The 144,179-nt window shown below is 36.4% G+C and overlaps 2 protein-coding genes, 3 long non-coding RNA genes, 1 other non-coding gene and 3 pseudogenes across 14 annotated transcripts in view; 4 read left to right on the top strand and 5 right to left on the bottom strand.

The window, feature by feature from the left end:
- Positions 1-18,231: 18,231 nt before the first annotated feature.
- On the top strand, positions 18,232-18,771 carry LOC145584005 (protein CLAVATA3 INSENSITIVE RECEPTOR KINASE 5 pseudogene; annotated as a pseudogene).
- Positions 18,772-50,393: 31,622 nt separating this feature from the next.
- On the top strand, positions 50,394-50,501 carry LOC145587005 (small nucleolar RNA R71). Its single transcript, XR_014101072.1, has one exon. It is a non-coding gene; the product is annotated as a small nucleolar RNA R71 (small nucleolar RNA).
- A 7,538-nt stretch (positions 50,502-58,039) lies between these two features.
- LOC145585035 (uncharacterized) lies at positions 58,040-68,783 on the top strand. Of its 2 annotated transcripts, XR_014100525.1 has the most exons (7): positions 58,054-58,171; positions 59,885-59,964; positions 64,099-64,160; positions 64,403-64,486; positions 64,577-64,654; positions 64,781-64,941; positions 68,614-68,783. It is a non-coding gene; the product is annotated as an uncharacterized LOC145585035 (long non-coding RNA). The 2 variants fall into 2 exon arrangements; XR_014100524.1 differs by lacking the exon at positions 59,885-59,964 and having other exon boundaries at positions 58,040-58,171.
- Positions 68,784-72,823: 4,040 nt separating this feature from the next.
- LOC145585036 (light-harvesting complex-like protein OHP1, chloroplastic) lies at positions 72,824-74,576 on the top strand. Its single transcript, XM_081641791.1, has 3 exons — positions 72,824-73,137; positions 74,029-74,151; positions 74,255-74,576. Exons 1-3 carry the CDS (start codon positions 72,952-72,954, stop codon positions 74,321-74,323), a joined length of 378 nt encoding a protein of 125 aa, XP_081497917.1. The 5' UTR covers positions 72,824-72,951; the 3' UTR covers positions 74,324-74,576.
- A 297-nt stretch (positions 74,577-74,873) lies between these two features.
- Positions 74,874-77,783, bottom strand: LOC145585037 (uncharacterized). Its single transcript, XR_014100526.1, has 4 exons — positions 77,721-77,783; positions 77,531-77,631; positions 75,596-75,811; positions 74,874-75,268 (listed from the first exon to the last, which is right to left on the bottom strand). It is a non-coding gene; the product is annotated as an uncharacterized LOC145585037 (long non-coding RNA).
- Positions 77,784-93,330: 15,547 nt separating this feature from the next.
- On the bottom strand, positions 93,331-113,481 carry LOC145584006 (uncharacterized; annotated as a pseudogene).
- Positions 113,482-119,037: 5,556 nt separating this feature from the next.
- LOC145584007 (putative serine/threonine-protein kinase WNK11) lies at positions 119,038-120,375 on the bottom strand. Its single transcript, XM_081640948.1, has one exon. It carries the CDS (start codon positions 120,373-120,375, stop codon positions 119,038-119,040), a length of 1,338 nt encoding a protein of 445 aa, XP_081497074.1.
- A 2,419-nt stretch (positions 120,376-122,794) lies between these two features.
- On the bottom strand, positions 122,795-134,046 carry LOC145585038 (amino acid transporter AVT1I-like; annotated as a pseudogene).
- A 9,458-nt stretch (positions 134,047-143,504) lies between these two features.
- LOC145586324 (uncharacterized) overlaps positions 143,505-144,179 on the bottom strand; it is a 4,863-nt gene continuing 4,188 nt past the window's right edge. For 7 of the 8 annotated variants that reach the window (XR_014100906.1, XR_014100912.1, XR_014100911.1 and 4 more), the window contains one exon: positions 143,505-144,179. This exon is cut by the window's right edge. This is a non-coding gene — a long non-coding RNA (uncharacterized LOC145586324). The other variant, XR_014100908.1, reaches the window with a different exon arrangement.

Raw genomic sequence — 144,179 nt, forward strand, 5'->3', positions numbered from 1 at the left:
TTCACGTGTTGGGTTACGAATGCCGAAACACCTCCCCTTTTATCATCTTTTTAACTTGTTAAAATCAGGCTAAAGTTTGAATGACATATCGATGGACTTTAGATCAACCATGCCATAATTGAGAGGCTATCATCCCCTTTAATCCTTTTTAACCGATTTCTTCTCATGACTTGACATCACCCACGACCACCTTTACTTGTAAAAGCGTTCTACATTTGCAAAGGATCAATTTAGATTCTTTAGCGTGTTAAGACTAGAAAATGCTTTTTCTAGCCTTAATAGCTACTTGTCTCAAACACTTACCAAATCAAGGATCGTTTCAACATCCTTAACATTTCTGAAAGATTCTCTATTCTTAGGGAACATCGCAGAATGAGTCTTGGATTTATTTCCTTGCCTACTTTGATCCTCGTCCATTCTAGACTCGATCAAAGTGGGGGCTAACTGTAGACATCTACTTTTGGCCTCCTGTCCCGATAGGAAGTGCTATGACTATAAATAAAACCATCTTCGTGTTGGATCAACGTGAAGAATACTTATGGATAAACTTATTAAATCACAAGAACACAAAAATGACTAACCTAACCCAAAAGCAAATGAAATAAGGTCCAATTAACTAAGCCCGATCATAATTAGGCTTAAGCCCGAGGTTAAAACCTAATTATGACGGATTTAGAGGCACCTAGGTTAAAAATCAATGCTGCCTCAGAGAAATCCTCGCGCATCTCAATGAGTCGCGATGGTCTGGCGCGCGCAACGTATTCAGTTGCGCGCGACACCCATCGCAACTGCTAATGATGCGCTTACGGAAGATTCATAATTTTATAAAAATATAAAATCGAATCTTCCCATAATACCGCGCGCAAGATTATCAGTTGCGTTGCACGTAGCAGCGCATCTCATTCACTTGCGCTGCCCTATTGCACGCTACCTATTCAGATGCGCGCGATACCTGCTGCAGTAGAATGCTCAAAACCCTAAACGGATTCATTCCCTATAAATAGAGGCTTAATACAAGGCTCAAACAGACATAAATTAACCTAAAACTCCTGCAAAAACCTTGTGTTCTAAACAAAGATCTAGCAAAGAGAAGTGGTATAATCCCGAGCACTTAGATCAATCACCATTATCTTCTTGTTTAAAATAACTTTAAATTAATTAATTAGTGTTGTTTGATCACTTTAAACGAACTTTTAATTAATTCCACATATTATCTTGTGTTAAATAAAGAATAGAATTGAATAATTAATTGTTGATCGATCACTTAAGCCAAGGCAAATCTTATTTATTTTTGTTATTTTCACAAATATTGATTAAATAATAATAACGACTTTTGCACTGTAATTCTTACATGATTGACGCGTGTAAAAAAAATCAACCAACTTAGTTTTTAGGTAGCACGTTGCATATATTGTTTGGTGATGAAATTGTGAAAAAGGAAGAGCTAGTAGAGGCCGTACTAGGGCTAGGATAGAAATTCCCCCCTAAAGGGAACGTTATCTTAGTACCCTCGCTCCCAAACTCATTTCTAGTTCATAGAGACCAATTTGGGCATGGGTAAACTTACGATTCGTGCTAAATATCCCTTGAACTCTACTTGGGAGAAAGGCATGAAAGAGGTTTATGAGTTTTCCTAAAACTCATTGCCGACTCCTACTTGTTTCTTATAAAAAAAGCGTGATGATAAGATCAATTCTAATTCAAGGTCCCCCAAACAGTTAGGAATTCAAATCCTAATACACCCTAACAAGTGTAAAGTTTTAGGCTTTTAAAGGGCCATGGGCATTTAAGGAGAAAGATCCCCTACGATAGGAACACCCTCCTTACAAGGCCGCTTCCGATCAGCAATATTAATGTATAATTAATATTACAGCTTAATCTTGACTGAACCCTTTAGGTCACACCCAAGCAACTAACGATTCGACACGACGAATTAATCCAGAAGGAATTAATGAGTTGCTCGAGTATTATGAACTTAGACGTCGGAAATCGAGCTAGGAGCGTCGAGACCGAGCGTCGCAAATGGATTTGAATTAATAAAAGACGAGACGGTAAAAATCAAATAATTAATCAACAATTACCAAAATACCCCTAGCATCGGAATGCCCTGAGAAAACCGAGTGCTAGGGGCAAATGGTGCTAGCATGCGCACTGCACTAAGGGTAGAGTGCTGGGTGCACATGGCTAGCTGGCGCAATGCTAGCAGCACCAGCCACACGCAAGCAGCAGCAACAACTCGCATCGCGTGCGTGGCTTACTGCACGCATGTGCGGGCTGGTGCGAGCCCAGCATAATGCTGCTAGCGCGCTAAGCAAGCAACGCCCAACAGCGGCCTGCTAACAAGCAAGGCACGTTTGCTAGGCCGCACTTGCGAGCGACCAACCAAGCAGCCAGCCAAGGGCCTAGGCGCCAGCTAGGCTGCCTTGGCACCCAAGGCTACGTGCGCCACGTGGCGTAGCTCGATTGATTCGTGTGGCTTGTGAGTAGCGGTTGGGGAAGCTTGGGGAGGAAGGCAATGGTCCCCTCCCCTTGTGGTACTCACCTACCCTCTCCTTCTATGATTGCCACTTGTTGATTAATTACTTGTTTGATATTTTCTTTTATTTTTGATTTAAAAATAAATTGTAAAATTGATTTTAAAAACTCTCCCACATTGATGGGAGAGTGGAATCCTCACTTGAGTTTCCCTATAAATACCCCCCTTGGGAATTGAAGAAACTGACTTAAGTAAGAAATCAAAAAAGCATCTCCACTTGAGAGAAAACCTTTAAGTTCATTAATTACTCGAGTTGTTGTTTTTGGTCCAACTCAGCTAAACTCCGAGTAAGAGACCAATCGGGTCGGTTGCGGGTGGATACCGTCGTAGGTCGTTGCACTTGCAAGACTCAGCTTTCTCAAGTAAGAGCTCCGTAGGTTGAGCGAAGCACGCATTAAGGGTAATTTGGTCTTTTCCCTTATCTTGTTATTTATGTCTTTTAGTTATATTACTTGTGAGTATTCCTTGGGCTTAGGTTTTTGTTTCCGCGGTGATAGACTTAGTAAAACCCAATAGATGAGTATTTTCCGACTCACGGATGGCCTTATAGATGATATCCATTTGATATTGGCTCGGTTTTGGTGGTGTTCGACTAAATCTTCGAGAAAATTACAATGGCAACGCTGGGAGCTTCTCTGTAAACCGAAGAGTGAAGGTGGGATGGGTTTTTGAGACTTACGATGTTTTAAATCGACTTTATTGGCGAAATAGTGCTGGAGGCTTCATCACTTTCAAGGTACCATCCTTCATTCTATTTTAAAGGCCAAATATTTTAAGCATTGTGATGTATTGGATGCTTGTCAAGGTCATGATCCGAGTTTTACTTGGAGGAGTATATGGGGGGCAAAGGCTCTCTTGTTGGATGGTTTGAAATGGAGGATTGGTAATGACAGTGAGATCAAAGTGTGGGAATGTGCGTGGCTACCTGGTAATTCTTCGATGTTAGTGCCTTCACCTTTGCTAAGTAGCGATATGAGCCTTAGAATGTGTGATTTAATTGACTTTGATTCGATGTCATGGAATGTTGAGGTTGTGCAGGAGAACTTCTTGGCTACTGATCAAGCCTTAATCTTGTCCATCCCGCTTCTATACAACATACTAGAGATGTGATGTATTGGTGGCCTGAAAAATCAAGTGAATATAGTGTAAGATCGGGCTATTGGCTTGGCATGAGAAGATCGATTTCAAGTAGTTCTCAGCAGGATCATGAGGTGTGGAAGGTCATTTGGAACCTCAAGGGCCCCCCTAAACTTTGCCATTTGTTATGGAGAGCTTGCAAGGGCTTTATGGGTGTTAGGGAGCGGCTGCACTACTGCCATTTGATCCCTGATACTGTGTGCACTATTTGCGAGAGCATGGTTGAATCAATTTTTCACACTTTGTTTGAGCGCTAGGCTGCGAAGAAAATTTGGGAGGTGAGTGAATTTGCTACTCTTGTTTCTCAGATTCCTTCTCATGATTTTACTGCTTGCTTCCTATGGTTTTCTTTGAAAGTTTCTGGTAAGGAGTTGTTATCTGTTAGTGCACTGATGTGGGCTGCGTGGTGGTGTCGAAACAAGACTATTTTTGATAATGATTCGTCTTGCCCTGTCATGGTTGCTGCGAGAATGATGAATTACATTTCTGATTATGGTGAGTATGCTAGTAGGGTGTTCAAGCCTCCTGCAATGCTTAACACTGCTAATGTGTCTTCGTGGAAGTGCCCAGGGGCTGGTTAGGTTAAAATTAATTGTGACGCTCACATTGGCCATGCTGTAAGGATAGGGGTCGTTACTAGAGACGAATGTGGTAAGGTGGTGGCTGCTGCAGTTCGAAGGGAGTATGCGGGGTGGACTCCTTCTCTGGCCGAGGCTGCTACTTGCAGATATGGGCTGATGTTGGCGTGCAGGTAGGTTGGGGTACAGTAGGGTGATTATTAAGAGCGATGCCCAACTAGTTGTGCGTGATCTCAAGCAGAGGATGCAGGGGTTTGATCCCTTTAGTTTGTTGTTGGATGATATTTTGTCTATTTCTAGTTCTTTTTTTGATTTTTCGTTTTCTCGTATTAAAAGGACGGGTAATACTTTGGCTCATCTTGTTGCGAGGTGGAATACCAGAGGTTGTAATGAATACGTTTGTTTAGGTCCGTTCCCTCAAAGTCTTCTAACTTTGGCGGAACTTGACCTCGTTTAATATATGCATGTGCCGTTTGTTTAAAAAAAAAAGATCTCATATGATTATGTTTGTTATTATATATAGAGAGAAATTTAGAAGATTCCCTCTAATTTTAAGAGTTAAAAAATTCTAAATGGGACTAACATTATGAAATGGAGGAAATATAAAAACAACTATAATTATTACACCATCTTACTAATGTCGCCTCAAATGGATACGTTGAATATTTTTAATTGTTGATTAATATGAGTTACGATGTATGTAGTTATTACACTGCTATTAATGTCACCTCAAATGATACACATGTTATGCATTTGCAATATTTTAAGGAACCATAGAGAGATCATCACTTAATAAAATCGGGGTAATTTACTTAGGAAAGAGACCACTTAAAAAATAATTAGCTTAGGAAAAGACAATAGGCTTAGGAAGAGATCACTAAAATTCTAGAGAGAGGAAGCTAGAGATAACACTTAAAAAATCAGAGCAATTAACTTAGGAATGTGCAATTAACTTAGGAATGTGCAATTAGCTTAGGAGCCGATTTACTAAAATGATGGATCATTTAAGCTACTTAATCAATTGAGTGAGAGAGAGAGAGATAGCACCTACGAAAGATCACTTGAGAAAGAGAAAGAGAGAGAGAAAGAGAGAGCGAGCACTTAATTAAGAAAGATAGCTTAAGAAAATTAATTCAATTAGTTTAGGGGGAGATAGAGAACAATTAAGAAAGATCACCTTAGAAAATTAGGGCAATTAGCTTTAGAGAGAGAAAGATCACTTAGGAAAAATAGGGCAATTAACTTCGAAATTTTTTTTGCTAAAATGCTAAAAAAAATAGAAAGATCACTTAAGAAAATTATAACAATTATTTAAATATGAAAAATGAAGTAAAGTAATAGTATCCCTTAGAGTGCTATCTAAATCACTAAAGAAATTTGAAAACATGAAATTATTTTAATCATTACATTTCCCATGAACAAAAAAAACTAAACCTATTTATGTGTTGTATATTGTTCTTTTTTTCATATAAAGCTATCTACAACTAAACAAGCTCTTAATTAAATATACAATGATGCTTATAATTAAATTTAGAATAACAAAAATAATAAATCATGTAAGTAAAGGCCAGATTAATACTAATTTTATTAGGTATTAGTTAACTGATCAATTCAAACAATGTTTTTTTTTTTTTTTTTTAACAAGTTTTCAACTTCATACAATAAACTTCATATAACCACTCATATACACAAAGTATACATAATTAACATCAAATGACCTAAAACAAATATGATTAAATGAATAACATCACATAACTTCATAATTCGTGACAAACAAATAACTAATCAAATTTAGTGCACTTTAGGTTACTTTTTTCTATTATGATGATTTAAGTTACTTTTTTCTAATATGATGATTTAAGTTACAAATTTCTAATATGATAATTTATATTTCAATGTTTCACTTTTACATAGGCTTTAATAATCTAACTGCATACAAAATTTAGACACTACGCAAACATAATTAACATGTAACAATACTACCGTATACATAATTTACGGACAATTACCGATCACCGATATTGGGTGACTGTGCAATATGATCAATACAAGTCTTCATACTTATACTTAGCTGGAAATATGCCCCTGGGAAGAGAGAAGGAGAGAGAGGATGAGGAGGATCAAAAAGAAAATTGAGATAGAAAGAGGGATATAGAAGAGAAATAAGATAGAAAAATATAGGATCGGATTAGAGAAATGAATAGAGAAAAGATAGGGTGATAGAGAGAGATGAGATAGAAAGAGAAAAGAGAAATTAGATAAAGGATAGAGAAATGAGATAAAGTGATAGAGGATTGAAAAGAGAAATGAGATACACCAAGGTATGCTTTCAACATATTTTATATTTATTTGCAAATTGGAGGTTTGTGAGAAGATTCCCCAAAGAAATAGATTTCCACTTTTCAAACTAATACGACGATAGATTGATGAAGTGAGGATTCGATGGATGTGCTTTTAACATATTTAGTTAAACGAATTAATGATTCATGAAATTGCATATTTACACATAAACTATATTAAGGTGTTTTAAATTTTAATATAGTTTAGCGTTATATTTTGAATAACTTATTATGGTGCTAATATTATATTTGTGGATTTGTGTACATTGTTTCTATTAAGGTGATGTAGTAAAGACAAACTTTGAAATGGATGGATTTGTATGATGTGAAATTAATTATTTTAGGACTATAATTTAGATTTTGGCAATCAAAACTCAAATTACTCTACTTCATACCTATTTACATGGTTAAGATTTCAAAGGTCGGTTTCTAATACGAAGTGTATGATAGCATATATAATTTTTTTTATATATACTTCATTTTGCTTTGATCAATTTTCAAAGCAGACTTCTTATTACTAAACAACAACCATTATTACACCATCCTATTAACGTCACCTCAAATGGATACGATGAATATTTGTGTTGGTTAGTATGAGTAGTTACGATGTAGTTATTACACTGCTATATAGGATGATATACATGTTATGGGTTTGCAATATTTTAAGGGGGGAGAGAGAGAGATAGAGAGAGAACTTACGAAAATCCGGGTAATTAGCTTAGGAGAGAAAGACCACTTAAGATATGATTTTAGAGAGAGAGAAAGATAGAGAGAGAGAGAGAGAGAGAGAGAACTTACGAAAATCCGGGTAATTAGCTTAGGAGAGAAAGACCACTTAAGATATGATTAGCTTACAAAAACACAATAAGCTCAAGAAGAGACTTAATAATATGCTAGAGAGAGAACACTTAAGAAATTAGAGCAATTACCTTAGGAATGTGCAATTAGCTTATGAAACGGTTTACTAAAATGATAAATCACTAAAGATAATTAATTAATTGAGAGAGAGAGACTACAGCTACGAAAGATCAATTGAGAAAGAGAGCAAAAGAGAGACTACTTAAGAAACATCATTTGAGATAAACAACTTAAGAAAAATAACATAAAAAATAAAAAAAAATAAAAAAAAAAAGAGAAATTATCTAAGGAGAAAGAGTTAGTAAAATCTAAAGAGGGAGAAGGAGAGGAAGAGAGAGGGAGGGAGAGAGAGAGCGCACTTAAGAAAGATCGATCACTCAAAAAGAGAGAAAGATCACTTAATTAGGAAAGAGAGAGACATGCCACTTAATTAAGAAAGATCGCTTAAGAAAATCAATTCAATTAGTTTAGGGGGAGATAGAGACCACTTAAGAAAATTAGGGTAATCGGTTTTGAAGAGAGAAAGAACACTTAAGAAAAATAGGCAATTAGCTTCGGAAAAGGTTTACTAAAATGCTTAAGAAATAGAAAGAATACTTAAAAAAAGTATAGCAATTATTTAAAAATACAAATGAGCACCTTATCTTATACATCCTTTTGTCATTAGCTATAACAAACTTTTGAAATTTTCTATATATTATTCTACACTTTTCGATCAACTTGTATTTTTTCCAAAGCATAAATGACTAACATCACATAAATTCATAATTTGTGACAAACAAATAACTAATCAAATTTAGCATACTTTAGGTTACTTTTTTCTAATATGATGATTTAAGTTACATCTTTCTAATTGATGATTTAAGTTACATATTTCTAATATGGATTTCAATGTTTTCCTTTTACATTACTTTAATAATTTAACTGCATATATACAAAATTTAGACACTACGCAAATATAATTAACATGTGACAATACCACCATATACATAATTTACGAACCATTATCACCATCATTGGAGGGCCGCTCGCAGGGCCACAACTAGTATAACTATTAAAAGTGAGAAGTTGGCAAAGTTTGATCCCCTAAGTAATAGTGTAGTGACTATATTAACCCTCAGAATGTGCAAGTACTCTTTTTCCCTTGAATTGCAATTGGCATGCTACTTTTCTATAGTAGTCTTCCTATTATACCCTTGAAAGTTATGTTACTCTTGCCAATTGGAAACTTACCCTATTGTCATTTGTCATTGTACTCAATTAGGATTATTGGGTGCTTTATACTTACAATACGTCCTTTTAGGGAAAATGGATTATCTTCCACTTATTTTCAACTCTCTCCTGATCTCCTCCTCTCACTCTCTCTTGATATATCCTTCATTGACCATTATCTCTCTTCCATTTAAGCATGCTCCAAGTATTCTGTTGAAGGATGATCTGAGAATTCTCTTCTCCATTGAAGAGTGCTAGCTAAGTAAGATGTTTTTGTACTTTATAATCAATTACCTTTCTCTTTTCTCATCGAATTGGCAATTTAACACCGACAATTCTAGTAACTTAAAATTCTCCCCCTTTTTCTATTATCTGGATTTTTAATTTTTTAAGGTATAGATCGGGTTTTGAAATTATTTTGGTTTAATTCCGAAAATTGAGGTTTATTTTTAACATAAATTTTCGATCTTTGGTGATTTAAGGTTAGGGTTTTCGATTGTGAACTTTTTTTGGTGGTGTTCAAATGGTGGGGGATCTAAGCAACGACTTAGTAAGAAGTATAGAATTAATAAGCCGATTTTACTTGTGGGTCTCACCGAGGTTGATCTTATGCGGGATGCTGAATTAGGGGAGGTAATTGCTTCTTTAATTATGTTTTTATTTTTTTGCTGTAATTTCAACTAAATTCTTAATTTTAAAATAATTGATATTGATTTTGTAGTTGTTTTCTCGTTCATTCTTGATCCAGTATTTCTTATTTTTGTTGTTTTCTTTAGATTTGTTGATGGAGCTCATGTAATATTAGAGACAATTATTGATAGTGATTGGGTCGGCCTTCAGTTTTCGGGGAGTCGCATGGCTTAGTTCTTGAAGAACGGTCTCTTTGCTGTTGATGTACTTTCCGCTTTCGATTTTTTTGTTTTATTATTCGATATTTGAATTTATATAGATTTTTTGTTGGAAAAATTAACAACAATAATCCATACTATTAATGTCCTTCCCAATTTAATCTCAACTATTATTTAACCTACAATAATCTCAACTATTGGGTGTTTCTTCTCAAAGTAGTCTATTTTACTTGTTACCTATTGTAGACACCTAAAAATGTCTCCCCAAAACCAATCCTGATGACGAACAACCTTTCACCACCATTATTGGTCGAGTTGTGTATCTAATTTTTGGAGTGCTTAAATCCATATTCCATTCAATACATTTCATAAACCAACTCAATTCTTCGCCCATTTCCCTAAACCATAACCTATTTTTCACTTTTCGTATCCATATCACAAAACCGAGAGAACCTGATTTCGTGGCCCTATGATTTTGATCCAATTATTAATTGGTTGGATAGGCCTTTCAATAAGATTTCCAACGGTATATCATAAGACCAATTCCGATTTGAAACGAAGAAGATATGAGCAAAATACTAAACTCGGCCCAAAACCGACACCCTTCTACTAAAACGGCCATATCATAAAATCTACAAATGATTTTGACCTGATTCTAATTGGGTTGGAAAGTAGAAATGATAATATTTCCAATGGTATAATATATGCTTTATTCTGAGTTACAGATCAAAAGTTATCATAAACGCGTAAAAAACTGAAATTACCGCGCAACAGTGTAAAACACCGCGCTATGGTATGAGCTGGCGTGGCATGGTGCTTTGTATCGTGACACGGTATTTTTCACCGTGTCACGGTGCTTTTTCCGTGTCATTTCCGCATTCTCTCACGTGTTTATGAATCAAGACGCATTTTTGGACCAACTGTACACCGCCCCGACTCGGTGTACTTGACCGTGCCACGGTGTACCTGACCGTGCCACAGTGGACTTGACTGTGACACGGTTCCTTGTACCATGTCACAGTGCCCAACACCGTGTCATGGTGCCCAAATTAGGGTTTTTCTGCGGCTCTTATCTCTTCTAGGGTTCCGTGCATCCCCCTATTTGTCTCCTCTATAAATACAGACTTGATTTCTGTAGTTTAGGGGTACCAAAAATCATTCTCTCTCTCCCTACACCAAAAATCATTCTCTTCTCCCTCTTTAACCTAATTTCTAGCTTCCCTATTCTTCCACAATATTTCCCTTAAGCACTCCAAGGAGTCCATACCTAACCCGAAGTTCTATACTTAAACCAGGGCGTGAAAGGTATAATTAACTGAGGGTTTGGACCAAATCAACTCTAATTTTTATTTAATTTAATTTTCATTTGATTAATTATTTATTGAAGTTACTAATAGTTTATTCATGATGTAGCAATTTAAGGAATTGTGGAAACTAAGTAATTAATCACTTAATTACTCTTATTTTTATTCTTATTGCTAGTGTCATGATTAGGATTGTTTTTATTTGATTTGACTAACGATATTATGGTTGAATTGATTCCTATATTAATGTTTATCCTGTTATTATTTATGATCACCATATTGCGTGTTTAAAGGGAATATGTAATTGAAAATCACGCCTAATAAGATAATTTGGACAACCGATTTAGCTTCCTTTTTAATCTTGTTGTTTAATCAAGAGATCACGAATATTTTAGAAATATGTGTTGCATTAATATTCAACCAATTTAGCATATAATAGTTTGGAACAAATTGAATATTTTGTTTGTATGCCTTTGAGATCGCAGGAATACTTTTCACAATAAGAATTGAGTAGAGGCCAATACGGGCGAATGTGACTCCATGACTCACTTCGTACCAGCATCCCCGTTCTTACTTTCGTGGTTCCGAACCATATGGAGTTAGTAATCTCATGGATTATGAATGAGGTGTAACCTTCACGGGTCAATTGTTGTTGCCTATCGTTGTCCGTTAATCGTGGTTGTCTTTTATGATCCGTGAACGGTTTACAAGTTCCTTAAAAACTTGTTGGTGGCTCTTTACTTTTCTTGTCCCTAATTGTGTCCCTAATCGTATATGTCAATTCCCACTTCCTAAGAGTGCCAAGCATATTCACATATGCTTAACGTAGGCGCGCTTCGAGAGATGCCTACACCTATGAAACCGGTTAACATAATCATTACCCCCATCCTTTTTTTTTATTTTTTTTTTAACATTTTACCCTTTCTTTCTCCCTCCACCATTTCCATAACCTTAGCACTCCCAATCTGTCATATCACCACAACAGCAGCCCACCCATTCAACCAACCTCTTCTGTTGCATTCTACTCCCTGCAATGCTTCATATCTAATTGCTTTGGTCTTTGGATGTTCACTTCTAAAGTCAAAATGTCAAAGGGAAACATTGCTTTATTGCACAACTACTAACAAAACAATAATATTTCAATTTCCATAATTCCATGTAACTTATTGAAGACCAAAAGCAACGAAGTCTGCAATGTGATTTCCTATGCAACTTAATCCTCCTGTTTTTCTATCCTTCTCCAAAATTGAAAGCCTGCTAAATTTTAATTTAACTCCAAAAATGAGTAGTTTTGTTGGGTAGAGGCATGCAGAATATGGACTATGGAGGATAGAAATATATGGAAGGGGTAAGGGAGAGGGATTATGGAAGAAGGGATTTCAACCGGTTTAATAGGTTATCCAAACATGTAGACTAATGTGAGTAGGGTAAGTTGATAGTTAGGATTATCTTGAGTTAAAGTGTTGTTGGGATTAAAATAAGAAGGTGCTTAATAGTTGAGATTATTTATGTTAATTTTTCCTTTTTTGTTTTAGAGTTAAGAAATTGAAATCTGGGTTTGAATTTTTGTAGGGAAAGATAAAAAGGAGAAATTTTCCATTAAAGGGACTTTTGGGTTTTCACTCTTCCATTGATAAAGCTTCTGAGGTGAACTTTTTTTTTTTTTTTTTGAGACGCAAGTCAACTATCAAATTACATAAAATCAATTACAGAATACGAGTGTAATACCTTCTGGTTACTACTATTTTTTTTTAGTTATATCTGCTTTATCACCAATAGAGGTGGTTATTGGGTAAGGTAGCCCAATAATAATAGGGTTATGGTCAAGCTTAAAGGGCTTTTAATGGACAGGGCCTTTAGTGGACAGGGCCCTTATTGGGTAGGGTCAATATAGGGTCAAAATGTTTTTTTAATTTAATTAATAAAGAAAATAGATAATGTAAAAATAATTATATAGATAAATTTGTATTAATATATACTTAATAATGGCTTTGTCCAACATTTATTTTAAGTAATATTTTGTAGGCCCGACCATTATCGACCCGCGACCCGCATTGACCCGACCCGATATTGACCCTTTAAAATATGACACTTTTTTACCCGACCCGCACCGACCCTAACCCGACCCACCCAATAACCAAGTCTAATCACCAACTATACAAGAAATTATGTTCAAAAGGGGGCTCTTTGATGTAATAAAAGGATTCGTCTTAGAATTAAGTGGGTGATATCGAATTTCTTTAATCTATATTTTTACTTTGATTTTCAGCATTTTGATTCTTTTTTTATTGATTGGTTTGACTTCTGAATTTTATCTTTGCTTGTTTATTTGATCGGATTGGATTGTTGTTTTACTTTAATCTATATCCTGCAAGTCTTTATCATATTTAAGTATTCTTAAAGGACTCTATTATAATTTTACTTTGATTTTATGCATTTCGATCCTTTTGTAATGATTCATTTGATTTCTTAATTTTGTCTTTGCTTGTTTATTTGATCGGATTGGATCACTATTTTACTTCAACCGATTGATTTATGCAAGTACTACTCCCTCTGTCCCTATTTTTTTATCCCATTTGACTATGCGTGGTCTCTAAGACGCGTCTTAAAACGTGTATATCTTTATTTCCATATACGTAAAAATTATAAAAACATAATATTAATAAAATATACAATGAGACGAATCTAACAAGAGCACTCATGACTATATTATCTTTTATAAATTAACGGTAAATTATGGTCAAAAATTTTAAAGTTTGACTCAAAAAATGACAATGGGGCAAAAATAAAGAGACAGAGGGAGTATTGTGGTTTTCAATTCGGTATGTTAGAACAACCTAAATTGATGGGTTTCAAATATATTAGTGGTTATGGTTTTTGCCTATGAATAATAAGGCCCAAACATAAATTAAAGCTAAAAAGAATGGTCTTAAATGGTGAGAATTTCTTCTATATCATAGTATCTGATTTATATTGTAACTTTATGGTGTTGATTTATATGCATTTGACTGTAACCGGATCTTAATTACGAAGTATACTGTTATTTTTACAAGTAGACATCATATCTGATTAGTATTGTAAGTTTATGGTGTTGATTTTATGTAATTGGATTGCAATTTAAGTTAAAATGTGTTTTGATATGATGTTATGGTGTGATGCTTATTTGTGGCATAGGCAATATCGTATTCATATTAAATAATCATCAATTATGCTATTTTGTTTTGTATTAATCAATGTTTATGCTGCTAATTCATATGTAAATTGGTTGCAATTTGTGAAAGGAATAGTGTCCTTCGAATAAGTGTATTATTTCGATAGAGGGTTCGGAGTTATTAAAAAGCTAATTATTCAGTTTGGTCAAGTGATTGGAATGCCTAGTTGGAGGCCACTTTCGGTTAGTAATATTAATGGATAATTAATATTACAGCTTAATGTTGACTGAACCCTTCAGGTCACACCCAAGCAACTAACGATCCGACACGACAAATTAATCCGGAAGGAATTAATGAGTCACTCGAGTAATATGAATTTAGACGTCGGATATCGAGCTAGGAGCATCGCAAGTCGAATTGAATTAATAAAAGACGAGAACGGTAAAATCAATAATTAATTAACAAGTTACCAAAATACCCCTAGCATCGGAATGCCCCGAGCAAACTGAGTGCTAGGGCCAATGGTGCTAGCATGCGCACCGCACCAAGGCAATGGTGCTGGGTGCGCATGGCTAGCTAGCTGCTGGCGCATCGCTAGCAATGCTAGCAGCACAAGCCACACACAAGCAGCAGCAGCCCGCATTACATGCGTGGCTTGCTACGCGCATGTGCGGGCTTAGTGCGAGGCCAGCACTGCTTACACGCCAAGATAGCAGCACCTAGTAGCTAGCAGCTAGCAACTAGCGATATGCCAGCGTGCTAACACCAGTCGCGCATGCCTTGGCCAGCAGCCCGCAAGAATGGGTGGCTTGCTTGGCCAAGGCAGCAGCCCACCCACATCTCAGCACGGGCAGGCCTAGTCTAGCACAAGGCCGCCAGCTGGGCGCGCCTTGGTGCCCAAGGTTGGGCTCCTCATTGTAGCTTGTGAGAGCAGCCGATTTGGGGAAGCTTGGGGAGGAAGGCATGATCCCCTCCCCTTGTGGTCCTTACCTAACTTCTCCTCCTATGATTACCACTTGTTGATTGTTGTTGGCTATTTTCTTTTATTTTTGATTTAAAAATAAAGTTGGAAATTTTATTTTACCAACACTCCCACATTAGTAGGAGAGTAAAATCCTCACTTGAGTTTCCCTATAAATATCCCCCTTGGGAATTGGAGAAACTCACTTGAGTAAGAGATCAAAAGGGCATCTCCACTTGAGAGAAAACCTTTAAGCTCGTTAATTACTCGGGTAGTTGTTTTGGTCCTACTTGGCTAAACTCCAAGTAAGAGACTGGTCGGGTCGAGTTGTGGGTGGATACCGTCGGAGGTCGTTGCGCTTGCGAGACTTTGCTTTCTCAAGTAAGAGCTCTGTAGGTCGAGCGAAGCATGCATTAAGGGTAATTTAGTCTTTTCCCTAATCTTGTTATTTATGTCTTTTAGTTATATTAATTGTGAGTATTCCTTGGGCTCGGGTTTTAATTCCGCGGTGAGTCGGACTCATCGAAACCCAACAATTTGAACTGTAATTGTGTCAGTATGTTGGGTTGTATTGGCAAGTGAGTCAGAAATTTCTGTCATCTCTAAACAACCCGGATTGAAATTGGCTTGTAAATTCAAGATAATTGTTGTTTTTTTTAATGGTTTGCAGCAAGATGACGAGACTTCTTTAATGGAAGCAAGAGGGTTTTAATTCTTCTCCCTTTTCTATGATCTGGATTTTTTTTGGGTATAGGGCTTTAAAAAAAAAAATCTGCACTTTTGCTTGGATAGATATCGATTAATAATAGTTGTTTTTGGATGAATGGTGTGCAATGCCAACTCTCATTGCATCGTTTGATCCTTAAAAATTCCATATGATGTGTTACAGCCGAAAACTCATGAAGTTTGTATTTTTCTGTTGTTTGGTATTGTAGGTTCCCATTTGTGGCTTCAGAGGTTTTTACATGTGCAACTGATGTCATTTTGAGGCATTAGTGGAAGAGGAGGAGGTATGGCTTCTGTTTGTTCAACATGGTCTTACCTTTCCGGCTTTCCCAAAAAAGAATCATGTTGAAAATTCATGCGGCATCCATACATATTATCGGGTTGTGAAAGAAAGCAAAAGAGAGAGGGGGGATAAAAATTTCATTTCCAGACAGTTTGTGCCTGGTGTAGAAGGTTAGTTCCTTTCCCTGTTGAAAAATTATGTGGTATTCACACATTATTTCTCAAATTTTGTTAAATATTATGTGATGAGCTATCAACTCTAGAAGTGTATGAATTATTTCAAAGTTTGTGATATTCACACATTATTCTCGCAATATGGTTAATTTACAAGAAGTTGTCAAGTTTGGTTCTTTATCAATTTTGTAAGTCGTGAAGTAGTTTAGACCTATTTTCTAAACATGTAGATTACATAATTGATTTGTTTGATTTTGTTTTTAGTTTCTCAAATTTAATTGGTTTAAGGTTTATGATGAGTTTTTTTTTTTTGGTTTGCAGCTTATGAGGATCAGTTCGGCTTTTTGTCTCTATACGAGAGAGAGGGGGGAACTGGGTTGAAGGATTGTGTAGTAATAATTAGAATCGAACAAGTACAAGAGGAGGAGAAAGCTTATGATTGATTGTTTGAAGCTATTCAATGGTAAATCCTCAATTTTTTTTAATTTTTTTTAATATTTTTTTTCTTATCCTTTATATTCCATTATCGTTATTGCTTGAATTGAGGCTTTCTCTGCCTTTCAATTTGATTATTTTTAAGTTTCATGAACTTGATTTTAGGGTTTCTTTTTTTTTTTATATCATTAATTGGTACTTGATTTATCTGTTTATTTGTTTGAAGAATTATTTGGTTGATTATGGGTTATTAATTAAGGAATTATTAGGTTAATTATGGGTTATTGATTGAGGAATTATTTGAGGCAGGTTTTCAATACCCTTTTGTTCAAACCCTAAATGAGTTCGGTATGTACCTTAAAATCAAGGAAAATATGTATAGTTTTCGGTGCCGGATCCGAGATATTTGACCCAATTCGAGACCTTTTTGTGGGTGAAGGAGTTAGGTTACTTTGTACCGTTATGGAGTGTGGAGACAGTATTTAGAGAAGCACTTTACCAATGTTTAATGGGTTAACACTCATTGTTCCTAGGGTGACTTTGGCTCTTGGAGATAGTTTCTTACCTTTGGGCTACCTCTAGTGTGGTTTTTGGGTTTTGGGATTTATTGTTCTTGCTTTTCTTGAGAGAACTGAAGAAAACTTCGTCACAAAGTGTTACGACATTAGAACGAGTAATTATGGAAAATAAGTCGAATTCAATGGATCATTCTACTACAAGTACTTGTGATTCATTTATTGCTGATAATATGTGTAAGACGAGAATATCAATGACAACTCCGCCGTTAAACCAGACCTGAATCTAGGTATATTTTCTTCATTTTTGAGCTTTTTAAATGGGGGTTTGGAGTTAGATTTGGTGAATTCTGGTTACCATCAGTTTAAGGGAGGTAGAGAGAGGGGGGAGAGGGAGAGAGAGGGAGGAAGGAAGGCAAGGAGAAAACGAGAGAGAGGGAGAGGGAGGGAGGAAGGCAGGGAGAGAACGAGAGAGAGAGGGAGGGAGGAAGGCAGGGAGAGAACGAGAGAGAGAGAGAGAGGGAGGAAGGGAGGGAGAGTTCAAACCCTTTTTAATTAGAAATGTATGTTCAGTTTCAGTAAATCCCACTCCCCATTGTTAATGAGATCAGAAACCATCACGGGCATTTAATCAGCTTGTTGAATGGATTTCCCTCAAAAAAAAAAAAAAATGTTTGTTGAATGGATGATATGATGCGATACCTTGATAGCATTAAAACCCACCGGTCTTTTGCCCACATCAATATAATGACCCTTACCCACTAGATTATGGCTTTGTTAATTGTGTATGGGTTGTTAATTGTGTCAAGGCACTAAAATTAATAATTGTGGTTTGCATTATGGATGCCTTATTTTAACTGCCATTTTTTTAGTGAAAAGCTGAAGGACACCGTCTTTTTTTTTTTCCTTCTTTTGGTTACAATATACAACTAAGATATGTCAAGAAAAATTAAGGTGAAAAGAATGAATCTTTAATCTTTCCTTTATGATTTGGTGCAAACAATATTTAATTACTTTCCTAACAATGTTTGGAAATATGCTAATTCAATTTATTCACAACAATTGACCATGCAGCACAACCAGCTCTAGACCGGGGTATCAAAAAACGAATTGCAGTAGGGACAGCTAGGGGTTACTGTACGTTCATGAGTAATGTGATTCTAAGATGATACACATGGATGTTAAGGCAGCTAAAATCCTGCTGCAAGATTGTTGTGAGGCCACTGTCGGATATTTTGGTTTGGAAAAGCTATTGGACCACCGGGTTTCACACGTCACTACACCTGTTCAGGGCACCGTGGGTCATATAGCTCCAGAATACCAATCTATTGGACAATTTTCAAAAAAAAACAGATGTCTATTGGACAAGTTAGAGGGCACTATATTTTGGAAAAGCAGCAAACTAGAAAAGAGTTATGTTAGATTGGGTAAGAAAATTTAACACAAGGAAAATAGTATAGTATGTTTTTAAAAAAATTGATTTTCCTCTAAATTTTGGCTGTATTTGCAGGTGAAAAAGATTCACCAAGAAAAGAAGCTAGAGATTATGGCAGACAAGGACTTGATGAATGAGTATGATAGGATTGAGCTTGATGAAATAGTCCTAGTAGCTCTTCTATGTACTCAATTCCTCCCTAACCAGAGACCAAAGATGTCAAAAGTGGTAAGGATACTTGTGGGAGACAGTCTTGCAGAGAAATGGGAAGCTTCTTAAAGAGTTGATTCCACAAGGAGCAGAGGCAATGAGTTCTCCTCATCAGAACGGTACTCTCACCTAGATGATAGTCCTTTTCCAATCAGAGAACTACTATATATATATACAGAGTATTTTGCATAGTGCTAGATATCGGGTTAATTTAACAAGATCATGGTATCAATCAATCTGGTTTTCTTGACCATCATTGTACTGCATGTTTTGGGGTTTTTCAGGTCCCTCGGGAGAGTTATAGCTCCAAGACTGGAAACAGACGCATTTACCTGCAAAATAACGGAGACTCCGGGTGGTTGGAGCTCTACCTCCGACAATCAAGTTAGAATGTGTACGGAGAATGTAAAAAGGTGCAAAAAAGGTAAAAGTGAGATCTTCTCGAATTCCGAAATCAAGTGTTTTTGTAATAAATGAACGTGCCCTAAAATGGGGGAAATCTCCCTATTATAGGATCCTCGGGATTTGTGCCCTTGATTAAGTCTCGGAAACCTAAGACTATTGGGTTGTGCCGCATTGCGGCTTTCTCGTAATTTGGGCCCTGAAGACCGTCTTTTCTCTAGTCATTAGGAGCGCCATGTGTCGAATAGAGATTGGTCCACTTTGGACCTATCCTGGGCTTACACGTGTTGCCTATTGATTGGGCCACGTGGCATGGGTAATTTTTACCCAAAACACTGCATATTAAAATAAATAGAATAAGAAGAAATTAGTTGCATATAATTGAATAATTGTAGGATGTGGATTAGAAACCTTTTTTGATACTTTTAGTGCGTGTTTGAGTTAATCTTACGATTCATAGATCATACATTTCAATTAACTTGAATTAACAAGTTATGAATAATAAACATGTTAATTAAGCATTTCAAGTTATTTCAATTATGTTTGAGAGCATTTATAAGCATTATTCAACCCTCCATAACATATTCAATTTTGTTTGAGGATTAACAAAATAGGGTAATTAGTTAAAAGATTAATGCTTATTGGTTATTAATATTCAATTAAGTAGAATTGAGGATTATTTCTTAGAGAGATTTAAGTTTATCTCGAGGTGGCTTCCGTTGTTATTTCAATCCTTAGTATTTAATTGTGAAAGAGACTTAAAGGCTATGGAAGAGGGAAATGGAGAGAAATTATGAATGTGAAACAAAGGGGGAAAAAAAAACACAAGGGGCTTTGAGGAACGAGAGAGATTAAGCTAAGAACTCTTAGAGCACCAATGTTAGTATTTAATAAATAGTTGGTAAATAGTAATTTTTGAAATAATTCTAAGTTTGTATAACCATATAAGTTAAGTGTTAAAATATAAAGGATGAAGGAAAAGGTTGAGAAGGGAAATGAGAATAGGGGGTGGCAAGTAAGGATTAATTTTGTAAATTTTGCTAAATCATTAGGCAATAAAGGAGAGAGAGACTGAATGATGGGAAGAGATAATGGCTTGTTTCATGAAAAACTAAATTCTCAAGCTAATAGCATTCAATTATTTTTGAAATATGCAAAACGAGAAAGAATGAAAGTGAGGGGAAGAAAGGTATCAAGTTTTAAATAGCAATTTGAAATTTGCAAAACTGTACATACAAGACGAATGAGTAGTTATAGGAGAAATAAAACACATTATCATACATTACATTTCCATATACACATTAGTACTCTTAGAAATACATATTTAATCAACCTACCAAGTTAAAATTTCACTTACTCTACTGTACAAATCCCTAAGAGCTCTATCCTGAAACAACACAATGAGAATCTATTTATGTTTGTTAGAATACAACCTTAAGGATCAATATTAAGAGAATATTACTTATAATTAATATAAATAATTAATTAAAGCAAAATAAACATATATCATGAATTGGGGATTAATATAAACCAAAGAGCTAGAGCGATAAAAAACAGTTTTAAAACCTATATAGATTGTTTAAAGTGATCTCAGATGCCTACCTCTTTAGTTTCTAATTCATTCACATACCTGTTACTAAGAACCATACAAAGTACTTGAAAGAAAATGAACTAGTTATCCAAAATAAGAAAATGAACCATTTATCCAAAACACTTTGTCACTTACAAATATCAACTTTTTATCACTTTTAGATACAAAATACACTATAATTAGGATATATCTTTTTAATATCAATATTTCTTATTTCTTATATATTGACTTTTGTTACGGATTAATCAAAGAAATAATAACTTACATTAATGATAATATACACACATATAATCATCTTTAGGGATGAGCAAATTCTTTAGGGGTGACCAAATTATTTAGGGGTGAACAATTAATTTACGAGTGAGGTAGATTTTATTTTTAGAGGTTAGCAAATTATTTAGATGTGAGCAAATTTTTAGATATAATTATATGTGATTTTTAAGAAGTTGTGAAGGAAGTCCATTTACTATGTCCAAATGTAACAGATTTTAAATGCCTAATATTATTTTAAACATTCGCTCAGATTATTGCTACACAAATAAAAATTATACACTCATAGCAATTTTTGATATGCACAAAGAAAATAATATCAAAACTCCAACATTATTGTTAACAAGTATAGTTTCCATTACGTTTTGCCAATCGGAGCGCACGCATCGCGCACATGGAGTCCAACACTAGTGTGGTAAAAAGATGATCGAATACATGCGATAAGTATAGTATTATGAATATTTTGCTGAATACATACATTCACATAGTGGTTCCCTAAGTAGTTGAAAGAGCTCAGATGTACTACTTCATCGAGGAACTAAACATCTAAGATGTTGACACAATTCATTTCTAAATATTGGACATGTCTAAGAGACCATACTCTCACAAACATAAAACAAAAAACAAACATCCCAGGGATCGGTTAACTAAAATGTAGAAAAACGCGCTACATCTTCATTAGAAATGTTGGGCGAGTAGATTGGAGAGCAATAAGAGCAATATTTCCGAGCACAATGCAAATATGTTTTGACATCAATTGCTTTTCGGCGAGCATCATCCTCATCCCATTCAATCACCTTCCCTTTTATGGGACTATAAATAAAATCCTTGATACAAAAGGCATGTCGAGTATCAAGATAAGTTAGATTCAGTCGGCCTTGCAATATTATAGATAAAGCATTTGGTGATAGAATACACGATTGGATACTCAGATGCACAAGTTGAGGGAACTGAGAAGCAAGCACACATGCTAAATCATCTCCAACGCGTCCACAGAGGTCCAGCCTCCTAATATTCTTACAATGCTCGCTTAGCACTGGAATTAACGCAGTTTGACAATGTGCTTCGTTCAACTCGGGCGAATAGGGAACCATTTTTCCGAGAGTGAAAGGTATAAAAAGCGAATGTTGTACTACACACTTCAATGTAGGCAACCTGAAACATCAGAGGGAAAGAAAATACACTTAGCTTGCATGAGTTCAAATGAATATGGGAACACACACTAAGCTTGTATGTGTTCAAATGAAAATTTCATGGACCCATATTTCCAACTTCTGATCAAACATGAATATTAAATTTTCTATCTTCTATATTATTAGAATAACCAAGAGAATCTACAAAATGTATCCTGCACACGTTACATGTAACGGTAAAGTAACGTTTGCTTTATCGTATTGTTTAAATATATTCACTGCATTGACATTCCCATGCCACAAAACTTCAAGGAAGCGAACTACCAATTGCTAGGTACCCCGTGATGGCCTTCAATGATAATAAGGTAACTGGTTTAGTTTGGAGCCTAGTCTATACTTGCATGGAGGACTACCCTTCCCGTTTTACTTTCATTTTTAGTTTATTTACAAACCCTTTCTACTATCTTTCATCGGACAATTACTGCATCATTTAATTTTTATATTAAAAATAATCCTGTATAATAAAAAAAAAAAAAAAAAAAAAAAAAAAAAAAAGGAAAATTATATACAGTAGGACCTCAATTTTTAAAATTCTATATGGTGGCAGGGTTAAATTTTTTTTTTTTTCTATCAAGTTACACCGTACTTTTTAATAACACACATGGTGATCTTGTTAAGCAATTTTGTGGCTAAAACGTTACTAAATATCTAGTTACTACCTTTAACATATGATTTTACCAACTAAACCTTCTAATTGATATTCTCTTTGCAAATAAAAGCATAAATCATTATCATTAGCCATTTTTTGGAGCAACTATCATCTGCCTGTTTCATGCACGAAGATCAGCCAATTTCACTAAGATGAGCATACTTCATACTTCCTCTGGTTTATTACACTTGCAACACACTTTTTATCACGATTTTCGAAGAGGTGACTAAACTAGGTAAACAAATTAATTAAGCTAAGAAATTTAAACCATAATAACTTACCCCTTTCTTCTTATAGGTGGTAAAATTTTGTAAATTAATTTATCCACTTACGTAATTTAATATTTTCCTTAAAATGCGTGTCAAAGGGCTGTGTTGCAACTAAATAAAAACGGAGGAAGTACTTCGTATTCAGTCAATTTCACTATGATCAACACTTCAACATATATCATCAGCAAGGAAACTAATAGGTACATCAGCTTATTTCATTCTTTCACATAAAAAAAAATTAAAAAAAAAAAAAAAAAACATATATATATATAATAAAAAAAATTAAAAAAGAAGAAAAAACAATAGAAGCTTTTGCGCAAAAAGGAAATACTTCCTCTGTTTTTTATCAGTTTACACAATTAATTCTGGCGCGAATATTAAAGAGGTATAGTAAATGAAAGTAAAAGACAATAATACACATCATGCTTACACCACCGGCCAATCCACTGTTGCTAACACTAGACACAACCACTATATAATCACCATGAAAATCGGTGAATTTTTTATCGCTTGCGTTGGTTTGGACATGTAAGACGGAGACCTGAAGGTGCACCGGTGCGAAGAGTGGAAAAGTGGGACCGGAGGGGTTAAACGAGGGAAAGGGAGATCGAAAATGACTTGGTTTGAAGAAGTTAGGAAGGATATGAAGTGCATGGATTTACATGAGGATGAAACATTGGATCGTAAGGGATGGAGGAGAAAGATTTATGTTGATGACTATACGGAATAATCAAATTTGGTTCATGTTAGCCGACCCCACTTTTAGAATGAAGGCTTTGATTGATTGAACACCAAATTCATAAGTACATAAAAAGTATAATACCAGATCTTTAACTATTAGCTTGAAATTTTTTTAAAGAAAATTGAAGGATTATTACTGTGCTATTTATCCCCAAGTTAAATTTAAAATTAAAAAATTAAAAAAAAAAAAACCAAGGTTTAAATAGACAAAAGTGAGGAAAATTGAAAAATCCATCGATTTTGCTACCAAATACCAACACAGTAAACATCTTATAACAAAATTGAGGTCATGGAGGTTGAATATGACTATGGATGTTGTAGATCTAGACCAATCCCTATATTTTAGCCCAGAAAATCAAAGATTCAAATAAAAAGATTGAGACTTGAATGATGGAGATGAACGAAGAAGTGGGATGCTTGACAAAGGAAGTTCAAGAGTTTATGTGTTACATTAATCAATGGCCTGGGAGTTTCTTTTTTTTGATTATTTACTTACTAATTTAACTAAGAGGTGGGTTAGTATTAATAGGGGTGCTAAACCTTCAAGACAAGCCCGAATAGTGGTAGGCTCGGCTCGAGCTCGTTTCTCACAAAGAGGGCTCAGCTCGAGCTCGAAGCTCGACGAGCTTCGGAAACATAAGCTCAGCTCGAGCTCGAGACTCCAAACCCAAGTTCGGCTCGGCTTGTCCTTGGCTCGAGCTCGTAATTTTTTAGTTCATTAATGCTTGCCACAAACTCGAATTCAGGCTCGATTTCAAGCTCGAGTTCAGCTTTACGTTAAATAATTGGAAGCAGCAAAAATCAAGTTCAAGCTTATAATTATATTATCAAATTGTAATGTAGTAATGTTATACTACTCTAATTTCATTAGTTACTACTTATAAATTCAATTTAACAACAGATTAACATACAGAAAATTAAAAAATAAAAAATAACAGTAATGTTATACATACTACTCTTATTTCAAGTAATACCTATAAATTCAATTAATTAAATTAAATTAGCATACTCAAAATCAGAGTAGCAAACGACGGTGGAGCACTGACCAGCGGTGGAGCACTAATCGTCGTAATCGATGGTGGAGCCCTGAACGACGGCAATCGTTAGTTAACTATGAGTGAAGTTGTGCTTGTTTGGGTGTTTGACGGGATGACGGCTATGGGCTTGAGACTGTGAGATTGGTGTGGAGCTTTAATAAGGGACTTTAGGGTTAAGTGATTGGAGAGTTGTAAACCACTAAAGAGTACCGTAAAAGCTAAAGGTTTTTTTTTTGTTTAATTGTACTATATCTAAATAATAAAAGGAATATTAAAACTTTAAAAAATGTAGCAATTTAAAAAAATTCATAATTTCGTATTTGTTTTGGGTGTTTTTGTCCCTCAGGAGAATTACAACTCGAAGACTGGTCCGACTGGCTCTGTACCTGCAAAATCAACGGAGACCCCGGTTGGATGGAGCTCCGCCTCTAACGGTCAAGTTAGTAACTTGAAGAAGGATAAAAAGTGCGGATTTTAAGGTGGGGATCTGCTTGGATTCCAAGCTCAAATATTCTCTGGTGTGAGAGAAAATGGATGTAATAAATGATTGTCAATTGTCCCCAAAATGAGGGGATATCTTCCTATTTATAGGGTCATGAGGAAAGGTGCCCTCCACTAGGTCAATCTAACCTAGGGCAGGTGGGCTGCGCCACAAAAGTGCGGATTTGGGGAATTGGGCCCTTGAAGGTCGCAATTCTGAGAATTGATCTGGGAGTGCCACGTGTTAGCTGGTGATTGGTCAGAGGTGACTTGCCATCCTTTGACACGTGGTAGGCCCTCATTGGTCCAAGTGTTTAGGGTAAAAATACCCCAAACATTTGCCCCTCACAGGTGGGACGTGGCAGGCCATGTGGCACCTGTGACACGTGTCCACCCATGAAAGGTGAATCAGTAAAAACGGCTCTTTTAACGGAGGTGTGACGGGGATTCCACCGTTTCACCCCCCTATAAATAGAGATTTACCCCCCCCCCCCTCTCCTCTTCACTTTTCAATTTTCATTGACTTTTTAGAGAGAGAAAGAGAGATTCTAGAGAGAGGTGCTCTGATCCCGGTTGCGTTCTAGCAATTTCAAGATCTCCGCGTGCTTTCTCAAAGTCACCCGGTCACCGGTTGTTGCTTGTTTTCAGATTTTCAGAACTTAAAGTAAGGTAACTATCTGTTCCCTTCTTTCAGTTTTTTCTTCTTTTAGCTTGTATACATTCATTTTCGGCTGTATACATTAGTTTTTCAAAAAAATAAAATGGACTCTCCATCCGCACACACGGCACTGCCTAGGACATTCAGTCGGTCTCCTAGTACGGCTGAGTCTAGAACCGTGGGTGCCTTGTCTGGAGTTTCAGAAATGCTTTGCTCATCTCCGACTTCCTCCCTCTCTGTATCTGTGCAGGACACAATGGCTAGAGTAAAACAAACGGCTACCAAACCCAAGTGGCGGTGCACTAGGAAAGTGCGAGCTGATGAAGTTGTGAGAGAAGAGGACTATGAAGGTCCTGATGAGCAAAGCGACTCCCAGGAGGATGCCCCCTCCACTTCCTCCAGTAACGAAATAGAAGAGGGAGACGGTGAGGAAGTCGCCTCCTTTCCAGAGCAACAAAATAACTCAGACGGCGAAGCCGCTGAGAGGTCAGAGGCCGAGGCATCCGGCTCTGACCAAGAGGACCTTGCTGAGGCGTATCGCCGTTCAGCAAAAGTAGTAGAAAATCCGGATCCTATGAGGACCAGGATGCGGCCGGGAGATATCTCTTTCCTGGAAAGTGGCTTCAAGGCCTTCAAGCAGCAAAATCCCTTTGGAGAGGGATGGGATATCATAGTCCCACCTGCCGATGCTGTAATGGCTTGGGGGGACGATATTGAGAATGCAAACAACTATTTCGTTTGCTATGAGGCGGTGATAGAAGCCGGCCTCCGCTTCCCCCTTCACAGAGGTATCCGGAAAATTTTGAAGGGGTACAATTTGGAAGTGTGGCAACTGACCCCAAACTATTGGGTCAATATTCTGAGCTACATTGCCGCCTGCGAGCTCCAGGATATTGAGCCCAGCTTTACTGCATTTGCCCATATGCACTACCTGAAGAGTGCCCCTGGCGGATACGGGGCATGGTACACTATTTCCAAGCTCCCGGAATACTTGATGACTTTGGACAAGGTGTCCAAATGGGGAGGATGGAAAGACAAATGGTACTTGGTCTCCTCCCCTTCCTTGAAGATGAATGAAATTCTCCGGCGCTACAATAAGGAGCCGGCTTTGGTAGGCCAGAAATGCGTGCGCCCGGCTCTGTCTACCAAGGCCAGGGAGCAAATAATAGAGCCGAAGTTTTTCAAGACTACAACTGAGCCCTTGGGGGATGGGTCTCATATAGTTGTACCAAAAAATTGGATCCCCCATCCGGATTTTTTCTCGGACGAGAGATTCTTGTCCGCCTGTGGGTTGAGCACCATGTTTCCCAAGGGTAGACTCACTCACCCACCCGGTAATTTGCCGTTTGCATTTTATGCTTTAGTGATTTCAATTATTCTTGTTTTAATCCTTTTTTCTTTGTTTTTTGCAGAAGAAGCAAGAAACATGGTGGACCCTGCAAAAACACTGGCTAAGTCTGCCGCACAGCTCCGCAAGGAGTCGGTGCTGGCCAAAAAGGCAGCCGCAGAGGCCAAGGAGGCCAAGAAAGGCGGGGTAAGATCATCCATATATTTTGTCTTGAATTTATCCAAGTTCCTTTGATGCAAGATGACTAACTTTCAGTTTGTTTTGCAGGCTCCTACTGGCATCCTCCCCCGGTCCATTACAAAGGTCTTGAAAAGACCTGGGGATGAGCAGCTGAGAACACCGGCTGCCAAATCCGGGAGGAAAAAGCTCATCGGTCTCTGTCTCTACTGCCAAAGACCACCCCATGACCGGAGGCAAGAGCCCCGCCGCCCTGAAGTCTCTGAGTGAAAGCTCAGAGAGAGAAGGCAAGAAAAAGCCGGATGCCCCAGAGACATCAAAGAGTGGCGAGCCACTCAAAGCTACAGGTAGTGCTGCAGCCGGAGGGGAGGAGACGGCGAGAGCTGGCGCCAAAGGTAAGATTGAGATTCCTTGGCCGCTTGACTTTATGAGAGTCAACACAATGGTTGACCCTTTCGGGGGGTCAGTTAGCAGCTGGCAAAGAATGAATGCCAAATACGCTGCTAGTCTCTTACCAAGTACTTCTTATGGTGCAGATGCTACTTCTGGGCCCCCGGACATGGCGGGGTTTGCAAAGAGAATGGTGAGAACTCTCACCCAGTCGGAGAAGAACTCCATCCCCAACCGCCATGAGGTAGATTTTGACCAAATCCTAGATCAGCTGGCGGAGGTAAGTTAGACTTGACACTTGACTTCTTTTCGTTTCATTCTTCTTTATTTTTTTTTTGTTTGATTTTCCGACTGACCCTATGTAAGTTATGGTCCAGGTGGATGGGCTCCGGGTGCCCTTCAGGAAAAAACAAGATGAGGTAAATGATGCCAAGAAGAGGGCTCAACAAAACCTCAACTCTGCTGAATATGCATATTATATGTCTGATCTTGCCATTAAAGCAGTGGAGTTTAAACAGGAGGATATGATCAAGACCCTAACGGCTGCTAACGACGCGGCTAACAACCGGATCAATGATCTTGAGCTGTAGTTGAAAAATGCCGGTTCGGATCTCAGGGCCTTGGGGGGAGCCGATAAGGAGAATGCGAATCTCCGGAAGGATAACTCCCGCCTGGTTGCTGAGCTGGCCACCCTGAAGGCAAAGCACAAAGAGGAGCTCGACGCTGAGCAGAGCCGGCTCATCAATGAAAATGAGCGGGACAATGAAGTCCGCTTGAAAATGGCTTGGCAGCTCCTCTACCCGGATGTTGACTTCGAGGTGTACAAACTTCGGTATGAATACGCCACTGCGGTGTACGATGCCGAAGTCCTTGGTGACCCAGCTCCGCCTCGCTTCAAGGTTTGGGCAGCTGAGCAGGGGGCTGAGGTCTCAGATGACAAGGAGCCGGAGGAGGAAGAGGGGGAAGAGGGCAACAAGGATGTCCAGCCTGAAGAGGCTGCTGATCCGGAGAGAGTTCCCCCTGCAGGCCAGGTCCAGCCGGAGCAGCCCACTGAGTAGCTCTCCTTTTCTTGTATTTCTGCGGCAGTATGCCAAATTTCTTTGTCTTTCCGGCCTGTGTGCCGAGTATGTTATGTATTTTTACCGACTGTGGAGTCGGGTAACATTGGTTTCTTCATCGGATGTGATTCCGGTTAACAATTATTTTGGCCTTTGTGCCAATTTCAACTAATTATGAAGTATACCGACTTAGTCGGTTTTTCATATTTGCACAATTTTTTCAATTTGTCACTTTTGCATATATACTTGATATATACTTGTGATTTTGCCAAACTTATGAAAAGCATGCGGCAGGTATAAATCCGGCTGTCCTTGCCCCTGGACGGCTGTGTGGTTGGTTTCATCTGAAACTGATTGATTGTCTTGAAAACTTCTTATACTTTAGAGAGTATGAGATGTTTGTAAGACAATCAATCACAATGGTGATTGCCCCAAACCAAGTACACAGCCAGACAAATAACAGGCACACAACCTCTGCCCCAGGCGGTGTTTGGCCGTCTGGGTAACAATCATAGCCATTACACGAAAAGTTTTGCCCGAATTGGGGGGTACGTAATAATCCTAAGAGCTTGTGATAATACTCCGGCTGATGTCTAGGGACATCCGGAAGTTCACAGTCTTAAACGCTCTTAGAAGTCAGACAGCTATGAGTTGGCTAATTTAGCCATTCAATCTTCGCCGTCTGTATGGATACGTAGAACGACGATTGCACCCGGAGGGGTGTCACCGGACGCCTTTATCCATGTTGGGATAAGCGATTTTATGAAAAAGACAACCATCCGGCCATTGGCCTCTGGTCTAGTTGGAGACCGGCTGCATAACCACTAGGCGGTTTTGTGCCTAGATTTAGGATCTGGCCATAGGCCGCGTGTCACTATGGACATTTGAATTTAATACTAAGTTTCAAACTTAGTTAGTTATCTGGCCATTGGCCTCATGTCATTTAGACGTTTAAGTGGGATACTAAAACTTAAACATTGTCCCTTTAAGAAAATGACCCGTATGGGGAAAACCCAGACGAAACTAAGAACAAACATAATTGAAAACAAAAAAGCACTTTTCATTAATACTGTTTGTTACAAAAATTTACAAGTCTCAGAAGTAGTACTTTTTCAAGTTGTCTACATTCCAAGTTCTAGGCAGGCGTCTACCGTCTGGGTTTCCAGGCGGTAGGTGTCGTCTCTTACTTCTTCATAGATCCGGTAGGGGCCTTCCCAATTTGGAGTTAGCTTTCCAAGCTCATTGGCCCTACCGGTTGCCTCCATTTTGCGTAACACAAAATTGTCCACTTTCAAAGGGTGTTTGTGTACTCTTTTGTTATAGGCTCTGGTCATTCTCAGACGGTAAACCTCATGGCGCAAGGCAGCATTGCCCCTGCGTTCCGGGAGGGAGTCCAATGCCAGCCGCATGGCCTCCCAATTTGCCTCTTCATCATAGAGCATCACTCTGAACGTGGGCTCATAGTGTTCAATGGGCAAGACGGCTTCAGCACCGTACACCATGAGAAATGGAGTTTCCCCGGTTGACCCTTTGGCAGTTGTCCAGATGGCCCATAGGGCATGAATCAATTCTTCTACCTATAAACCACCGGCTCTTTCAATTTTCTTTTTTATGCCGTTTGAGATGAGTTTGTTGAAAGCCTCAACCTGGCCATTTGCTTGACGACGGCCGATTGAGGCAAAGTAACTTGAGATCCCTTGATCTCCCAACCAAGTCTTGAGCTGGGGCGTGTCAAACTGAGGGTCGTTGTCAAATACCATAGACATAGGTACCCCAAACCGGGTGATGATGTTCTTCCAAATGAAAGAGATGACATCCTTTGTCTTGATATTCTTAACTGCCTCCGCCTCCACCCACTTGGTGAAGTAATCCACAGCCACCAAAATATAGTGCTTTCCACCTGGAGCAGGCGTATAAGGACCCAAAATGTCCATCCCCCATTTAGCAAACGGGACTGGGCTGTGGATTGCCGTCAGATCAGTAGCCGGGCGATGTATAAGCTTGCCAAACCTTTGGCATTTGTCACATTGCTTTACAAATTCCTTGGCGTCAGCCTCAAGGGTAGGCCAAAAATAATGCCGCCTGGATCTGACGGCTAGGGACTTGCCGCCTATGTGAGAGGCGCAAAATCTCGCATGCAGCTCTTCGAGAACCTCTTTCCCCTTTTCTGGGGTGACACACTTCAGCAAGGGCTTGAGAAATCCAGCCTTGAAGAGTTCTCCGTTTCTCATCTCGAAGTTGGCTGCTCTCTTCTTCATGACGGCTGCTTCCTGTGTTGAATCAGGGAGCGTGCCAGCTATTAGATACGCCCGGATGCCATCCATCCACGTAGAACTTCGGTCTAGAATTCTAATGGGCTCTTCATATATACTTCTTTTTTCCAGAACTTCCCAAAAGACTGACCGAGGTGTATCATGGCAGGCGAAGGATGCCAATTTTGACAATGCATCCGCCTGATTGTTATCTGACCGGGGCACTTGACTCAGTCGGAACTCTTCAAGTGACCCAGCCTCTTCTTTGACAGCCTGAAGATATTTGATCATAGCCGGATGAGTTGCTTCATATTTTCCCTCATACTGGCTAACGACCAACTGAGAATCAGAGAAGGCGTCAATTTTTGTTGCCCCTGCTGCCTTACACATGCGGATTCCGGCTAGCAGGGCTTCATACTCTGCCTCATTTTTTGAGGCCTGAAGCTTGAACCGTAGTGCATACTCAAACTTATCTCCTTCCGAAGATTCATAGATAATGCCTGCACCACAGCTGTTCTTTGTAGAGCTCCCATCTACATACACCTTCCAAACCTGATCAATATTATCCGGAGGAACCGGACGAGTCATTTCAACAATGAAGTCGGCAAACGCCTGACCTTTCACTGCCTTCCTTGGTTCATAGGTAATTTCAAGGCTTTGCATTTCAATAGCCTAGTTTAACATTTTGCCGGATGACTCCAAGGTAGACATTGGCCGCTTGAGGGGCTGGTCGATGTAAATTACAACCGGATGTGCCAGAAAGTATGGCTTCAGCTTTTTGAAGGCCATATATAGAGCAAGACCAAAATTTTCAACCATGAGGTACCGGAGTTCAGCATTCTTTAACACATGGCTAATGAAATATACCTGGAGCTGGATGCCATCTCGTTCAGCAAGGAGAACAGCACTGAGGGCATGATCTGAGACGGCTAGGTACATGTACAAATTTTCTCTAGGCAAAGGACTAACAAGCCTTGGCAAAGAGTGCAAGTGTTCTTTCAATTTCTGGAAGGCCGCCTCAGCATCATCATTCAAACCTAGTCTTCTTCCTGATTGCTTGGAAGAAGTAAAGGCATTTGTCACCTGACCGGCTTCTCAGGGTTAGCCTCTATCCCCCTTTGATCAATCAGGAATCCGAGAAACTTCCCAGACTCAACACCAAAGACGCATTTCTTAGGATTCAACATGACCTTATGCCACCTGAGTGTGGTGAAGGTTTCTCGGAGATCAACAAGGTGATCCGCCTGTTGCTTGGATTTGACTATCATGTCATCAATATATGCCTCTACGTTCCTCCCAATTTGATTAATGAAGACTGTATTAATCATCCGTTGGAACGTAGCCGGCGCATTCTTCAAGCCAAACGGCATCACAGTATAACAGAATAACCCCTGATCAGTGACGAAGGCCGTCTTCTCTTGATCTTTTTTCCACATGGGTATCTGATGGAAGCCGGAATAAGCATCCATAAAACTCATCAAGGCATGACCGGCTGTAGAATCGACTAAGCTGTCAATCTTTGGAAGTGGATAACTATCCTTCGGGCATGCCTTGTTGAGATCTGTGTGATCTACACACATCTGCCAGGTACCATTCGGCTTCTTTACAAGCACAACAATCGCCACCCAGTCGGGGAAATTACATGGCCGAATGAACCTAGCATCTAGCAGCTTTTTTACTTCGGCAGCTGCCGCCTGACTTCTTTCCTCACCGTGATTTCTTTTCTTTTGCCGGATGAGCTTCAATCTTGGATCCACGGCGAGTTTATGGACAGCGAGATCCGGGCTGATGCCAGGCATCTCTTCCACTTCAAAGGCAAAAATTTCTTTGAATTCTTTCAGCAGAAGGTGCAAATTTGCACCCTGAACAGCATGAGCAACCGTCCCAACCTTTACAATTCGCTCTGGACGACTGTCATCCAGAGCAAGATCAATACTTTCACCAGCCGGTTGGGGACGGAGCTCCTCTGACCGTTCACCGGTCAGTGATTGCTATTTCTTTTCTTTTTTCACCTCCACCAGCTGTGCAGCTTTCCTTTTCTTTCCGGCTAGTGGAGGGGGTGGACTGGCATCCTTGACATTGTCAAGGTCTATTGGTTCCTTCCCTTGGCCGTCTGCAGCCACAGTATCTTTGACGGCTGAGAGGTAGCACTCCTGGGCCGTCTTCTGATCCCCGTTCAGGGAACCAACAGAGCCATCATCCCGCTCATACTTGATGAGCATGAGAGACGGGATGATTACCGCCTTGGCTTCGTTGAGGGTTGGCCTGCCAAGAATAATGTTGTAGGCGGTCAACTCCTCAACGACAAAGAATCTGACGACAATGTGTCGTCCTTGGCCTTTATCTCCTAGCCAGATGGATAAGTCAATTCTTCCGGCGGGTCGTCATGCGGTTGGCAACGACAAAGAATCTGACGACAACGACAATTGGTTGGCAACCTTACATTCAATGACGACCGGGTCGTCATGCGGACGGCGGACGCTGCCCCTGTCCTTCTCAGTAATGAGGACGTCTGGAAAGGTGGAACTGGCAGACGCCTGCTCGTCATCATCCTTGTCCATCTTTCGAAGATGGCTTTTGGTGCCCCGGATGGTAGGGCCACCACATGAGAATCCGCCTGCTATAATGTAGACTGGATCCTTATCGGTATCCGAGCTACTAATAGGCTGGTGCGTTGTCTTGGAGGACTGACCCTTATTTTTCTTCTTTGCCCCGGCTGGGGACTTAGAAATGTAGGACTTCAACATCCCTTTGTCAGCCAGACGGTCCAACGCTCGCTGAAGACTGAAGCAGTCGTTGGTGTCATGGCCTACCTCCTCATGGAATTGGCAGTATTTGTTCTTGTTCCGTGACTGGACGGAACTCTTCATTGGATTCGGCTTCTCAATAGACAGCCGGTCCTTTACCTCTATGAGGATGGAGTTGCAGTCTTTGTTAAACTCGTACCGGGGAACGTACGGTTTAAACTCTTTTTTCTTCTTCTGGGACGGCTGCTCAGAATCACTGACCACCCAGACTTCCTTTCTTTTCTTTCTCTCTTCTTTTTTCTTTGCCGGCTGAGCAGACCGGCTCTCTTTTTGCTTGTCGGACTTCTTGGAGTCCGACTGGCTGCCAGGCGTGCAGAGGTCAGTTGCTTAAATGTAGCTTTCCGCCTCCCTCAGGGTCGCCTGCAGCGTAAATGCCCCTTTTCTGACAAGTTCGACCCGTCTCTTAGACCCTTAAAGAAGTCTGTAAATGCTACCTCGTCAGACAGCCCCTGGATCTGGATTCTGATGAGGTTGAACCGCCTGACATATGAGCGTAGCCCTTCTCTCTCTCCCTGCTTAATGGTGCTCAAGTCTAAACTTGTTTTCTTAGCAGGGATGTTCATTGAGAAGTTGGTAGCAAACAAGAAGGCTAGCTTCTTGAAGCAATCAATAGATCCGGCTGGCAAGTTGCCAAACCATTGTTGGGCAATGCCCTTCAATGTAGCCGGAAAACAACGACACCAGGTGACATCGTCCCAACCCTGTAAACACATAAGGTTGGTGTATGCCATCAGGTGGTCTTCAGGGTTGGTAGTACCATCATAAGTACCCACCAACACATTCTTAACCTTGGCCGGTTGGGCCGCCTCGGTTATATTCTTGGCGAACGCTGATGGCTGTTCACCAAGCTTCAGCAGCCGGAGCTGCCAGTCCAGTGGCTGGACATTGCTGTATGCCGCTTGACCTCCGAATGGGGGTGGCTGCATAAATTGGAGGCCATATTGCCCATACTGCGCCCGGGGTGCGTATGACATAGACCCTATCATCAGTTGAGGTTCGGTGTTGACGGTCTTGCCGCCTGTCCGACTCTCATGCAAGGACAATGAGTTCCTTGTAGAAGTTTCTCTGAAGCTGTCTGGAAAGCTTGATGTAGAAGCTGACTCAGACAACTGTTGTTTTCTCCTTCGATCAATGATATGTCGAGCATCGAAGACAGACGTCTTATTGGCCTCCGGCTGTTGTTGCCGAGGCTGCCTCTTGGGCAACAGAATTTTAGCCCAGTCAAGTTTTGCGGCTGCCTTCTCCTTGGGATGAGGAGTTGGCTGCCTGTCCCTTACTGGCTTCTTCCTCCCAACAGAGGGAGTCTTTTTAGCCGGCTGACCCTTGCTAGAGCCAGCCTTGTTTTTGTTGATCATCTCCTTGATTTCACCCTTGAAGGAGTTCATGAATTTCATGAACTCATCTCGGGTGACCGGAGCTTCTCCTCTGGCCTTCCGGGTTTCCTCTTCTGGCCGCCCAGGGGGCCGCCTGCTTGGACCCACCTGGTCTTCATCACGTTCCAGTTGATCCCTGGAACGCATGGACTTAGAGATGAGGGAGTCATCCCTGGTTGTATAGGTCTCCACATCATCATCCTCATCATCTTCCTCCTCAGTAAAGACCTCCAGCTGAGGCTGGTAAGAAAGCCGAGGAATTCCAAAGCTACCCGGTTGAATAACCGGTTGAACATTATCAAGGTTACCCAGTTGGGTAACCGGCTGCAGAGTAGTAGAGTTAGGAATCGGTACAGAATCTTGAACCATCTTGAGGTACTCTCCCCATAGACGGCGCCAAATATTTTGGGTGTTTTTGTCCCTCGGGAGAGTTACAACTCGAAGACTGGTCCGGCTGGCTCTATACCTGCAAAATCAACGGAGACTCCGGTTGGATGGAGCTCCGCCTCCAACGGTCAAGTTAGTAACTTGAAGAAGTATAAAAAGTGCGGAATTTACACTAGGTGAAAAAACTAATTGGCCACCGGTTCAAAACCCCCCTTTGCCACCGGTTTTGAACCGGTGGTCAGTTGGGGGGTGGCAATAATCTAATGCAAAAGCCACCGGTTCAAAACCGGTGGCAAAAACAAGTATTGCCACCGGTTAACCGGTGGCAATAAGACTTCCCGCAAAATTTTTTTTTGGGTATTCACAACTATTGCCACCGGTTAACCGGTGGCAATAAGACTTCCCGCAAAATTTTTTTTTGGGTATTTACAACTATTGCCACCGGTTAACCGGTGGCAATGACATGTAATTTTTTTTTTTTTTGGTTTTTTTTTGTTTTATTTGGGTTTAGTGTATACTCAGAATTTCAGAAATAACATAATCAAAATGTACCAAAAACACTCCAAATCAACAAAAATATAATTTTCATTTCATTGTCGAACAAGATAACAAAAAATATTACAACATCAACATCAAAAATAAAGATCGAATTTACAATCAGAAAAATTACAATAAAAGTACAATACCAAAAAAAAAATACAAGATAAAAAAAAAAATTACAACATAAAATCGAACATATTCCAAAATAATAACACCTGCATCAATTAATGTCTTCAATCCTTGTGGCATCAATTAACACCTGCAACAATTAAACCCAGAAATTAATAAAACTCACAAAAAAATATGCGAAAAAAAAACCACATTTACGAATCACAAAACCCAGATCTAAAAAACCCAGAAAAATTCAATATAAAAAACCCAGAAAAATTCAATATAAAAAACCCAAAAAAATTGATTTTTTAACCCAGAAAAACCAAGAAGAAATCGAATAAAATCGATTAAGATCGAATAAAGATCGAATTTAAATCGATTAAAATCAAATTAAAATCAAATTAAAATCGATTAAAATCAAACACCAACCTCGATTAAACTCGGTTTTGAAAACCCAAAAAAATTGATTTTTTAACCCAGAAAAACCAAGAAGAAATAGAATAAAATCGATTAAGATCGAATAAAGATCGAATTTAAATCGATTAAAATCAAATTAAAATCAAATTAAAATCGATTAAAATCAAACACCAACCTCGATTAAACTCGGTTTTGCGGTTTTGGTGCTATGTTGCGGTGGTGGTGCTATGTTGCGGTGGTGGTGGATAAATTGATAGTTGTCGTGGAGATCGATCTATAAATTGGTGGTGGCGGCGGTGGTTAGTGGTGGTGGTGGTGAGATGAGACGAGGGAGACGAAAGGGGAGATAAGAGGACGGAGGTGAGATGTGTTGCTGGTGTGGTGGTGCTGGTGTTCGCTCATGGAGATGAGAAAGAGAAGGAGGAGAGGGAAGAGATGAGAGAGAAAGAGAAGGAGGAGAGGGAAGAGGAGATGAGATCGAAAGAGAAGGAGGATAAAACGGCTGGTGGATGATGAGTTTGTGAGGAGAGAGGATGGAGAGAGGAGAGAGGAGATGAAACGGCTGGTGGGAGTGAAATGGTAGGGTTTGGGGTATATAAAGGGCCGCGTTTTTTTTTTTAAATATACTTAGTTATTGCCACCGGTTCAAAACCGGTGGCCTTTCAAATTTTTGCCACGGGTTTGGTTGAACCGGTGGCAATAACTCTTTGCCTCATCCCGCCACTTATTTTTGCCACGGGTTTTCAAAAACCGGTGGCCAATGAGCGTTGTATTTTTCAATTTTTCTACTAGTGTTAAGGTGGGGATCTGCTTGGATTCCAAGCTCAGATATTCTCTGATGTGAGAGAAAATGGATGTAATAAATGATTGTCAATTGTCCCCAAAATGAGGGGATATCTCCCTATTTATAGGGTCATGGGGAAAGGTGTCCTCCACTAGGTCAGTCTGACCTAGGGCAGGTGGGCTGCGCCGCAAAAGTGCGGATTTGGGGAATTGGGTCCTTGAAGGCCGCAATTCTGAGAATTGATCTGGGAGTGCCACATGTCAGCTGGGGATTGGTCAGAGGTGACTTGCCAACCTTTGACACGTGGCAGGCCCTCATTGGTCCAAGTGTTTAGGGTAAAAATACCCCAAATAGTATTAATAATTTATTATATTAATAAATTAATATTTTTAAGATTTGTATTTTTATATGTATAAATTTTAATCGAGCCTGTTAGCCGAGCTTTGTGCTCGGCTCGTTAAGGTACCGAGCCGAACTCAAACTATGTATTATTAAAAAAATATAGTGTCACGAAAAAATAGCCCTACCACCATATAGAATTTTTAAAAATTAGGGGCCACCTTATAGAATTTCCCTAAAAAAATCCAGCAAACCACAAATTGGTCAAGCATGAACAACGAACCCATAACACATATCAAAGTGAACCACGGATCAGGTAACAACACTGAACTAGAGTAAAGAAATATCACAAATGTAAGGAAACTTTAGTCAATGCTCCTAACTTGTTATATAACTTGTATGAAAACAAAACATAAGGTAATCCACAAACAATCATTCAAGATTATCAAACATTTCAAGTATGTACTGATCACGGGTTAAATAGGTCGTTATGCTACCACCCTAACCAAATTAATCATTTATAATACCTAAACCTACACTAAACTAGTTAGTGGCAAGTAAAGGGTCGAACCACTAGGGAAGCACGCTAATTCAACATCAAATATCACTTATGCAAGAGTGAAAAGGGGATTGTTTCTGTTGGTTTTGTTGAGTAGAACACTAAAACTAAAAGTAAGCAAGAAAATGATGATTAAAATCAATAGAAAATGACGCTAGGGATAGGGGGGTGTCCAATATGATTAGAAAGAGGAGAATAATGGTGATTATCATGAAACATATGCCAAAGAACACAAGGTTCTACCTAAATAATTCATTCTCATGCAATAGTCTAGGCAAATCAATGAAAGAGGTCTACACTTATAAGGATCATTCTCATGCATCCTATTAGTTACAATCAAATCAAGAGAATAAAGAAGCACAATCCATAAAAACTCCACTTTAATAACTCATTCTCATGCAATCGTTAAAATAGAGGTGATACTAATCTAGTTCAAATCACTTTCATGCATTTAAACTAGAAAACATCAAATAGAGTGCAACAATAATCCCAAGCTAATAAAAATCATGTCTTTCATCAATATATGGCATAAGTTCAATCCAACCATCATCATTCATCCAATATCAAATCATATCTTCCACCCCCTTCCCCTAGCTAAAATTTTAGCCTAGAGAAGGGAGATTAAACATAATATCAAAACTAGCAATAAACTCAAGAAACTCAAAACAAAACATGATTGAAATCAATGAAATCAATAATAACTAGATAAACTAATAAGATTTGACAAAAATAAGTAACAATAAAACAAATAAATAATATTAAAGGAAAGGAGAAGAGATTACTAAAGAAGGGATTAATGAAAGATTAAAACTTGGATCCTTGCTTGATTGAAGAAAGATTAAAACTTGAGCAAAGTTGAATACAATAAAGGAAGCTTGAATAACAATCTATTTTTCTCCCTCTAAATTAGGCTAATGTTCTATGGAATTAGTACTAAGTTCATCCAAAAAAAATCCCCTCAAAACGTTCTAAGATGGGACTTATATAGTCCGTACAGAGCCAGCTGAAAAAATGAGAGGTCCGACCAAACAAAAGGGAAGGTTCGGCCGGACTACAGGGTAGGTTCGGCCGAACCATGGGTTGGTTCGGTCGAACCTCCCTGATCCTGGTCTGGTCGAACTTCTATGGTTCGACCACTCCTGCAAAATTGCCAAATTGCATCTTGTCCCTGCCTCGACGTTCGGCCGAACCACTGAGCAGGTTCGGCCACACCTTGGTTCGACCACACCTTCAGGAGGTTCGGCCGAACCTTTTCTGAATCTTGCTTCCTTCAGCTTCCCTTGAGCTTAGCTTCCTCCTCTTGAAAATCCCGATGGTTCCTACAAAGCATAAGCATGGAAATCACAATAAAAACAAAGCGAGAAGACTAAGAAAAGGGAAGATAGAGGAGAAAAGAAAGGAGGAAGCAAAACTAAGTAAAAATGCTTAGAAAAAGGGCCAAACAAGTGCAAATGAGGGGAGAATCCTTAGAGAAAAAGGATAAAAGAGTGGCATAAATGCCACTCATCAAAATCCCCCACACTTGCCTCTTGCTTGTCCTCAAGCAAGGAAAACTGGAACAAAAAGACAAACACAACAAACATAACATGACAAGGTTTTTAGCAAAACCAATCAAGCCTCAAGGTAATGAAATGCTCAATTTGGACTCATTTGCAAATAAATGCACCAAAGAATACTTATTTTTCTCAATTCAAAGAGGGAAAACACGTTCCAAGATGCCCAAGGTTGAGAAAGACAGACCTAAGCTAAACTAATGATTTCATTCTCCGCCCTAGCCCCAACCAAGACGGTCCGCGTTCTCTCCACTAGCTTCAATTCATCCCCTAGCTAGCTCCTCATGGTTCCTCGAGGAAACCGGAAAAAGAAAAATTTTATGTGGAATCATAGGGTCATCCCGACATCTCAACTATGCATACTCTCTCCATAGGGTTGAAATCTATCTCCCTCCACCGTTCTTTGACCACGCCCCTCTAGAATCTAAGGGTCTTAAGTAGGTTTGTAATGTCATGGCTAGGGGTTATGGTTGGGAAAAAAAATTGAAAATTTTGGTGGCAATTCCTAAGTGAAGCGTAAGAGTGGCCATCTTTCAAGAACATCCTAAGAATTGAACCTATTCTTCAAACTTACAACCTTTCAAAACAAACCACACCACATTACTTCAATTTTTTTTTTCATCATTTTTTTTTGCTTGGTTTTCATGAGTTTCAACTTTCTTTCCAAACCTATTTGCGTACTCTTTTCATGAATAGTCTTTAAAACCTTATTTGAACCAAATTACACAACCTTCTTGCTCAATTTCAACATTATCAAACTCGAACCTCACAAGCCAATGCTTCACTAACTACAAAGGTTGGTATAACATAGGCCGATAGGTTTGTAATATGGCTAAGTCAAGAAAGGGGAAATAAGGCTCAAATTGGTTAGCAAGAGGGTGAATGTAAAAATGAAAACCAAATTTGTAACAAAACACAATGAAAACAAAGAAAAATGAGAAGAAATGCCCTCTTCCTCCTCTAGAGTTATATGGTCACGATCTTGGGAGCTAGACGCCAACACAAAGATTAAGACATGCATAGTTAAGGATCCTAAGTGCCGCTCACAAGAATGATGAAGGCTAGAACAAATGACGCTCACACGGGATGAGAAATATAGTAAATACTAACCAAGGGAATCCTATCCACCATAGAAAGCAACACCATCTTACCACTTTCCCGTGAACTAGGGGTTCAAACGCCCTCAAAAGTTCTCAACCGGGCTACCTTAGCTTACAATGTGTCTAACTCAACCCAAAGCATTCTCAAACCGTGCAAACCCTCATCAACTAGGAAGATAAGCATTCAAAGACACATCGAGGTAAATTAATCCAAAAGGGTGAGCAAATTACACATTAAAAATCATTTCAAATTGTCATATTATGCTTGTAACACAAAAAGGGGAAAACAAAACAAAAGAAGGAGGAAGAAATCAAAAAGGTTCACATCCGAGGCATATAGTTCACTCAAATCTCAATCGTCATACAAGTGATCGTTCGATAACAACATCAACGATCCCAGGTTCCATAGAACCAAAAGCAAACATCCTCGAACCATTCAACTTCTTCCTAAGCTAAACTAGACTAAACACTCGAAGAAAGAGCAAATAAAAGAGAGGAAAGGTCTCACCAAATGCCGCTTGAAATGGAAGACACGATATTTCATACAATCTCACCAAGGGAGCTTGTGTTGCTCCTTAACTTCCTTCGTTTCCGCTTTCAAGCTTCAAGAAAAGTGAGCCAAAACAAAAGAAACTATGACAAAACAAGAAAAAAAAAAAAGTTAGAAACCAAAGAAAAAGACCAAAGTTATAGATAAAAAGAAAAATAAATAACAAGTAAAGAAAAATAAATAAAAAGTTATCTACAAAGTTTGGATTAAGGGAATTTGGATTGTCGGGAATTTTGGATTTTTTTTTTCTTTTCTTGGGAGCATCTTCGCCTACACAAAGCTCAAGAATCATCAGAAATCGTCAAAAATCAGCAAAAATCATCATAAAAACATCATCAAAACATCACCATCATCACCATCACATCATCATCATCATCATCACATCACCATAACAACATCATCAACAACATCATCAACTACAACAAGGCCACAATCCTCAATAGTCCTCCTCATGTACAAGCCACTACCCTACCACACTACCCTCCCCTCCTATGTACACTTCAACCAACCCAAAAGGAACATCCTTCCCCACACTAGTCTTTTGCACGTCCCGAGCAAAAGTTAAAAGTTAGAAGTTCCGGGGGGAAGGAAAGGAACCCTCATCATGGGGTCCTGTCTCCTTGCCCTTTAGGTTGAGGGGGGTTCTCAAAATCGAACCCGAGAGTGTCCATAAGTGGGTGGAAAGGTCGGTTAAAGTGCTCATAGGGCCACCCCTGGTCACCCCATCCACCATCAAAAGGGTTTGGGGTGGTTGTGCGAGCCGGATCATAAGCCGGATCACACCCACCCGGGCGATAAGGATCATAAGGTGGGGTGTCAATGCGTTGAGAAGGGTCGATGGGACCTTCCCAATAGAGGTAGACGTTGGGGGTAGGGTTGTTGGGGTCATAGGGGTCCCAATGTGGAACCGGACCCTCTTGAGGGGGGTGGTAGGGGTAGTTAACATAGGGCGCTTAAATGCCCGTTTGTACAAGGTTATCATAATTCATCCTCCCGTAGTACCCCCATTGTTCAATGGAAGCTTGGTTATCCCGACGGATATCCTCGATGGTACTACGAAGGGCATTCATATCAAAAGGAAGTAAGGAGGAAGAGGAAGATGCCTCACCTCCCCCGCTAAGGGGGGGAACAGTTTGCTCTTGGCGGTGGACCGGTGGAGGATGAGGAATTGCGCCCCGGGCTCTTGTTCTTCTTAATTCATCGGGGATGTGTTGCCGGGGGATCTTCCATTTGAGAGGAGAGGAGTGGTCCACCGTAGTGAGGGATGGGTCCGGAAGGACACACCATTCAACCTCTTTGTCCACTAAGAGGATGAATTTGTGCTTGCTTGTTGAGTAGTTGATGAAACGGTTGTGACGGAGAGCACTAAGGGAGAGAGAATAGGGAGGGAACTCGTCGGTGACTTCCTCTCGGGTTTGGTGCACAAAGGGGAGCATTTCTATTTGCTCCTTGTAAGCTCCATCTTTCAAGGAGAGGGCAATGATAGTGATCATGCCCCCCATAAAAATATCGTCACCAAGACGGTTGTCCCTAGTATCCAAAAGCCTTTGGATGAAGGTGGAGGAGCATTGGAACTTGAGGCGCTGAGGGTTGTCGGCCAAGAATAGACAAGCAACCTCATCCTTAACCATTGAGCAGAGGTTTGATTTGAAGAACACGGCATATTGGAGGAGCCGAGCAAAATATCTCAAGGCTATGTGGATGATGTTGTTGACCTTAGATGTGTTGGTCCGAAAACTATCCCTGGTGGATATGCTCCTCCACTATTCTTGCTCGTTGTAGGGGATGCGATGAGTGGATGTCATCTCGCATGGATGATCTAGCCCGGTCGCATGCCAATGGAAAATCTCGTTTAGATCACTCTCGGTGAGGGAGTGATCCTCATTGAACATGCGGAAATGTATTACAAGTTGAGGCTCCTCATCATTAAATTCCGGCTCAATGACTTCCTTGCGAAGAGAGGCAAGGAATTCCAGAGTCACTCGCTCATAGGTGTGAGCGTGAATATAGATGAAGTCGCCCCAACCAAAATTCTGTGCTGACCGGACTACCTCATCCAAGATACCGAGCTTTTGCAAAGTGGTAGGACAAAAGAACCGTGTTGAACGGATGGGACGCTTGATGAGGGCTTTGTAGACGTCCCAAAAATGCTCATTCGGAGCAATTATGCTATGATCATTGATGCCGGGAGGAGGCGGGAAACTAGTTGAAGAAGATTCACCCACTCTCTTCCTCTTTGACTTGCTCTTTCCGAAAACCATGATTCTACAAAATTATCAATAGCTATTATTAGGAAAATTTGATAAGAGATGTCATAAGAACGCTAGCCACGGTAAAAGTGTATGCGTGAAAGTAGTTGCCTTGAGTTGTGAAATAGATAAAAAGGATGACAACAATACAATCAAGGCATAAATGGACACATTTAAACCAAGGCATGGGCAAGAAATCCTATGACATTCATATAAAAGTCCTAACAAAGTCTAGGTGAATTTTGGCATGATGTCTCCTAATTATGTGATAATCATTCACCAAACCATCAAAATAAAACCAAAGACAATAAGAATCATTCTCCAACAACATCCAATGCATGAATTTCTCAATCACCAAATAGTAGCATGAACACCCTAGCATGAAATCAACATTTTTAAGCAAAGACATTGAGATCAAACAAAACCAAGGTATACATGCATAATCATGAAAATAACACGTTCTACTATCAATTACAAATCAATTGCAACATGTAAATCCAAACAACCACAAGAAACAAGTAAGGTATTACTAACAATTTCAAAAATACCGCAATTCATATTTAAACATGTAAAACATGGTATAACTATAAGAAATTGAAGAAATAAACTTGCAAAAGTTAAGAAAATCATACCACAATTGATTGTAAGTAAGTAGAAACCCAAAAACACCAAAACACTTAAACCCTAGAAATTGGGGGAAATGAAAAGATGGGATTTTTGTGAGGAATTTTTGGTGGAGATTGTAGAAATGGAGTAGAGGATGGAAAATAAGTGAGAAAAAGAGAAGATTGGAGTGATTTTGATGGAGGTTTGAGGTTGTAGGAGGGGGTTGTAATGGAGGTTAGAGTGAGAAGGAGGAGAATAGAGAGAGAGGGGGTCAAATGAAATGAAATGGAGAAGAAGAGCAGCCCCGTTTTTTTTAAAAAAAAAATCGACAAAGGTTCGGCCGAACCATGGGTAAGTTCGGTCGAACCATGGGTGAGTTTGGCTGAACTTGCTCAAGGTTCGGTCGAACCTTCTCTCTAACTTGAAATTTTCAAAAATGGCAGAAAGTTTTCAAGTTTTGATTCCAGAGCAGGTGCGACCGAACACAGCTATGTCTGGGCGAACCTAGGTTCGGTCGAACCTCTCCAAGGTTCGGTCGAACCTACTCTAGAATATGAATTTCTACAGTTCTGGCAGAAAGTTTTCAACTTGAGGTTCTAGAGGAGGTGCGACCGAACTCAAGAAGGTTCGGGCAAACCTTTCAAAAGGTTCGACCGAACCTTCAGGGAGTTAGGTCGAACCACCTGGCTTTTTCAAAGAATGTCATTTTGCAACACAATATGCATAAACACCTCTCTTCAAAACACACTAAACACCATACCATCATGCTAAGGCAAAGCATATCAAAAATTCCAACACAATCAAAATTCAAAAATCCAACAATCCAACATTGTAGATAGGAAAATAACAAAGCATCAAGAAAGGAGGAAAAAGAAAAGGGTTAGAGACTTGGGTTGCCTCCCGAGAAGCGCTTCTTTATGAGGTCACTAGCTTGACCATGAGAAAAATTCTTCAAGTGGGAGGCTTGGGATCCAAAGGATCAAGCCTTATACATTCGATGATACCAACTTCTTCCTTGCAAAAGTAATGCTTCAAACGATGACCATTAACCATAAACTTGTTGCCATCCGCATCTAACTCAAAGGAGCCATAAGGAGTAGTCTTTGATATCACAAAAGGACCCGACCACTTTGATTTGAGTTTACCAGGAAACAAACGAAGCCGTGAGTTGAAAAGCAAAACCTTATCTCCAACCTTAAAGTTCTTGTTTCGAATATGTTGGTCATGCCACTTTTTGGTCTTCTCCTTATATAACTTTGAGCTCTCATAAGCATCATCTCTAAGCTCTTCAAGTTCATTGAGCTTAAGCAATCTCTTCTCACTGGCCAACGATAAATCCATATTGAGCTCTTTGATAGCCCACCAAGCCTTGTATTCTAACTCAACCGGCAAGTGACAATCCTTTCCATAGACCAACCTATAGGGGGTCGTGCCGATTGGAGTCTTGTACGCCGTCCTAAGAGCCCATAGTGTGTCATCAAGTTTGAGAGACCAATCTTTCCTTGATTTGTTCACCATCCTTTCAAGAAGATTTTTGATTTCACGATTCGAGACCTCCACTTGTCCTTGAGTTTGAGGGTGGTAAGGTAATCCAACCTTGTGATGAACGCCATACCTCTTGAGAAGAGCTTCAAATTGCTTTTAGGCGAAATGGGAGCCTCCATCACTAATTAGCACCCTCGGAACTCCAAACCTAGGAAAAATGATCTTCTTTAGGAGTTTAAGCACAACCTTGTGATCATTGGTAGGTGAGGGTATGACTTCAATCCATTTTGTCACATAATCGACCGCTACCAAGATATATAGATTCCCACAAGAAGAAACGAAAGGCCCCATAAAATCCACCCCCCAAACATCGAAGGGTTCAACTTCTAAAACACTTTGTTGGGGCATTTCGTCCCTCTTGGTAATGCCTCCGCTCCTTTGACATCTATCACATTGCGCAACGAATTGGTGGGCGTCTCTATGCATTGTCGGCCACCACAATAAGGATTGAGAGATTTTTGCCACTGTTTTGTCAACACCACCATGTCCTCCACATGGTAGTGAGTGGCAATGCTCAAGAACACCTTGAATTTCATGATCTGGAACGCACTTCCGATAAAGGCCATCTCCACATTGCTTGAATAGGTATAGGTCATTCCAAAAGTACCTTCTTACTTCCTTGAAAAACTTCTTCTTTTGTTGAGAAGAGTACTCCAGGGGAACGACTCCACACGCAAGATAGTTGGCTATATCCGCGTACCAAGGGGTAGAAGTTGACACCAAAGCCATGAGAGCCTCGAATCCTATCTCATCATTAATCGGTACATCCTCCTTGTTCTCAAATGGTAGCCTAGACAAATGATCCACTACATAGTTCTCCGCTCCCTTCTTGTCCCTCATTTCCATGTGAAAGTCTTGGAGAGAGAGAACCCAACGGATCAAGCGAGGCTTTGCTTCTTTCTTGGTCATGAGATACCGCACCGCAATGTGATCCGTGTACACAATAACTTTTGAGCATATAAGATAGGATCGAAACTTATCGAATGCAAACACTACCGCTAACATCTCTTTCTCCGTTGTTGTGTAATTCCTTTGAGCCTCATCTAGAGTCCTACTTGCGTAGTAGATGACACATGATTTTCCTTGTTTCTTTTGACCAAGAACGGCACCTACTGCAAAGTCACTAGCATCGCACATTAGCTCAAAAGGCAAGCTCCAATCCAGAGCTTGCACAACTGGAGAAGAAATGAGAGCTTCCTTAAGTTTACAAAACGCCTCAAGGAAAGCCTCATTGAAGTAAAAAACAACCTCTTTTTTAAGCAATTCGGTCAAAGGTTTGGCGATTGAAGAAAAATCTTTGATAAACCTCCGGTAAAAACCGGCATGCCCAAGAAAAGCCCGTACCCCCGTGATGGAAGTAGGAGGGGGAAACTTTTCAATCACCGAAACCTTGGCCGAATCAACCTCAATGCCATTTTTTGAAACCTTATGGCCGAGGACAATGCCCTCCTTGACCATAAAATGACACTTTTCCCAATTTAAAACCAAACTCGTCTCTTGACACCTTTTCAAAACTTTTTCAAGGTTAAAAAGACAAGTGTCAAAAGAGGAGTCACCAACACTAAAATCATCCATGAAAACCTCAATTTCTTTTTCAAGCATCTCAGAGAAAATGGAAGTCATGCATCTTTGAAAAGTAGAGGGAGCATTGCATAAATCCGAATGGCATTCTTCGGTATGTACATGTCCCATATGGACACGTGAAAGTAGTTTTCTCTTGATCTGGATGGATAGGGATTTGGAAAAATCCGGAATACCCATCCAAGAAACAAAAGAAAGCATGGTTAGAAAGCCTTTCAAGCATTTGGTCCATGAAAGGGAGAGGAAAATGATCTTTCTTGGTGTTTTTGTTCAATCTCCTATAATCAATGCACATTCTCCACCCGGTCACTGTACGGGTGGAGATTTCCTCTCCCTTTTCATCCTTGATTATGGTCATCCCACCCTTCTTGGAACTACATGAACCGGGCTAACCCATTTGCTATCGGAGATAGCATAGATGATGCCCGCCTCACGTAGTTTCAAAATTTCTTTCTTCACAACCTCTTGAAGGTTGGGGTTCAACCTTCTTTGAGGTTCAATGGAGGAGGAATGATCATCTTCAAGATGAATACGATGCATGCACAAAGAAGGGCTAATACCTTTGATATCATCAATGCTATACCCTATCACATCCCTATATTTTCTTAAAACATCAAGAAGTTTTTCCAAATTAAGACCATCTAGGGTAGCATTGACAATAATAGGGTATTTTCCCTCCTTATGAAGAAAAGCATATTTCAAAGAAGGGGGAAGGGGCTTGAGTTCTACCTTGGGAGGAGGCTTAGAACTCTCCTCCAATTTCTCCTCCTTGGACTCAAGCTCGGTCTCAACTTGTTGTTCAATTTCCTCCTTTGAGGATTCCTCCATTGCCATGACAAATTCTTTAGCCTCTTGAGAGTGGAACTCTTCTTTGCATGTAAGGGCTTCTATCATTGGATCTTGAGGCCTCATCACGACCCTCCCCAAGCGATCTAGCTCTTCATTCACAACATCAACTCTATAGCATTTTTCAACCATGGGGGTTTTGAGCAACTTAGAAAATTCAAAGACAATCTTTCATCGGCCACTTCACAAGTGATGGTGTTGTTCTTGCAATTGATGATCGTCCCCAAAGTTTTAAGAGCTTCACGTCCCAAAATCAAAGGAGTGTTAACATCCTCCTCCATATCCATCACTACGAAGTCACAAGGCATGTAGATGTGTCCCACTTGAATCGGAACATCCTCAAGCTCTCCACAAGGTAATTTCACCGATCGATCGACCAATTGAATTGTCTTCCTTGTAGGGATCATCTCTATATTGAGTTTTTGAGCAATGGATAGAGGGATTAAACTAACACTTTCTCCAAGATCGGCTAAGGCGCCCCTAGTTTCTATGTTCCCAATTTTCACCGGCAAAGTGAAACTTCCCGGGTCTTTTTCCTTCTTGGGCATCTTATGTTGGACAAGAGCACTCACTTGATGTGGAAGGGTGATAAGCTCATCATTGAGCTTCCTCTTGTTGGTGAGAATATCCTTGAGGAACTTGGAGTAAGATGGCATTTGTGTCACAACTTCAAGAAAAGGGAGGTTGATATGCAAATTCTTCATGACACTAAGAAATTTTGTGAACTTGTCATTCAACTTCCTCTCCGCAAGCCGACCGGGAAAAGGAACCGGTCCATCAAGATTCCTAGCCTCACTAGGAATTGAAGTTGTCTTCTCATTTTCAAGCTTCTTCTTCTCCGAACCTCCTTCTATCTCATCACCTTTTTCTTTCTCACCTCCCTTGTTTTTATTCACACTCTCCTCTCCTCCCTTCTTTTCCTCACTATCCCCTTCATTTGGTCCTTCATAGGAAGTTCCTGACCTCAATGTGATCGCCTTGCATGTATCGGGTTTTGGATTGTGAGATGGGTTAGGTTGTGGTTGTCCGGGTAGAGTGGATGGTGAATTAAAAGGAGTTCTCTCGGCCAATTGAGCTAGTTGTGAGTCAACCATCTTGTTGTGAGCTCTTATCTCTTGCATTTGTTGCCCAAAAGATTGCATTTGCGCATGCATGGCTTGGAGGAGTTGAGTTTGAGTTAGCTCCGCTTGAGGTGCTTGTTCTTGATGATTTCTTTGAGGTGCATGGGTTTGATTATTGTATTGGTTGTTCCTTGGATAGCTTCCTCTTGGGTTTTGGGGTTGAGATGGAGGTGGATTTTGATATTGAGGGTTGGAGTTATAGGAAGGTTGAGCTTGTTGGTTCCATTGTTGAGGTTGAGGTACAAACCCGGGTGGTGGTTGTCTCCAAGCTACTCCACCGCCGCTTTCTCTAAATCCCTCTTGCCTTGTGTTGTATGCCGCTACATGTTCGGGGCTTAAACCTCCACAATAAGATGTATCATGGTTCATTCCTCCACAATTTTGACAAGAGAAAGAGTTAACTTGAGAAGAGCTTGCTCCACCACTTGAACTTGCATTCACACTCGTGTTCAACTTGGAAAGCCCTTTTGTTAGTTGATCAATTTGATGTTGTAATTGATCAACTTTCTCCAATTTGTAAATACCACCTCTCTTCGGAGCGTTTCTTCTTCGGCCCCCCCAAGAATAATTCTTTGCTACCTCTTCTATTGTGGCTTCAACTTGATTTTGAGGGATCTTGATTAATTGACCACCCGCCCCCGCATCCAAATTGGCTCTTGACATGGGCTCCAATCCGTCGTAGAAAAACCGCATGAGCAACCCTTGATTGTACTCATGGTGGGGACATGTTTGCACCAACTCTTTGAATCTCTCCCATGCTTCACCAAGACTTTCATCGGCCTCTTGCTCAAATGATGCAATTTTCCTTCTCATTTCGGCGGTATTCTCTTCGGAGATAAAGCGCTTCAAGAACGCCTTTACAACCTCCCTCCATGTTGTGAGAGTGTTAGGCTTTACTTGCTTTAGCCATTTCTTTGCTCGTCCGGTGAGAGATTGCCGGAAAAGGTGCATACGAATGTAGTCTTGACTCACTTCATTAGTTTGCATCATTGCGCACAATTCAAGGAATCGGTCCAAATGTTCAATAGGGTCCTCACTTACACTTCCGGAAAATTGCTCCGATTGGACCATTCGAGTATATTGTGGATGGATTGAGAAGTTGGTTTCCATGACGAGTAGCAAAATCCCTCCCGTGAGCTCATAATCCTCCGGATTTCCGAACTCACGAAACAAAACATCATTCTCTTGTCCTGCCATTGATTCGCGTGGTGAACTTGAAGAGTAAGTATCACTCTCACTATCAACTTTATCACCAAAACCTCTTCCCTCGTCTTGATAAAGCCTACGGACTTGTCTCAAGGTTCGGTTGATTTCGTGGTCAATTTGATGTGATGGTGCTCCTTGAGACCTCCTAAGCATTCACCAAAGCTAAGAAAATAATTAGCAATGACAAGGATGATAAAATAATAAAAACAAAAAGAAAAGAAAAGAAAGCAAAATGACTTAAACAAAAGCAATAATATTCGCTAAACAAGCCGCTTCCCCGGCAACGGCGCCAAAATTTGATCACGGGTTAAATAGGTCGTTATGCTACCACCCTAACCAAATTAATCATTTATAATACCTAAACCTACACTAAACTAGTTAGTGGCAAGTAAAGGGTCAAACCACTAGGGAAGCACGCTAATTCAACATCAAATATCACTAATGCAAGAGTGAAAAAGGGATTGTTTTTGTTGGTTTTGTTGAGTAGAACACTAAAACTAAAAGTAAGCAAGAAAATGATGATTTCATCAGTAGAAAATGACGCTAGGGATACGGGGGTGTCCAATATGATTAGAAAGAGGAGAATAATGGTGATTATCATGAAACATATGCCAAAGAACACAAGGTTCTACCTAAATAATTCATTCTCATGCAATAGTCTAGACAAATCAATGAAAGAGGTCTACACTTATAAGGATCATTCTCATGCATCCTATTAGTTACAATCAAATCAAGAGAATAAAGAAGCACAATCCATAAAAACTCCACTTAAATAACTCATTCTCATGCAATCGTTAAAATAGAGGTGATACTAATCTAGTTCAAATCACTTTCATGCATTTAAACTAGAAAACATCAAATAGAGTGCAACAATAATCCCAAGCTAATAAAAATCATGTCTTTCATCAATATATGTCATAAGTTCAATCCAACCATCATCATTCATCCAATATCAAATCATATCTTCCACCCCCTTCCCCTAGCTAAAATTTTAGCCTAGAAAAGGGAGATTAAACATAATATCAAAACTAGCAATAAACTCAAGAAACTCAAAACAAACATGATTGAAATCAATGAAATCAATAATAACTAGATAAACTAATAAGATTTGACAAAAATAAGTAACAATAAAACAAAAAAAAAAAAAAATATTAAAGGAAAGGAGAAGAGATTACTAAAGAAGGGATTAATGAAAGATTAAAACTTGGATCCTTGCTTGATTGAAGAAAGATTAAAACTTGAGCAAAGTTGAATACAATAAAAGAAGCTTGAATAACAATCTATTTTTCTCCCTCTAGATTAGGCTAATGTTCTATGGAATTAGTACTAAGTTCATCCAAAAAAAATCCCCTCAAAACGTTCTAAGATGGGACTTATATAGTCCGTACAGAGCCAGCTGAAAAAAGGAGAGGTCCGACCGAACAAAAGGGAAGGTTCGGCCGGACTACAGGGTAGGTTCGGCCGAACCATGGGTTGGTTCGGTCGAACCTCCCTGATCCTGGTCTGGTCGAACTTCTGTGGTTCGACCACTCCTGCAAAATTGCCAAATTGTATCTTGTCCCTGCCTCGACATTCGGCCGAACCACTGAGCAGGTTCGGCCACACCTTGGTTCGGCCACACCTTCAGGAGGTTCGGCCGAACCTCTTCTGAATCATGCTTCCTTCAGCTTCCCTTAAGCTTAGCTTCCTCCTCTTGAAAATCCCGATGGTTCCTACAAATCATAAGCATGGAAATCACAATAAAAACAAAGCGAGAAGACTAATAAAAGGGAAGATAGAGGAGAAAAGAAAGGAGGAAGCAAAACTAAGTACAAATGCTTAGAAAAAAGGCCAAACAAGTGCAAATGAGGGGAGAATCCTTAGAGAAAAAGGATAAAAGAGTGGCATAAATGCCACTCATCATGTACAATACAAGCAAATACTTCACAGTATGACCATGTGGGAGCACGACTATGTAGTAAATGGGGATACGTGCAAAGTATAGTATAATCATGAATGCCACATAAATTATACAAAGTAATGCAGATTCCAGGACAGGACAGACAGAATTCATCAATATAATCCATGATCCTTACACACAGACAAACACAAATGCAAAACAAAAGGACTATCATATACATATATCGCCATAAGTTAAAGCCACAAATCATAAAATACAGTGCTGAGATGCTTTAAAGTTGAAGGGATAGTACCTTTCTGCAATGAATATATCCACTCCACCACCATAACAACACGCAGGATAAAATAGTTTGGTGTATTGGTGAGGGCGTTAAAGCAAAAATTTCAAGTAGGATAGATAATTCTGCTTCACATTCTCTGGGAGGACTACAAAAGGGCGAAGATCCAACACATTTCCAGGCGGGAAGAGTGCATCCAACACCGCTGACCTCCACGTCTTACACACCAAGAAGGGAATGTAAGGAGTAAAACAATGCGCCAAGCACGAGCCCTGCACCAAGCACTTCATAATGTTAACCAATATCTCATGGTCCATCTCATCCCATTTCCTCTCCATCGAGGCTGAGGCCTCAGCCTCCGCTACTTCCATTGCAACCCTTGGCCTTTTCATTTGAATTCTCACCATAGACGAGCAAACACGTTAATTTGGTGGTTGCTTCTTGGATCTCCCATGCAATGACATTGTTTGATCTATAACCTATACATAGACATTCATTAATTACTTTATGGGAGTTTCCATTCTAGGCCCGTCCTTGAGCAGAGGGAAAAGAGGTCTAATTTCATAGTACAATCATAATTTTATAGGGTTGTGCAATACATTAGCAACCAAATTTGATACAATGAAAAATCACATAAAAAAAATTTAGGCAAATTTGATTCAATAATTAAATTATTTTCTGGTAAAATGATCTAATCACTAGTTATCATCTATCATAATTTTAGTATCTAGAACTAATAGTTCAAATTTTCAAACCCTGCTCTTAATAAGTGACGGAGTGACGGATCCAGGAATTTGTTGTTATGGGTTTGAACTTCCCAAACAAATTCATTGAAATCAAATATCATAATTTAGTTTGCAATCAATTATTTCAGGTGTCGGAGGTTTATTTTGAGGTGTTGGAGGTTCATTGTGGGGAGGTTCATCAATTGGAATAAAATTTGGGGAGGAACAGGTGGATAATTTTTGTGATTTTGACATACATTCTTTTGCCTTACATCTCTAATCGTCCAAAATTCAAAATGTAAACAATGCAAGAAAACAGCTTTAAATAATAAATACTTTGAAAGTTTCACTTCATTTTTTACCACAAGTCCACATAAGGCAGTAGGGCACGGGCCACATTTGAACAAAACAACATCAACAATTCAATCAACCATTCAACCAACAATCTGTGACTGCTTATTATAATCTTCAGTTTTCACCAATCTTAATATTGACTGTCCTCCTATACACATTAAATTCAAGATATAAAAAACAAAAAAAAAAAAAAAAAAAAAACAAAAAAAAAAAGAAATATGTGCTAGTTTTGCCTTTAAAACAACTACATAATTATTTGGTGATAAAGTCAAAGAACAAATCAACACTCCCACACTTTTGCCCCATTGTTCAGTAAAACTAAGAGCCAAGTTTATTAAATTATTCAAAATTAAGCACAAAATCAACCCAACAAGTCAACAACTAGCACTGAACATATACAAATTCAAGGCAATTATTCAAAATCACTAATCTGCAATTATTCAAAATCACTGAACATATACAAATTCAAAGCAATTATTCAAAATTACTAATCACTATATCCAATTGACCAATTCTAATATCAATTTCAAAAAATCAGAAATGTAATTATTCAAACTAATCCATTCCAAAAAAAAAAAAAAAAAAAATCAGAAACCCTAAGTTCTTAACCCCCTAATTTCATAGATTAAATATAAAAAATTTAGTAGCCAATTGTCAATTTATAATATCAATTTCAAAGAAAAAAAATTAGAAATTTAATATCATCAATTCCAAAAAAAATCAGAAACCCTAACTCTCTAATTTGATAAATTTAATAACAAATCAAGAATTTCAAAGAACATCCACACTAATTGACTAAATTAAATAACACAAACAACTCAATTAAGCACAAAATCAAGCCAACAATTAGTGTATAATACGAAATTAAAAACTTGAAATTATCAAAGTTACCTAGAAGGATGTAGGAGTAGAGGCAGTCCTGGAGTGCGTCTGTACGGTGCGCCGTGGGCGTTGGGCGGTGGCTGAAAAGATAGAGTGGAAGAAGGTAGAATGAAAGCAGCACCAAAAACCGAAGGACGGAGCTTCAATGGAGAACCCGTGCTTCCATGGAGAGCCCAGTAACTCTTTACTGTTTTAGGTCGCGCCGAGAATTGCTTCCATGGAGTACTTGCGCCGAGAATTGCTTCAATGGAGAATTCGTCTTAGACAATTTTTTAAGGTTTATAATTTGGGAATTTTTTTTAAAGGGTTTATAATTCAGCAAATACAAGTTGCTCTCGGTGATTTACAAAAAATGTTAATCTCGGGGATAAAATCGTCAACACAGCATAAAGTATGGGGGTGAAGTTATCATTACAGCATTAACTTACACTAACGAACTAACGGTGTAAGTACCGTGGAAAACCACGAAAACCATTAAACTGAGTAAAATCGAAAACCTAGGAGCGAGAAAGCGAGGGCAATTCTTGAATCTTCATGGTGTAGGATGATTTCGGCTTCCTTCCACTGATTCTGAGCTCGCAATGTTGTTAACATTCTTTTGTTAAAGTGAGATTTCACAATATCAAAACCCGTGCTTGAGTTGTTCGTCGCTATTGAGGTATGTATTTATGGATATTAGGTATGTACATGTTGTTTGAGATGAACTTTATGTCAATGAGTTGCATGTTGTTTTAACTTTGTTCAATTGCTTAATTGCTCTGTTGGTTTGCTCAATTTCTTCTATGGCTCAATTGCTGAAATGCTCAATTTCTGAAATGCTCAATAGCTGAATTGCTTGGTTTGTTCAATTTTCTGAAAAAGTTGAATTGCTTGGTTTGTTTAATTTCTGAAATGCTCTAATGTTGAATTGCTTGATTTCTGAATTGTTGAATTGCTCAACTGATGAAGTGCTGAAATGCTAAGCTGAATAATCCGTGTATTAATTTAGGAATGATTCTAGATTTCTAGGTTTTCAATTGGAGATAGTGCGAAAATTCTCAAAAACCCAAAGCCCTTCACCATTAACACTGCCGTAAATCCTAGCTTTGCAATAACATTTTTTCGACTTCCTTCTGCCCCTAACAAGCTCATCCTCCAAGATGTCACCATTCACATCAGCAACACATCTTTGCCTCACGCTTCGCCCTCATATTTGGGGCACCCCAACATTCACACCTTCCAGGTCATTCCCCTTCTCTTTTTCTTAATCGTAAATGCACTTTGAACCCTACTAATTCCAAAGCCACATTACTCTGCGTATGATTTATAATATTCCTCTATTTCCTGCCAACCATTGAACACCATTCCAACTTTTTGGAGGTTCAAAAGAGGTCATCACAGAGACCTTATTTGTTGAAACAGTTTTAGGGGTCTGAATGGGTTGAATTGGCCCAATTGGGGAAGAGGTCTCCCCTATTGGTGTAAGGGAAATGTTGACCAGCTTGTCTGTATTAACAATTTCATCATCTTCACCACTAGGGCCTATATCAATCAATGCCCTTATCTGATCACACCCCCCCTATTTCATCCTCTGCTGCATCCCTTCTCAGAAACTCGTCCATCTCTAACCTTCCTAAGAATACCGACATGTCCCAAATACTAACACCACAGGTCACTATATTAAACTTATGTAGTTTCACTTACTTAGCAAAAACATGAAGATAGTAAGACCAGCTAACACCAGCCAAAACAGCAGAAAACCAAAAACAAGATTACTTCATACACATCAAGACAATCAAAAAGACTATATAATTAAACAAGTTCGCAATCAAAATTCAAAGGAAAATTAAGAAAGCCTGCAGTTATTTAAGGTAAATTTACCTTAATTTGAAACACAAAGCAAGACTATCTGAACACTATATAACTCCAATTTTACCAGATTAAGAAAGCCTGAGAATCAACAACAAAAACACTATACAACATCAAATTCATCAGTTTATACAGTTATGTAAGGTAATTTTTCCTTAATTTCATACACAAATCAAGCGGTCAAAACACTATATAACACCAATTTCACCAGATTATGAAAGCTTGACAATCAAAAACACTATATAACAACAATGTGGCCAGATTATGCGGTTATTTAAGGTAATTAAACCTACATATTGATTATGATCCAAGCTCAAAAGACAAATTTGCAAGTAACTGAAATGAAACAATTAGTTCAATACTGAACAATTTAAAGTTTAGTATAATTTGACCTAACCTTCGAAGCGACCATTTACAGTAGCTGCAGATCCATGGCGATCTAAGCCATGACAAAACGGCGATTCTACGAGCTCAACAACCAAGGATGAAATGAAGAAAGAGGAAAAAGTGAGGAGGTGCGACAGTGAAAGAGAGAATGAAAGGAGGAACAAAAGTTGGGGGGGGGGGGGAAGACTTGACGCCGTTACTTCACCCATTAACCCCAACATTCACAAAATATAATAAAATAGTAACTGGTCCTACGTGGCACGTGAGAGAAACACAAAAAAAAATCACCGAGAGTAACTGGGCACTACTCTTTATAATTTGAGTTGTGAAAAAGTTAGAACTATCAGAAATGTGACATCGTGATTTCAAGATTTTCTTTTCTTTTTTTTTTTTTAAAAAAAAAAATGTAATGTGCTAAAATTTGAGGGTAATGTACATTAGCATTATGTCCCTCAATTCAGTTGTGTTAGTGTGTTACCCATTTTATCAATCTGAATAAGCCAAGACATTGGTGTTGATTATCTAAAATAAAATTGTCAAAAGTAATTGACATATCTTGTCTAAATAGATTATTGTGTACTATACAGGCTCAAGAATATTCTTAGGTGCAAAATATTCCAAGAAATGTACAAGATCTTTGACCCTTATTATTGTAGAATTTGTTTTATATGTTTGGGTGTACCGTACACCCAGGATTATTATTGTAATTTTGACGCGCGTGCTCTTTAAACATAATATAAATTATACGCATTTCACACTTTTTACTTTTTGATTACGTTTCTCTCTCTTCGCTGTTGGTTTTTCTCTCTTCTCTGTTTGTTTCTCTTTGTTTATTTTGATCTTCTTCCTTTTTCTTCATCTAATTTTGTGTATTGCTCTATGAATTAACTATGATGGTCGAATTCAGGTAAATTCTCTTTTTGTATATTTTTTTTTTTTTGGTAAAATTATGCTTTATAATTTTCCAATTTTGAATAAGCATAATCAACAATGGTGGTTGAATCTAGGCAATTTCTCTATCTTTTTACAAGATCAATTGGTGTTGATTTTTTTGATCTCAAATTTGGTATGTGAGATTTAAGGTTTGGTCGATTGTTCTTGTTTGTTTATTTTAATTATTTTTATTGTTGCAAAATCAAGTTTTTTTTTCGTATATTGGCAGTTTGATTGGAGTTAAAGAATGAAATTACATGTTGTAATATATTAAATTAGAGTTATGTTGTTGTAATTGAATATGCTCAATGTAATCTGGATTTTTTTTATAGCACTTTTTCATGAATAGATTAACTCAAGGGTTAATGCCTAAATTCCTTCCCTAAGTTAATTGCTCATTCAACAAAAAAAGTAAAATTGCATATATGCTAGGTTCACAACTCCTATCAGAAGTAAAAAGTGAGACTGATTCAGACGAAGGAATCGGTAAACTTAGATCACAAATAATACTAGATTTACTCAAAAATCTAATTACAATATTAATGCATTATGTTAGTTACTCCCTCCGTGTTTTTTTAATTGTTACAGTTTGACCGGCACATTGTTTTAGTCAATTTAATTGACTTAAATAAAATAAGAGGTAAGTGGGGTAGTTGGAATATTAAAAAATTGTAAAAGAAAGATAGTGAGGTTAATAGTTTATTTTAAAATAATGAATGGGAGAGGAAAGACATAATAAAAAAATAGTAGTGGGTTTGGGTGGGGACCATGAGAGGAGATAGATATAATATTTTAATGTAGCTTTTGCCAAAAAAAAAAAATGTAACACTTATTAAAATACGACCGGATTTGGTAAGTGTAACACTTATTAAAACATGGAGGGAGTAGATGGATTAAAAGATAGTGGGTGCCACTGATACATATCATACTACTTTTATGTTTGTGGAAATAGATTCTTTCATAGTCTCATACTACCTTAAACATATCAAATGGTTTTTTCCCTCCATTTTGTCTTGATCAATGCATGACTTGTGATGAAATTTTAGTGTGATGGAATTTTGGTGTGTTGGTAAAACTGTAAGCCTATTAGCTCAATTGGACGAGCACTGTGTTCATATATTGCACAAAAGATTTAGTTTCAAATCCTACATGGCTACATAGGCTACTAGTTTCAAAACATTTGTAATTCTACATTTGTTCACTGCACTTAACATGATAAAAAAAAATAAATAAATAAAAATAAAAAATAAAAAAAAGGTTAAAAAGGCAAGCAACTAATATATGAACTTAAAGGAATGTTTACAATTGCTAGTAGTTGATTAATTCAAAAGTTTTTGTGTGCCCCGGGTGTACAGTAATATATTGTACATCCAAGGTTCTCACACGTGCCATTACCTGTAACTCTAACATGAAAAAATAAAAACCAACTATCCCCAATACTCTGCATTATTCTCTCTCCTCTCTCTACAAACAAACTACAGAATTTTACGAGGTTACGATCAAATTCAACCTCAAATCGCAGGAAATATTATTGTTGCGATCAATTATAGAATTTCACTTCCTCTAATCTATATTTCTTAGCCTGCAATTGATCTTTTGTTGATCAAATTTCGAACCCTAACATTCTTAAATTGTGATATTTCGCTCTCAATTTTTTCTGATTTAGGTTTCTAATTGATTATTTCAGTCAAAATCCTGAGCCTTTAACTTTAGATTTGGAGAACGAACATGTGAAGTATCAATCCACAATGTATAACAATTCAGCAGGTATTTTCCATTTTGAATTCAAATTTTCATTTTTAAATACAAAATCATAGCCTTAATTTTAAATACAAATTTCATTTCTCTTAATTTTCAATGGTTTCTTGCTATTTTAAATCACAACAAAACTATTCTATTATACCACAACTATGTAATAATTTGATGGAATTAAAAGCTTAGCGTTTTCTTGTGCCAAATTATTGCTGCTTTATATTGCTAAGGTCTTTTTGCAATAAACAATGAATAGTTTAATTTAGTCTGCAAGTTTCGGACTACCATTAATTTAAGAAAATTATTCCATATCGTGTTTTTTATAGCCTATTAATTCAATTGGTCAAGCACTTTGTCTTGCACAAAGGATGTAGATTCGAATCCTACATAGGCTATCGGTTGTATTTTGTAAGAACAAACCCTTAATCTCTTACAAGAACAAAAGTGGGGAAAGTAACCCTAATTAATGCAAAAGTAACCCTAACCAAAGACAAAAGTTATCCTAACAAGAACAAGAGTGACCTTACTTAAAGGGTGAAAGTAACCCTAATTAGTGCAAGAGTGACCCTAACCAAGGACAAAAGTTACCCTAACAAGAACAAAAGTGACCTTACTTAAAGGTGAAAGTGACCATAATTAATGCAAAAGTGACCCTACTCAAAAACAAAAGTTACCCCTAACAAGAATAAAAGTGACCTTATTTAAAGGAAAAAGTGACCTTATTCAAAGGAAAAAGTGACCCTAATAGAGGACAAAAGTGACACTACTCAAGGTTAAAAGTTTCCCAAATTAACGACAAAAGTGACCTTACTCAAGGTAAAAAGTTACCCTAATCAACGACAAAAGTGACCTTACTCAAAGGAAAAGGTGACCCTAACCAAATACAAAAGTGACCTTAATTAAAAACAAAAGTTACCCTAACCATGGCAAAAATAAACCTTTTCCTAAAAAAAAGGCAAAAATAAACCTAACCAAAAGCACCTAAGTGACTCTAACTAAGAGCGCTATGCTCAATGTAAGTTATAACAATCCCATTACTACACCAACAATAGGAATACAGAAATACATGTATGTTATATGGGCTATGTGGGGCTTGAACCCACATCATGTACACTATTGTACATCGCTCTACCATTTGAGCTAATAGCCTTGAAATTTGACACTTTTTCATTCTAAGCTAAGCTAAGCTAAGCTCAGCTCATAAAGTGACCCTATTTCAAGGACCAAAGTGACCCTACTCAAGGGCAAAAATGACCCTAAGCAAGGGCAAAAATGACCCTAATTAAGGAAAAAAGTGACCCTAACGAAGGAAAAAAGTGACTCCAATTAGAGTGAGTGTTGTGCCCATAGAAATTATGACGACGATTGTTAGCATACCAACAATGGTGATAAACGACACATACCAATAAACAAGTGTTATGTAGGCTATGCATAATTGCATAGGCTATGCAGGGCTTGAACCCACACCATGTACACTATTGTACATTGCTCTACCAGTTGAGCTAATAGCCTTGAATAAAACACTTTCATATTTCATAGATGTTCCACCAATCACCATAATCCACCCACCAATGTCAAAATAAAACAGACAAATGCATTGCCTCTAAAACTTGATTTAATCATTTTGAAATATGGAAGAAATGTCTCTTGTTATGACTGGTTTTGCGCTATACCACAGATTAGAGACCATATGACTTTTGGTCCACTAGCTTGCATTGCCACAAAGGTTCACTAAATTTCCACAATCTACCAACTTACTAAGACTATATAGGCTTCCCATAGTTCCCAATGATAAATGCTACTGATTCTAGATGACTACAGATGATAAAAATGCATAGTTTCTAGTCTAAAATTAGACATTAGTACAACACAAGCACATACATAAGAACAGATAACTTAGCCTCAAATTAAAGCCACCTTCCTGCAATAACTTTATACATAAAACAAACTCGAGGCTACATTATGTTACCCTTATACTGGTAAAAATTATTCATATACCAACAAAAGTGACCCTCTATATATCTCTACCCTTTTAAATCCCACAACATGTGTTACTGTTTCAATTCTACAGTGTAGTGACTCTTTTACCCTTACTTCTTTTTTTCCTTTTTTCTTTAATTCTTTTTTATCTTGTTGCCCTTGTTGACTGCTGTAAAACAAAGAAGAAATGACTTAATTTCCTCTTCCTCTCCCGAATTTCCTCACCTCCACTCATTTGTTTGACTACATTTCCCTTTCATTTTGATTTTTCAACATAACACTGCACCCCTTTCTTTCTACTCCATTTAGACATGTACTCTGGATTCTCCATTGAAGTGACTTCTGATCTTTCTTCTCCGTTGAAGCAGGTTAGACTTTTGTTTCTTTATTATATCATCGAATTAGAACTTCTCAATCTAGGGATTATCGTAAAGGGTCGGGATTAAGAGTCACCTTTGTGTAATTTTTGCTATTAAAAAATTCTGATTAATTTTCAGGGTTTGCCCAGAATAAGATCAAAGAGAAAGCTGAAAAGGATGTTAGTAGAAGGAGAAGAAGATTTATAGAGTCTTCTTTGATTTTTCGAATTCGTTAAATTTCCTAAAGTTATTAAAATGGTATTTCGCAAAAAAGCTTCAACCGCCATGAAAATTGCAGCAAGCATTCAAACAGATCTGATTCTCGAATTCAATACTTAACCGAGAGTGTGTCAAAACTCCAAGTTCAAATATGACGCCAATCTTCGAGTATTTCTTAGTGTGTAGAATTGGACCTGAGATGAGAATAAAGGATTCTATGGCACCAATTACAGATATTTGCCTTCGCTTCTTCATCAGCATCCTCCTCTCAATCATACTTTCTATCCTCCTCCTCCCCAGTTTCCCATGGACCATGGTATGTCTAATGGCAATAATATTTGGGGTTGATGAAGAATTGGTAGCATAATCATCCTTTTTTTAATCACATTTTGAAGCAGGAACTAATTGCTTAGTAAAGGCTGAATTTTTTCAAAGCATAGGGTGTTGTTGCTTGGGTATATGTCAAAGTATTTTAACATCAATCTTATGTTGGTTTGTATGTATTTGGGAGGGATGTCTATGTCCAGACTACAATGCATCGTATTATTGGTGATTGTGGGATTATGTGAATGATTGATGTGATTTATGATAGTGTGGATTGAATCTTTGCCTGATTTGTTTTGATGGTAATTTGGACTCTGATTGTGTTTCATCGAGAATTTATGAAAAAAAAACTCTTAGTTATTGTGGGATTATGTGAATGATAAATGTGATTTAAGATAGTGGATTGAATTTTGGGCTGGTGTGTTTAGATGATACTTTGGACTCTGATTGTGTGTTATTGACAATTTCAGCCAAAAAAAAAAAAAAAAAAAAAAAAAAAAAAAAAAAAAAGCACTTTAGTTCAATCATTAATTCAATAAGCAATTGTGGTATTATGTGAATAATTAATGTGATTAAAAATAGTGGATAGAATTTTTGGCTGATCTGTTTATTTGGTGATTTGGACTCTGATTGTGTTATTGAGCATTTTAACCCAAAACCGAAAAAAAAAATAAATAAAAAAAAATAAAAAAAACACTTTAATTTAAATATCAATCCATTTACTGATTGTGGGATTATGTGAATAATTACTGTGATTTAAGATGGTGGATTGTATTTTGTGGTTGATCTTAATGATCTAATAAGATGGTAATTTGTTATTAGCCTTGGTTTATCTATTTGTGTTTTGGTTATTGTATAGTACATTCTTTCAACGGAGTTAATTCAATGCTATGTCAAGCATTTCATACGAGAAATTGGAAAGTATCATATAATTAAGTTCGATAAGTCGATAACTCCTAAAATGTTGATTGTTATTTCACTATGTCTTGAAAACCATAGTATAAAAGTTCTAGCAAAGCGAGTAGTTAATTTATTCAATGTTCTTGTCAAAGAAAAAAAAATATCATTCAATGTTGTACCTCTAACAATTGCTTGAAATGTCTATAGAAGAGTATTCAAATTGGAAAGAAACTTCTTGAGGCAAAGCGTTTTGAAGAAGATAATGAGAGAAAACAGTTTTAATCAATGTGTACTTGATTATGCTTGCTAATCTTCTTCGGTGCGGAAATGACATGGTTCTTGTATTAATGTGTATTGCTTTTGGCAGTTGGAGGAAGGTAAAGAAAAAAGGCTTGGAAAAAATTCGAAAAAAAGCTGGAAAAACACAAGGTTCTAATATTTTTTCCGCCTTGTTGTATACCTTTACGATTAGTTTAGTTAGACCAGAAGGTCCTAATTGCAAGATTTCAAGCTTAAAGATCTCTGCCACACTTTTTTTTTTTTTACTGGACTGTCTGTTTACCCCTCTAAGTGCCATCTTGAAGTTTCTAGCCTTAAAATTATTGGATCTATTTAGTTGAATATTGAGGACCAGTGGTAACCTGACATTTTTCTTTCCCTTGGTTTCACAGGCTGAAAGAAGACGCAATCTTGGGTTGCCTCCAGAAGATCCCATTGCTGCAAAACCTTCTAAACCCATTGTTAAGGAGAAGAAGGTGGATTCTTGTTAAGATGGGCGTAGCTGTGAAGTTAATCTATATATTTAGAATTTGCCATTAATTTGATGTATTTATATACACTTGTAGAGTATTTTGCCGGTTAAGCCTATTACAAAAGCAGAGCAAATGAGAGAGTGCCTTCGATCTTTAAAAAAGAATCATAAGGTGAATGATGTGTTCAATGATTTTGCTTGTTTGCACTCTAATTCTTGAATGTACATGTTTCATGAATATCAAATTCACAATATATCCTTCATTCTTATTATTTTTTGTTGACAATTGTTGAACCAGGATGAGGATGCCAGCATAAAGAAAGCATTCCAGCACTTTTTACCTATGCACCTATGCAGGCATGTGGTGAAGAATCCAGCTGAGGAGAAGTTTAGAAAAATCAGATTTACTAACCAGGCTTTTCATGTATGGGTTTGACATGCTATACTCATGGTCTAATGGTATGTTACAAAATGTCTCGTAATTTCTCTTTCCATAAATTTATCACATCATAGTGTCACCGTTCTGTAATATAGGTAATCCATGTGTAAATGTGTGCTAACTATAAACCTAAGAATTTTGAAGGAAATATATCTGCTGTTGCTTAGCACTAAAAATTGCAGTCCGGATTCTAATACCAAATTGATAGAATTTCGAAGCATTAAAAAAAATCTCGGATCTCACCATACGGGGTTTTCCCTCCCTGGTAACCCATCACTTAACATAGAAGCTAAGTAAACAGATCTGGATTGTAAAAGTAGAAACACAAATGATGGCCTACATGCTTTTTACCACTAATAATTTTGATAAATCTGCTTAAATTTATCCTGTAATGAAAGCTATCATTTGCACTTGTTCTGGTTGTTTCTGTAGGTTGTGCCATATATGCTAAGTATTTTATCGGAATAATTAGAGATGGGTTATGTTATTTTGCTTAGGTTCATAAATTGTCCTACATTGTTGATTGCTTTTTCTACTCGTGGTTTGGACTGTTGTTTTAATATGCTTGGTTCTTGCTTTTGTAAATCACCAATAACTTAGAGGAAAAAATAATTGATGGCATAGTCTCTTAATGCAGAGAGCTAGGGCGGTGGGTTACTCTCAGCCTATCAATATCGCTGAAATGTTTTCCGAAGGGTTACTCTGATGTTGGTTATTCATATGTTTGCTTTTTTATGTTGGGTATATCACTTTGTGTTATCTTTTGTTAGGTCAGATTAATTGTATTGAAATCAGAGGGGTGGATCGAAAAAGCTATGAAGAATTGTAGCCTTCTGTTCACTCAATTAAGTTACAACTTTTTTTTGCTTTTTCTTTTTTCCCTGTAATTTGGGTTATAATGTGAGATTAATTGGGTTATATGTGTGGGATGAACTGGGTTATTTTTCTTGGCTTAAAAAAGAGATACCTGGGATCGAAAAAATACTACTATTGAAATCAATTATAAAATCAGAAAGTCATGTTAAACCGCATGGATTAGATTACCCATAATAAATTGAGGAAATTTACTGCTATACATATATACATCGTCGGTGATGAGTATGCAATTGAACCTATTGATGAGCTTGAGATTTTTGATATCCTTTTTTTTTTTTTTGGAAATTTAAAGCTTGAAACTTGGAATTAAATGCCCATTATGCTAGATTATGCTAAGATAATGGGGTTTAGTTGATTTTATGATTATTTTTAGGTTTTAAATCGAGGACATATGAAGTCTGGTGATTGATTAAGACTTAAGAGTTTTAGAGGATTTGAGGGGTTTTTATCTCCTCTTTTGCGGTTTTAATCGAATTTTTGGGTATTAAAATATTACTTATAAACTTATAATTTTTTGAGGATTGATTACTATAATTGCTAGGAATATGAGTTAATTAATTTCCAATTAGTTTTATTGGGGTTTATTAGGACCAACTTTTTAAAATAGTTAATAGTATTGAAGGAGTAGAACAACCCATTGACTTGTGGGGAGGGGAAATGTCTTGGCTTATTCGTGTGTTTTGTACTTCTGTGTGTTTGGTTTCATTCGTTGAGGTTTATGCCATTGCTTTGAATTTTAATGTGTTTGTCGTATGTAGTTTGTCAAGTATTATATCTACAACCCTTTCAAAAAAAAGAGTATGCGTAATTGTAGAAATAATTAGTGTCGTTTCAAATTTGCCCTTACTATCTTTTTTTTTTTTTTTTTTTTTTTTTGCAATTGTCCTTTCAGTCCAAATTAGTTTTTTTCCTCACAACTATTGAACTCTCTGACCATTCAATGTTCAGGTTGTCTCTCTCCCCTCTATGGTGTTTCATTCTCTTTCACTTTGATTTTTCTAAAGTGATGAAATAAATCTACACCCATTGAAACAAACACTACGTACTCTATATTCTCCATTCAAGTAAATATCAACTTTACAATCGTAAAGAAGATGGGTTGAGCGTCTTGCAATCTCATCGCAAGAATGGAGTAGGAGCAATGAAACCCAAGGATAGGTTTTGGATTTGGAGTGTATCTTGAATTTGGAATTTGTATAACAAGTTTTGAGTGTACTTAAGAAACACAAGTTATAAACAAAAGTTAAAAATAAACACGAATTGAGTGTAGTTAATGCTATTGCTAAATCAAACTACTAAATTTAATATTGCCAATATTTTTTTGTTAATTTTTATCATAATTTTCTTTATTTGTCTCCTTGATAATTACTTATCTCAAAATTACTCTAGAAATGGTTGGTTGGAGCAAAAACCTCTTGTTCCCCTTACCCCTTAATAAACATGGGAATTTGAGAGTTGGGTACTAAACTTTTCAATCCCACCTACACTCCCTATCAAACATATACCCCGTGATAGGTGTTGGTTGCATGGCTAAATATTTTCACTTCGTCCATCAGTCCATCTCTTAATAGTATTACTGATTGTCTTTTTGGGCCTTGGGCTTTGTTCATCCATAAGAAATTTACTGCTTATTTTAGCAGTGAGAGAGAGAGGGAGTGAGGAGGTAGTGTGTTAGAGAGAGAGAAACATTATTGAGGAGGTAGTGTGTTAGATATATAGAGAGAGAGACATTGAAGAGGTAGTGAGAAACTAGATTAGATGAGCAAGAGATAGAGAAAAACATGAGGATGTAGTGTGTTACTTGAGCATGAGAGAGAGAAACATGATGAGGTTGTGTGAAACTAGATTAGATGTGCGTGTGTGAGTGTGTGTGTGTGTGTGTGTGTGTGTGTGTGTGTGTGAGAGAGAGAGAGAGAGAGAGAGAGAGATGTGAAGGTAGTGTGAAACTAGATTAGATGAGCAAGAGAGAGAGGGTGGAAGGAAATGGATTGAAAATTTTAAACAAGAGGTTGGAGTTAGAATTAGAAGTAAAAGAAGGAAATGAGAATGAGTAGAATCTAAATGATGCCTGTCGCACCTTGATGACCATTCTGTTATATCACCTTCCATAAGCCGAGTCCTCTTCTTGCTCTCTGGTCTTTTTTGCTGTACATAAAAGGATAGATTTGATATGTGGTTATAATAGGTGTTTTACTGTGGAAGATAGATATCATGTATATTCTTGTTGGCTTTCTTGTTATGCTCAATTCATCAATTGGATATTTGATATATTGCAATAAGATAATTCTCTAGTGATCCTAGGAAAGCACAGGTGTAAATAGCTGTTATACAATCATATGTAACTGTATTCTGTTTAAGGGTATTATGTATATTAGACTTAGACATTCATTAGTCAATGTTGTTAAGGAGTGTACTGTGGGAAGTTAATTGTGTTGTATGCTTGCTTAGCTTATACTTGGAATTCATATGAATGTTTTATCATGTGTCCTTGTAAGTCTTGTTAATATGTCGTGCAGTAGAGGGGTGTGCAGAATAATGAATAAGCTTTGCATCAATTTTAAAAGTTGAACCATGAGTGCTTGCTTGTCTATACCCTTAAATGTGGCTCTAATTAGATAATTTAATGTACACTATGTAGGAATTGTTTAATGAACATCTGAGTATTATATAATTTTCGTATTTGTAATTATATTTATTTATGAATAGTGTAGATTATTGCAGATTTGCAGGTTTTGAAAATGTCTCATTTTGGGTAAAATTTTGCTTACCTATTCTACATATGTTTTTTTTTTTTTTTTTTTTTTTGTGTTTTTCAGGAATAATTGGATATTTTCTTACCCAAGGACTTGTGTAAATCACCTACTAATAATATAGTATGAGTAGTTGAGTACTCTTCTATCTTGTGATTTTGAGAGGCGACTCAAATTTCCATCTTAATTATTGGATGACTGTTTTGTATGAGGATTTTTGGCGATGTCTATTTGGTTTATCAATGCTATAAAACAGTTGAGAAAAATGTGTATCCTATTGCTTTCAATTATTTATACTACTATTTATTTGCTACTTAGAAAAGGTACTTAACCTGTTTAATTGTCATTAACGAATGTATTGAACCATCCCATAATATCAGTTATCATTTTGTCATGTATATGCATTATAGTATTGCACTGTGTATGGCTGAATACAATCAATGTCACTCTTGATAGATGAATTTTGTACTTACCTTTCACTATTACATGCAGATCTGATATCTTGTTTGAGTTTTAATGCTTGATACTCTTAAAAAATCTTGAACTCAAAGTTTAATAAATTGGTATTCACATAAACTGCAAAGGGGATTTTGAAATAAAAAGTCCACTACAGAAAACTGGACACGTTTTTTTTATTGTTATTTATTATGGTGGTTTATTTCAAAATCCCCTTTGCAGTTTATGTGAATACCAATTTATCAAACTTTAATACTTGTAGTTTCATTTGGCTAGATATATTCATATTATGCTTTGAAAGTTCCTTTTGTATTTTCTCCACGCTTTTGCTAATTACAAAACACATATTTTTTTTTTCACAATACCAATATTTTCTAACAATAACTATAGCAATTACTATTACTCATTTGCTTACACTACAAATTATCGATACTCGGTTCTACTTTATTGGGCTACCACGCGCATAAAGAATTTAACATCAATTTTCAAAACTAAACCCATAACCCAACCTACAAATAAAGTAATACATCTATTATAAATTAAAATTAATAACAACAGTCCATTGGTGTTTATTGGGCTATCGCGCGCGATGGCTCAACTAGTAAACACAAAAGTCCATATACTGATAAAGGTATAATCACAAAAAAGACCTATAAAATCATAGAAGTGACCTATATAATCGCAAAAGTCAGTCACATATTACCCAAAATCACAAAAGTGACCTATATAATCACAAAAGTCAATCACATATTAATTACCCATATACTAATAAAAATATAACCACAAATTAAAAGTGGCCTATATAATCACAAAAGTGACCCATATAATTTATGAACTGCAGTGCAATTGTCATTATATTTATTAACTGTTCAACCATGATCAAACTGTTTTAATCCTAAACTAAACTATTCCATGATTAAAAAGCAAACTAAAAGTTAGCAATTATTATCGATCACAATTCATTAGCCTATCATTAGCACAAAATTACCATAGACAATATAAGGTGCATCAACATATAAAATCGAATGTCAGAGAGCATACTTGTTATCATCATATCGGAAGTACCTTATTATCTTCAATTGCTTATTGTTGGCCTCTTCCTTAATTTGCACTCCTTGTGAAGAATTATTATTCTCTACTTCTCTTGCTTTCTTCTTTCCCCTTTTACTACTTTCATGAACAACACTATCCATTTCTTTTAACCCTCACCTTCTTATTTCCTTCATCCTCTTCGATCCTGCATTCATTTTGTATGTTAATACTACTTGATTTCCTGTTCTTTTATGATAATCTCCTTTTATAGAACCTAAGCTACCACAAATAACAAATTGCAAAGAAGCTTCAGTAAAAACTTACATGATCACAACCACATGATAATGTAATATACTAATTATCCTTATCAATTCTCATACTCTACCTAAAGTCCAAACAAAAGATTCAATTGCAAACTCTAAAAATAACATGCACTAGTTCTTGGACATATAACAACACATTTACAACAACTCAAAAAACCTAAAATCAATAAAACCTAAAATCAATTTATAAGCAATCAAATACCATAAACAACAAAATAAATCAAAATTAAACACATTAACTTGAAAATTCCTAAAAATTAAACAAAAAATCATGAAAACTCAGTACAAAAACATTATCAAATCAACATCAACAAAAAACAAATTTGTAAAAAAAAATAAAAAAAATATAGAATACGAACCTGCATTGAGATCAACATCATTTGCCTCTAAATTTTTACTCTTCTTATTCACCATTGCAAAATTTACAAGGCAAAAAGCACTACAAAAGAGCGAAAGAACAATATCAAAAAACCTAAAAATTGAAAAACAAAACCACTAAAAACTAACAAAAATGCACAAAAAATTAAGTAACGAATCTGAACTTAACGAGAAACAAGTTTGCAAGTGAAAGAGAAAATAGAAAATTAGAAATCACCCATGGAAGAGAGGAGAATGGTGGAAGATCGCCGAAGAGGAGAGAGAAAATACCAGTGAAAAATGAGGAAGAGAGAGAAAGTAAAACGGTTTAGGAGGAGGAAAAGAGAGAATAATTTTTTTGTTTTTCATTTAGACAACTGGTATGTGGCACATGTGAAGGAAATTGGGAAACCAATTTCTTTCCTCTTTGTTGCCGCCATTCAATAAATTACTGAACATCGGCATTAATGAAATATTTGTATTTCATAAAATATAAGTTCATATCAGATCGTAACAAATAAATTCATATCTGATCAGATTAGAAAAAAAAAAAAGTTTAGATCAAATCATCGTTTTATGTGCAGTTTTTAACTGCTAAATATCTTTAAATTCTTAATGAAAAAAATTATAAAAACTACATATTATTAAAATACACATTATTACGAATCTAAAAGACTTCACTTGATACGTTATTTATGTATAACTAGGGATTCCAATGCGCGCGATACGCGCGGTATAGCTAGCCCTTCAAAAGAATTATTATTGATGTTCTTTATGTCCTATGCCGATTTTTGTAAATATCTTATCAAAACTATATGCATATAGACGATAAAAGTGATAGAGATGTTGTGTAGTTGTGCAACATTCTAGACTTTAGTTAAACTACTTTAAAATAACGCCCACATAAAGCAACAACCTTTCGTTGTCCAGGCTAGTGACTAATGTTGTCATGTAATTAAACCATAACCCCCAACTTTATTATTCCATCCTCCATTGAATTTCTAATTGATTAATGGGTCTTAAGAAAAATTACAAAATTACACATGGGGGTAAGAAGGTAAACAAAGATTTTGAGGGGTATAATGGTCCATGCACTATTCATAAGAGTAATCTCCTACTTTTTATAAGGTAAGGAATTATTGTACACTTAAGGTGAAAGTTTGGTCAAATCAGACAATCAAACCAGATCAGATCAGACATAATCAGATCATATCAGATAAGTAAAAATAAAGTGAACAAGCCCTTAGAGATTGAGTAACCTAATCACAATATTTTAGTTTATAACCTTTAGGGAGTATGAGACATGTAAGAGCACACACATTAGGGAGGATATATCATCCTCCCTCCACTCTTTCTCCTCCAAAATAGTATCCTCTTTGATGTAAAAATGTAAGAGAGGATACTACTTTCAAGAGAAATGCAATATATCCTCAATGGATAGAGGATATTAAATGTTTGGAAAAGGATATGTTAGTGGACCCAAACTCATTTTTTAAATATTTTTTTTGCCTTTATGTTCACTGATCAATGAGTTTTTGTAGAAAAGACAAAAACAAAGCTAGCAACTTGATGCAAGGGGCCCATTGCATGCATGCAGTAAAGCTCAACAGCTATATTTTAACCAAAACCAACGGCTATATTTGTATTTGAAATCCAACATTTTGGTGACAATATTTTAGTTATTTTAGTACGTAATTAATGTCGAACCGTGTTATTAAAATGTGCACGTGTTTGTGTTGATCGGTTATTTACTGCAAATTTTAACTTTATAAAATAAGTAATTTAAGGTTACAACTCGATTTATTTTATCAATAGTAACTAAAAAGATAATTAATTAGGATAATTTATTTTTTAATCACAAATTATCATTGTTTCAAAATTAAATGTGTAGTTAAAAAAAAAGAAAAGATAATATATGGTGGGATATATAAAGTAGGAGTGAGGGAGGAAGAGAGGATCCTCTTTGATGCGTGGAAAAATAAAGAAATAAAAAGAGGAAGAGGATGGAGATAGTGGGAAATGATTTGGAAGAAAGAGAATATGATGTGTTAAAAGGAGAAAAAGAGAGAGAGTTGAAGAGAGGATATAAGTATCCTCTCCAATAATCTTGCTCTAACAACCTTATCCAATCAAAGCAACCACAATATGAAATCTGTGACGTAACTGATAATTTGTCCATAAACCCATCAACCTTTTTCAAACTACTTTCATCCCACCATAACCTTGCTCAAAATTAATGGCATCAGTGGCTCCATTCAACTATCAGTTTCTGGTTAATCCACTGAAACAACCCCAACTAGCAGTGACAGCTACTAACTTATCTCTACTTCCGCCATCGGGTCGCCGCCTTCGCCATCGAAATCATGGAGCAGGGACTAATCATGGTGCCTTCAGAGTCAGAGCTGCTAAGCTTCCTGCTGGTGTATGTTATTTCTGTCTTCAGAATTTTTAGTCAGTTATTTTCACTTATCTTTTGTGGAATTTTCTTTTATTCCAATAAAAATTAGCCTATTTAAGTAACTGGCTTATAGTTTATACTAGATGTAAACTAACTTAGTTCGTTAAAGTTTTGGAGTGGTACCCAACGCCTGAGATCAAATCCCGTTTAACATTGGTTTTTGATGTAATGGGTATGATTCTTTGAAGTATGCTTAACTATGAAATTAATTAGTTAATTATAAATGAATTGAGTTGCTCCCTTCATTTGAATCATTGTTGCAAGTTATGAAAGCATTTAATTGCATTGTGCCCAAAAAGAGAGGGGAGAATTAGAGGCTAAATAAGGGGGATTGTAGAAAGATGAAACTCATGGAAGTGGTGGTGGTAACCTTTTGCAACTCATGCTATCTCGCGGGCATAGTATATACAACATGTTTAGTCATCCCAAATTATATAAAACTTAATTGCGCAAAAGGGAACCAACATTTTATGTGATTTAGGTGAGTAAACTTGAATATTTTAATACACTGATTGTATACGAAACTTATTGTTGGGACTGTTGGAACTACCTTAGAAAGATCTAAGAAATCTATTTCTCCAAAATCCAAATTGGGAATTGGGAATTGCTCTTGCAAAGGTAATTCATGTTGTATTGTTATAGTAGTTTTTGTTTTCGCTTTGTTATACTTGAACTATGGCAATGGATTGACTTCTTTGATATATGCCTTATGGCAATACCTAGAGGAAGATTTTGGTGGCAGCCATTAAATCTAAATAAGTCGTGAAGGTTGGTGGTTGCGGAGAGGATGAAAATCATTCGCATTCTGTTTTTGTATTTCATTGATTCGTAATGAATATCATTTGATTTGATCAGGTGGTGGTGCTGAAAGTAGAACCTAAGTTCAAGCCCCCATTTCTTGGGTTCACCAAGACTGCTGAAATTTGGAACTCGCGAGCATGCATGATGGGCCTCATTGGAACATTCATTGTTAAACTTGTATGATAAGTTTCCCATATCTTTCCTGCTCAAATATAGTTGATTGTTTCTTTAAGCTTCTGATTTATGCTATATTTTGGAATTTGATCGATGCTTCTTTCAGATATTGAACAAGGGGATACTGAAACTTATAGGCATTGAAATCGGAAAAGGGCTTGATATTCCACTCTGAAAAGTGAAGCCGTTTAGAATTTCATGTATCATAGTTGATGTACCTGTAACACTGTATATTTTCATTTACCAAATTTTGCATGCTTTTTTAATCGCTTCAAAGCGCTTCATGACTTCATGTAGCGTCTGCTAGAAAACACACTGGATATGAAAGCTCTGCAGTCAAACAACAAGTGTAATGTGATGTACCAAGCCAATAGGCCAAGTTGTAATCAATCGATCTCCAGAATCAGGCATTTTACTGCCTAATCTAATAGCATGTTTTTATGTTGGGTATAGCTATCAGATAAAGAGGTAATTTCGGAATAAAAACACTTGATAAGACATAATGAGCCACATGGCCAATCTCCGAGAATGGAAAATAGCTACTTCCTACACCATCTTGACAACTTATATGCCTCCATTACTATCAGAAGAAGAGCAACTTCACAATTCACACTACTATTATGACATACCACCACACTTTAAAATGTACATGAAATTATTCTTTATGATAGACATTAATTTCATACAATTATTTCCGACTAGACATGGCTTGGAACAGATCAGCAACTAAAGTTCCCTACTGTTTGACCCACTAAATCCAAAATTGCCATGTACTTGCGCATATAGGCCATAAAACAAACACAAGTTCTCATTTACCCCACATGACAGCAGAAATGTAGAATGGTACAAATCAGGCAGCAAGACAAAATTAGTTGCTTGATTTATTTTGTACAGCATCTAGAGACTCACAGATCCTGTGATACAGAAGGAAGTTTCGGCATCTAAAGTGCTCTGCATATCCGAGTATCAAGTACCAGGACTTTGGAGGAAGACTCGGATATGTCGAGTGCTTCAGCAAGTGATAGCCGACGATTTCTCCACCAAGCCTCTGCCCATTTCTGCATTCTTTCTCCTTCAGCATTTCTGTTTTGCTGGACGCAAAGTACTTCACCATACCCCCCTGCATAAGAAGTGAAGATTATTTAAAGAGATCATGGACAAAGGAAATGCAAGAAACAGGTAGAAGCTAAAGATATTTAATATTTATAAAGTTCTTAATCATAGGTAAATAACTACGAAGTAGTTTATAAAGAATGTTAATGAAGTCCACCACGGAAAAAGAGAAACAGGGCTTCACCCAATGACCCAAATAGGAAACAGATTTCAATGTTCATTCAAAATGTGCAAAACCATAAGACTGAAGTCACTGAACACATTTCAGACAATAAGATACTAAGGAAAATCCAAGAGATGATGATTCCCATAAATTATACTGGACCAAGCATACCTCTGGCAAGGGCAACTACATCCCTTTTATCCACGTTTTCTCGAACATGCTCCACATTTGCTTTCGCATCTAGCACAATGAAGAAGAAATTAATATTGGGACATCCACTTTACCAACCATTATGTAAAAAAGAGAAATGTTTAAGCGCGATGGTATCATGCCATCTGTCTCTAATGGAGGAGCTTTTAGCATATCTATAGCCTTCCTGTAGAGTCCCTGTGGAGCAGAAAAAGTAGAACAGACAACTGAGCAAAGCAGATCACATTCCATGAGGAAAAATGAAAATAGTAGAAATCCAAATGATAATCGACAAACTTATTCAATTGCTCAAAGGTCAAAGTACCAATGTTACAAGGTACGTGGTTCGATTCGAAACGTGGTACGGAAACGGATATGCGGCACGCTACCCATGATGAATCCGGTACGATTGGGTACGAAATAAATAAATTAATAAAATATATGGGTGATTTTTATTAATAAGATTTTGATTTGGAAAATAATATAAAACGTAGTTGTATCGGTCCTAGCTTGAATTTATGTGGGTTAGTGAATTGCTTAAGAAAATAGAGTACATAATATTTACTTGTATAATAAAAAGCCCAAAGATTTAAGCCCATTTGGAACAGAACCCTAGCCGCCACCCTATGTACTACTGTGTAAAATAGGAGAGAGGAGAGAGAAAAAACTACTCCTTAGATATAAAATCAGAAGAGAGAGAAAATGCATTGGAATTATCGGGAAGAAACCATTGAACGTTTCACAGGAAGAATAACCGCTTAGCTGCTACCAGAGTCGCCTCCTTCAGCGATCCAGATCGCGAACCCCAGCGACCCAAGTCGCGTTTGTTCCGCGTTCCGATACGCGCGACTCAGTTCGCGATTTGTGGCCACGTACCGCGAACCTTGTAACACTGGGTCAAACAACATACTCTGACAAAATTAAGTTTTCGCATGAACCAATATGTATAGCAACCGTAGAGATGGCCCACAAGTCGTTTGTATTGGGTTTAGTACAGGCCATATTCAGGCAACAAGTCCATTCATAATAGTTTCAGGCCCGTTTGAGTTTATTTAGTTCTGGCCATATTCAGATCTTTTGCCATAACTTAGTATAAGACAAATTAGTCAACAGTCATATTAGTCACACAATTTTTGAGTCTGGTAAATATAAGGTTACGTAAATTCAGGTACAGCTCAGGTTGATCGGGTGATTTGGATTATGTTAGTAAGTTTTGACAGGCCTTTGCCTTTATCACTATAATAAATCTAATCAATTAAAATAGAATTGGTATGTGATTTTACAATGTAACATTCCATAAGAATACATCATATTATTCTGTAATAGACTAGCAATCTGATTTGTATAAGCAGAAATTTAAGAAGAAAGATCGAGGCTTTAATTACTCAAACAACAGTTTACACAATCGATAGGTTTAGCCTAACAAGTTCTATAGTGACTTGAGGTCACAACTCTCCCAATAGTGACTTGATGTCACAACTCTCCTAAGGCTCTACTCCAAAATACTGCCTGCCTTCTTCTTTCTTCCCTCTCCCTATTTATACTAAGGCTAAAAACTACTAACCTAATAATACTAGACTTCCCAAATAGTCCCTCCTAAGATTAATCTATTACATATTCCAGTGTCCAAAATACTGGCTTTTGATTGACAAAAGTAGTTTCTCTTAGTTCAGTTTCATTACTACCCATAGAATTTCAAAACCAAGGACAAAATGGTAGTAGGATCCATCTCCTAACAACATGCTACTTATACTGATGTCATACATTAGATATTTTCATTGTTTTCTAAATATCTTGTGTCTATATAGTCATATGCTCAAACTAGTGCCAAATACAGAAGCAACAGTAAGTAAAAAGAAAAGCCAGAACGAGACATTATGAATGGTTATTATAAAGTCATAGATGCAACAATCTCACCTCTTGTATCAAGAGAGAACTTGAGCGTTCGGCAATTGCTTTCTGTCGATACAGGAGTGCTATGCAAGATAAGACAGCTCCCACTTTAGGATGGTGTGTGCCTGCAACAGATCAAGAAGGGAAATATTTATTAGCTTTACAAGCAGCTAAAATTTACCGGCTTTTTTTCAGGAGAAAAAAAAAATGCCACCAAAAAAATCTTCTGCTTTCTTCAATGCCCTCGTCATAATCAATTCTGCCTCCCCAAAATTCCTGATAAAGCACAATTATAACAATGTGAAAGGAATGGTGTCCTTCGAACAAGTGTATTATTCTGATAAAGGGTTCGGAATTATTAGAAAGCTAATTATTCAGTGAGGTCAAGTGATCGGAATGCCTGGGTGGAGGCTGCTTCCGATCAGTACTATTAATATATAATTAATATTACAGCTTAATCATGACAGAACCCTTCGGGTCACACCCAAGCGACAAACGAACCGAAGCGACGAATTAATTCGGAAGGAATTAATGAGTCGACCGAGTAATTAATATTTAGACGTCGAAAATTCGAGCTTGAAGCGTCGAAACCGAGCATCGGAAGTCAAGTCGAAAATAATAAAAAAGAAGAGACGAGAAAATTACTCATAAATCAACAAAATTACTAAAATAGGCCTAGTATCGGAATGCCCGAGTGCTAGGGGCATATGGCCTAGCAAGGTGGCTAACAATGCGTGCTAGCGCACCTTGGCTAGCATGGCTGGCCGAGGCTGGCAGCCCGCACTTGGTGCGTGGCATGCCAGCAAGCCGAAGCTAGCAGCCCACACCATGTGCGAGGCTTGCTAGCAAGCTGCGGCTAGCAGCCCGCACCTAGTGCGTGGCGCGCTAGCATGCTACAGCTAGCAGCCCGCACATGGTGCGCGGCTTGCTAGCAGCAACCTTCGGCCAAGAGCAGCCCGCACACATGGTGCTAGGCCTGCTGGGCCGAAAGGAGAGCAGCAGTAATGGCAGCCCACCTTAGGTGCCTTGGTGCCCAAGTGTAGGGCTGCCACGTGGCGCGAACTAATTGGGTGTTTGGTGTTGTGTTGGCCGGCTATGGGAGAGAGAGTGGGGAGCAAGTTTGGTCCCCCCCCCTTCTCCAAATGGTCCTCACCTAATCTCTCTTGTGAACATGCCACTTGTTGATTTATTAGTAGCTTGATTATTAATTTTATTTTTAATTTAAAATAAAATGGAAAAATCAAATCTCCCACATTGATGGGTGAGTTTTTCTCACTCTTGCATTTCCCTATAAATACCCAAGTTGGGGTATTGGGAAAATTGCTTGAGTAAGTGTTGAAAAAGGCATTACCATTGTGAAAACCTTTGAACACAATTAATTACTTGGATTTAGGTCGGGCTTAGCTAACTCCTAAGCAATAGACCATTTTCGGTGCTCAGGTTGCGGGTGGACTTCGTTGGAGGTCCTCGTGTGAGCGGGGCTAAGAGCTTTCGAAGTAATAGTTCAATTAAGTGAGCGAAGCACGCGACAAAGGTATTAATCTTTTTCTTAATCTTGTCATTTAAGTTAATTATGCTTTATGGTTATAATTATTGTGAGTGTGATCTTGGCTCGGGTTTTCTTCCGCGGTGGGTCGAAATCACCGAAACCCAACAGCGGTATCGGAGCCTTGCTCATTTATTTTTATAATCATATTTTTCAAGGCGTTTTTATGGCTTAATTTTTAGTTGCTAATTGGATTAGTAGCTCGGTTTTATTATTTTTAAGTCCGTATTATAGCTGATTTCAGCCCCGAACTCAGATTTTCGCCCAAAAATAGAAAATTTTGGGTGGAAAAGGCGTTCTGGACATGGTTTTATCTTTTTAGGCCGTTTTTAGCCAAAAAACGACTAGAAATGCCTTTTTCGAGGGATTTTTCGTTTTGACAAAAAATTTTAAGTCTTTCTAACCTTGAATCTTTATGGCATATTTATGGTGGTTATGTATTTGGTTCTTTCCTTAGTTTATATGCAATTTAAAACCTCTTTAAGCATGGTTACTTGGTAGTAATTGGTGCTTGAAAGTTTGGTTTTATTTTTCACATAATTGCAAATTCATTGCATTAAGTGTAAAAAATTTGTTCTTTGTTGCTTCCAAGTACTAAAGATTCAATCTTTAATTGTTTTAAGTGATTGAAACTTTGAGTTACTAAATTTCATGAATTTTTTGGTTGAACTTTTGATTTAATCATGTATTAAGTTGATTGGAATCATAAAGTTTGAATCTTGTGATAGAAATTTCATTTATCTTCATATTGGAAGATATAATTTTTCAAGGATTCACAAGTGTTAAAGTTGGAATCTTTAAATTGAACTTTGTGTTCTTATTTCCAACTCCCTTTTTATTTTGTCAAAATCTCATGATTAATTTAAATTAATTAAATTAATAGTGAGCTATTGCCCTTAATTTTTATTGCACCAAGTTATACCAATTTTATTAAAGAATGGTTCTTGGAAATAATTTTGGTCATATGCACCTTAATGAATTTTTAATTAAAGTTGGACTTGTTTAATTTTTCATATTTGCTCATCAAGTTAGTTCTAAAATTAATTTAGAATTACTTTCATGTCACGCAAAAATCGGGTTGGAAACCCGAAGCTATGGCACGCAAGCCTAGGCAAGTGCCTCACTTGGCTAGCCGGCTGGCTGCCAAGTGGGCTGCCAGCGGCTGTATTGCGTGGTTGCTTGTGCCGGCACCATGGCGCACCATGGCAGCCAAGGCAGTAGCATGGTGCGGTAGCAGCTAGCTGCTGTGCGCGCACACCATGCGTGCAGCCTTGTGGCTGGCCGTGGCTAGAGGCCGGTGCATGCGTTGAGTTTGGTGTGTGCTTGTGTGATGCTTAGTGCGGCTTGAGTGTGTGTGTGGGAGTGCTACGTGCTTGTGGCACGATGCGCACAGCAGCAAGCTTGCGTGGCCTTCGTGGCTTGTGTCGCGAGCACGCTCCGTAGAAGAGTCGACGCGTATGCGGTATTCTAGGCTATGGATGTGACGCTTGGCATGAGTCACGGCTGTGTGCATAACCCCTCACTTAACGCTTGTGCCTCGTTTTAAAGCTATGTTAATTTTGTTGTTTTAATTATTTTATTAATTTAATTTGGTTTTAATTATTTTAATAAATGTTGGAGGCTAGGCCTCGGTTTTTCGGCGGCATTTGCAAAATTTAATTTTGGCAAATATTTGGGTTTACCGACTTAATTAATTGGATTAATTAAGAATGATGCGGAGTTTAGTGGGAGCTTCAATTATTAATTGCGCTAAATTACATAATCAATTAAACAACTTTGACTAGTTTTAATTAGGTATGTTAATTGGATTAACGACCTAAATTAGTTACTAGTTTACGCGCGTTTTGTGCATTGTTACTTGTTTATTGTTGTAAAATGCATGGGCCATTCACAAATAGTGAATGGATGAATGGAATGTGTATTCTCTCACAGGTTTAATAAAATGGCAACTAGTGGGGCCCGATTAGAATAGAAAATACGGACTGCGATCCGTGATATATTTTTGTGAATCTAAATACAGTCTGCGAACCGTTGATTATTTTTGTACCTTAATATTTAGATTAGTTCTAATCGTAGATACTAGTATTTGCATAATTATGGTCATGTCTTGAAGACGGAGGTTCTTAGAAGACAAACCCATGAAGTTGCAAAAGCCGTCCCTTGAAAACTTGAATACTCAAGGGGTCATGCTAGTTGCCAAATGCATCTTTATTTATGTTTTCGATATATATATCTATTTATGAATATTTATATATGAATTATATATTAGATGCATGTTTAGGATTTCGAATGTTGTGATGATAAATTAAGTTCACTTAAATTAACTACCATAGAAACCCTAGGTCCCTAAAATATTGAGTGAAATTGTCATTCCAAAACAACACTTATCGACCTATTGAGAGTAGTGATGGGCTACGCCAAAGCGAGGCATCACTATTATTACCTAGGATACGTAAGGCATACCGCATATGCAAGTTGGTTTTGGTTATACTCAACGATATGAGTGATGGAGTCCTAACATGTCGTGGAAAAAGAGATTGAGTGTTAAGACAAGCCAAAGCATGCTTAACTACTCTTTGTTTCCTTGGATCTTGGAATCGACTTATTCTCACGAAAATGGGGACAATTTTGATGTGTGAATAAGACGTTTAAATAAGTTTGATTAAAATGCATGATTTCAATCTTATTTAAGTATTATGAATGATTTTTCATTTCAAATTCTTTCAATTGTAGAATCATGTCTCCAACTATCAACAACAATCTTATGTGCCCGGAACTTCCCGAAAAGTTACCATTTTGCTTGAATTTGTTAAACTTTAAGGAATGGGAAGAAGAACTCCGCAAGACCCTCCGAAATTGCTACCTAGAGCATATTCTGGATACGCTCATCTCGAGTTTCTACTCAAAAGGGGTTATGAGCGATGAGGCTCATAAGTAGAGTTATGATTGCAAGAGAGTCTCGCGACTCATGGCAAACTCCATTCCAGAACAATGGAAGGGGATATTCTCGAACTATTTTCCGAATATGCTCCTCAAAGCTCTAGAGAATGTAGTCAATTTGAGGGTCACGAAGAGCGTCAGAGGCAACTATGATGGTCTTGTGGAGAAGGTGACTAGGTCACTTTCTAACATGAGGATCAAGCCACTGCAAGATGGGTGTCTCACCAAAGAGAGGCAAGAAGTATGGGCTAGGGTCTATAATGCAAGACTTAGACCCGGGATGCCACTTCAAGCCCATGTGCTTAAGATGACAAGGTTATTCACCCACTTGGAGCTAATTGGCAAATCGGTGGAGGATGAGCAAGTGGCTCACATGCTTCTGAGCTCACTCCACTCAGGCTATGTGGCATTAAAGATGCGACTTACCGCCAAACGGAACAAACTGTCCTTAGAGGAAATTATCCAAGAGCTTTAGAAAACCTATTCTTGCAAGGGGGCTAAGTTTGCTTTGAGGCCTAAGAGAAAGGAGTTCAAGAACAAAGATAAGATGCGCTGCTTCTATTGTACTAAGTAAGGTCACTACAAGAGAGAATGTAGCGAGTATCTAGAAGATGAGGCAAGAGGAAAATGAGCCTCAATCTCAGGTTATAAGCAATTTATAAGGTATTAGATACCGGAAAATTTACTCACTATATGCTCCTATTTCAGGGACAAAGTGAGTGGTGCTTTTCAAGTGGATATGAGTACACAAGTGGAAGATGAAGATAATCTGTCCAAAGAAAGCTTGTAAACTCATGTTTTGTCCAGATTTAAAACTTGTTTAGTTTTATCAACCATACTTTGATCTTTTGACATTGGACGTCATTTTGACTTTGATCACAAGACCTATGTTTTACGTCTTGCTCATATTTATGGAATGACACATTTATGTGTGTTTAGAAAAACATGTTTATAATGATACCAAAGCTAAGAGTCAATCGTACTTGTGGCATTGTCGTCTTGGCTACATTAACATCAAACACATCAAGAAACTTCTACAAGAAAGTGTTTTTGACTCTTTCGATTTTCAATCGTTTGAGAATTGCGAAGGATGTTTATTAGGCAAGATGATTAAGCAGTCATTCTCCAAGCTCGGAGAAAGGGCAGGAGACTTATTGGGTCTAATACACACCGATGTATGTGGACCAATGAGCTCCGCCACAAGGAACGGACATCGATATTTTATCACCTTCACAGACGACTATAGTAGATATGGTTATGTCTACCTCATGTCGCACAAATCTGAATCGTTTAAAAAGTTTAAAGAATTTCAGAGTGAAGTTGAGAATCGGCAAGAAAATCAAAGCCCTTCGATCGGATCGAGGTGGTGAATACTTGAGCCAAGAATTTGATGACCATCTGAAAGAAAAGGGTATACTTTCAGAATTGACCCCTCCAGGAACTCCACAATGGAACGGAGTATCCAAAAGGAGAAATCGAACGTTATTAGACATGGTACGATCTACAATGGGTCTTAGTGATCTTCCTATCTTTTTCTGGGGACACGCACTTCTAACTGCGGCACTAACACTGAATCGTGCTCCATCAAAAGCTGCAGAAAAGACTCCATACGAGTTATGGACGAAGAAACCTCCTAGGTTGTCTTTTAAAGATATGGGGATGCGAAGCATAAATTTCATCCCAAATCTGAGAAGGTTTACTTTGTGGGCTACCCAAAAGAAACCAAAGGGTATTACTTCTACAACAAATAGGAGAACAAAGTTTTTGTTGCTCGCGATGGTGTCTTTTTGGAGAAGGAGCACCTTTCCAAAATGACAAGTGGGAGGAAAATCGAACTTGATGAAATTCGAGAGGATGAGCAACAAAATCAGATTCACAGTAAAAGTGCTCAAACAGCATCTGTTGACGCAGGTCAAAGTGATCAAAATGTGCAAAGTCAAATCAACAATGCAAATGCTCAGTCCGTTACCCTACGTATATCTCAGAGGCCGAGATCTCAACCTGATAGAAATCTTGGTATAGTATTAACCGAGAATCAGGACATCCTGATTATGGATGGAGATGAACCGGCAACCTACAAGCAAGCAATGGCAAGCACCGACTCTGCTAAATGACAAGAGGCCATGAGATTTGAAATGAATTCCATGTTTGAAAATCAAGTCTGGGACTTGGTTGACTTACCCGAAGGTTACACACCTATCGGATGTAAGTGGATTTTCAAGTTGAAAACCGACAAAGATGGAAATATATTCATTTACAAAGCTAGATTGGTAGTAAAAGGTTACAGGAAAGTTCATGGTATTGATTACGATGAAACCTTTTCTCCAGTCGCAATGCTTAAATCCATTCGAATCCTCCTAGCGATTGCTTCATATTACAACTATGAAATATGACAGATGGACGTCAAAACCGCCTTCCTCAATGGTATTCTGGAAGAAACTGTGTATATGACACAGCCTGAAGGTTTTGTCGACCAAAACAATGCTGGGAAAGTTTGTAAGTTTAGAAAGTTCATTTATGGGCTAAAGCAAGCTAGCAGGAGTTGGAATCTGAGATTCGATGAAACCATCAGTAAGTTTGGTTTTATGAAGAATCCTGATGAATCTTGTGTTTACAAGAAGGTCAGTGGGAGTAACATCGCTTTCCTAGTCTTATACGTCGATGACATATTGCTCATTGGAAACAGCATTCCGTTGTTAGAGTCTGTAAAGGCCTGGCTCAGAAAGTGTTTCTCAATGAAAAGACTAGGGAGAGGCTCAGTACATACTGGACATCAAGATCTATAGGGATAGATCGAAAAGGATGATTAGATTGAGCCAAAGTACTTATATTGATAAGATACTGGCTCGATTCGGCATGGAGGAGGCCAAGAGAGGTCACCTGCCCATGTCACATGGCATAACCCTAAGCAAGAAATAGTGTCCACAGACACCTAATGAGCGGGAAAGGATGAAACAGATTCCATATGCTTCGCTTATTGGATCGATCATGTATGCCATGATATGTACTAGGCCAGATGTATAAAATGCCTTGAGTGCTACGAGCCGTTACCAATCAGACCCAGGAGAGGCCCATTGGACTGCGGCCAAGAATATCCTAAAGTACCTGAAAAGGAACAAGGATAAATTCCTGGTGTATGGTGGTTTAGTGGAATTAGTTGTTGAAGGTTATACCGACGCGATTGGCGCAATAAAATCGGGAAGGTGAATATAACAACGGCTGAAGAAGATGCCAACTGAGGAGGCCATTTACAGTGGGAGTTCTAGTGGAGGAAGTTATGCTGGTGCAGCTGATCCCCATGGCATTTCTTAGGAGTTTGTGTAGAGCTGCTACACAATAATGATACATTCTTCTTTTTACCACTGACGATTCCTGATTCAAGAATTATAGGAATGGAGTAGTGAACATAAGATCAAATTGAATACTTACATAGCATAAGATCTAACATCACAAGTCAGTTCACGATATATATTACAGTTCCCTATGGACAACATATTTGAACAAGATGAAAATCAATATTAAAAAATCAACTCAATTTAGTTCCTAACTTCCTAAGCAAATCATAAAATGAATCCTACCAAAGACTGACTGATCAACTAATAAGTGGCTCCAAAATTTCTTAAGAAAGAAAGAATAAGAGGGAAAAAGAAAAACTGAACGACTAGTTTACAGCCCCCCTCTACTAACTTCAATGAGAAATCATGTAGCAACTAGAACAACGGTAGGATAACCCCGTCTTAACGAGGGCAAAGATTTTAAAGAAGAAAACCTAAGAAAATTTAGGAAACATCAATCAGTTCAAATTAATATGCATAACCATAGCATGGAGCACAATCTGATATAGTCTACTAAATATCATCCAAATTAAAAAAAAAAATAATAACAATAAAGAAATAAAATATGTCATAAGCATAGATGAGAACGTAAAACAGAAAATCTTTTGAGCTGTTATTTGATTTATAATTCTTAAACTGGCTCATAATTCCTTGTTTAAATCATTTGGGTGATGCAAGAGTTTGGATTTTGATTTGGATCAAATTCAGGACCTTCAAAGCAAAACCAAGATACCAAAATTTCATAAAGCATCCTAAATAAACATAACAGATTACAGCACAACAAAAATTGGTTACCTACATCAATATAAGTTTTATTCAGTAAAAAATAATGTACATTTGGTAAAAGTAAGATTAAGTCAGTCAGATTTAGAGTTAGCAAAAAAGTCAAATTCAACAAAATAAGTTGAAGAGAACAAAGCCTTGGTGAGAATTTCACATTACAATTCAATCTTCAGACAACTCCGTTTATACGCATAACCTTAGATCGCCAATTGGGCTCACTTCTATAGTTCTATAGCTGCCTGCTCAAGTGCTCAAGCTCATCAAAATCAAAAAAATTTCCTAGTACTTTTCATATACCGCCTATTCAATGTGACAAGCCTGATGACTAATTTTTTGACACTATTACAAGCTTGAGTAAGAGAATGTCATTGATAATAAAAATTGGAAGTTTCAATTCCAAGTCTATCCCGTTCCCTATCTCTAAGTTTTAAATTTTTTCTGTTCGCTTAATTACACTAAAGTCTTCACTATTTCTCCTTGTTGATAGTCTATCCCGTTCCCTATCTCTAAGTTTTAAATTTTTCTGTTCGCTTAATTACACTAAAGTCTTCACTATTTCTCCTTGTTGATAATAACTCGTAAATTAATGTTTAGTAGTTCCGTAATTGTAATACTAGTACAAATGTTATAGTGAGACTTTTTCTTTCTTGATAATAGTGACTCATAATTCAAGTTTAATAGTTTCTCTATTAGTAATTCATATGTAAAGGTGAGAATTTGTCCTAAAATTTGCATGCGTCAACTTTCTTAAAACATAATATAGTCGATTCGAATCAACATTTGTACCAATTGTAAATCTGTAACTTGTATAGATTACATATCTACAACATTAATAACATAATAGGAGCCTTCTAATGCTAGCAATAAGAAGGCAATATCAAAATTCGAGAAATTGGAATGCCATTGACTTCCAAAACACAAGAAATGAACATTAGAAATTTAGAATTCATCATATAACAACCGATAGCTAAATTCCAGCATACAAATTGAATATTAATTTCCCAAATGCAACATTTCTAAATTCAGTAGCTAGCAACCCAGTAATCATATTAAAGCATGAATAATGTCAAAATGATAATTAAAAAAAAAAGGTGGCAAATATGACAGATTATAAAAAATACAGTAACAAAAAACAGAAACTAAAAATTACACCAATAATTGATTAGGAAAAACAATTCGAGGTTAAAAAATGTAAAATTGATGAATAAAACGAGTTGGGGTTCAATTACCTGAAGAGTAGGGAATGATTATTTGAAAAAATTTATCAAATGAACAAAAATAAAATATGAATTTGAGTATGAAAATATATTTGCGCTTGCGAAGCTGTGAAGTAAAAATTGAATTGGGGATTAGGGTATAAACAGACGACGGCACCGTCTCCGGCAAAGTTTTATAAAACTCATGTTATCCTGATGTTAATTTTTTATTACTTCAAATTATATGTATGTTATTTTTAAATAGATGTACTACCTCCGTTTCAAGTTTTTTTGCAACTTTGGAGTCGAGACGGACTCTTAATTAAAATATGAGAAATGGAGATTAAGTAAAGAGAGGGCATGCGATTAAGAAGTAGGCGAGAGAATGTGGGGTCCCTGTTTGTTAAATGTACTTTATAAATTCTGCCAATTTTTTTTGTGGGGTAAAAGTTTCCCTCCAAAAGCATTGTACTGAAATTTTCAACCAAAAAATTAAGGAACCGCCAGATTTTTTTTGCATAGCTAACTTTAAATTCCACCCACAAAGTCATCCCCTATTTATACAACAACAATTACCAAGGTTCAAAATTAATGTTTTTCCACTATTACTAAAGTTTAAAAAAAAATTACAGTACACTACATAATAATAATGAAGTCCTAGCAGTGTATATCTTCAAGTAGCCAAAAAATTCTTCTTCTTCTTCTTCTTCTACTACTCTCATTCAAACTGATAATTAAAGAAAGAATTAAACGAAAAAAAAAAAAACCACAATATGGCAGACATATTTGATGAGGAATTTTACAATTTGGAGCAAATTTTAATGGAGGAGGAGCATATGTGCATTCAGTCAGAAAATGAAGAACAACATAGTCCACCAAACAAGAGACACAAACCACATTTAAAGCTCCACCAAAAAAGGGCATTAGTTGACACTATGTTAGCGATGCAAGAAGATGGGAAGCTGCCAAGGGGCCTCAAATTATCACTTTTAGAGAGTATGATGTTCACAAGAGTACAATAACAAGACTTTGGGATGATGTTTGCAAGCAAAGACAAAATGGGGGGTGGTTGATGTCAGTTCAAAGGCAATTGGCAAAACCGGGCCAAAACCAAAAGAGTACTCTGAAGAATGGTTGCAGTCAGTTCCCCTTCACTTGAGGACAACTGAAAGAAGCTATGTTGGAACTTAAAGATCAACCATGTCATCATTCACATGCTGAAAAAGAGGGGTAAACTAAGATGTCATACGAGCAACAACAAACTAGCTTTAACAGAAGCCCACAAGATAGCAAGATTGAAGTGGGTTTTGTCACACATCAACCCTCCTACTACCCAGAGACATGCAACATGTAGTACACATAGATGAAAAGTGGTTTTATTTGTGCCCCAAGACAAGAAGGTTCTACTTGCTTCCCAAAGAGGATAATCCATATAGATGCCAAGTATCCAGAAGGTATAAGATCAAGGCTATGTTCATGGGTTTGATTTCAAGGCCAATATACAACCATAATGGGGTGATGACACATGATGGTAAGTACGGGATTTTTCCCTTTGTTTACTATCAAACAGCAAAAAAAAAAAAAAAAAAAAAAAAAAAAAAAAAAAAAAAAACAATAAGAACAGGAAAAAAGGAACTCTGGAACCAAAAGCATTGCAGAATGTTAACAGGGAAGTTATTAGGGAAATGCTTATCAACAAAGTCATACCAACAATCAAGCAAAAATGGCCAGCAGATATGGACAAAAACATCTTCATCCAATGGGACAACGCCAAACCCCATCAAAAATCAAAAGATGAAGAGTTTGTTGCAGCATGTACTCAAGATGGATTCAACATACAATTCATACATCAACCTCCTCAATCCCCAGAACTGAATGTGTTAGATTTGGGGTTATTCAACGCGATTCAATCCATCCAATATCATTCATTCCCAAAAAACCCGAGTTAATAGGAAGGGTTGACGAGGCATATGAGTGGTTTGAACCTCATGTAAACAGAAACAGTTGGTTGACTTTACAAGCTTGTATGATTGAGATACTAGGAAAACAAAGTGGTAACAACTACCCCCCTCCTCATAAAGGCAAAAAGAGACTTGAAAATTTGGGATTGTTGCCTGATAATTTGGAGGTGGAGAAAGTGTTAGAAGAGGAAGCTGTGAAATACCTTAATGAGAGGCTAATAGTAGCACACCAAGAGGAAACAAACCAAGAAGTGGATGCTGATTAAACATTTAAGCAAAAACTGACCAAGCAAAGACTGCCACACATAATTATTTTTTGCTTAAGCATATGAGAGGGACTCAAATATGATTTGGTTATGTGTATAAACAAAGGTATTTTGTGCATCTATATTTTTTTTTTAGTGGTTTGGATATTATGTTTTGAATCTTAAAAGCAATTAGTCATGTAGTGATAGCCACGGTCAGATAATTATGTCATTTTGTTCATCTGTGTTTTTTTTTTAAGTGGTTTGGATATGTTTTGAATCTTAAAGGTAGTCAGTCATGTAGTGATAGTCTTGGTAAGATAATTGTGTCATTTGGGCTTATTGAATGTTATGTAATGAAAAGAGCATTTTGAATTTGAACATGAATGACATTCTAGCACATTCGGGTCATAAGAAAATTGTTTACAGATTTATGTACATATTGAACAACTCTTGAGTGACATCTCAAATCCATCAGAGAGATTACAATTTCATCACAACAAATGAAACCCTATTTGTTACCTCAACAATGTTAAAATTGGAGCAAATCAAACAGGCCATTTCAAGATTAGATGAGCCCGCTCATCATTTAGATTTAGTAACAAGAATGATCTCTCAAATTGAATCATTGAGATCTCAGGGACTCTATATTGCAAAAACAGACCACAACAAAGGGACTCACTTAGCATGTTTAAGACATGGTCCCTCAAAGACTTTTCATCGAGACCAAATTCATACATTTAGTATTGTCATCATCCATCAACCACCACAACCCCAACAGGGACTCACAAAGCACGTATGTGCTCACAAAGCACAAAGCACAGGGAGTAAAAATACCTGAAGCAACAACAAACTCATCACCAAAGCAACAACAAACTCAGTCCACTAAATCAGATCAAAAACAAAATTCATACCCCCTTGGCCAGCAAATACTGTTACCGACAACCAATCAAGCACATACAAACCTCCTTCTCAATGTAACCAACACTTAACATATAACCAGAGACTCAATTTCACAATGCCCCAACAATTTAACAATTACGGTAAAAAATAATCAATATAAAAAAGGGATTCAGACATCGTCACCAATGGAGGGTCAATTTTCCCCTCTTTCGGAGCAGCAGCACCGGGGTCAATTTTCCCCTCATTTGGAGCAGCAACAGGGTCATTTTTCCCCTCAATCGGAGCAGCATCCTCCTCATTTTTCCCCTCATTCGGAGCAGCAGCAGGAAGCTCGTTTTCCCCCTCATCCTCTACATCGACATATCTTGGGTTAACAGAAGATCTTTGTTTTTTCGCCCTTTCACTGCTCGTGGGTATAGTTTCTTCCAAAACCCTCTTTTTTTTCTTCTCCTCTTCTTCAGCATCAATAGATCTAAGAACTTTACCCACAGCGGTGAAGGAATTTTCGCTCAATACATCACCGAACTTCCCAGAATTGTAGTATCTTCTAGGCCAAAAACCCATCTTCCAGCGCATCGTATATAGCATCAAGCAACTCAACCTCCTTTTCATCCTTACTTACGAAAATAGCATAGGCAAGAGGCTCAAAATCTACCATTTTTATGGGACTCAAAAAACGCAGATCTAGTCAATTTTTGTGTACCAGACAAGCGAATGAACAAGGAGATAGAGAGAGAGAGAGTGAGTGAGATAATAGATGAAGATCTGCTCGCTTTTGAAGAGAGAGAAACAAGGAAGATGAAGAACAAGTAGAGTTAGGATTTATTTTCTGGAAATATCAATTGAAGACAGCATGAATTAATGAGTTAGTTGGGAATTGGAATAAAGAATTAAATTTGGTGGGAATTGTTAGATAAATGATGTTAGATTAGTAATTGCATAAGTTTACGGTTTAAAATCTAATTGGGGTTATTAAATCCTAAGTAAGGGTATTTATGTAATTTCATTTAAAAAAAATTTCTAAAAATGGCAAAAATAGAAAAGTTGCAATAAATGTGTAGCGGATGTTTTTGGCAAAAGTTGCAAAAAACTTAAAACGGAGGTAATATGTTATTTCGCCCTTTTTCTCATTCATCTTCCTCCCGCACTCACTCTCTCTTCCTCTCGGCTACTCCAACTCAAAATCATACACTTTCTCTCTCCTTTCTTCTTCCAATTTTCTGGGTTTTCTAGGAATCAACCTCATTCTCACTCCCCCTCTCTTTCTCTCACTACTCCAACTCTAAATCAAACACACTTTCTCTCTCCTCTTTTCTTCTTCTAGTTTTCTAGGTTTCTTAAAAATCAATTGATTTGAAGGTAATTTAAAGGTTTAAATGTGTTTATGTCCAGAAATTTAGTATCTTCTAAAGTGTTTGATTCTCTTCACGATGCCTTGAAACTACTCCTAATGTTATTTTGATGTGAATTTATTATTATTATTATTATTATTATTATTATTATTATTATTATTATTATTATTATTATATATATGTTATTTTTAAATAAGTACATGTTACTTGATGTAAATTAAAAATAGCATGAGTTGAGGCTGAAGTAATAAATATATAAGTAAATAACATATTGTTGTAACAAAATAACACAACATTTAAACAAAATAACATAAAGTGTACGCAAAATAACTCATATATTGTGTAAGGAGTACCATAATCCCTAGTACTCTAGGAGTATATAATACTAATTGGTTGAAAAGATACGAATTCAATGAAATTTGATTCTTATTCCTAGTTATTTATTTATTTATATATTTTTTTAAAAATAAGGAACGAGAAATGATCAACAAAGAGCAAAACAAGTAAAATCGATACAAATAAAGAAATAAACTAGAGAGTGAGAGATAGGTCAAGTGGTTAGAGCTTTCCTCCTAATTATAAGAGATCCTAGAATTGATTCTTAATTTCTTATCACCCGCCTTTGTAGCTCTCTAAGCACCAATAGAAAAAGAAAAAGTAAACTATAGAGGAACGAAACATGGAAAAGCCACATCCCGAAGATCCTCCTCCAAAATGCTACGAAGTTCACCTGGAATAAAATTAAGAAGACTAATACGAGAGTTTTGGATGATTCCGCGGTTGGCCAACGTAACCAATCCGCCGCTCAATTCCCTTCTCTATTTATGTGAGCTACTGTCACTTCCTACCAATCATCATTCATCATGTTCAAGCAATGGTTGATAGCATGAGCATTCTCACCGCTTCTAGCTTCTCCTCTTTGAAAAATATGCATACATGCTGAATTATTCAAATTGTGTATCCGGTATCCCACATTGAAGAAAAAAGAGAAAATTGTGTCTACTTTACAAGGTTAATGGGATACTTTCCTCATTCCATATGGTTGGTGGAACCTCGTTGGTCGTACACAGTTGACACTCGTGACGGATGTGACCTAGGCTTTTTTATCAAAGGCTCTGACTTTAAATAAAGTGTACATTACTGATAGAGAATCAGCTTGACGTGCACATTAGCTAGCAACAACAGCAACATCTACTCTTGTTTCCTTTACCAATTTGTATTAATTCAAATAGCATGTTTAAGCATATGCTAAAAAACGCAAATAAGACACTCATTGATAAGCCTTAACAATATAATGCATTCATATACATTTTAATATCATCAAATAGCTCACATATGTATTTCTACCTTTAACTTGCTGTTCTTGACATGTTTACCTCTTAACAAAAAAGCAAACTTAGATTTTGTTTGGCAGTTATCTTTCTAAGAGAATAAATATACATTTACAAGCCAGGCCAATCATTAAAAAAATCATTAAACATATGATCATTACTAGAATAAGAAAAAAATATATGTACTTAAATTCGGAACAAATTATAGAATATTAGTAGAATTTGATGTTCTTCATAAATATGATATTGTTGATAGAGAGCTTCGATGTCTTGATGAACTTTTTTTATCATCCACTGGCATAAGAACAGGTATTTGGCCATGATCAACAAAGTCAATCTTGTTTAATCGTAAACAACAAAGCATTTGCTGTGGTAGCTCCTCTGGTTTTTGTGCCTGGTCAAAAGATATATTTGTTAATGAAAATTTGTTAAAGATGTAAATTAGCACTTGCATATCTTTAACACAAATTATATATTATACGTGGCCATTCATTATAGGGGTTACTTCGTTAGTGTAATAGGGGTTATTTCGTCGGTGTTATAGGGGTTACTCGGTCAGTGTTATAAGGGTTACTTAGTCAGTTTTATAGGAATTACTTAGTCAGTTTGATAGAAGTTACTTTATTCTTTTATAAGTGGCCACACACAAGACGGACTGTATTTTTAAGCCCTGTTATCATTTTTTTAAACTAAGCTACTTGGAGAATGACTCGGCTAAGAGGTTAAGTGTTTTTTTTTTTTCTCAAATATGATAAGATTAAATAAAAGGTATACACGTTATATGATAAGATAGTACCCGAATGGTCAAACCAAGATCAATTATGCCATTTTTCAATCTATCTCGAAAAGCTTCAAGCCCTTTCCCTGATATGTAACTGAAGCGATCAACATCCAAGTCTATCTTAAAGTAATTCTTACCCTGAAAGACAATAGATCAATAGAATTGTTATTTTACGATGGTCTACAATAATTAAAAACTTTCGACAACAAAAAACACAAATTTTTGGTCATATGAACTCTTCTTTTAGCTTTCCAACTTTTAGCATGATTTTGTCATGTTTTGACATGCATGCGCGTATATTGAAAATGTGATAGACAAAATTTGGCAATGTTAAACATAAAAAGTAGAATATTTCTTCTATTTCTTTATATGTTTGTTCGTGGCGGAGTAACATGACTTATTTTAAAATTTCGTTAAAAAAAAGAAAAAGAAAAATAAATAAATAAATAAATAAATAAATTGTAGCTAGGTTGAGGTCTATCCTAATTTAAATTTGTTCTAGAAAGTAATCATTTTACATACATTGTAAAAATTGTGTTGGGGGCGTGAAAGAACAGGCTTTTCATTGTAAGATTGTACAAGCTTTTTTTCAGTAGAGCTCAAATTGAGATCTTCAGGATTAACCAAGCCTGCTATGATTTTTAGCCTTTCTCTATAAGGAACTAAAGTTTCTTTAGAAAACCCTTCTACTTTCTCCATTTCATCATCAACCATTCTCTGTCATAAAACAAATTTAGAGATTCAATGACTTATACGACGTACAAATATTAGTGCTCAGCTATCAATTCAATAGTTTTATTTGTTGATCCATGTAAAGCAAAAAGTAAAGCAATATGCATACCCTATTAAACCTACTAAATATGCTCATTTACTTTTAATCCACCAAACTTTTATTTGTGTTCATGAATTACAATTACCACCCATTAAATAATGGTAATGGACAATTACGATATAAGTGCAAAACATTTTATACAATTTGTGATGAGCTAGCATTAACTTGGGAAAAAACATTGATTTTTAACTCGTTCTTATTATCACTATTTATTTTCAGTTATCAAACAAATTGTAGATGAACTATGTATTAATGAAATGGTGGTGACCAATCATTTGTATAATTTTGAGAAATTTAAGTTATGTGAATCAAAATTTAATTGTTAGCGAATCATTATTAATTAATTTAAAGGTATTTTCTTTAAAGGATCGAGTATTTTCTTGGTTATTTTATTTTAAATGAGTTACACCGCTTTAACTTTTTAAATATATACAAAGTATGTTTTATGGCATTATGGGGAGGCAGGGGAGTCATCGATCTTCTAAAGTTGCTCCAAATTAAATGTACCTTGACACAATCTTGGAAGTGAGGGGAGACATTCTTCTCAAAGCTTTCAGAAAGTTTGTAATACAAAACAAGGCTCATTCCTTCCCCATCACTATCGCCGCCAAACATGGTTGTTGGATAAGTTGGTACCTATTACAAAAATCACAAATGCAAAACAATTATTATTGCACGAGTATTAAGCATCAAACGAAATTAAATGTTATATTCAAATGGAAATTAGCTAGCTAGGCATATGGATACCCTATTACCTCCATTTCGAGATCAGATGTTAACAAATTTTGAATTTTGACACTATTCATAAACTCCACTTAAACCATGCTTTGTGATCTATACATAGGAGAACATTATTGTAGTTATGTATGTGGGGGTATTAGTAGATCTAATTTGTCTCCATAGGTATGTATTTACATAATAATAACAACAATTTATAGTTTTTTACTTTTAGAGACATTAATGCTTACAATTCTACATACCATAGACAAATATGAAATGGTAAAGCATTAACATTTTTTTTAATGGGATGGTAAAGCATTATCCAAATGTGAAACAGAGGTAGTAAATTTACTTGAATATTTACAATGAGAATTGGAGGAACCTTCTCATCCATATCATCCCGGTAGAGGGAAGTTCAAGATGTTGTGCAATGTGATTAATCTTTCTTTGACAAATAAACAAATCTACCCCAAAGGGCTCATAAGGGCAAATATCTGGCGCCGGACACTTCTTCTTGTCTCTACATAATAGGACACTGAAGTTATAACCTTCGTGAATTAATAAGAATTGTAAATTTTGACCGATTATCTTAAGTCTGCCTATTCTGTATGACGTGCTTTGGCTAACATATTCAGATAAGTTTAGTTATACATGATAGTATAAGTTTACATAAATTATTATGTAACATACTTAAAAGGTTGGAAAATTTTAGCTATAAGCTCATACAAGTTCTAACGAAATAAGTTTTCAAAAACACATATAAAATAAATTCAGATTGATTGTGTCATTGTAATACCCTAACTTTTTAGTAGTCGAAGAAATGAATGTATTAAACAATCATGAGATCAGTTTTAAAAATATGAGATCGGTTTTAAAAATATGCAAGTGCTTAAAAAATTAATTTGTAATAAATGATAACATAAAATGTAATACGAAGTAACTAATATGAGATAGAAAGGTTACATACTTAAATTATGTCTTGCCACGCAAATTGAATTTCGAAGGAGAAACTTCAAGCCAATGTCCTGATATGGATTTTTGTCTATCTATAAATGGAATTAAACAGCCTGCTCTTGGACGATATAAGTGCTTCAATGCACCTATACATAAATTTCAAATTGGTGATTAATAATAATAATGAACTCATCATAATTCATAAATGCCATATATAAATATCAATAATATTGGGAAAATTTGCAAATTGCAACCATTTAAAGTTATTGTAAATTGCAGCCATTTAAAAAAGAATTGTAAATTGAAGCCCAAAAGTTGTTATAAATTGTAAATTGCAACCTACTTCAATTTGTTCATCGATTTGCGTGTTGAAAAATGTTTGGTTAAGGTTTAAGCGGTCATTTTATCCCATAAGGATCCGAATTGATCTCGAAATTGGCAAAAAAATAACATAAGGTAGCACGACTTAACTCATGACGGACTCACTTGATTACCAACCCTAATCTCATAATATACGACATAAATGTAAACACGATAACAAATTTAAATTTAAGTGAAAAAAGTATATTTAAGTATGTAACAATACTTAAGGATGCATGGATAGGAAAATACTTACTACTCTCTATATTTTCAGAAGATTTTCGTTTGAAGGAAATGCTAAATATTGATGATTTTTTCCGAATAGACGGTCGTCCGGAATTTTGTATGTAGCTCATGTCATTGAAGCTTAATGAAGCAAGCAATTGTGGTAGACCAACCTTCAATATTGCCCATTTGTCTTGAGTAGTCTTCTCTAAAGAATCACACTTCTCCTTTAGATAAGTGAAGTTTTCATTAGATTGATCTAATAGCTTCTTCCTAGTAGCACTAAATTGATCAGCTTTCCCAGAACGCAAAAAAGTACATAAATTATTACTCTATGTTTTCTCTACTTGTGCATTAGATGTATGTATGTCAGTATGTGTAACAATCTATCACTAATCTATACTATATACTAAACTAATTATCAAAGGGGACACTTGACATAATTTTGTAAAATATTTTCCCTCCAAAATGCTATTTATTTAATTTCTTCTACAAATTCTATTAAAAAACTAAAATTCTTTTATATATTATATAAAATGCAACACATAAGAATTTCAATTTGAAAAAAAAATTCAAATTTGAAAAAAAAAATTGTTACATATGTCATTTAATTTCAATTAACTCAATTTAAAATTACTATTATTATTCATAAATTTTACTTTAATTATAAATCTGTGCATTGCACGGGGCCAAAAACTAGATGTAACTAAACTAAAACCATTTACATCATCTCTATACCTACACGTGTTGTGTAATTTTCTCATGAAAAAATTACCATCAAAATTATTGTTTATGACATAATAATTTTTTTTTTCTTTTCTATTTTTGTCCTTCCAAATTCAAATGTTGGAAAAATATATAATTCTTCATGAGTGTTAACTATCCAAGAACAACTTAATTAATGATTTTTCTTTCCTCCTAGAGTATGTAAGTAGGAGGAAGCCCCATTTTATATGTGATAAACAAAAAACGTTTATCTAGTGGAATTTTTATAAATAAATCAAAAATACTCGATCTAAGTTTTTTTTTTTTTTCTCACGAAGATAAACTTGTATTTTCTCATGTAAGTTGTACAATTTGTTGAGTTATCAACTATATTACATAATATTTCATTGAAAAAAAAATTGATTTTTTTAAATTTTAAATCATATATTGCATGGGTACTTAATAAAAAAAAAAAAAAAACAACAAAACAAAACAAAAAAGTTTGAGGTGCATTTTGTATGAATTACCTTCATAATCCATTGATGAGTGACGTTTATGTCACTCCTAAGGAGTAGTTTTAGAGTCTTTTCCGTGTTTATTTTCCCTTATTTTCCTTTTATTCTCTTGTTTTCTCTTTAATAAAGTTTCTAGTTTATTTTGGTAATTTTGAAGTGTTTTAGTTTATTTTCTTTATTTTATTAGCTTTAGTTTATTTCCGTATTTTATTTTACTTTATTTGTTTGTTTAGTTTTTGTTTTATTTTTATTAGTTTAGTTTTATGCCTCTTATTTTCCTATTTTATTTTATTTATTTCTATTTTATTTATTTTATTTTATGTCCCGATCCTCTCCTCGATTTTCTTTGTGTGTAGGTTTGCAATCGTATTAAGGTTCAAAGCTCAAGTGTGTTCCGAGTTTCAAAGTCATATTCGCGTTCGGGTCCCAAGTTGAGTCAAATGCCAAACGAGCACAATTCACAAGCTTTCAACATCAAGCCCCTGCTGCACTCTTATCCTACACCACACCTTTCCTTATCCTACACCACACCAAAACACCAAACTTCCCTCAATTCACCATCTCCCCTGCTCCAACCTCCAACTGCCAAAACCACCAGCCATCAACAACAACCACCGACAACAGCAACAGCAGCAAACCCCCAGCATCTCCAACCACCACTCACTCCCTCACCACCTCACAACACCAGCAACAAACTCGATCACACTACCAACTCCTCACAATCACTCACGCAACCTCAACACCACCAGCCACAACTAACACAACAACATCCACCGCCCTGAACAACCATCAGCAACAAACTCCTCAGCCACCATAAAGCCCCAGCAGCGTCGGCATCAACAACACCAAAACCGCACCACCTCTGCTTCCATTCGACCACCAGCAACCAGCAGTCACCACCGCAACTCACCACAGCAAACCCATCTCAACCACATCCACCTAATTACAACAACAGCAACACCACCAAAATCAGAGCAGCCCGCACCTCTTCCCTGCAATTCCCAGCCACCACCAACCACAATTCACCAGCTGCGCCACCGTTCTCACTCACCAAGAACCGCAACAGTAGCAGCCAACAAATCGCATTTCGCTCCTCCAATCATTCAATTTGCAATACCCTTCAGAGCGGACGCTCACTCCTCTGAAGCGGCCGCTCCATTCTTGGTTCAATTTCACCAATTTGAGGCAGAAGATCAGAGCGGACGCTCCGATGAGTATGAGCGGCCGCTCCGAGTTTCGCGTGTGAGATTGTACGGATTAATGAATTTGAGCGGCTGCGATTTCTTCCATTAATCGAACGGTGGCGATTAAGTGATGATTGCTGATGATGATTGATGATGGACGGTGAAGATGATGGTTGATGATGCTTGATGGTTGGTGATTGAATTAGAGCAGCCGCAAAAGGAGAAAGATGATGAAGGTCGTGGGTCTGATGGGATTTGGGGGGTTTTGGGTTTTTATTGTTTTCTTTTCTTTTTATTTTTATTTCCTTTTTCCTTTCTCTTTTATTTTTCTTTTTATTTTCTTTTATTTTCTTTATTTATTTTTCTTATTTTCTTACCTTAGTATTTATACCCATTTTCTAGGGTAATTAGGGGAACTTATCAATCACCAATATTTTTGATTCTACTCTCTAATTTAGTTTTAGGAGAGCTTCTCTCTCTAGGTTTAGATTAGAATTAGAGTAGTTTAGAGAGAGAAAGTAAGGGTTTTTCCATTGATGAACTTGGATATTGAAGAAGGAGCTTGATTGAATCTTTGCAAATCTTCATCTTCAATTAATGAGCAACCTCTTACACTCTTTCTTTGTTTTTGTATTTAGTTTTATTTGCTTATTTTGATTTTCCTTCATTGCTTGTTGATCATGTTGATTCTTGATTATTTGTTGATTAATCTTGTTATTATCATGATTAGTGAGTAATTTCCCCATTGAGGGGATGGTTGTGGTGTAGTTGGATCTTGAGCATGTTCTAGGTTTAGAGTTGATTTATTTGTGATTAAAGTCTTTATGTGCTTGATATTCTTTAATCTACTTGCAAAATGCATGTTGTTAGTTGATTAAAGGTGAATCTTTGCTAACAAGGAACGGAAGTTGACTTAGTTAAGGTTCATTGTTATCGATTGTTATTTAATAGTACCTCCTAGTATATGGTTCTAATGTGGAAACATAGAGGCTATGTTAGGAGAAGCCAATTGACCCCGGAAGGCGGCTAGATTGGATCCTTTATTTCGATATTTGAGCATGTTTAGTTCATAATTAATTCAACTTCTATGCTTTTGTTTATGTTCAAGTGAATGCTATACCTAAACCATTTCCCTTAATGTTTTATTTCTTGTTTTAGCATCTTTAGACTTTAGTTTATTTATCTCCTATTCCGGACTAGCTTAATTGTCGATAACATTTGGTGGTGTTTAACCGTTCTCTGTGGTTCGACCCCTATGCTTGCCTTATACTCGTATTAGGTTTGTTTAGGTTGTATAAATTGTATTTGATCTAGGTGTAGTCGTTTGACGACGCGATTATTCCCTTGTCAAATTGGCGCCGTTGCCGGGGAACGGCTTCCATTACCGTTGTGTTATCTTATTGAGACTAGTCCATTGTATATATTTTTCCTTTGATTTATTTTTGTTCTCTTTGTTTTGTTTTTGTTGTTGAAAGATGGCTTGTATTTCTATTCCTCAATTTGATAATGAACCGTTTTGGGTGTATTTTAATAGACTTGAGGATTTCTTGGATGGTGTTAAGGGTTTTACCAAGGGTGATTATTGTGAAATCATTAATTTGGGATTAAATGAGCATTTTAGAAGAGTGGTTGATAATATGCTAAATGGTGATCTTGAAACTATGTCTTCGGATAAAGCTTGGGATTTCTATTCATGGTTAGCTAGGGATAATTATGATTGGGAGAGGGCCAATCACGAGACTTATGTTCGGGATTCTCATGCTTTTAATGATGATGCTAATTGTCATGATTTGTCTAATATGAATTCCCATGATGTGCTTGATGCTCCCCATAGTGACCATGTAATGCATGATTTCAACTCCCCTCCCTCTATAGCTCAATGTAATGAGGTACATTCTAATGATGATGAAGTGCATGTTCTTTCTCATATTGCATCCGATTTTTGCATGAATTCTAAAGGTGTGCCCCATAGTTCCCTAGATGATTCCAATGAGCAAGCTTTTGACTCGTCTATCCATGATGATTTGGACTCAAGTGAGATTATGGCACAAATATTTCTTGAGTTTCAAACGGTAGCCCATAACCTTATGAGTGAGTTCATTGATAAGGCTTCATTAGAAAGAGATGAGTTTGAGAGAAATTTGCCCCCATTCACTCCTGATTTTGAGATGGTAGGCCTTGAGAAAGGTATGGGAGATGTTGTTCAAGATGGTGAAGAGGAGGTTGAGGTTGAATCATTTGGAGTTTTTGAGCTTGAGGGAGATGTAGATCGTGAGGGTTCTTCATTTGAGGATTCCATGATTGATTTCCATGCCCTCATTAGTGATGTGAGACCTTGTGGTGAGGGAGTAGCTACCCCTTTTCCCCTTTCTCATACACCTTTCTCCCAAAGGTTTAACCATATCCCCTACTATCCTATGTTCCTCCCTTCTTTTCTCAAAGAACCGCTTAGGAATCCTTTTCCTATTCATGCTTCCGAAGCCCCCAACTCTTTCATTGTTGATGAGGAAAAGAGTTATAATGCCAACCAAAAAGATTTTTGTGAGGAGTGTTTGCCTCCCTATCTTTCTTTTTCTTCTTATTGTATTGATTTTTCTTTTGATTCTTTTACTTTTTCTTTTCCCCCTTCTATTAAGCATAAAGTCTCCTTGTACTTTATGTTTGCTTGTCATATGAGCATCGCATATGCTCTATTTCTTGATATGTTTGCCGGTGCATATGACAAGCTTTTGCGTTCTTTGTCGGGTTATTTACTAGATTGGTCATGCTTGGACGTTAAGCAAGCCTTTGCGGGAAGTAACCCGTGTTTTATTGCTTTCATTTTCTTTTGTTTTAAGATTAGATTTTCTCTCATGGACGTGTTTGTGTTCCTTGCTAGGTACACAACTTGATATACTCTTGCGCATTGGTGATGATCAAGAATCAAGGAAATGTGCCTCAACTTACCTATCATGTGGAATTCAAGCCTTATTTGTAGAGATTGTGGCTCATATGAGGTTATTTCGGTTTTTTTTTTGTGTGATTTTGCATTTATCCCATATCCGGTAATATCCTTCTTTTCCCTCTCTCTCTCTTGCTTATTGTGACTTGAAGATCATGTGTTGGTAATGTTGGATTAATTTTTCCTTGTTTTCCCCTCCTTGGTTTCATCCTTTATGATTTGAGAGCTTGGTTTCATTCAAGCTTGGGGGAGGGTATTCTATCATGTTTGGTGGGATGTTGATTCATATATGTCATGCACTTGAGTATATGCATTTCCATGTTTTTCATGCTTTTGGAAAATCCAAAAATATTTTTGTTTACTTCAAGGCAAGTTTAGCAAATTGTGCTTTGTTTGTACTTATTTTGGACATTATATCTTTTGGATTTGTTTACTCTTGAATGCCTTTCTTCCTAAGTGGTTAATGTGTGCACGGTTTGAGAGTGTCATTGGTTGACTTTAGGATATTACATGCTAAGGTAGCCGGGTTAAGAACTTTTAGGGCGCCATGAAGCCTTAGTTCACGGGTATGTGGTAAGATGGTGTTGCTCTCTATAGCGGATTTGGCACCCTTAGTTGGTATTTGCTTAGTTATAATCCCGTGTGAGGTAACATTGTTCTAGCCTTCATCACTTTGTTGTGTGGCACATTTGGATCCTTAGCTATGCATGTCTTGATCCTTGTTTTGACTTATAACTCCCAAGATCGTGACCGAAGCACTCTATGGGAGGAAAAGGGCACTTCTTTCTCATTTTTCTTTATCTTCTTTTTATTTTGTTACAAATTTGATTTTCTATTTTGCATAAACCTACTTGCTAACCAATTTGAGCCTTATGTTTCCCGCTCTTGTTTAAACCACATTACAAACCTAATGGCCTATGTTTACCAACCTTTTAGTTAGTGAAGCATTGGCATGTGAGGTTTGAGTTTTGAGTTGTTGATCATAGACAAGATGCATTTTGAGATTTGGTTAGAGTTGAGCTTTTAAAGCAATATGCAAATTTATGAAAATCAAGTGAAGTTTCAAGAAAAAGCCGTCCAAAATTAAAAAAAAAAGGCAAGGACAATGAATAAAGTAAAAAAAAAAAAAAAGAAAAAAAAAATTGAAAAAACAAAAACAACAAAAATATTTTTAAATGGATTCATTTTCTTCCTTAGTTTAAGCATTGAGGACAATGCTTTGTTCGAGCTTGGGGGGAATATTGTGTGTTTGTGTTGAATAAGCTTTGGGGAATGGCATTAGTGGTATTTTTGCTTATATTTAGTGAATTCTTGAGTTATTTTTGAGTGTCGGCCGCACTTTTTGCTTCACTTAGGAAATATCACCAAATTTTAAATTTTTACCTCGCCTTAACCCTTAGCCTTACGTTACAACCAATAAAAAGACCCTTAGACTCTAGTGGGTTAGGTCAAAAGAACGGTGGAGGGAGATAGACTTCAAACCTATGGAAAGAGTATGCATAGTTGAGACGTCGGGATTACCTTCTCAAAGTTTTTCATTTCTTTATCTTTTTCCGGTTCCTTCGTGGAATCTTGAGAAGCTAGCTTAAGGGTTGATTTGAAGCTAGTGGAGAGAACGTGGCCCGATTGGTTGGGGCTAGGGTGGATTGAGTCCTAAGTAGTTCTCTATGCTTAGCATGTGTTATGTTTCAATCAACCATTGACATCTTGGAACGTGCATACATTTGTCCATTTAGAAAGGTTTGCATTCATTAGTACTTGTCCTTATCTCTTGTCCATATATGAGCTTGTGTTTTGCTTTTTCTTTCCGTGTTTCTTTTTCTTTACCTTTGGTTTTGTTGCCTTGCCTTGGTTTTTGTCGAGAGTTGTGGGGTAAGCTCTTAGGAAACCCTCACGAGACCTCACTCGTCCTCATAGGCGACTTTGGGGTTTTAAGGGCTTGTTGTAGCTAAAAACAACCGTGATTCCTACGACAGTGAGTTAGTGTATATTCTTTCTCTTTGTTTCTATTTTTGTTTCTTTTGCTTTCAATAATTCCTTCTTGTTCTCTTTTGCCTTAGCTTTGCTCGAGGACGAGCAAAGGTTTAGCTTGGGGGAATTTGATGAGTGACGTTTATGTCACTCCTAAGGAGTAGTTTTAGAGTCTTTTCCGTGTTTATTTTCCCTTATTTTCCTTTTATTCTCTTGTTTTCTCTTTAATAAAGTTTCTAGTTTATTTTGGTAATTTTGAAGTGTTTTAGTTTATTTTCTTTATTTTATTAGCTTTAGTTTATTTCCGTATTTTATTTTACTTTATTTGTTTGTTTAGTTTTTGTTTTATTTTTATTAGTTTAGTTTTATGCCTCTTATTTTCCTATTTTATTTTATTTATTTCTATTTTATTTATTTTATTTTATGTCCCGATCCTCTCCTCGATTTTCTTTGTGTGTAGGTTTGCAATCGTATTAAGGTTCAAAGCTCAAGTGTGTTCCGAGTTTCAAAGTCATATTCGCGTTCGGGTCCCAAGTTGAGTCAAATGCCAAACGAGCACAATTCACAAGCTTTCAACATCAAGCCCCTGCTGCACTCTTATCCTACACCACACCTTTCCTTATCCTACACCACACCAAAACACCAAACTTCCCTCAATTCACCATCTCCCCTGCTCCAACCTCCAACTGCCAAAACCACCAGCCATCAACAACAACCACCGACAACAGCAACAGCAGCAAACCCCCAGCATCTCCAACCACCACTCACTCCCTCACCACCTCACAACACCAGCAACAAACTCGATCACACTACCAACTCCTCACAATCACTCACGCAACCTCAACACCACCAGCCACAACTAACACAACAACATCCACCGCCCTGAACAACCATCAGCAACAAACTCCTCAGCCACCATAAAGCCCCAGCAGCGTCGGCATCAACAACACCAAAACCGCACCACCTCTGCTTCCATTCGACCACCAGCAACCAGCAGTCACCACCGCAACTCACCACAGCAAACCCATCTCAACCACATCCACCTAATTACAACAACAGCAACACCACCAAAATCAGAGCAGCCCGCACCTCTTCCCTGCAATTCCCAGCCACCACCAACCACAATTCACCAGCTGCGCCACCGTTCTCACTCACCAAGAACCGCAACAGTAGCAGCCAACAAATCGCATTTCGCTCCTCCAATCATTCAATTTGCAATACCCTTCAGAGCGGACGCTCACTCCTCTGAAGCGGCCGCTCCATTCTTGGTTCAATTTCACCAATTTGAGGCAGAAGATCAGAGCGGACGCTCCGATGAGTATGAGCGGCCGCTCCGAGTTTCGCGTGTGAGATTGTACGGATTAATGAATTTGAGCGGCTGCGATTTCTTCCATTAATCGAACGGTGGCGATTAAGTGATGATTGCTGATGATGATTGATGATGGACGGTGAAGATGATGGTTGATGATGCTTGATGGTTGGTGATTGAATTAGAGCAGCCGCAAAAGGAGAAAGATGATGAAGGTCGTGGGTCTGATGGGATTTGGGGGGTTTTGGGTTTTTATTGTTTTCTTTTCTTTTTATTTTTATTTCCTTTTTCCTTTCTCTTTTATTTTTCTTTTTATTTTCTTTTATTTTCTTTATTTATTTTTCTTATTTTCTTACCTTAGTATTTATACCCATTTTCTAGGGTAATTAGGGGAACTTATCAATCACCAATATTTTTGATTCTACTCTCTAATTTAGTTTTAGGAGAGCTTCTCTCTCTAGGTTTAGATTAGAATTAGAGTAGTTTAGAGAGAGAAAGTAAGGGTTTTTCCATTGATGAACTTGGATATTGAAGAAGGAGCTTGATTGAATCTTTGCAAATCTTCATCTTCAATTAATGAGCAACCTCTTACACTCTTTCTTTGTTTTTGTATTTAGTTTTATTTGCTTATTTTGATTTTCCTTCATTGCTTGTTGATCATGTTGATTCTTGATTATTTGTTGATTAATCTTGTTATTATCATGATTAGTGAGTAATTTCCCCATTGAGGGGATGGTTGTGGTGTAGTTGGATCTTGAGCATGTTCTAGGTTTAGAGTTGATTTATTTGTGATTAAAGTCTTTATGTGCTTGATATTCTTTAATCTACTTGCAAAATGCATGTTGTTAGTTGATTAAAGGTGAATCTTTGCTAACAAGGAACGGAAGTTGACTTAGTTAAGGTTCATTGTTATCGATTGTTATTTAATAGTACCTCCTAGTATATGGTTCTAATGTGGAAACATAGAGGCTATGTTAGGAGAAGCCAATTGACCCCGGAAGGCGGCTAGATTGGATCCTTTATTTCGATATTTGAGCATGTTTAGTTCATAATTAATTCAACTTCTATGCTTTTGTTTATGTTCAAGTGAATGCTATACCTAAACCATTTCCCTTAATGTTTTATTTCTTGTTTTAGCATCTTTAGACTTTAGTTTATTTATCTCCTATTCCGGACTAGCTTAATTGTCGATAACATTTGGTGGTGTTTAACCGTTCTCTGTGGTTCGACCCCTATGCTTGCCTTATACTCGTATTAGGTTTGTTTAGGTTGTATAAATTGTATTTGATCTAGGTGTAGTCGTTTGACGACGCGATTATTCCCTTGTCATCCATCTTGAAAAAACTTCCACAATAATCTTCAAGCATATTTTCATAGTCTGTGGAGTATGATGTGGAATGAGGAATTTGGCCTCCATTTGCATTTTTATTACCTACAATTGTAGAATTATCTGGAAAAAAAAATCTGATTGATCTGAATTCAATAAGATAACATTAGAAAATGTTATACTTTTAATTAAGTTGTAATAATAAAATTAAGAAGATGTAATTACCTCCATGAACACTAGTGAATTCATCTTCCGAATCCGACTCCACTACACTAACTGAATCAAACCATGCTTCCTCCTTAGAGATACCTACACATGGTTTATTATAAACTGATAATGATTATCTATCTAATATGTTTGTGAAGTTGTGCATAGGAAGAACAAGTTGTGCCGAAGATAAGATACAAGGAACTCAAGCAATGAAAAAGCATACAAGTATATTATAAGGAACATGAGTAATATATGATAAGCAATATAAGAAACAAAAACAATGATGAGCTATGATTGATAAGCTTGATGATGGCTAATTTAAGGAACACATAAAGATAATTATGTAAATAGATGTTTATATAAGTTAGCTTCATGAAGTATCATAGCTATGCATACATGACTTGTGTATGTTTGGGAAACTTAATGTATATATGCTTATGAGTCTTTTAGTCTAGGCTTTCTAGGCGTTTCTATCTTGTAATGTAAAGTGTTGTAAAGTGTTTGAGTTAAAGGAACTTTAAGCTCTTTGTTGTAAAGCTCTACTTTAATTTAGCTTAGTTTTAGTTTCTCTTTCTTGTTTTAAAGTTTCAAATCCAGCTAGTTTATTTAATTTCAGACATGTCTCGAGTGTCCAACATATTGGTTTTAGCTCTTTATTCATGTATATGTATTGAGAGTTATTCATTAATTGAGATCTTGCAATTAAAAAGGCTAAACTGTGAGTGTATTCTTGTATATTGGGGTGTGAGAGTTTGTGAGGATTATCTTTATTGTAATTGAGAGTTTGCAAAGTGTAGGCTTCTAGAATGAGGCTGAGTGAGTAGTGCTACGGGAGTACCACTGGGGACTTGAATGTGGGATTCAAGTTGAGTGAGGAACAATTAGGTTACTGTTGAGTTCCGGATAGGAACTAGGCTCGAAGCAAGCTAAGTTCGCTGTAGGAACTTGTGAGAAAGGTCTAACTGTAATAGATAGGTTGTAACTAGGATTGTTTGGCCTATTATAAAGAATGGTTAAGACAATCGCTAAAGGGTCGAGTTTTTACCTCAAGAAATTTATATTATGTGAAAATTAGGCAATTAGCAACATACTACAATTCACCCACCTCTTGTAGTATATCATCCATCCAAATAACAAAGTCATTTATTTCTATGTGTGTATGATATATCATTCAAATATCCTTGTTTACTTGTAGAGCAACTAAGAAAATCTAAAGTTCATTCACAAAAAGAACCGCAGAAGTATATAAGCAAAATGATATTGGTAAACTTTCGTCATTCTATTTACCTAATTCTCACTTTATTAGAGCTAACAAGGAATGTGTATTACATTATATACGAACCAATTCCTCTATGGTATGATATACATTGATAAACCATTAAGTAAAAGCTTAGAATTTTTGTTTCTAGTTAGATTTAGGGTTCACTAAGCAAAACTAAAGTTTGCTTAATCTAATACATACATTGATATCTTTGTTTTGTTATTTGGCCTTTCATTTCTATATAAGGAATCTGAATATCTACTTGATTGATAGCAAATTTTTAGTGAGTTAGGGGACAAACCTTTATAATTTGATGAGTAATTTTATATCAAATTTAATGTTATAAGACTTATAATGTTAAGATAATAATGAACAAAGCTTCATCTACTATGCATGATTATCTAATGTTAGTGATCTTGATTAATGCAGATTATTGTACGAAAAATGAGGAAATTTATCATACACATGATTGTTCATGTTCAGAAGATTGACTTAGGTAGATTAATTATGTGATTTCCTAGCTAGTTTTAAGAAGAGTTGCCCAACTTGCCCATATGTCAAAGAAAGAAGAAGAGTAGGGCATGATCTCAATTAAGTATGATTTTTTTTTCTTTTTTCTCATCATTATTTATTGCCAATGAATAATAATACTATGTTATTTGTTAAGGTTAGGCATTCCATCTTTAAATATTGATATAATCTACATCCTTGAAAAATTAATGTCTATAACTTATGATAATTGCTTCAATTTAGACAAACATTTGTACATATTATAAAATAATTAAGAGGAAGGAAATCATGTTACCATTAGGGTTACTTTGATTATGATGCAATTGCATTTGCCTGAGAAGGAATGATGAATTCAATACCTCCGATCTTCGAAAATCACTTGTTTCACCCTCCCCAACATCCGTATGAAGAAATTGGCTAACAGTTATGTCAGTTATGAAGCTTGTCCCGTCATCTATTGGCTTATTTTTTTCTTCACCAACAAAATTTGAAATTCTTCGACGATGTTTGGTACGGTGATAACGGAACTTTCTTCGTGTCCTAACGGATTTTGTATGTTTTGAGTAACAACCACCCATTGTGATCACTTATTTCATTAAAGAGTACAATTTTATATAAATCACCCTTCACCGAAACTATTTGTACATGCACTAGGATTTATATCTGCACAAAAAATAAAAAAAAATAAAAATAAAGAAAAAAAGGAATTAACAAAATTAGCTTAACTTAGATTTCTATTCCTTTTTTGAACCAAATTTTAAGTAGCTATAAGAAAACAACATATATATAGCGTGGTATGATTATGAATAATAAGAAAATATGCATGTGTGACGAAGAAGAGCAATCAAAAGGATTAAATCAAGGAAAAATTAGAAAAAATAATCCCAACTTTCATTAATTTTGGTAGAATAATCCCAACTTTAGATTATTTTGGAATAATCCGAACTTTGGGGGTATTTTTTTTCTTCAATCCCAAATCGGTCAACAAAAGTCAATGACCTGTTGTAACAGATTATATGCCACATGTCAAGCTGCAATTGGTCCAAAAAAAAGAAAAAAAAATTAATTTTAAAAATAACCAGAAAACCCTTAATCTCCTACCTAACCATCGTAGCCCCCACCACCACCACCACCACCTACATCGCCGGCCGCGCCTACTCCTCCCTTCCCCTGCCCCAACGATGCGCCGCTTTCTCCCAAAACCCCCTGTGTTGGTGTTGCGACCCACTTCCACCCACAAGTCCCTCATTTTTCATTCGAAACTCCTCCCCCAAAACCGGTGATGCAACCCACTTCCACCCACTTTCTCACCGTCAAAAACCCTAGCAGCTTGGGTTTTTGATGGTGGGGGAAGGGTATTTGGGGGTTTTCGGGAGTTAGGGATAGTTTCAAAGGGAGTTTCGAGTGGTGCCGTGGTGGTGGGGGCTCAAAAAGGAGTTTCGAGTGGTGGTGGCGGCTGGAAATCGAATGATGGTACCGGCGAAAAAGGAGGGAGGAAGGTGGGTCGCATCACCGGTGTTGGGGAAGGGGGAAACCGGCGTTGGGGGAGGGGGAAAACCAGCACGGGGGGAGGGAAGAGTAGCAGCGGCCGCCGGAGATAAAGTTGAGGGTGGTTGGATTGGTTTGGGTGGTTTTTTTTTTCTGTTTTTATATTTTTTTTAACCAATTACGTGTAACACGTGTCATTTTTTTTTTAAAAAGAAACCCATTCAACCGGTAATTGGTATTTGGGATTGAAGAAAAAGAATACCCCCAAAGTTCGGATTATTCCAGAATAATCTAAAGTTGGGATTATTTTACCAAAATTGATGAAAGTTGGGATTATTTTTTCTAATTTTTCCTTAAATCAAAATGATTTTGTCTTTTAATTATCAGAACAATCAAAACTATTCAGTAAAAATTGGAAAAAAAAAATGTAGTTGACTCTATTTAATTTGTGCAACATTGTGAAATGAATGTAAAGGTTTTGTGAAAATTGAATGTATTGTAGGTAAAAATATCACTCTTATTTACACAACGTTTTTTATATACACCCGGGTTTACATAGAGGTAGTCAGATAGGTGCCACCAAAAGTAGTTCTTTTTCTCATTTTAAGATTTTAAAATGAGCAAAAATATTAAATGAGTAGAAAATATCCTTGGTGCAACTTGCATTTGAGTATAAATTAGTATTATTATTATTATTATTGTTATTATTATTTACAAGATTCAGAACATAGCCGCTTTGACTGAGTTTGGAAAGAACCAAGTCTCGGATAATGCACGAGGAAGTAACTTGTATGTAACCCGTATTACTAACCTTTAAATAAAATGAATAGATTTTATATAACCATTAAACTTGATACGCATGAATACGAAAAGAGTTTTGTTAATTGTATGAACCAATATAATGTCAAGACAACAAGCATTCATATGATAAATCCCAAAATGTGATATTTATATATTTATAATTCAGTTTTGTTGTTAGGGTATTATGAGAATTTAATTATGCATGTTGAACAAAACATAACAATGAAAGGAACATAGGTAATTGATCTTCCATCTATTTATCCTTAAATTATACTAGTAAAAATTATATATAAGGTATTTATTAAAATATATGAATGATAAATAACACAAATTAACGTGTGAACAAAAATCAAAATCTAATCCTAGAAACACATATAAACTTGAACACATTTTCATGCATGCATGTATCCTACCTTCAACCTACATTGAAAACCATTCTTCCACCATATTTTAAAAAGCATGAAAACATTAATAATAATGAGAGCATGTCAAATTGATTTATTAATTAAGCACCCAAAATTCAATACTAATGATATATTAAAATAACACATGATAACAAAAATTAATTCTTTTGAAAAATGCAATACAAAAAAGTTATGATACCTCAAAAGGTAAAAATGATAACAAAAATCATGGGATGATGAACATGTCGATATTGGTTTCCCCTTATCCTTGTCAAATATACATATCAAAGATAAATAATGTAAAAGAGAAACAATATGGAACTTAAAAGATGTAAGATAAAATTTGAAAAGAATGACTAAGAAATTTTTGCAACTGAAATTTTGCCCCTTTTTCCTCGAAAAAGATATTTATTTGATGTTACACCCTCAAAAGGGAGTTTATCCTTTCCAAGTTTTACGTTGTTGTCTTAATTTTACATATTTAAACAACTTAATTAGCTACAACTAGCTAGCATAAGGCCACCACATGCACAAGAGGAGAGATAGAGAGGATTGGATTTGAAAGCAATGCAATTGTTGCTCCTTATTAGGTCCCTCCATCTCAATAACATATATACACATGCATTAATTCCTCCGTTCCCAAATATTTAACACATTTGACTATTTTTCACTATTTATATATTAACTTTGACTATTGTTTTTTTGGTGAACACAAATTCTTAAATGAACCTGGTTCACACTAATTTATTGTGGACCACTAATATTAGAGAAACTATGATTGTTTTATTAGTAAAAAAAAAGGTCACTATAATAAAAATAAGGTCCTCATGTTGAAATAAAAGTCATTTTGGTAATGTATAGGCTATAAGAGGTTAAATTTTTTAATGAAATATTTTATATACTGGTCAATATGAAACATAAAGGTCAATATGTAAAAATTAGGGTTATAAAGTTGTATTTAAGTTCACAATAATATTAAATATTATACAAGTTTTAATAAAGGTTACTATGTTAAAAATAAGGTTACTATGTTAAAAATAAGGGTCAATATGTTCAATATAATGTCAGTTGCGTGTGTATAAATATCGGATCCACAATAATATTATTGTGGACCAGGTCCACGCAAGTCTTTCTGTTTGGTGAATAGGTATTAATATAAAGTTTCATGATATCAATTTTTTAATAATTTTTTACTAATATTTTATCATATATCTGTCTAACTAATGCATTAACATGAATGCAAGGTAGCAAAGATTTACAATCGAGACCAAAAAAATAGAGATGAAGGAGAGAAAAGGAACAATAGTGAAAGAAAACTTCACAAAAAGAGAAGAAAGCTGGAGTGAAACGAAAAATTCTCCCAAGGAAGAAACACTAGAGAGATCAACAAAATTGAAAAAGCCTACACATTTGTTTCAAGCTAAGGTGGCTCTTCCATAGTAGTGTATGTAAAATAATGACAGTTAAAAATATTATTAGTGGTTCAAATTTTGTTAATTAGGCCTATTAATCCAATTTTGAAATGCTAAGACATAAGTTTACATTAGGTTTAATAGATCCTAATTTCTTCAAGGTCCAATAGTTCTGGCCCTACCTACTCTTCTATCCTTCTTTCTTACTGAATTTTAGAGGAGCTGAGGTTGCATAAACAAAATCAAAGTTAGCCTCACTAATACCCTATTACTGGAGATGACACATACCACTAATAACCAACTCTAAGGCCCTGTTCTTTTGAGCTTCTGGGCAAAGCAGAGGAAGACAGAGCAGGACAGAGCATAGCAGATTTCAATAGAGCAAGGCTAGACTTCCACACACTGCGGAGCAGAGCAGAGCACGGCAGGGTAGAGCAGAGCAGAGCAGATTTCAGCAGAGCAGTGCAGAGCATGGCAGGGCAGAGCAGAGCAGATTTCAGCAGAGCAGGACAGAGCAAAGTAGCTCTAAAGAAAAGGGCCTAAGTATTGTACTAAAAAAAATATAATCCGATCCAGCTCAAGTTGAATACTTTATTTAAAACTCTAGTAATTTGAATTATAACCCGTGCTTAACACACTTAATAGTAGGTTATTGAGTAATGAGATGAGAGGATTGATCGATTGTTAACTTAAAAATTTCTTGAAAGGAAACAAAAACAAATTGCAGTCTCAAATTTGATCACAATCTTATTATATAACTGTTAGATTTTGGGAAAACTCCTCAGATCGGAGTGTGTACCATTGATTATCATATATAGAGGTTTACAAGAGTCGTAATCCTATTATGATAAGGATACGAGGTATAACAAAATATATACAAAATTATCCTAATCTGCGACAAATATTATCGTAAATATAATATCTATCACACCCCCGCAGTCGTAGCGGGAGGAGGTCGTACGCTAAGACTGGACCTGAATTCCAGAAATAATTCTCGCGGTAGGCCTTTTGTGAAAATGTCCGCAAACTGATATCTAGAGGGAACATGGAGAACCCGGACTTGCCCCAAAGCAACCTTTTCTCGAACAAAATGAATATCCATCTCCACATGTTTGGTGCGTTGGTGCTGTACCGGGTTGCTAGAAAGGTAAATAGCGCTGACATTATCACAATAGACGATAGTAGCCTGCCGTAGAGGACAATGTAACTCAAGTAAAAGATCACGAAGCCAACATGCCTCAGAGACAACGTTTGCGACACCTCGATATTCTGCTTCTGCACTCGACTTAGATAATGTATGTTGACGCTTAGATGACCAAGACACGAGGTTGTCCCCAAGAAAACAACAATAGCCCGAAGTAGAACGCCGGGTATCGGGACAACCTCCCCAGTCAGCGTTAGTGTAAGTAATCAAGCGATGAGAAGTAGTAGGATATAAATGTAAACCGTGATCAATGGTACCCTGAACATAACGCAGAATGCGTTTCAATGACTCATAGTGAGGTTCCCGAGGATCATGCATAAAAAGACACACCTGTTGTACCGCATAGGAAATATCTGGCCTGGTGAAGGTGAGATATTGAAGAGCACCTGCTAAACTGCGATACAAAGTAGGATCCCGAAAAGGTGGTCCTGAATCTACACTAAGTTTGGACTTAGTGTCAACTGGAGTGGCAGCAGGTTTACAAGAGGATATACCTGCACGCTTTAGAATCTCCTGTGCATACTTTTCCTGTGAAAGTAGCAAATAAGAAGGTTTTCGGGTCACTGCAATTCCCAAAAAATAACTCAGAGGCCCCAAGTCAGACATAGGAAACTCAGTTTGCAACTGAGAGATGATCCCTGTACGCAACCTGTCAGATGAGGTAGCTAAAATAATATCATCAACATATAGGAGCAAATATGCCATATTATCACCCTGCCGAAAAGTAAAAAGAGAGTTGTCACTCTTGGCAATGACAAAACCCAATTTGATGAGAAAATTTGCAAAGCGTTGGTACCAAGCTCTGGGAGCTTGTTTTAAACCATAGAGAGCCTTGCGGAGCCGACAAACATGAGAGGGAGCCCTCCGATCAACAAAACCCGGCGGTTGATGCATATAAACAGTTTCCTGCAAATCACCATGTAAAAAGGCATTTTTGACATCTAATTGATGTATCGACCACTTTTTAGCCAATGCTAAACTGAGGACAGTACGAATAGTGGCCGGTTTAACTACCGGACTAAAAGTCTCATCACAATCCACACCTATTTCCTGCGACCTGCCATCACATACAAGACGAGCTTTGTGCCTTTCAAGGTCACCATTAGACTTGTATTTATGCTTGAAAAGCCACATACAATTAACAATATTCACCCCCGTAGGCCTAGGCACCAAATCCCATGTCCCTGTTCTAATAAGAGCATCAAATTCATCTTGCATCGCCGCATTCCAGTTAGGGTCATTAAGAGCATTTTTATATGTCTTAGGGAGCGGTGATTTATGTGAAGGGATGGTCATATTAGCTTGGTGATATTTAGGGTTAGGTTTAAAAATTCCATGTTGACTACGAGTCACACGTGGGGAAGGTGGTGGGGGATGAGTGGGCCGAATGGGCATAATGCCCCTCAATGGTGGGGGCGTGTATGTGGAATTGTTTGTAGGTGGAGTAATGGGTTGGATTGGTGAATTTAAGGAATTAGAGGAAGTGGGCTGATTTGGTGAGGTGGGCCCAAAAGGGAGGTTAGTGGAAATGGGTTGATTTGTGCGCAAGGGTGTAGTGGGGTTTGTTAGTGGGCTGCTAGGTGGCGGATTGATCTGGTTTGGTGAGGGAAACAGATCAGTCCGATTGTGGGCCGCGGGTGTGGAGTGTGGGCCGCAGGATTGGGGTGTGGTATGCTGCCATAATGGAGAAAGAAGTGGGCTTGGGTCAGTGGGCTCCAAGAAGGTGTAGTCCGAATTTCTGAAATTTGGTAGATTTCGATAGGGAAATTGAGACTCATCAAAAGTGACATGTCGGGAAATAATAAGCTTATTTGTAGATAGATCTAGACACTTATAACCTCTATGGTTTGCGGGGTATCCCAAAAAGACACAAGGGGTTGATCTTGGAGCTAATTTGTGTGAGGCCGTAGCCGATAGATTAGGAAAACAAAGACACCCAAAGACTCGCAAATGATCATAGGACGGAGTTTTACGAAACAAGGCATAAGCGGGAGTCCCATTGGCAAGAGCTTTGGTTGGCATAATGTTAAGAAGATAAGTTGCCGTTTCTAGAGAATCTACCCAATAAGGAGGGGGAATCGAAGCATGAATAAGAAGAGTACGAGAGATGTTATTCAAGGTTCGGATCATGCGTTCGGCCTTCCCATTTTGAGATGAAGTGTGTGGACAAGAAAAACGGAAAACTAAACCATTAGTGACACAAAATAATTTAAAAGGTTCATTATCAAACTCCCTACCATGGTCACTTTGAAAAGATTTAATTGGCCGTTCAAATTGAGTGGCAACATAAGCTCTAAAATTCAAAAAAGATTGAAAGGCTTGTGATTTGAATTTTAATGGAATAGTCCACACAAAATGAGTAAAATCATCCAATAGTACTAGATAATATTTGTGACCTTGATAACTACGAATAGGTGAAGTCCACAAATCGGCATGAATGATTTCAAAAGCAGTAGAAGTAGTACTATTTGAATTATGAAACGGTAACCGAATATGTTTTCCTAATTGACAAGAAACACAAAAAATAGAGTCATGCTCCTTATTACATGAAATTAAATTTCTAGACCTAAGAAAGCATAAAATAGAGTTCCCGGGATGTCCAAGACGATCATGCCAAGAGGGTGAGGTGGCAGCAGTGAGTGATGTTGCAAGACAAGTGGATGGGCTAGTGGTATTGGTTACTGGATATAAGTCCCCCGAACTATTGCATCTCGTTATTACCTTCCCCGTATGTAGATCCTTCACAGAAAAACCAAATGGGTCAAATTCAATAGACACAGAGTTATCAGATGTGAATTTTCGAACAGAAATAAGGTTTTTGACAATTTGAGGTGCTAAAAGAACATCACGAAGTGCAAGAGGAGGTTTTGAATAAGGTAGAGTGGTGTGACCATAACCCGTTACCGGAATGCGACTTCCATTACCAACTAAAATATGATTATTATTGCTCAAATTAAACAAGGGCATGAGAGTACCTGAATTATTTGTCATGTGAGATGTCGCACCCGAATCCACGTACCAAGAGTTGTCTTGCGGAAGGGTCATGGTGGCGAAAGAATTACCCAAATCCGTAGGAGTCATCGGTGGTCCATAAACCGGAGGCTGTTGATAAGCCGGATATTGGTATTGGGCTTGATAAGCCTGTTGTGGGAATTGGGGTGCATAAGTAGGCCTGGAAGGTGCAGCATTGGGCCGTGCTTGTTGAGGGTAAGGAAAGGGTGCAGCTGGAACCCAATGTGGAGGTGGCTGCTGTTGGGCCCAATTTGGAGGTGCGGCCCATTGATTTTGTTGGGGTGGGTTTGATTGTTGTTGCTGCTGATTGCTATCATGACCTCGACCCCTCCCTTTTCCTTTGTTGTTGCTGCCACCACGACCGCGTCCCCTGCCAGCACCCCTGCCGCCGCCGCCGCCACCGGTCCTCTGCTGTTGTTGTGAGTGGCTTGGCGGTGGTGGTTGTGTGGCATTGTTACCGGTGGATTGTTGAGCCACGAACGACGAAGTTTGTGTGCCTTGGTCATTGGAGCGCCTTGTTTCTTCCAAAAGGAGACGAGAACGAGCTGTCTCGAAAGACGGAAGGGGGTCCGAAATTAACTAGCCCTGAGACAAGGCGAATGACCAGTTTTTGCTCCGAAACCGGTTGATCGACGGCTGCCAATTGATCTTTTAAGACTTTCAATTGTTGACAGTAGGAATTGATATCGGCAAAATTTGAAAGATGAAGGCTGTTGAATTGATTTTCGAGGTAGACGGCTCTAGTATTTTTATTATCTTGAAACAAAGCCTTCAATTTGTCCCAAATTGCTTGAGCCGAGTCGCCTCTGCCAAGAACAGTAGTAAGTAAGTCCGTGGAGATAGTGCCATAAATCCATTGTTTAACAATGGAGTCAAGACGAAGCCACAAGGAATCTGAAATATCAGCCGGACGCGGAGTCTTTGGATCAATATGATCAAGGACGTGAAAAGCATGACAATGAACCTCGAATAACTCGACCCAATTCGAGTATTGAACCTTTTCCCGATCAAGAATCAAAGGTATAGCGTTCTTGATGTTGTTGACGGAAAGGGCCGGATGGTATTCCGTTGATGGTGGAGGAGGTGGTGGGGTGGGTTCATCGTCTTTAGCCATGACATAAGAAATTCAGAGATGATGGCAGAATGAAATATGTGCAAGTGATCCTATGGAAGTGCTAACTAGAAGACAAAGAAGCAAAGAGCTGCACAATATATTACAAGTCAACGAAGGAAAAAGAATTTGGGTATGAATTAACCAGTTAAGAAATTGCGGAAACGAAGGTCCCAAATTAAAAACAAAAAACCAAGGAAAGTTGGAAAAAAAAAAAATTTAATTTGAGATCGAAAACCTAAGCTGTGATACCATGTTAGATTTCGGGAAAACTCCTCATATCGGAGTGTTTACCATTGATTATCATATATAGAGGTTTACAAGAGTCGTAATCCTATTATGATAAGGATACGAGGTATAACAAAATATATACAAAATTATCCTAATCTGCGATAAATATTATCGTAAATATAATATCTATCAATAACTAACACACCAATGTTCATATATTTCAATCAAACACTTACAAATGACAATCAACATTTGGACCTAAAACAGAGGAATCATACTTATTGACACACTAAAGTATCACTAACATACCAAACATCATAAAGAAAGTTTTTTATTATGTCATAAACGAAACTACGAAAGTCTAATTTTGTACTAAACTATCAATCAGACTGTTAACTAAGCCTAGAAATGCCAGCATTCGAAAGCAACTACGTTCTGTCTTTCCCTCATTGTAATTACTCCGATCAGTTTTCACCTTAACAGATTTTCCTGATTTCCCAGACCCATTTCATCAGCTACCTGTCGAGCATTTTCAGTTGATGCAGATGAGTTTCTGTCGTCGATATCACTCTCAGCATCTGCAATACCTGTGTCATCAGCGATATCACCCTCAGCATCTGCAATACCTGTGTTATCGTCGATATCACCCTCAGGATTTTCACTACTACCTGTGCTATAGTCGAAATCAACTTCTTCATCCACAATAGGTGGGTGATATAATCTCAGTATTTCCAGTCTCACACCAATTGATGCAGCTTCTTTGCCTGACAGGCCAGATTCTTCTCTGATTTCATTCATCATTTCCAGAAGCATATCAGTTTCGAGACAGAACACAAAATCATCAATCTTAACTTCAGTAGTCCTCACTGTCACATACATCAGTTCACTGCCCAACTTTTCTCCTACTACTGCAAATTTCGTGTACTCTTCCTTGAGCTCTGCAATAAAAGGCGGTCGTTCTTGTTCTCTAACCCCCTGATCACTCGTGTCAGCAGGCGGTATATGCACAGCTGGTACTGATACTGCTGCAGAACCTACTGCAGTAGTAGTACTCGGTTCAAGAAACGGATCATTCAGAAGATCAGTAACAGTAGGCCTAATTCCTACATTAGACGAACACCTCTGAATGAACCTCTGAAGCTCTCCGTCTGTCACATTGTCTAACTCGCGTAATCTCCTGTCAACGGTTTCATCATACAGCATCTGCAGCACACACACCCCAAAACAGTGCATCTCAGACACTGCAAGTTTAGCAGCACCATCAGTATCATTAGTCCCCGGTAAAACAAACGCCGCGAAATTCACATCTCCTATCTTAACAGTCCCTGAGTCCCCAACAACACATATGTTTTCCAAATTCAGACACCTTAGAATAACAATCCAATCGCGTTGATTGTGAAGAAAATCAAGCCCTGTTAGAATCTGTTTACACCAATTCTTGATTAATGGATCACCTTCTTTAATATCATGTTTCTTGGTGTAATCTCTCAAATTACAAGAATAAAGTTCAGTAATTATGTTAAATGTCGCTTTATTTTGTGGACTGACCCAAGAATGGTAGCATTTGAGAACATTTTCATGATTTAAATTCTTCAACAACGAATCTTCTCGAAGCAAACCAAGAGTACAATCATTTCTAAGAAATTTCTTTTTCCAAGCAATTTCTATGCCATTAATCTCATCATATCCTGAGAAAACTACTTTTTGTTGGCCTAAATCAATGATAATGTTGTACCTTGAGTATTGCCCTGTTGGATCTTTCTCCATGATCGTGTAATCGTCTCCTTCTGGTGAACTCGAAGCCGCCATTGCTAGTTAACAACAGGAAAACAGAAGTAACGAAAGATTTGTAATAGAATCGAGTTAATTTTGTGATTTTAGTGTTTGAAGATGGAAATTTTTTTGGGTTTGAAGAAGAAACAGAATATTTGAAATGGGTTGATGATGAAATGAATTATAAAATGGCAGTGTAAATGTATGGGTATTTATAATGGTTGTGTTTTGTTGTTACTTAAAGCCAAAATGCATTTTATCCGTTTGTTATTGTTAGTTAAGTCGGTTAATCGGTTATCAAGATCAAGAAATCAATTTTTTAAGTGACTTGTTAGTAACTATAAAAAATTATTTAACATGGTATCAAAGTGCAAATTGGGTTAAGATGTGATGAATATGAACAAATCAATATGAACGGTAGTATTGAGCTCATGAACAACTCGTGTGTGTGGAATACTACTCCCTCCGTGTTTTTTTTAAGTATTACAATTTGACCGGCACATAGTTTTAGGCAATTTAATTGAATTAAATAATATAAGAGGTAGTGGGTTAGTTGGAGTATTAAAAAATAGGAAAAATTGTAAAAAAACCACCTTTTATAACACTTTTTTTTTGTGAAAAAACACCTTATAAAAATTTTCTTGTGAATACACACCTAAAACCACTTTTTTTTTTTTTTTTTTTTTTTTTGGCGAAATAACACCTTAACCCGGTTTCCAGTGTTTGACTTGGTTTTCCGGCGTTGACTTTGCACGTGTTGGTCACGTGATCACTTAAAACCACCTTCTTTTATATTTTTCCCCTTTCCCTCACCAACACCACCTCACTGCCACCCTGACCAATATCATCTCACCCAATAGATCTACTCCCATGAAAATTTCAGCCTTGTAAATTCACCCCCATCCACCTAAAAAGCCCACCCCACCTCCTCACTCCCTTCCTCCATTGAAGCCCAATATTGCTACCACATACATAAAAAAAAATTGAATCAAATACCACATTGGTGGGCATACTAAACACATTGGACCCTCAAAATTACTGCTAATTCTATCTTAAACACATTAGTGGGCATAAATTAGTCCCAAAATAGTAACCTTAATTTTTAATTACAAACCCTAATTTATGAAAATTTGAAAACCCAATAAAATTAATAAGCTATTTCATGAATTAAAACAACTTACTAGCCTCGAAATTAGGTTAATTGCAGCAATTTGTGCTCAACAATGGAGTTTTCTTCTTTAATTGAAAGTAATTGAGGCTTGGTTGGAAGGATAGAGGAGAGAGAAAGTTCAATTGGAGGGAAAAGGGGGAAAATTAAGAAAGAGGGGTTTTGACCGGACCACGTGCGACTCACGTGAGGGTCAATGCCTAAAAACCAAAGTCAAACACCGAAACCAGGTTAAGGTATTACTTCGCAAAAAAAAATGTGGTTTTAGGTGTGTACAAGAAAATTTTTATAAGGTGTTTTTTTTACAAAAAAGGTGTTATAAAAGGTGGTTTCTTGCAATTTTTCCTAAAAAATAATAAAAGAAAAATAGTGGGGTTAATAGTTTATTGAAAAGTAATGAATGTGAGAGGAAAAATATAATTAAAAAAGTAGTAGGGGGTTTGGGTGGGGACCATGAGAGGAGAGATATATAATATTTTAATGTAACTTTTTGCCAAAAAAGAAAGTATAACAGTTATTAAAACATGGCCGGATTTGGTAAGTGTAACACTTATTAAAACACGGAGGGAGTAGCACATATTAGTACTTAGGTAGTAGCTAGGTGCCGGGAATAGCCGAGGCATTGGCAATAGGTTTGATAATGTAATAATATCTTTGAGTTCATTGTCAAATTTTGATTTCTTTACTGTGTTATGGGTGACAATTTATCTTTGGACATTTCATTCGATTCTATTAGTTGGTCTCATATTAAAATGAATGGTAATTTTGCAGCTCATCGCCTTATAGATCTAGTTTCTATTGAAGTGAACTACATAACTATATTGGATAATTTATTTTCACTTTGTATCTTGATTAATGAGCTACCCATAGCTTGTATTCCTCGTCAAATAAACTAAATTATGTTCTTGCCTCTCTATATATAGCTATCTTGTTTATCACATGAATTTACTTGCACACAATTGTCTGCCCAACTTTTTTTATTTAATCTATTATCTATATTGATATTACTAGTGTTATTATTTGTAAAATTGTAAATAAGAAGGGTTCTAGTTGGTCCAACACAATCAAAAGTTTATATTTTTGTCATTCATATACTTGATCTAAAAGATACAATAATCTAGACCTTCCTTATGAAAACCTAAAGCAAAATTTTTACAACCAACATGTTGTGTAGAGTGATGCAATAGTCAACTAGCCTAGTTGTAACACTTTTGGTGAAAAACATTATAACTTAAGATAAAGTTATGTTTGCATACACTAAAGTAATACAATGTGCATTTCATAGAATTTCATACAAATTAAGGTTAGTATGGCAAGACATTACCATGTATAAGATGTACCAAAGAGGTGTAGGTACCAAATATCGCAATCAATATACTAAACACTATAATCGCGATGATTATAGAATGCTCACTTCCAACACTAGAACTTGAAATCTTCAAGAAGCACAAGCATGGAATTGTAATCGAAGCAGTAATGCTTAAAAATGCTCCAACCAAAGAAATAAGATATCCAAAGAAAGGAACAGTCAATGCTATGATAACTTGACTAGCAACCAGAGCAGTTTGGATAAGAATTTTGAAGGATCTCTTTTTGTGGTAACTCGGAAACCAGCTCTCAGTAGCATTTGCTACTGGTTCTAACATCAGTGCGTATTTGGAAAGTGGACTGACCAATGTGGTATATATAGCCACTTTCGAGCTCAGTTTACCAATTGGAAGGTTCAGAGTTATTTCTGCATCCAAGTTTGAACCGAACATCAGATAGCCTAATATCGCGATGGATGCATAACTGATGGTCATGCAGACAAAGCATAGTAATAGTACCTGCAGAAAATGGATCATATGTAAGTATAGGAAAGATAGCTAGATAAACTTATGAAAACCAAGCAAGATGTATACTAATATTGATTGGATCAGAACATATCCAAACCTGAATTACTTGAATCAACCTAACCTTAAAACTTAAAATATATACTATCCACACCAATCTAGAACAGAACCACATGACAATCGAAAATATGACTCAAACAAAGCCAAATTTGAATGACTTCTAGCTAGATGGGAAACTTTACCTTAGAGAAGTTATGTCTTTTCTTCATGGAGTGGTAAAGGGTTGGGAAAATAGGATGAGCACAATAACAAAAGCCATAAAGGCTTACAACCGTAGGAATCCCTGACCAATTCAGAAGCTCCCCTTTGTTGTGGAATCCGACACCATCAAATGCACCAACCCATACAACCGATACAATGATCACAACAGAAGTGAGAACACCAGTAGCAGAGATGTAAGACAGAACACTGGTGTTACTTAACTAAACAGAAGGAGTAATAAGAAGTGCAACAATAATTACAAAGCTTTTTCTTCCTCCAACTTCTAGCCCAAAGGCGCTGAAGTTCATTTCTGGAAACAGATTATGTAAATTGTCTCCTTCGATAATCAAGAAACCTGTTACAACCAAATACAGCTCTGCACACATAAACACTGATACAACTGTTCTACCAATATTCCCAAATGCGCGTTCTCCTTGTCAAGGAAAGATGTGATACTTGGATCGACTTCCATGCATCGTTTGATTAGTAAACCGGCATAAAATCCTGCCAGGGAAATGGCGAAAAGTAATGGCAAGCTCAGCCAACCCCTGATGCTAGAGCAAATGGTACTAATAGTATTCCAACTCCTGTTTAAAAGGTCTTGATATTAAGTTATCAATTTATAAAATAACCAAGTTAAGAGAATGAAAGACAACAATAATATTGGTTGTTTACAGATGAAAAACTAACATCCTTTTCTCAGTATGTAATAGTAGAAGCAGTGAGCGTTGTATACATATTAACAACGAACAGAAACATAAAAGGTAGTACATAACCAGAACAGAACATTGCAACCCTAAACTATAAAAGAAATCTAATTATATAAGAGGAAAACATTAGCATACAAAAAGAAATCTAGTTATATAAGAGGAAATTTTAATTTTATGATCTGAATGTATCATAAACATACAACCACTATACAGTACAAAGTATAAATTTCCTGCTGCTATCATTCACTAAGAAATTCTTATATATGCCTATGATAGTTGAGATATCAATATGCGACGATTTTGAAATACGATCATAGGAAATTCTATGATTCTCAAGGATTTTAACACTAAAAGTTTGTTGAAATGTACTTGACAAGGAAATAGACTCAAATTGAGCTATAGTTCTATGATGAATTCAATCAATCAATCAATCAATCAAAGCCTTAATCCCAAAAGTGGGGTCGGCTAACATGAACCAAAATTGATTATTCCGTGTAGTCATCAACATACACTACTAAAATTCGGCCAAATTGCGACCGTCTCTGACGGTCGCAGATTATAGTAAAAACGGTCGCAATTAGCAATTGCGACCGTCAACGGTCGTAAGGTGGTGGTCGTTATTCACGTGGTCGCAAAAAATCATTTTTGCGACCGTTTGACGGTCGCAGATTTTTTGCGACCGTTTTTATTATTTTCAGCGACTGTTTAGAAAAGGGTCGCAAAAATAAAAATTGCGACAGGTAATATCAGCGGTCGCAATTTTGGAATTAGCGACCGCCATAAGCCGTCGCTAAAATTTTAAAAAAAAAACAAAAAAAAAAGAAAAATCACCTGTAACCACCTCAACCACCACCCACTCACCCTTGACCCCACCGAAACTAGATCCCACCTACCCAAGCCACCACCACTGCCCACCTTAAACAACTACTATTCGCCGCCCTCTACCCACCACCACCTTCGCCCACCTTCAACCATGAATACCCACCACCACCCACCCACCCTTAACCCAAAAAAAACATAAATTTATCAAAAAAATCAACCCAGAAATTGAACCAACAAAAACATCCAATTAAACCAACAAAAACAACCCATATAATTTCGAACAAATTTACAAAAATCAAACAAAAAATCGAAATAAAATGCACAAAAATTAAATAAAAATCAGCAAAAAAGACGAACACAAATCAAACCCACAAACACTAAGCAAAATTCGAACAAAAATTCAACTCAAAAAAACCCACAACAATTCGAACAATCACACAACTTCGACAAAAATTGAACCACTATTTGAACAAAATCAACAAAAATTCGAACCAAAACTCAAACAAAAACACACAAAAATCGAACCAAAACTCAAACAAAAACACAAACAAAAATCGGAAAAAATTTGAACAATCATGGAAATTAGAGAACAAAATAAAACAACAAAAATATAATAAAAATTCAGAGAAGAAATACATACCTTTCACAAAATTTCTTCCTCTTTAGGTTTATATGGTCAAATTCGACCATAAAAACTCAAGATCTGGAATTTTTATGGTCGAATTTGACCATTAATACCAAACTTTGACGAAAATACAACACTACAATTCATTAGTTGACATAAATACTAAGAAAAAGATAAAATGAAGAAGAAACAAAGATGGAGGAAGGTGAGGAAAGAGAACGAGAAGGAGAAGGAGAAGAGGAAATAGTACGGGAGGAAATTTAGAGAAAGAGAAAGAGAATTAGAGAGAGGAAGAACGTGAGAAGGAAAGAGAGGAGATACGAAAATGAAGGAGTAGCGGCTGTGAAAATATTAGGGTTAGGGTGAGTTTTAATCTCTTTTATACCCTTTTTTTAAAAATAAAAAAAATAAAAAAAAAAACACAATTACGACCGTCTCTTTGACATTTACGACCGTCTCAGAGACGGTCGCAGATTTTGACATTTACGACCGTCTCTATGACGGTCGCAGATTATGACGTTTACGACAGTCAGAGACGGTCGCAGATTTTGACATTTACGACCGTCTCTTTAATGGTCGCAGATTATGACGGTTACGACCGTCAAAGACGGTCGCAGATTTTGACATTTACGACCGTCTCTTTGACGGTCGCAGATTATGACATTTTACGACCGTCTTTGACGGTCGCAAACGGTTTATTTTAATTTGGAATTATTTTTAATTGTTCAAACATCCTAGCGACCGTCTAAAAGGCTAAAAACGGTCGTAAAACAGTCGCAAATTTGCGACCGTGTTCAAAGCAGTCGTAATATTGCGACCGCATAAAAAACGGTCGCAAAATATGAATTTTGCGACCGTTTTTCTGACGGTCGTAAAAAAACGGTCGCAATTTAGCCGAATTTTAGTAGTGATAAATCTTTCTCCTCCATTTCTTACGATCCAAAGTTTCATCCTCATGTAAACCCATGCACTTCATATCCTTCCTAACTCCTTCCAACCAAGTCATTTTTGGTCTCCCTCTCTCTCGTTTAATCCCTCCATGGTCCCACTCTTTCACTCTTCGCACCGGTGCACCCTCGAGTCTCCGTCTTACATTTCCAAACCACCGCAGGCGATTTTCCCTTAGTTTATCTACAATGTCTGCCACACCTACTTTCTTTCGAATAACCTCATTTCTGATTTTATCTCTTAAAGTGTTTCCACACATCCACCTTAACATGCGCATTTCTGTAACCTCCATCTTTTTTAAAAGCTCTTTCTTAGAAGCCCAACATTCTGTACCATAGAGCAATACTGGTCTTATGGCAGTCCTGTAGAATTTTCCCTTCAACTGTAAGGGAATGCTTTGGTCGTATAACACTCCTGTGGCCGCTCTCCATTTAAGCTACCTTGACTTAATCTTGTGGGCCACGTCTTGATCAATGTCACCATTCTTCTGGATGATCGACCCAAGATACTTAAAACAATCAATCATGGTCAAATCTTTTCCATCCAAATTCACCACTTCATTGCTTGTCCCCCTCTGAGTACCAAAACGACATACCAAATATTCAGTCTTACTCCGACTTAGCTTAAACCCTCTAGATTCCAACCTTTGCCCCCATTGCTCCAACTTGGCATTAACCCCATCCTTAGTCTCATCCACCAAAATGATATCATCCGCGAACAACATACACCATGGAAACTCATCTTGAATTGGTTTAGTTACTTCATCTAGAACCGTTGCAAAAAGAAAAGGGCTTAATGCAGACCCTTGATGCAATCCGATTGTAATAGGAAAATCTTTTGTCAACCTTCCACATGTCCTCACATTTGTTGACACATCCCGATACATATCTTTAACTAGGTCAACGTACCTTCGTGGGATACCTTTCTTCAACATTGCCCACCAAAGTACCTCTCTTGGCACCTTGTCATATGTCTTCTCTAAATCAATAAAGACCATATAAAGATCCTTCTTCTTTACCCTATAAAACTCCATCATCTATCTTATCAAATGGATTGCCTCCATAGTAGATCTCCCAAGCATAAAACCAAATTGGTTATCTGAAATGCTTGTGCATGCCCTCAACCTTTGTTCAATCACCCTTTCCCACAGCTTCACAGTGTGGCTCATAAGCTTAATTCCTTGATAGTTAGAACAATCTTGAGCGTCTCCTTTGTTTTTATAAACCAGGACCAAGGTGCTCTTCCTCCAATCTTGCGGGATCCTTGTAGCCGTCCATATCTTGTTGAAATGGTTTATTAACCAATCAATACCAATCTTACCCAAACACTTCCACACCTCTATTGGTACACCATCAGGGCCAACCGCCTTCTTAGGTTTCATCTTCTTTAGTGCAATCTCCACCTCTACTCTCCTAATCCTCCGCACATACTCCATGTTGATTTCTTCATCACTCACAGAGGTATCTCCTATCACAACTCCATTACTTCCATTAAACAATTCATCGAAGTACCCCTTCCACCTGTCTTTTGATGCCTCCTCTTGTATTAGGACCATTTGGTTCTTATCTTTGACACACTTCACCATGCCAATATCTTTCCTTGCCTCTTGCCTTCTCTTTGCCATCTTATAAATGATCTTTTCTGCCTCCTTGGAGTCAAGCTTTTCATAAATCTCCTGATAAGCCTTTTCTTTTGCTTGGCGAACAGCTGCCTTTGCCTTACTCTTAGCCTCCTTATACGCTGCAAAGGTTTCATCACTCCTACATTTTCCTAAGGCTTGATAGCATTCCCTTTTTTGCTTAATTACTGTTTTCACCTCTTCATTCCACCACGACATATCTCTCTGTATAATGAATTCATTAGGAGGATAAATTGTAACATACATGTCTTGATGTCCATCTCTAACTCCCTCAAAAAATTATTATTACATTATCAATGTAAGTTCCACTTCAATCAAAAAATAGATGAACCCTACTCCTACATTAATACTGCCCTTACCTCCGCTTAGGCAGCTCAAAGACCATATGAGCTACATTGTCATGTTGTCTCAATCTCTCATATTAAAAGTTCACCCTCGCAAATAAGTGACTATAGTATCCAAATCTTTCATAATTGTGACATAACACGACCTCACATAAAAACTCTTTCCAACACTTCTATCATATCCCAACTACTTCATATAAGCAAAGATTTAACGAAGACAATCAAAAATCATAGTTATAAACAGAATCAGATCACATATCTTATGTACTGCTATAAAAATTTAACCAGCTAAGATAGTTGATATCAACTCTTTTCTAAAGAAAGTACTAGTACTAGTGTTATATAGTTCTTGTAGACAAAAACTGTTGCAACTAGTAAAATATTGGAAAATCAATGAACTAAGATATAAAAAGTTGACTTAATTTATATTCAATCACCTTTATCAAGGGATCTCACTGCTTGAGTAAATAGAAAGAGTATCTCTTCGGATAAATTAATTTAATTTCTAAAGTTCTGTGCCAAGTAATTTAATGACAATTTTTATGGGACAGTACAACTGATTTCAAATAATTTATGATCAATCACCAAATGTGTATATTCTATAGTGCAATTTACATTGTCCCATCTGCAATTTTAAGACCCTCCTTTATTAATTAAGGACAAAATGATGCATTCAACGTGGGGAGATGATACACATAGACTAAGTCTATGTGTAACCCCACATAGACATCCAATATCTTTTTGACAATTCAGCCTTCATCAAAAACATAAGAGCGGGAGTTAAGAGCGGTAAAATTTTAGTAAAGTCCGCCATTATTGTAGAAAAAAAGAGGGAAATTTAGCGCTCAAATACGGTGAAAATTTTTGGTGTTGAAATTTTACAAAAGTTTAATCTCAACTTCCCAATTTAGTTTGTTAAATACTTAAATTTTAAGCCAACCATTAATGGCTATTGAAGTTGATGAAGATATTCTCAAAGTTGTTAGAATAGGAGCCAAGCAGCATTATTCATCTTCTTATTGCCATGAGTATTCTAAATTTGAGGTATTTTAAAAACAAAATACAAATTATTAACTTGAATTACTAATTGAACCATAACTTCTTTAATTTAAATGGCTGTAAGTCAAATTTGATAGAGCTTGATACAGTTGAAGAACTAGATTTTGTAATGAATTGTAATTGATTATACTTAAAGTTTGATGGTGATTATTGTAAATTAGTGATTATTAGAGTGTCGATTTATAATGGTTGGTCAAATCTAGATTAATGTAATTTGGCTTAGCAAAATGTTTTTTTATTAAAACATGTTGCAATTATGTCAGTGTCACATGAATTTTTTTAGTATCAATTTGATTGATGTTGGTATAATTGTATGATATTTGGTATTATTAAGAAATATATTTATATAAGCTGCATAAGCTATCAAATGTTTTGTGATAATTGTAGGGAATTTGTATCTTAATGGATAATCTCAAGGGCAATTTGTATTGAAAAGGACATGTGTTATCATTATATTGATCTTTATGAAGTTTCTAAAGAAGTGTGAGGAGGAAGAGGTAGATCTTCAAATAGCACACGCCCCACAAGTTGTAATGGGGTGTAAAAGGAGAGGGAGGGGGTCAGTCGATGGTGGAGATGGGTCGCTATGGGTGGGGGGTTTGGAGCGGCGGCTCAAGTGGGGGGAGAAGGGATGCTCGCATAGAGGGGATGACCCCTCTGGCTAGTGGAGGTGATGGTGGTTTTTTATTTATAAATTAATTTAATTGTTAAATAATTAATTATGTTAAAGGTAGAAAAAATGGGGAGGGGGGAATTAGAGGGTAATTGAGTTAATTAGCACTTTTTAGTTGTCTTCATCAAAAAAAAAAATTACAATTAGGTTTTAACTTGCCAAATATATTTTTAAGGTTTTTCTGACAAAAATGTTGCTATAATAGGTTTTTTTTAACAACATTTTCTAATAAAAATTTTTTTTTAAAAAAAAAAAACACAATATTGTAATATAAAATAAACTACTAATGATATAAATATCATTCATATACAATCATATTAGACTTGAATGGAACTTTTTAGACATGACTAAAACTTTAATGGAACTTTATTAAACCTTATTTGACGACTAAAATTTATTAAAAGTTATTGAACTCATTAAATTTGATAAAATCCTATCGGAATTTATTTGAACTAAATAGACCTAAAACTTATTTAATTAATAAAGGTGAGCCAAACACACTATAAATAGGTAAATTACTTTAATAACTCATAGTTGTCCAATGGATTCTACTTTACATTGTAATTATTGCCTCGGTTATTGTGCTTGAAATCTTCTCTATTTGTGTGCAAAAATTGCTCAGATTAATAACACAAAGTTTCATATGTGGCTGGCCATACCGTGTAGCTGGAGTTACTTGGTTAGGGGCACTCGATCAGTCAGGATTACTCAATCAGGGTTACTTTCATTGAAAAAAGCCTAACCTATGACCTTTATAATAACACAATGAAATTAATTTATTTTAATAAAATAACTTTTATTATAACATACATAGTGCCCTTTTTATTATTAATAAAATGGTCATAGTGTCTATAATATTAGTAATCCATAATAAATTACTGCGAGCCAGATGCTTTTAATAATTTGTAGTATAAGTGAAGATAATAAGAGGCAAAAACTACAAATTATTTATGTAAGTGAGGTTAGTGAGAGAGAGAAATAATAAAATAACAGTGATCTAAGTCTTTACTAAAATAAGAATTGTTTTTGATTATTATGGAAACAGATGTAAAAGGAAAGCGTTGTGATTATTACTACGAAATAGAGCAAACATTTCGTATTAAGGTCATGTTTAGTTCACTTTATTTTTACTTAAGGCCAAATCCAATTATATAACTTTACAAAATGAGGGGTTTAAGATATATAACTTTACGAATTTCACCTCAAATTGGGATCATTAAGGGCCAAAATGTTCACCAACATCTTAATCGAGCAATATTATCGACACACAAATTAAATTCAGATTATTTTTTTAATTTTTGCAAATGTTTAACTTAGATTCTCTATTAAAGTTGTAGACAACCCTCAAAAAACTTAACTTTTTAATAATTTTCCCTGCTAGATAATAGAGTCACGAAAAAAATTGAGATATTTTAAAATGTGAAAGTGTAATCTTCTTAGTAATTAATCAACAATAAGCAAACCTTTTGACTTTTAGGATACTTTTCTTTAAATAAATCAAATGACTTACAAGTTACAACACATGTAATTATACTTAGTACTAACTAATTGTATTTATTAATTACTATTACAAACTTAAAATAACCACCCACCCTTAGTCCCCCACTACATGGAAGCCCTTACCCCCATCCATCGTCGACCACCAAATGAACCACCTCTCTCACCCTTAACCCTTTTACATTCCCCTTTGCCGGCGACCGACCATCTTTTTGCCCCACCCAATTCCTCCATAAGTGCCACCTGAGACCTACCCAAACCCACCTCAACAACCCACCTCAAAACCCAAACCCCTAAACGGCTAAACTCGCCTTCACCACTCACTTCGAAACCCAAAACCTTAAACTCACCTTCATCACCCACCTCGAGACCCACCTGATCCATTAACCTCCAAACCCAAATCACGAAACTCAACCACCTGAACAACCGACTCCAAACCCCATACATCCAACCACGGAACTGAAAAACCATTCCTAAGTGCCTCCAGCCTTCTCAATTTTATTTATTTTTACCAAAAATAATAATAATTTGTTTATTTTATTAAGAAGATGATGTCCATATAACTTATACTATGCATTAGTTTGATACCACACCTACTTATTTGATACTAATATTATTATTGAAACATCATTTACAAATTTATGATACCAAACTAATAAAAATGAAGAATTAATATATAAATTCAACTTCATTTTTTGTTCTAAAATATTACATTGAATAATTAACCAAGGTTTCTTCTGCTGAAATGATCATTTGACCCACCACTATATTCAACCACCTGAACTCCGTCGTCTCTTCCGCTCAACCTCGCCATAGTTTGGCTCTAATTCCGCCCACCATCGTTGCTTATCATCTTTAAGCCACCTCACTCTCCTAATTTCGTCCTCCGTCATTGCTTACCCTTCTTGGATCACCTCCCTCTCCTTAAATTACTCCTTACTCTGATTCTCACCGCCATATATTCATTGATATTCAATTTTCAAATTTGAAATTTAAAATTTTCAATTCTAAAATATTTAAAAGTAAAATTTTCAGAATTTTTGGGGTGGGCCAAGGTGAGGCTAAATTTTTAACCAATAGATATTCACCAAAGTGAATGTCTATGTGGGGTATGCATAGACTATGTCTATGTGTACCCTTTCCGTTCAACGTGTCATACTCATAGTTCAATGATAAGTTCATTATCATCATTTGTTTGTTTATTGTTTGTTTTTTATCATATCTATTTTACTTTATTTTTTGTTGTTTTGTTTGACTGTAAAATTTCAATGTATTCTATGAAGGGTACAACATCATAGATTTGGGGATGACAAGTGTGGTAATATAACCATGTACTACCCACCTGTCTCAACTCTAATCTCGAGGAGGTATGCATCTACGATTAGTCAGTGCACCCGAATAAACATAAAGGCAAAACTTTATAAAAATCGACCACTATGTCTACATCATATACACTCGAATGTGCGTAGCATTGCATCAATCAATGATATTTAATTTGGCCATATATGTGTAAAATGACTTCTTATTAAAAGTGGCAATATCCATTACCTAGCCACTTGTATGGATTGTATTCAGAAGACTACTCTTCTGATCACGGATTCCATATTGACTTAAATTTGCCCTAGGACCATTCACAACTTGTGAATGGTACGCGATCGTAAAAATGTGAGAGGGTGTAATTTTACAACAGCATACAACACAATGAAAACCCTCTATCATTTTACACCTCATAAAACTGATTGCGATCATGTCTATGTCTATTACGTCGAAAATGACACAAATCATGATGATTAGATTCATTAATCTATCATGTAGCAATACGAAATTGCAACCTTCGATCATCTTTGATACACTCAACAATAATAATAGTAAGAAACGGAGATAGTAATAATAACGATCCGATTCAATTCATAATCACAAACGAAAACATAAAACAGATGAATTAAAAACCTGAAAGGGCGTTGAGGCCATTGAAGGGCGTCTTGGCGAACAAAGCATCACCTTCTTGAACAAATTTAACGTCAATATCATCTTGCAAATCATTCTCCAAAAGAGGTTGTCTAACGTAAACACTCGCACTTGATTCACCTTCACCTTCCATCACTCTTGGAGAACTTTTTTAATTTTAATTTTTTTTTATTGTTTTGAGTATAAAAGAAAACAATGATTTGAGTATTTATTTATATATAACTCTGAAAAACAGAATACATAAGTAGTGGCACTGAGAAATTAATGACCTAGAAAGAAGATAGAAGCAAAAGAAAATTGAAAAAAAAAAAAAATGAAGATATGAAATTATTTATGTAACTATATAGTAGTTGAGGAGAGAATGGAGGTTTACTCAAGCTAACATGTGAAAAGGGTAGGATTTCGCGGATGTATGTGTACAATTTTTTTGTGTATATTTATAACCACGTATAACTATTTAGCGTGGCAGTCATTTGTTGATTTTATGGCCTATTAATAGAAATTAATTAATTAATTATGTTTTCTGTTTTTTATATATTTAACTTTACCCTTTTTTTTATTTTTTTTTTACGGAAACTTTACCTTTATACTTCTATAAAAGATTATATAAAAATTAACTTATGCTAAATATAAATAAAGACGAATGTGATAAGCGAGATAAGGTGCACGGGGAGCCCCCTCCTATCACAGGGGGGAAGATGGAGGGACTAACCATCCCTCCATCTCCTACATCCTCAAAGATACTTCGTATTAGGGTATTCATACAATCATATCTAGTCATGTGGTTTGATATAGAGTCGGATTATATTATTGGAGTGTCAATAAGGACATGTTTTGTTTACTTAATTTCACTTATTTCAGATGTAATAAGTTTAAATTCAATAAAATTAAATTTTAATAAGGGTTCTCTAAATACAAATTACAATTAAAATAAATTTTAATAAATTAAATTAGTAATGATAAGTTCAGCTAAGTAAAAATCAAGTTTTTAATAAGTTTAATTAAGTTCATATACATAGTAAATTATTAAGTTTCTCAATACTGATTTGATTAATTTCAATTAGCTTAGGTTTGTATCGGATATTTGTTATTAGGGTAACCAGGTTGTAGTTAATTTTCCATAGGCACAACTACGTACCCTAAAATTTTATCGGAGTGTACATAGACTAAAGAATATATATATACACTAACATAATATTTTACTAGATTTATATGCAAGCGATATATACTTTATATTTTTTAAAAATTATGTATACCGACAATGTTAAATAATAAGCTGAATTAAGGGCAATTATATTATATATGGAGTACATTTAGCTGAATATCATATCACTATTCCTCAGTTCATCTCTTAGCTTATACGAATAATACACCATATGCCTATTAAAATTTCAGTTCACTAGATAGATAGTCATGTGACCTACAGATTAAGCAATCGGATTATTTTACATGTGACCATATAAATTGGCCAATTGCAGATTTGTACGATTTAGAAGTTCAACGATCTTTCGAGCATAGATTTTTAATTAGCGTTTTTTATTATTTTGTCTGCCACTTTTGCATTTTTACGTGCGTAAATGAAATTAAATGTGTTCATAATTTCTTAATATAGGGGGGCAAACTTTAAAATTTTACAACAGAATACTCCGTATCAATAGCCTATTTAATATCTTGTTAGATTCATTCATTGTATATTTAATTAATATGGAATAATTAGTTTTTATATAATTTTACACGCATGAAAAATGGAGATAAAATTAGTATAGTATTCGTGCAATTGCACGGTATAATAAGTTCTTTTATTAAATATTACTCTAATTATAAAGGTTATGTTCAATTCAACTTTTTTAGAAATAAGCAGATTAAACCGTCTAGCAAATCATATTTTATCTGTTTATTTCGGGTTACTCTTGACCGAGTAACCTCTTAAGTAACCCCTAACCGAACCCCTCAAGTAACCCCTGACCGAATAACTTGAGTAACTCTGACCGAGTAACCCCTTAAGTAACCCCTGACCGAGTAACCTCTCGATTAATCCATGTCCAAACCCCTCAAGTAACCCCTGACCGAGTAACCTCTCGATTAATCCATGTCCAAACCCTTCAAGTAACTCCTTACCGAACCCCTCAAGTAACCCCTGACTGAGTAACTCAGGTAACTCCTGCCACACGATATGCCCAACCACATACAAAAATTTATCTTAAGGTTCATATATATTGCAAAGTGCAAATCAAATGACATCTCATTTGAAAAATTTGCAAATCAATCAAATAATAATTTAGCTAGTCAAATCAAAAAAATATAATGTGGTGAATTGAACATACCCAAGTGTGGTCAAATCTAATCAATCAAACATAGCCCAACAATAAGTTAGGTCCAATCTATGAATTGAGCATAACCCAAATATTAATAAATTGATAATATAAAAATATTTCATTTAAAGATATACATAATTTACATATCAAAGAAATTTAGGATGTGTTTGATTCTCTTTATTTCTACTTTTAGTTGTAAAATTAACTTAAGTGACCTTTATTAACCCTTATCATAATTTATTAGAATTTATGTTTAGTGAGCTTATATTATCTGCAGGGCCGACTTGAGAACCGGGCTCGATTTGAACTGAGACCGATTAAAAGGATAACTTTGACCCAAGCATACCCGACCCAAATAGTTCCGTCCCGTTGTGAGTCAACTCAAACTCCATTCGGCTACCTGAATTAACACTTCTAATACTCCGTAACTGTAAACATAAGTTAAATTAGGCAATTAGTAATTTTTTAGCAATTGAATTATATATTTTTTGTTTTACTTTTGTGTCTTTATTTATTTACCTGAATTGTCATCTCTAATACTCCATAGCTGTAAACATAAGTTATAATATGCAATCAATAATTTTTCAGCAATTGAATTATATATATTTTTTTCTTACTTTGAATTCTTAATTTTAATTATTTATTTTTCATAAGTTAAAACATGTTGTGTGACTCACAATTAGAACTTGACCCGATTTTAGGTGCGTTCTAGTTTTTTGCGCCCGGTTGTCTCTTGCCTACCCATATATGGATTCAGCAGAAGTTCGAAAGGTTGACCTATTCGGGAATATCCAGATCTCCACAAACTTTTTCAAAAAAAATATGAATCAATCGTTTTATTTGAATAAAAAATATGCTTTGGTCTAGTAATAATCTAGTTTTAGTCTTCTTTGCTTTTCTATATTTTACCCACTTTTTTTTTTAAAGAAATCCCAAAGGACATTAAATTTCATTAAATAAAGTCATACGACATCTACAATTGACAATTAACGATATGAAAATAGATTTAACAAAATCAAACAAGAATTAATCAAGGAAGGGCTAAAAATCCAAATACATAGATATAACACTTCAACACATTCTCGATTCATTGTCTCATACAACTTTTTTGAGTGGACCCGTCGTCGCTTCATAGTTTTGTGAGAAAGAAAATTCTTGTGTTGAATTCGTAACCCGAATCTGAGCCATAATCAATTGAAGCCCCGCACAACTAGAGACCCTATTAAGCGCAAATAAAACAACCTTGTCTTTCGAAGGAGTTCGAAAAACTTTGTCTTTCGAAGGAGATCGAAAGAACCTTGTATTTCGAAGGAGATCGAAAAACCCTTGTCTTTCGAATGAGATCGAAAAACCCCTGTCTTTCGAAGGAAACATTATTATAATCTAAAAAACAAAGAAAACGTAAAAGAAATAAAGATTGGGGCTTTCCACCGATGAAATCCGATGAAAGTCCCTTCAAAGTTAACAATGGAGGCTAAAGTTTAGGAGAGAGAAGAGAGAGAGGAGGCTAGAGTTTTTAATTTTGTCTTATACATACTATATTTTACCCACTTCTACTTTAACGAATCTTGTTTATATTAATTAAATTTCTTTTCAAAGTAAGTTTTAATGTTTGTTATTTATATTAATTTAATTTCTTTTTAAAGTAAGTGTTAATGTTTTTTTTTACAAGGTTTTTCACATTACTGGCATTTCGATGAGAATAATTGCATTATTTACATGTAAATTAGTTTTTCTTAACATAAAAAGAAAAAAAAAATTGGAATATTTTTTAAATTAATGATACAAGTATATAAAGGGAGAATGGTAATAGAGGAAGAAATATGTAATAGTGGATTATATATCTTGTAAGAAGATATGTAAAAAAATGGATGGAAAATGTCATACAGATTATATGTTTATAAGAAAGATTTAGAATAGTACTTTAATCTAACATTTAACACATATTTATTGATGTTTGTAGAATTGCATAAACATACGGCTTGACTTTCATTAATTGAGGGCAAAACATATATATACAATGCTAAGGTTACTAGGATTAGGAAATAATCTAAAAGATAACTACCAAAAATATTCCACAAAATATATATCCTCAATACCCCCCCTCAAGTTGGAGCACGAGTGTCATAAGTGCCCAACTTGGATAGAAGATAATCAAACTGGGACTTCCCAAGTGCCTTTGTGAAGATATCGGCCAATTGAGAAGTTGTAGGAACATAAGAAGGAGAGATCAAGCCCTCAACAATCGCATCTCGAACGAAGTGACAATCAACTTCAATGTGTTTGGTTCTTTCATGAAAAACCGGATTCTTGGCGATGTGCGAAGCAGATTGACTTTCACAAAACAACTTGATTGCCTTAGGGTGTTGCACACCCAAACTCAACAACAAACCTTTGAGCCACTTGATCTCACAAGTGACTGCAGACATTGATTTGTATTCGGCCTCTGAAGAAGATGTCGCCACAGTGGGTTGCTTTTTAGTCTTCCAAGAGATAGGCGAATGCCCCAAAAACACCAACCAACCTATGATAGAGCGACGAGTTAGGGGACAAGCCGTCCAATCTGAATCACACCAACCTTGCAAGGTAAGATCACTAGTAGCACTCAACAAGATACCTTGACCTGGGGTACCTTTCAAATAACTAACGACACAAAGAGCTGCTTCCCAATGCTCAATGTGCGGCTCTTGCATAAACTGAGACAAGATATGGACGGAGTATGCTAAATCCGGTCTAGTTACCGAAAGGTAAATCAAACGACCAACAAGCCTACGATACACCTCCGGATCCGCAAGAAGCTCACCTGTGGCACGGCCGACCCTTGATACTCCCTCCGTGTTTTAATAAGTGTTACAATTTCACCGGCACATAGTTTTAGGCAATTTAATTGATTTAAATAAAATAAGAGGTAGTTGAAGTATTAAAAAATTGTAAAAGAAAGATAGTGGGATAAATAGTTTATTGAAAAGTAATGAATGTGAGAGGAGAGATATAATAACAAAGTAGTAGTGGGTTTTGGTGGGAACCATGAGAGGAGAGAGATATAATATTTTAATGTAGTTTTTTGCCAAAAAAAAAGAAAGTGTAACACTTATTAAAACGTGGCCGGATTTGGTAAGTGTAACATTTATTAAAACACGGAGGGAGTATTATGATTCAACATAGACGAAATTAAGTTCACAAAAAAATAATTTGTCATATGTTATTCTATAATTTAAGTATAAAAATATTGTTCAATTATGCCACATATGATTAAAAGTATTCATTAATGTAGGCAATGATTTAAGATAAAAATATTATGCAATTTTGTCACATTAAATAGATAAAAAAATATTTGTAAGATTTTTTGTAGGCAATAGTTTAAGATAAAAAATATTTGTCAGATTTTTGATAGGCAATAAAAAATTTCAACAATATACGAAGTATATATTTTGACAATTGCTTTATATAGAATTGGGGAAAAGGGCAAGAAAAGTTTTAATAGTGGAGTGACATGTGGAGCTTTGCATATAGTGTCCTTTGTTTTACTATATGTATAGATTGTTTTAAGACGCGTTTTGGATACATGAAGGGTGAGTTCATCGTTAGCTTTAGACTAGCTTTTCGGTAGCTTTAGTGGTTTAACAAAGTCGAACCACTACTAAATATAAAATATGAGTATTTTGCAGTGTAGTGGTTGGAGTAATGTTTAGTGGTGGCTAGCTTTTATCAAAAGTTAGAAATATTAGCTTTTGAAAAGTAAAGGTATCTATTGAAAATTTGATATTCAGTTTTAGGGAAAAAAAAAATTATTAATTTTTATTATTTACATATAACAGCTAGTCAATCACTAATTTACCGAACACTCATACTTTAATTATATATCATCACATATAACAGCATGTTGAAAGATGACAGCTAATTGCACCGAAAATTCTACTGTGGTCATCTTCAATATGACCATCACTATACTGAATTATCATTGGCCGATTTTTAATTTTTTTTTTAACCTTGGTCAAACCTTATTTTTAGTATTTTTCCTTTTTTAATTTAATTTTTATTTTTCAAAATTTATTTACTGAATTTAAGAAAATCATTTATAATTTTCGAAATTTATTTATTAAAATCAGTTTTTAATTAAATAAAAAAAACGATTAAATAAAAAAAAAATCAAAATCGAAAAATTGTTCATCAATGTTCTTCATAGTTCATGAATGTTCTTCAAGTTTGTTCATCCATGGATGAGATTAAACACGAACACATGATCTATGTCCCTTAAATTCACTCGCGCATCGAAAGCGATTAACAATATGGCCCGATTTGAAAAGCAAATGCAAAATTTTAAGATATCCAAATGGGGTCATAGCGAATTTGGGCAGCGATTTAAATCCCTAAATAATAGGTTTGGATTGTACAATATCAGTCAATGTTTGCAAAAACGGTGATTTTATGTAATCGGAATAACAATTTTAAGTTTTTCGATAATCGGGGTTTGTCATGAACATCTGAAAAAGAAACTGCATCATTATTTCTTCGAAACCTTGTTTGATAAAAAAAACGGAAATCGAATTTGAAATCTTGTTTGTGTAAAATGTTTTACCCAAATAAGGATAGGAAATTACCTGTTATGAAAATTTTAATTATTAAAAACATATGACCTTAGGTTCTTTTGGACATTACCAATTACTGATTTATAATTCATTAATATCTTGTTATCTTCTTAATTGGTAGTAAATATGACTGTGGTATTCACTGGACAACCACAGTTCATGTTAACCAGGTTTGGTATTAATGTTAACTAATATAGATTTACTATTGTGGTTTGATTTCTGTATGCATATAGTTCAATATTAGATTAAATACCTACAACATTCACTTTTAGAGAAACTAACCCTTTTTTTTCTTTTTTTTTTTTTTCTTTTTTTTTTTTTTGTATTCCCTTGTTTGATCCAAAAAAACTAAAATTGAAATTTAAACCTTATTTATGCACAAGGAATTTACCAAACATCCAATAGGGATTTACCAGAGAAAACAAATTAATTAATTATTGGATATGGCCATAAAATGTTGTGGACATTACCAATTTCTAGATTATAATTTGTTATATCTTGTTATCTTTGTTGTCTAAATAGTTTTGTATGACACATATATATGAGAATATGTTTGTATCTATCTTGTGACCCAATGGTTGTATAGTAGTTTATATAGTCTTAACACTGTTATTAGTCACACTTTTAAAATCTGTAAATTCGTAAAAAATATTTTTAGTGGAATAATGGTCTTAACAATATTCATAAAAGGGAAGTCTTATTTTTAATTAAAAGGGCTAAACATATATATATAATTTGTTTGCCACACATGATTTTTACCTAATGATAATTGTATATAGTTTATGGCTCAAATTGTTAATTACTTGATTGTTACTGAAATGAACTGTAGTTTTTATTTATATATAAATGGTTAGGCCCAAAGTGGCTTTTACTTGTAAAAATAGTTTAAATACAAATGATTAATGACATTCAAATAAATATGCTAAATCATATTTCAATTACATGTAAAGGGATAGCTACGCGGTATCTTTTTCAATTAAATCTTGCATTGAATTTTTCAAATTAAATTGAATTCAAATTTTTGAAATGACCGCCCATGTTTTTCGGTTGTCAGTTACAAAACTTCAATTTATATCCTTGCCTAATTGTATAAACATAACAAAAAAAAAAAAGGAGATTCACTATATTTTGGAGGTTCATCTTCAAGTTTTGGATTCATGATGAAATGTAGATGTGGTGTTCCCTCTAAGATTCGAACTGTGACCAAGCGTAACCACAATAGGGGAAGGAAATTTCGTGGTTGTGGAAAATTTCCGGTAAAATTTCTAAATCCTTTTGTCATTTGTTAAATGTTATAGAGATTGGAAAGTTATTTAAATGATTTAAATAATAATAGTAGAAAGGGTGTTACACGCTAAATAATTTATCTAACTTTAACAATTTTAGTGAACTAGTTGTGGACTTGCTCGCATTGGGCGCGATTTCCCAAGTTATCGGTATTGTTTGTAAAATGATATGTCATGATTATTTGTTTTGTTTGTTACAATTAAGAGACTATAATTTGATATAGTTTTTAGTTGTGGTTACAATTTGTATTGTTTGTTACAATACATAGAAGGTCACAATTTCTGACTTTAGAATTATGTGGGTTATTTGTATTAATGTATGACTTATAAGTAGAATGTCACAAAGTATTAACACGGTATTACGTGAATGTTCTATTATCTGAAACTGATTGTAACAAGTACGCTTAAGTAAATCAAGGCAATAGTCATTTAACCCTTAAAAAGTAGTTGGAAGATATATAGATTTTATTCTGACAAGAAAATCTTCATGAATGCTCTCTTTCTCTCATATTTCTCCTATTTCTTATCTCATACTCATTCATATCTTTCTTGCTCAGCTCCAACCTTAATGTTCCCTCTTCCTCCCTTGATTTGAATATTTTAGTAATCTTAATTACCTCCACCCCTCATTTATCCTACGGAGCATTTAATAAGCTCTTTTAAGTGTTCTTTTTTTTTTTTCATCTGAATTGTACTTTATCCTATTTAGTAATCTTTTCGTATCCTTTTATGAATTTGCAAAGTTTATACCCAATTAGCTCCTTAAACAACCTAACATAAAATATTTTAATAATGTACTTTGTATATAACTAAATAATAAATAATTTTAAAAACTCTTTGATAATTTGGTCCGCACATTAAACATCCTAGCACTATATTGAGTACTTTCTATTACGAGTACTATGTACTCCGTAATTGTTTGCAACCAAAAGTGTGCATGACTTTGGATTAGTCCATGAATTTTTAATTTGCATCGGCATATGAGGTCAAACATCATTGATAGTCCAAAGTTTCATGTGGAATTTCGTGGGATGTCTGTTAGAGAAACCAACTCAAATGTCCTTCGCAATAAATTCATAGGCATACCAAAAATTGAAATCAATCGTTTCAACACAATCACTAAAACTTTAAAATCGGATACAAAATTGTTGAAACTATTTCATTTAGAAATGTCAGATGCCGCAGCTTGTGCTTAAGCAAATTATTCAACACCTTATAAATACTACCATGTCTATATAAAGTCACAAACCACCCATCAAAATTGAGAATTGTCTATGAATAAAAATTGCAAATACAAAGCAACCATCAAAACTGAGAATTGGAGCAATAATTATCTGAGTAAAGAGTGAATGCAGTGAACAATTCTTTATATATGGACCACACATTCTATACATATACAAACTATTAAAGGAGGAACTATTTTTAAACATGTTCTTAATAATCCCTATGGTAACTGCTTCTTTTAAAATACTTGGATCGTATGTTTCCTTCTTTTACAAGATGGGCGCGATCAAGAAAATTGTATACCTAAAATTACAGTATGGAATTTAATTATGTACAATAAGTGTGTAAGTAAAAAATAATAGTATAACAAATAGCATAACAAAGTCAATAGCTTCACTTTATATTTCTTCCTCTCTGTGACGGAGAATCAACACCCTTCTACTGAGATGCTGCAACAGAAGCATTGTCTTTATTTTGAACAGAAGCGTTAGCGCTGGTGCCTTATTCATTGCAGCTATGGTGGCAACGCAAATCAAAGTCATAGACACTACGTACAAAATTGTCAATTGGGTCAACTTATTATTAAACTACGAGTAATAAATAATCAAATAAATAAAACCTTCTCTATTGCTGACAAGGTGAGAAGGATAAGAAATAAGTATTCACAAAAAAAAAAGAAAAATATGCCAAATAATCTTACAAATATTTCACGAACATAATTGGTTTTAGATAAGTGGTTAATACAAATATTCTTACAAAGGAAACCCAAAAAAATGTATAACTATTCATATAATTGCAAAATATCATCAACCCAAATTTACTAATAAAATTGGATTAGATTTTGTGTTATTATACTTCCCCTTAGCTTATTTGACTTCTG

This window comes from Chenopodium album, chromosome 16 (assembly GCF_948465745.1).
Source record: "Chenopodium album chromosome 16, dcCheAlbu1.1, whole genome shotgun sequence".
In the NCBI taxonomy this organism is placed as follows: Eukaryota; Viridiplantae; Streptophyta; class Magnoliopsida; order Caryophyllales; family Amaranthaceae; genus Chenopodium; species Chenopodium album.

Bases quoted from the DNA above. Each gene is read 5' to 3' on its own strand.
- LOC145584007 (XM_081640948.1), bottom strand. From the start codon at position 120,375: ATGGCGGCTTCGAGTTCACCAGAAGGAGACGATTACACGATCATGGAG.
- LOC145585036 (XM_081641791.1), top strand. From the start codon at position 72,952: ATGGCATCAGTGGCTCCATTCAACTATCAGTTTCTGGTTAATCCACTG. The intron at 73,138-74,028 runs GTATGTTATTTC...TGATTTGATCAG, and splicing joins CTGCTAAGCTTCCTGCTGGT to GTGGTGGTGCTGAAAGTAGA. The intron at 74,152-74,254 runs GTATGATAAGTT...TGCTTCTTTCAG, and splicing joins GAACATTCATTGTTAAACTT to ATATTGAACAAGGGGATACT.